Source organism: Microcaecilia unicolor, chromosome 7 (genome assembly GCF_901765095.1).
Source record: "Microcaecilia unicolor chromosome 7, aMicUni1.1, whole genome shotgun sequence".
NCBI lineage: Eukaryota > Metazoa > Chordata > Amphibia > Gymnophiona > Siphonopidae > Microcaecilia > Microcaecilia unicolor.
The window spans coordinates 105,137,805-105,281,983 of record NC_044037.1 but is presented as its reverse complement, the minus strand read 5'-3'; the positions used below and the strand labels follow the sequence as shown (position 1 = coordinate 105,281,983).

The following is a 144,179-nucleotide window of genomic DNA, read 5'->3' as shown; positions in this document are numbered from 1 at the left end:
GCATTCCAATTAACTCTCTTTTAGGTTTAAGGGGAGGGGGAGAACAAGAGTTACAGCATTTCTTATCCAAAGTTGGGGACTGCAACTTTCTATTCTCTTTAGATTGCTCAGCTGCTTCTTGTCTGTACCTGTGTTGCAGAAACTCCTGTGTTTTGTTTTGTTTCTGGCATTTCTGCACAAAGAAAGGCTGACAGGTGCAGAGGTGTTGTGTGAGAGGAGTGGTCTCTGATAAGTGAGCTGCTAGCTCCATTTGTCTGAGCAGGTACCAGTATGAGAGAAACCCCTAGTAAGCAGTTTGGTTTCATGTTCCTTTTTTTGCATTCTCTCCTGATAAGTTTGTCTAGAGAAAAAAGGCACTCAAGTAAAGAAGATTGTTCAACTCTCCCAGACACTCATTTTGGTTCCATCAGGTTGATTAAGTGCTGCGTTCACATTTTCTTACGGAAGCAGATACTGACTGGTTAAAAGCAAGGCTGGTATTGTGAGAGAAATCACAAGACTGATGATCTGTATGGAACGCTGCCCAGTGCAGGAACTATTGTACCTGTTCCAGTGGCGTAGCCACAGGTGGGCCTGGGTGGGCCGGGGCCCACCCACTTAGGGCTCAGGCCCATCCAGCAGTAGCACATGGTAAAGAAAATGCTGCTCTCCACAATACTGGCACCTTCGCATGCTCAGTTTTCAGTGCATGCCTGCTGCAGACTACCAAGGTGGAGACTGGAGAGAAGCATTTTCCCACCAGCTGAGATATTTTTTTGATGTGGGGGTGGGGGAGAGAACATTTGGTGCCCACCCACTTCTTGCTTAGGCCCACCCAAAATCTGCTGTCTGGCTACGCCCCTGAGTCCTGTTCAGGAACCCTTCAAGCAAAGGTTTCCTGAGCTACAGGAGAGCACCGAACATAGGATCCATCTGGAGATCCAGGGCCGTGACGATGCGGTAAGCGGGGTAAGCGCCGCAGGGGGGCGCCATCTTCTGGGGGGCGCCGCCGCTGCGTGCTTACCTTGCCCCTCCCGCTCCCATGTAGGAACTGCCCGCCCTCTTCTCCCCCCCAAGATCCCTTTCCTTTTTTTTTCTTTTAAATTTACCTTCCTCCGGCAGCGCAGCGTCAGTGAAGGAGGCGGCGATCCCAGTCCCGATGTCTCTAGCCTTCCATTGGTTCGCTCAGTGTCCTGCCTTCTTCTGACATCATCCTTGACGTCAGAAGAAGGCGGAACACTGAGCGAACCAATGGAAGGCTAGAGACATCGGGACTGGGAGCGCCGCCTCCTTCACTGACGCTGCGCTGCCGGAGGAAGGTAAATTTAAAAGAAAAAAAAAGGAAAGGGATCTTGGGGGGGGAGAAGAGGGCGGGCAGTTCCTACATGGGAGCGGGAGGGCAGGGGAGAGAGGAGCATAGATGGGAGGGCAGGGTTCATGGAAGGGAGAGAGGGGAATTGCTTGATCGGGATGAATGGCGGGGGCAGGAGACAGATGGGCATGGATGGGTGGGAGGGTAGGGCTCAGGGAGATAGGGGAATCGCTGCCTTGGAGCCAGGCAGGTGCGGGGGGGGGGGGGGCGGGGCGGCGCCAACTGGTAGTCTGCAGGGGGGTGCCAGAGAGCCTTGGCACGGCCCTGTGGAGATCATCATAACTGTGATTTATGTCGCATCCAGGGCTATAACTAGGGATGGGTGAGTGACTGCTGGCTGGGACACCAAGCCCCTTTGAGACAAAAATGACAAACATGCAAACATAGGCTGGTAGTACCAGTGGTGTAATGTCCACCCCAAAAGCTCCTATAGTGCAGGGGTGGTACAAGGAAGAAAAGGACCCAGATGCAGTCAGCCATAGCTCTTCTGAAGTAGCCTCCCTAGCTGTAGCAACCCTTTCCAAAATTATTGCTTGGGGGCTCTTAACTTGAGTAAATCAGTGTCTGGCAGGGTATGAAAAGTTAGATAGAGAGCTACTGGGAGGCGAAAGACAGCTAGGGATCAGACTGCAGGAAGAAAGGAGAAGGTATGGATGGGATAATGTGTGGAAGGCAGAGTGTAGATACACTTGCCTGTCTCAAGTGCTAATATGCTCATTTACAGCTCTGGCCTGAGCACTGCCACGGTAGAAGCTCTATATGCATCATCCTCTTTGATACCTCTGCTGTTTCCTCTTCTCCCCCCTCACAGCTAGAATCACTGAGGAATGAGGAGCACATGGGAGGAGCCTATGTGACCCACCGCCGCCGCTCACCCCGACATTCCCCCTTATTGGGGGTTGAGGCTGTCTCTCCACTGGTCTCTGAGGATGAGTTAACTAGCATCAAGGTAGGGCCTTTCACACTATCCCTCCTATTAAGAACAAAGAGGTATAAGCCTTCGGCTTTGTGACCCACTGTTGCCATACAGTAGCTGGGTATGTAAAGAAGGGGCCCTTTTACTAAAATACATTAGAAAATGAGCTCAACGCATTTTTAAACACAGACTTTCCTACATGCTAAGCCCATCTCTAACATGGAAGTATTTAAGGCATTTTTTACTTATTTGTTTTTCAGGTCATGAACTAATGTTTGCATTAGTGTGCATTACCCCAAAAAAAGTTAACAGAGAATTTGTCCTGTTTAGGATGTACTAGCTGCTCCCGCGTTAACATCACATTGACCAGTTAGTGCATGCTAATGCAAATGCGCTAGTTGATTAACGTTTCTGCACCCATTCTCCACCCACAGCAACACCTCCTCAAAAAATACCTAGCACACGCTAACAGGCAAAATGCTTTAGCATGTTTTAGAGTAGCCTGTTTTTTTTGAATGCTAAGTGTGCATAAGGGCTTAATGTTCTTTAGTTAATGGGCCCCTAAGTGATTTGCGAACAGATATGTATGCAGGTATAAGGTGGGAGTCATAGGCAGCATCTGAAGGAGAACAATTTATAGGTACTTCCCATAGGCGTAGACTGGGGGGGGCGAGGGGGGGCAATGCCCCCCCAAACGACGCGAGGCGCCGCCGCGCCATTAGTTTAAAAAAAAAAAAAAACCACATGCAGGCAGGCACGTGCTCCTCTCGGTCTGTTTGGCTTCCCTGCCCTCTCTACTCTATCTGCGTCCCGCCTTCCTCTGACGTCATTTCCTTTCAGGCGGGACGCAGACAGAGAGGGCAGAGAAGCCAAGCGGACCGAGAGGAGCGTGTCCGTCTACCCCTCTCTCTTCCTCCCTCCCTCCGGCACAGGCAGCAGTCTTCCAGCGTTCCTGGCAGCGGTAGCGTTGTACACGCTGCCTTTGGCTCTGCCCCGAAGCCTTCTCTTCAAGTTCCTGTTCCCGCATAGGTGGGAACAGGAACTTGAAGAGAAGGCTTCCGGGGCAGACCGAAGGCAGCGTGTACATCGCTACCGCTGCCAGGAACGCTGGAAAAGCTGAAGATTGTTGCCTGCACCGGAGGGAGGGAGGAAGCGAGGGGGTAAACTGAGTCACCATCTTGGACCTCGGGGGGGGGGGGGGAGCAGAGGGAAGATGGATGGGACTGGGAGGGGTGGGAAGCAGAGGGAAGGAGCAAGAGATGGATGGGATTGGGAGGGGTGGGAAGCAGAGGGAAGGAGCAGGAGATGAATGAGACTGGGAGGGGTGGGAAGCAGAGGGAAGGAGCAAGAGATGGATGGGACTGGGAGGGATGGGACTGGGAGGGGTGGGAAGCAGAGGGAAGGAGCAGGAGATGAATGGGACTGGGAGGGGTGGGAAGCAGAGGGAAGGAGCAAAAGATGGATGGGACTGGGAGGGGTGGGAAGCAGAGGGAAGGAGCAGGAGATGGATGGGACTGGGAGGGGTGGGAAGGAGCAGGAGATGAATGGGACTGGGAGGGGTGGGGAGCAGAGGGAAGGAGCAGGAGATGGATGGGACTGGGTGGGGTGGGAAGCAGAGGGAAGGAGCAGGAGATGGATGGGACTGGGTGGGGTGGGAAGCAGAGGGAAGGAGCAGGAGATGAATGGGACTGGGAGGGGTGGGAAGCAGAGGGAAGGAGCAAGAGATGGATGGGACTGCGAGGGGTGGGGAGCAGAGGGATGGACCAGGAGATGGATGGGATTGGGAGAGGTCAGGCACAGCAGAGGGAAGGAGCAGAAGATGGATGGGACGGAGGGATGGTGAGCAGAGGGAAGGAACAGAAGATGGATGGAACTGGGAGGGTTGGGGAGCAGAGGGAAGGAGCAAGAGATGGATGGGACTGGGAGGGTGGGGAGCAGAGGGAAGCCTACTGGAAAGAAGACACTGCATAAAACAGAAGACACTGGGATCAAAGCGAATAGAAAAACTAAATGATCAGACAACAAAGGTAAATAAAAGTATTTTATTCATAATTTATTAATTGAAATGTGTCAGCTTTTTGAAATGTGCATCTGTGATATTTTGCCTGTAAATTTCATTTCCTTCCTCCATATTAGCATATTCATTTGCATATGTATATATGCAAATGATATGCTAATATGCTCCGCCCATTCTTTGCCCCCCCAAATGAAACAGTCAAACTACGCCTATGGTACTTCCCTTGATATTCAGCACGATTTAACCGATCAAACAGCCACTGACTGATTAAATAACATTTTTGCGGCAAATATTCAGCGGGAGATAACCGGTTATCGATTGCTGAATATGCAGTTAGCTCCTGCCACTAAACCGTCTATATCATGTGACTGATCCAGTTAGGCAGCGCTAGACCAGATAAGATTAGTGGTTAAATCGGACCACATAAATAGAAGTCCTATCTTTAACCGCTATAACTTAACCAGTCAGCTACTGAATATCAGCTTAACTAGATAAGATTTTAGCGACCAAAAAAAAAAAAATTACCAGCTACTCAATGCTAGTCACCAGAAATGGCCCGGCATTGAATATCCGGGTTTAACTCCCGCCGCAGGCAGTCAAAGTATTGCCCACCACCACCTGAATACTGGGCCCACTGAGCCTTATTCAAGAAAGATTGGATGTTCTTTAAAACAAACACAAAAAGACTGAGGAAAAAATACCTAGCACATGATCTCCTATTGCAGACATGTGCCTTGTTGGCAAGGGCTAGGTTCCAGAGGAGCTCTTGATATATAACTTTATTCCTCATTTATATAAACAGCAGAGCTCCCAAGTCTCTTACATCTGGGACTTGTCTTGAACACTCCTGCAAGAGATGATCAAACTCCAGTCTACACTGGTTCTGTCTCACCTCATTCACCAGATGAGAGCAAGAACAGATAGCCCAGCAACAATGATCTTCAGCTTCCCCATCCTCAACTCCTCCCCTTCCTGCCCCAACTAGCTGTACCCATTCCCCACTGCCAGGCCCATTCCTGATCTCTTTCCTACCCCTCCAAACAGCTCTTGACCAGGCTGCCTTGATCATCACAGCCTTTTCCCACAGCAGCACAGCGTGGTGGAGCCTAATAGCTGCTCCTAGGCTCACGGTCTTGGACCAGATCTGGTTGAGCATGGAGCTTGGCTCTGCAGCCCCCAGTCGCACTTCTTAATGCCACTGTTTGAGGGTTTGGCTCAGTTCCACAAGGACTTGCCTGTGGGGTGCGGGTCCCCCCCCCCCCACACACACACACACATCAATCTTGCCCATACACCCTGTTTGGGTGTAATCCCCAAAGGCTTCCCCTGAAGCTCCCAGGTTTTTAAGTAAAAACAAAAATTGTCAGGTTAACATTATTTATTTTATTTATTTGTTGCATTTGTACCCCACATTTCCCCACCTATTTAGAATAAGGCTTCTTTTACAGCATTAAAAAAAAATCACAAACAGGGAAATCTCTTCTCTAGCATATAAGGATTTCCCTGTAAACACACCCTAAGAGATTTGGAGGACGGTGGAGACACCAGAAGCCTGGGCTGAGGCAGGCCCGAGTTGTGAAGCCTGCACATGTGCCTGCCATGTGGTTGGCCATGCTGGCCGGCGGGTGCTGTGAGGTTTGTAAGAGCCAGCAGTAGAGTACAGCTACTGGCTCTGTACGTCCTCCCCAATGTGATGGGCCATTTCCGAAGTCAGAAATGGGGGGGGGGGGGGGGGGGGGGGGGGGGGACGGGCGGGCTGCCGGAACTAACCTTTCATCCGTCTCTGCCGAGGCATCAGGACCATGTCTTCGGCAGGAATGGTAGCCCTTTTGGGAACACAGCTGTTTTCTCTCCTGCTGCTTCTCAAAAGCAGGTTTTTCTGACCTGATTGGTACTTAGAGAGGGGGAAAAATCTTCCTCGTCTATCTCCTTTGGGTCTGTGCTGGTGAGACCCCTAATAATTTTTAGCCCCAGAGCTTGTCCCAGTTAATCAAGCAGGCCCTACAGTCAGATGATAGGTCCCTTCACGTTGGTGGGTCCCCAAGGAACCCAGTAGGGGCCCTGTTGTAGGTTCTAAGAGATACAGAGTTGAATTGAGGGTTCCTAAGGGACCGGCACCCTAGGAGGAGATGGGGAAGGGACTCAGACGCCCTCTCAGACTCCCAGTCCCCAGCGGACTTGGAGCTGAGGAAGTGCAGTCCCATGTGATCCATCTCTTTTGGACAGAGAAGCCGTCTCATCTTTTTGATGAGGTGACCAGGGCCCTAGTTATGCTCAAGCCTCTGGCTGTGGGCCCTGAGGAGGGAGATCTGCCGCTGGAAGGGCTCCTGGGGCTCCTGAAGCATTTTCCCCTTTACAAGGCCCTGATCCGCATTATGATGGTGGAGTGGGAGACTCCTGATAGACCCCTTCAGGATATCGTCTTTACACCTTTGTTCTGGAGAAGGTCAAGGAGTACTGGGCATTCCTAAGGTGGATTTGCTGGTTACAGTGGTCATAAAAGCGACTGCTGTTTCCTTCTAGGGGGACTCAGCTATCAAAAGATCTTCATATGAAGGTGGAGCAGCAGCTTTGCCTGGCCTTTTCGGTGGGGGCATCCAGCATTCAGACCACCATCTATGGCAGTTTTTTTTTTTGTTACATTTGTACGCCGCACTTTCCCACTCATGGCAGGCTCAATGCGGCTTACATGGGGCAACGGAGGGTCAAGTGACTTGCCCAGAGTCACAAGGAGCTGCCTGTGCCTGAAGTGGGAATCGAACTCAGTTTCCCAGTTGTGTTGCGTAGGCCATGTTGCATTGGTTGCAGTATCTCATGGAATCCCCTTGTCTGGACAGCGGAGGAGCGTCCATCGGTGACCACCGCTGTACCCAGTGGACCTACACTGCTGGCGATCCCCGTGATCGGGATTCAGCAGGGCCAGTGCACAGAGCGGTGAGGACAGGAACCACAGGGCGGCATCTGTCTGGGAGGCTGATTCCCCCTGAGCTGCTGCTGCACAGCCATCGGGATGCTCGAGCCCAGCCAATTCTGCAACATGCCTCCGCCTGATCCGGCTTCACCCTGCGTGTTCCAGTCCGCCTGATCCGGCTTCACCCTGCATGTTCCAGTCCGCCTGATCCGGCTTCTCCCTGCGTGTTCCAGTCCCCCTGATCCGGCTTCTCCCTGCCTGCTCCAGTCCGCCTGATCGGGCTTCTTCCTGCCTGCTCCAGTCTGCCTGATCCGGCTTCTTCCTGCTTGCTCCAGTCCGCCTGATGCAGCTTCTTCCTGCCTGCTCCAGTCTGCCTGATCCAGCTTCTTCCTGCTTGCTCCAGTCCGCCTGATCCAGCTTCTTCCTGCCTGCTCCAGTCCGCCTGATGCAGCTTCTTCCTGCCTGCTCCAGTCCGCCTGATCCAGCTTCTTCCTGCTTGCTCCAGTCCGCCTGATGCAGCTTCCTCCTGCCTGCTCCAGTCCGCCTGGTACAGCTTCTTCCTGCCTGCTCCAGTCCGCCTGATCCAGCTTCTTCCTGCTTGCTCCAGTCCGCCTGATGCAGCTTCCTCCTGCCTGCTCCAGTCCGCCTGGTACAGCTTCTTCCTGCCTGCTCCAGTCCACCTGCTCCAGTATCTCCCTGCTTACTCCAGTTCGCCTGATCCAGCTTCTTCCTGCTTGCTCCAGTCCGCCTGATCCAGCTTCCTGCTTGCTCGTTCCAGTTCACCTGATCCAGCTTGTTCCAGTCCGCCCGATCCTGCTCTCCCTGCTTGCTCCAGTCCATCTGCCTCAACCTGTTCCAGTCTACTTGATCCAGCGTGTTCCAGCCTGCCTGCTCCAGCTACTCCCTTACTCCAGGCCCTCTGCTCCAGCCAGCTTGCTCCAGTCTGCCTGATACAGCCTGTTCCAGTCCGTCTGCTTCAGCTTGTCCCAGCCTGTTCCAGTCTGTCTGCATCAGCTTGTCCTAGTCCGCCAGCTCCTGCTTCAAACCAATCCAGCCTGCCACTCAACCTGCCTACTAGCCAATCACTGACTGACCACCAATCACCTGACTGACTACCACCCACCCTGAAACCTGCCTGCCTCCCAGCCCATCTTCCTACCAGCTCATCGCTCTCCTGCCCGACTGCTTACCCTCACCTGCCTGTCTCCCAGCCCACCTGCCTTCCCTTTGAACACCTCAGTCACTACCCATGGCCCCCATTCACATCCTATTCCTTGCCCTGTCCCTCCCTAATCTTTTCCCCCTCTCACCGCTGTCTTCCACACGATCTCACTACCCATCCCTGTCCTCTTCCGCCCTCCCCACTACTGCAATACCCTACCTACCCCTGTCCCCCACCACCTCACCATCCCTACTGTCTTCCTCCTCCTTCCTAGCTCTCAACCTTCAACACCTTCCTGCCATGAACCCTTCCCCTTTCCTCCTAAGCGCATCCCGTCTTCGTCGCCTTCGTCGCCCTTCCTCACCCACCCTTCTCCGCACTCTCTTGCTCCTTCTCCTGCTATCCGCGGGTGACATCAATCCCAACCCAGGTCCCCCACACCTGTCCTTGTCCTCATCTCATCTATGCAAACGTTCCCGCGATATCTCCAATCTCATCCCTATTCCCCTCCTCCCCCCTCCTCCCTCACCTTCTCGTGCGCCCTGTGGAACGCCCACTCAATCTGCAACAAACTTCCCTTCACCCACGATCTCTTCATCTCCCATTCCCTTCATCTGCTCGCCCTAACTGAAACCTGGCTCACCCCGGACAACTCTGCCTCAATCGCAGCCCTATGCCACGGAGGTTATCTTTTCTCCCATTCGCCCCGCCCAGTTGGCCACGGTGGCGGCGTTGGACTACTACTTTCGCCCTCCTGCAGCTTCCAACCTCTCCACCTACCTCAGTCTCACAGCTTCTCATCCTTTGAAGTTCACTCTATCCGTCTATTCCACCCACTGCCACTCAGAGTTGCAGTAATTTACTGCCCCCCTGATAAATCCCTCCCATCCTTCCTTACCGACTTCGATGCCTGGCTCTCCGTCTTTCTTGAGCCCTCATCCCCATCCCTCATTCTTGGTGACTTCAACATCCACACTGATAACCCTTCCGATTCATATGTTTCTCAGTTCCTCACTCTTACCTCCTCCTTCAACCTCCAACTGAGCCCCACCACCCCTACTCACAAATCTGGCCACTGTCTTGATCTCGTCCTCTCTTCTACTTGCTCACCCTCCACTTTCTGCGTTTCACCTCTTCCTCTCTCCGACCACCACCTTATCACATTCACACTTCAGCACCCTCCCCCTCAATCTCGCCCAACACTAACTACTACGTCCAGAAATCTCCAGGCTGTTGACCCCTCCACCTTATCCTCTACTATCTCTGTTCTCCTCCCTTCCATCTTGTCCTCCAAATCTTTTGACAAAGCTGTCTCCACTTACAATGCCACTCTCTCCTCTGCTCTAGACACCCTTGCACCGTCCACCTCCCGGCCCACAAGGCGTACCAATCCCCAGCCCTGGCTGACCCCTTGCACCTGATACCTTCGCTCCTGCGCCTGTTCGGCTGAACGCCTCTGGAGGAAATCTCGCACCCTTACTGACTTCATTCACTTCAAATTCATGCTATCCTCCTTCCAATCCTCCCTATTCCTCGCTAAGCAGGACTATTACATCCAATTGACTAATTCCCTCAGCTCTAACCCTCGTTGTCTCTTCGCCACCCTCAACTCCCTCCTCAAAGTGCCCTCTGCTCCCACCCCCCCCTTCACTCTCTCCTCAATCTCTGGCCCACTACTTTCGTGACAAGGCCCAGAAGATCAACCTCGAATTCACCACTAATCCTTCTCCTCCTCTTCAGCCTATATCTCACTCTCTCATCCAACCTACCCAGGCCTCCTTCTCCTCCTTTCCTGCTATCACCGAAGAGGAAACCGCCCATCTCCTCTCCTCCTTGAAAGCCACCACCTGTTCCTCTGACCCCATCCCCACTAACCTACTTAACACCATCACTCCTACCATCACCCCCACCATCTGTCATATCCTTAACCTCTCTCTCTCCACTGCAACTGTCCCGGACACCTTCAAGCATGCTGTGGTCACTCCACTCCTCAAAAAACCATCACTTGACCCTACCTGTCCCTCCAACTACCGCTCCATTTCCCTCCTACCCTTCCTCTCCAAGATACTTGAACGCGCCGTTCACAGCCGCTGCATTGATTTTCTCTCCTCTCATGCCATCCTCGATCCGCTTCAATCCGGCTTTCGCCCCCTACACTCAACAGAAATGGCACTATCTAAAGTCTGCAATGACCTATTCCTCGCCAAATCCAAAGGTCACTACTTCATCCTCATCCTCCTTGACCTCTCCGCCGCTTTTGACACTGTCAATCACAACCTACTTCTTGACACACTGTCCTCCCTTGGGTTCCAGGGCTCTGTCCTCTCCTGGTTCTCCTCTTATCTCTCCCATCGTACCTTCAGAGTACACTCTCATGGTTCGTCCTCCTCCCCTATCCCGCTCTCTGTTGGAGTTCCTCAGGGATCTGTCCTTGGGCCCCTTCTTTTTTCAATCTACACCTCTTCCTTAGGCTCCCTGATCTCTTCTCATGGTTTCCACTATCATCTTTATGCTGACGACACCCAGCTTTATCTCTCCACACCAGAAATCACTGCGGATACCCAGGCCAAAGTCTCGGCCTGCTTATCCGACATTGCTGCCTGGATGTCCAACTGCCACCTGAAACTGAATATGTCTAAGACTGAACTTATTGTTTTCCCACCCAAACCCACTTCCCCTCTCCCTTCACTCTCTATCTCAGTTGATAACACCCTCATCGTCCCCGTCTCATCTGCCCGCAACCTCGTTGTCATCTTCGACTCCTCCCTCTCCTTTTCTGCGCATATCCAGCAGATAGCCAAGACCTGTCGCTTCTTCCTCTATAACATTAGCAAAATTGGCCCTTCCTCTCCGAGCACACCACCCGAACTCTCATCCACTCTCTCATTACCTCTCGCCTTGACTACTGCAACCTACTCCTGACCAGCCTCCCACGTAGCCATCTATCCCCCCTTCAGTCCATCCAGAACTCTGCCGCACGTCTTATCTTCCGCCTTAACCGATATACTCATATCATCCCTCTCCTCAAGTCACTCCACTGGCTCCCAATCAGATACCGCATACAGTTCAAGCTTCTCTTACTCACCTACAAATGCACTCGATCTGCGGCCCCTCCTTACCTCTCTACCCTCATCTCCCCTTACGTCCCTACCCGTAACCTCCGCTCTCAAGACAAATCCCTCCTTTCAGTACCCTTCTCCACCACCTCCAACTCCAGGCTCCGCTCCTTCTGTCTCGCCTCACCCCATGCCTGGAACAAACTCCCTGAGCCCATACGCCATGCCCCCTCCCTACCCATCTTCAAATCAATGCTCAAAGCCCACCTCTTCAATGTCGCCTTCGGCACCTAATCACTACACCTCTTCTCAGGAAATCTTAACTACCCCAACTTGACATTTCGTCCTTTAGATTGTAAGCTCTTCCGAGCAGGGACCGTCCTTAATTGTTAATTTGTACAGCGCTGCGTAACCCTAGTAGTGCTCTAGAAATGTTAAGTAGTAGTAGTAGGTGGCTTGCCTTGAATCTGGGGTAGCCTTTCGGGGGTGCCTAGCTTCCCATTCAGTGGCTGCTTCAGTGGTGGTGCGCCACTGGTTGTGGCTCCACCACTATGTTGTGGAGGAGGCCTCTAAGAAGCTGTTGAATCAGCTGCCCTTTAGGAGACGCTTACTCTTTAGAGAACACCTGGTTAAGGACATGGGCCAACTGTGACCTCTCAGACTCCCTGAGAAGAGGCAGAAGGGGGCGCAGTGTTCCTCGGCTTCCAGGGGACACTCTAAGGGGGGGGGGGCTGCTTATGGTATGCTCAGTGCCTTTCAGCTCAGGTGGAGAGTCGGGATAGGTCCTTCAAGCAGGGCTCCTTTCATGGCCCTAAACGAGCCAGGCCCTCAGGCGGGACTGCGGCCGTCTGGTGGGAGATGGGCAGTCTCTCTTCAGAGACGAGTGGACCCGTGTCACCTCAGATTGATGGGTCCTGGAGATGATTAAGAAGGAGTACTATCAGAGAGGAAGTGATGTCATCGCACGGGATGGCAGCCTAGCTCCTTCGGTCCTCCCTGGGCACACTAACATAGCGTTATATCTACTGCCATCGGGCTCCTCGAATAATTAAAGGACGATTTGGCCTGCAGACATTTAAAGAACATGAGCAAATCCTCTTCCTCTCAGTAGCGAACGGCGGATCACCCACCTGGTCGAGAGGGAGGTAAGGCCTCAGGGCTCCATGTGTCATCGGAACGGCTTTCCCCATCCAATTCAGATTCTGCACTATCCCTAGCTGAGTCGTGTCTCCCTCCCTCAAAAAGGGGCATTTCCAACGAGCTGCGGCAGTTACTGTCTGGGATACAAGCGGACATTAGAACTTCCAAAGAGGAAATCTTGGACCGTATAGCCACGCTCAACGCGGATCTCTGCGAACTGGGGGGAAGGGTGGAAGATCTTGAACTGAAATTAAAAGAACACATGGATTCAATTTCTGCTCACTGTGCTAGCATTCAGGAGACAGGGAAGCAATTTGTAGATCTGTCCTTTAAACTGGACAACCTGGAAAACAGGGGTCGTCGCAAAAATCTCTGGTTTCGAGGGGTACCGGAAAGTGGGCAAACTGAGGATGTCTCAGCTATAGTTCATTTCCTTTGTGCTAGTCTGTTGGGGTCTGAACCTGGCATGGCCCCGACTGAATTGGAAAGAACCCACCGAGCCTTGGGTCAGCGTGTGGATAACAAACCAAGAGATATAATTGCACGCTTTGTTAAATATGCTGACAAGGAACTTATTTTAACACATGCTAGGCAGACACCCAATCTGGAGTACAATACCTCCAGGATTAGTTTTTCAGGATCTCTTGCAATTTACGCTGCAGCAACGGAGGATGATGAAACCAGCCGTGGATGTCTTAACTAAGGAACAGATATATAGATGGGGGTTTCCTTTTTCCCTTAACTTTGCCTTGCAGGGCAAACAGCATCAGGTGCAGTCGTTGGCAGGTGCTTGGAAGCTTTTACATGCTGTAGGTTTGGTTGCATCGGCTGCTCACCTGGCCACGCTGGCCCCCACAACAAAAGCTAAACTGCAGAGATGGCAGAGGGCTCCAGCATCCTCCAGAAAGAAGACTACGGAGAACAGCATAGTTCCGACGGTGGAGACTTGAGTTGGACTATATCTGCAGTTTGCAATTTTATATGCATACCAAGTTGGGTTCTGGGTAGGTGAGTGTTTTTCTTAAGTTATGTAATACATTACAGAGTTATGAGATCCAACATGGTATCGGGAGTGCTCTGGGTTGTATCCTTTATTTACCATTTTGCTTATACTTACATTTGGCACTGTAGGATGAGTGCTGATTTAAAACTCTTATCGCATAATGCTAAAGGGCTGAATATGCCTCAGAAATATCAAAAGCTGTTTAGAGAATTGCTTTGGATTAAACCACATATAGTATTTTTGCAAGAGACACACCTTCGACGTGCTTATGAGAGGCATCTCTCCCATCCTTCCTACCCCACTACTTACTTTGCCTCAGCTGTCGACTCACCTAGAAAGTGTGGGGTGGCTATATTGATACACTCTTTGCTACCAGTTCAGGTTGTCAAAGTCAAACGGAATCCGGCGGGACGTTTCCTATTTTTACACATTACTGTTGACGAGGTTGATGTCATCCTGGCATCTATAAACGGCCCTAATGATCGTCAGGCCGGTTTTTACACCCGGGTGCGAGAGGCACTTGTTCCATTTATCCGAGGTACGCTGGTAATGGGCGGTGATTTCAATGCAACTATGAATCCTGACCTTGATCGTTCCCGCGGGTCTCCTAGCATAGATACTAAATTATCCTCAGCTCTGAGCTCCCTCGTATATACTTTAGGATCATTGGATGTGTGGCATCTTTCCCATCCGCAAGAGCACGATTACTCTTAGTATTCTCCTGTTCATGACTCTTATACACGTATTGATTACATTTTTCTTGATACTAGACTGGTTGAAAGGGGAAGGGAAAGGGAAATGGGACTTGATATACCGCTTTTCTGTGGTATTTTGCAACTACATTCAAAGTGGTTTACATATATACAGGTACTTATTTTGTACCTGGGGCAATGGAGGGTTCAGTGACTTGCCCACAGTCACAAGGAGCTGCAGTGGGAATCGAACCCAGTTCCCCAGGATCAAAGTCCGCTGCACTAACCACTAGGCTACTCCTCCGGAGGCTGGTATCGGCAATATTATATTTGGGTCTCGTTACCTTCCCTTAGGGAAGAAATCAAGGATAGGCGATGGACTCTAAACACTTGTTTGTTGCAGAAGGCAGAGGTGGTGGGTGGCTATAGAACTGTTCTGAAAGATTACTTAGAACCTAATGTTGACTCTGGCCCCCCTCATAGTGTAGTGTGGGATGCTTTGAAGGCTGTGTCTCGGGGGTACTTTCTACAATTGGCTAGCAGGCGTGCCTATCTCCAGAGGGTTCGAATTGCTAGCTCTGTGGACAAAATTCAACATCTGGAGTCTATTCTTAAAGCTAGGGGTCCTCCCGAGACACTGCAGGAATTATGATCTCTTAGGCTTCAACTTGATGCTGTCTACTCTGAACAGTTATGGTTGTTGCAATTGCATCACTAAGTAAGTTCTTATGAATTTACTAATAAAGCGGGCCACATCCTTGCTCTTAGACTGCATAAACAAAGGGTTGACCGTACAATTTTACGTCTCTGGGATGGTAGGGGTGGAACTCTGAATACATCCTCTCAGATTCAAAAGCGTTTTCAGATCTTCTACCAATCTTTATACTTGCAGGAGATCCAGCCCAACCCAGAGGCCATACCAGAATACTTAGCATCTTGCAATCTGCCCTCGCTGACCCCAGTGCAGTAAGCCGAATTGGATAGGCTGGTTACCCCATTGGAGGACTGGCCTAGTGGGTAGGGTGGTGGACTCTGGTCCTGAGGAACTGAGTTCGATTCCCACTTCAGGCACAGGCAGCTCCTTGTGACTCTGGTCAAAGTCACTTAACCCTCCATTGCCCCAGGTACAAATAAGTACCTGTATATAATATGTAAGCCGCATCGAGCCTGCCATGAGTGGGAAAGCGCGGGGTACAAATGTAACAAAAAAAAAGGTTATCAAAGGTCTCCCTTCTAAGAAAGCTCCTAGGCCAGATGGCTTTCCATGTGAATTCAACAGGACCTTTGCCCCGGAACTGACCTCTCTTCTTGCTGATTTACTCAATCAGGTTTGAACCAGGGTAACTCTGCCTTCTTCTATGATGGGGGCCTGGATTGCAGTAATACCAAAGCCAGATAAAGATCGCACCAAATGTGCTTCATATCATCCCATTTCCGTTTTAAATGCAGATGTTAAGATTTTAGCAAAGGTCCTGGCTAATCGCCTTGTCATTATCTTGCCTTCTCTAATACACCTTGACCAGGTAGGGTTTGTGGCCTATCGTCAGTGGTGTGCTGGAGCAGGCTCTCACAGGCTCGCAAGAGCCGGTTGTTAAGTTTTTAAGAATTTTGGGAGCCGGTTGTTAAAGTAGGGCCCCCATGGCTACTTTAACAAGTGGCTCCCAAAATGTGGGCTTGGGCCCCCTGCTGAATTATCTTTTACTTTGCTGGTGGGGATGCTGAGCCCTGCCAGTCAAGTAAATAGACTACTGCTGCTCCCCGCTCCTTGTTTCCAGCTCTGGGCAGCAGGCTAGGACTTCTCGAGCATGTGAGAGAAGTTCCAGCATGCTGCTCAGAGCAAGACATTGGGAGTGGTGGCAGTCCATTTATTGGCTGCCAGCAAAGGTATGCCTAGCGTGCCCACAGGAAGGGAGGGAGGAGAGAGAGGCAAGTGTTGCCCCCCCCCCCCCACCCCCCGGCCACCCCTGGCCCTTCCAACTGCAGAGCTGGCTACGTCCGGAGAAAGAGCCTGTTGTTAAAAATTTACCAGCACACCCCTGCCTATCGTCAAGCTATGGATAACATTAGATGAGTTGTGGATTTGTTATACCTGTCCAAGCAAGACCAGATTCCTATGCGCCTCCTCGGTCTCGATGCAGAGAAGGCTTTTGACAGAGTGCATTGGCCTTTTATGTATTGGGTCCTGGAACATTTTGGGCTGGGCCCCTCCTTCTGTGGCTGGATTCAAGCCTTTTATAATTCTCCTACAGCCTGTGTTAGGGTAAATGGGGGGAACTCTGCTTCCTTTTCTCTGTTTAGGGGTACCCGTCAGGGATGCCTCCTATCTCCAATGCTTTTCGCGATGGTTATGGAGCCTTTTGTAGCAAAGGTACGCCTGAACCCTGATATTTCAGGTATTCACGTGGCAAATGAGGAACACAAATTGGCTTTATTTGCAGACGATATAAAGTTGTTTATTACTCGACCTCTAACTTATCTTCCTAACCTTTTGCAGGCCATTGGCAAATATTCTGCTGTCTCTGGCTTTAAAATTAACATGACTAAATTGGAAGCCTTGAGCGTCACACTGCCCGCACAGCTATTGGCATCACTGCAGTCCTCCCTTTCTTTTCGTTGGGCCACAAGGGGCATTCGTTATTTGGAGGGTATTTCGGACCCCTCGTTTCTCTGACTTACTTTTAGAAAACTATTCAGGGATACTTAGGGCTGTCACTGCTGATTTAGATCACTGGGAGGATCTTGCTCTTTCTTGGTTCGGTCGTATAGCCATGGTTAAGATGCCATGGTTAAGATGCCCCGGCCTACATGGTAGACCTCATTGACTTGCCACCCAGGAATGCTAAAAGATCAGCATGAACATTCCTAAATCTTCACTTCCCCAGCTGTAAAGGACTAAAATACAGATTAATACATGTGTCTAGCTTTCCCAATTTGAGCACGTAGCTATGGAATGCTTTGCCACTGGAGCTGAAATCAATTTACGACCTAATCAACTTTCGTAAATCAATGAAGACTTATCTTTTCAACAAGGCATACCACAATGATCCATAATAAGAACTGTAACGTATCACCACTTACTTGATAGTCTGAATGTTTATTTTTTCTCTATACCGGATTGCTTAATTCTATTATGTCATCCATGTTCTTTATGTAATACCAATTGTATCTTTTACTCTGGAATGGCAAATGCCATGACGGAACACTGTAAGCCACATTGAGCCTGCAAATGGGTGGGAAAATGTGGGATACAAATGCAACAAATAAATAAATATCCTTCCCTATTTGCTTTATCTGTTTCAGGTCATTCCCTTGCAGATGTCTAGGGGGTTTCTATCTAAGGTATAAGATCACCTAACACGTTTTATTTGGTCTGGCAGGCACCCGCCTTTGCCTCGTTCCTTTCTTTACCAGGACAAAAGGAGGGGGGGATTGGGGGTTCCTAATATTTTCTGGTATTATAGGGCAGCTCAAGTGCGTGCAGCTATAGAGTGGTATCAGGCTCATCCTCATAAACTCTGGGTGCATTTGGAACAATTTTCTCTGGGTTCAAGGCCGTTGGGGGCTCTTATGTGGCTTCCAAATAAACATTCGCACCTTGGGGAGGGGCTGTGCCCCTTGATTTACACTACCTTTTATTACTGGGATAGTCTTTTCCCAGAATGAGATCGCATCTTATCACATCTTTCACCCATAGCTTTCAACCCTCTTTTTCCTCCTGGTGAAGCTCAGGGAGTATTCACTTGTTGGCACGCCGAGGGCCTCAGGACATGGGATCAACTTTTCGATGAAGATTCCTTCCGAACTTGTCCTTCCTTAGTGGAGGAATTTCCTTCTGCATCAAAAGGCAGTTATGCTTACCTACAGATAACCCACTTTCTTTCTGCATCCTGCATTTGCTCTGCAATTTTAAGGGATGACTCCTTTTTGGAGGACTTGTGTGAGGACTCCAAGACCACCAGAGGGTTGATCACCTGTTTGTATAAACATTTGTGCTCGCAATCTCCAATTTACACTTAGCATAGAAGAAATTGGCAGCGTGAGTTGGGTCTGGAGCTAGAAAGAGCATTGGCGAAGGTGTCTCTTTATCTACCTTTCAAGGAGAATGCAAACTTTCTCAGTCACTCTGGATCTGGGAGGTGGGGCGCCAGGCCTTTCAGCTCATTATGGACCACTGGGGGCCCCTACAGTTCTTGCTGACCCTCTCAGTGGCCCATGTTGCAAGGACAACGTACATGCAAACTTTTTCAGTCACTCTCTCCGGGAGCTGGGGTGCCAAGCCTTTCAGCTCATTATGGACCACTGGGGGCCCAGCAGTTCGATCTGATGGCATCCAGAGTCAATGCAAAGGCACAGCACTTCTTTAATCGAATGAAGGACCCAGCCTTCCAGGGGATAGATCCCCTGGTCCAGCCTTGGCCTTCAGTGGAGTCTCTCTAAGTCTTCCCACAGTGGAATGTCATGCAGGCCCTGGTACATAGATCTTCAGCATCTGCTGGTGGAAGATCCACTTCTGTTGCCCAGGGGTCAGGGTCTGCTTCGGCAGTGGCCGGCAGAAGTGGAAGACCCAATTTTTTAGGAAGTTGCTTCAGACTTTTTTATTTCAGAAATATGTTCCCATCGTATTTCTGCTCTTGGTCCCTCAGCTATACGGTAAGCCATATTATAGATAATCTTTAGCATCATGTCTGTTAGTTGAATGTTCTACTGCATATTTATTAGGTGTATTATTAGTATTATGCTAACATTGTATTATATCTCTGATATTTGATTTCCATTGCTGTCAAATGTGTATATTATTGACACTGTTTCACAATAGTTCTCTTATTAGGTTTCAATTTACTGTTTTCAAGTTTACCTCATTTATTGTATTTATGTTCATTCTTGGTTATTTTACTATTGTTATGCTGTTAAAAGTGTAAGTTTTATGTTAAACTGTACCTGCTGTACACAGCCTTGGATGAATCTCTTCATAAAGGTGGTTAAATCCCAATAAATAAGTAATGTATAATTTACCATTTTTTATTTGATTTATGCTTCTTGTACTTGCTAATGTGGCTGATGTATTATCTGAACATTTGGTTGACTCTTGTCTCCTTGTGACCCGCTTGGAACTATTTATGGTATTGGCGGGATGTAAGTCCAGTGTAATGTAATGTATGGTCCTTAAGAGAAGGCGTCTAGAGAAGCATGACCTCTGCCCATCAGGTCTCTCAGCTGCAGGCCCATATATTTCATTCATGGAGGACTCAAGTGACACTACGTAAAGTCCCCTCCTTTTTAGCAATGGTAGTGTGTCTGTTCCACATGAATCAGGAAGTATGTTTGTTTGTCCTCCTTTCTGTCAAAGGGTTTACCTCCTATGGACAGGAGACTCCACAAGCTGGATGTGTGGAGGACATTGCTCCGCTACTTGGAGACTATACTATACTACATACAGGCTTATATTTCACTTATTTTGAACAAACTTCTAAGTGGAGAACAACAAGAAACCTCTTCTGGCGAGGGAAAATACCATAATACTTAGTTTTAAAAAATAAAATAGAATTACTTAACTAAAATAATTTCTCAGAAAACAAAAATGTTTTCAAAGCTTTAGGAAACAAGTAATAAGATGGCAACATTCTAATCTGAGATGGAAGATTGTTCTAGATTCTTACACCATAAAAAGGAAACAATGATTCTAAATGTGTTATATTTAACAGCATTTACGGCTGGATAATTGAGCTTTAACTTCTAAGTATTCCTTGAGGTCAGCCAATTGTTTGACAGAGATAGAAGTTCAATCAAACCAATTTAGACCATAAATGCTTTATAAATCAAACAAGCAATTTTAAACTCAACCCTCATTTACTGAAAGCCAGTGCAAGGCAACCAGAAGGAATATCATCCTGGAAGCCGTGTTCTGCAGTAGTTGGAGCTTTCTGTGCAACTTGGATGATAGAGTCCTACATAACATATTACAATACTCCAGCTGTGGGAGTAATATAGATCTATTTTTACTAAGTGAAGATCTAATCACCCTAAGTTGGCATAACTTAAATACAGAATGACACAGGGCCAGGGACCCAAGGTAAGCACGGGAATGGGAACAGACTTTGTCCCCGTTATTTTCTACTTTGAAGCCTGTTAATGAACTGGACTGTTATTTATGTTTGAGTGATGCTTACAATATGTTTTTTTTGGAAAAACAAGCAAACATGCTGGCCACAGGTAGCAAAATTTGCATGGGGGATCCTGTACATCCTGCTACCAGCACATCTTCTAAGAAGACTTATTCTATTGCAGGAAGGACTGAGGAAGAGAGCTAGACTGAATCCTGAGATTGTTGATGACTTCTTATTCATCCACAGATTTAAAAAAAATCATAACACTGCTTTATAGAGCATATTTCTCCCCTCTAGGGCATACAGAATGGGTTGTATTTTGTACCCCCTAGACATTTTAACAGGGTGGATTAGGATTCCTTGGGGTACTAGAGATCAGCTATTGTTGGGGTTGGAAGGGTAGACGGTGGTTGTGGGGAGGAGGGTTATTATAGCTGCTTCTATTTGTAATTTATACACAAGTTGCATAGCATATTGTTCTTTTTTATACTTTAATAAAAAGATTTAAAAGCATAAGTGTTCGAGGCTTCTGCAGATGAGGACAGAACCCACAGAGCGGGGACAGGGAAAGGGACAGAACCTGCAGGGACGGGGTGGGGACAGAGAGAAGGCCTGTGGGTAGAACCCACAGGGACAAATTTTATCCCGGTGTCATTCCAAGTAATATACCAAGTAACTCTAACGCAAATATATCAGCCCCATGGACACCTGAATGTGGAGTCCACCAAGGATCCCCCCTCTCACCAACTCTCTTCAACCTAATGATGATACCCCTAGCCAAGTTACTAGCCAATCAAAACCTCAATCCATACATATATGCAGACGATGTCACGATCTATATCCCGTTCAAACATGATCTAAAGGAAATCACCAATGATATCATCCAAAGCTTCCAAATCATGCACTCCTGGGTGAACGCATTTCAGCTAAAACTTAACGCAGAAAAAACACAATGTCTTATACTCACGTCACAACACAACACAACACTAGTAAGTTCACTACCATAACCACACCAAACATTTCCCTTCCTGTCTCAAACACTCTGAAAATCCTTGGAGTTACCATTGACCGACATCTAACACTTGAAAGCCACGTGAAGAATACAACTAAGAAGATGTTCCACTCCATGTGGAAACTCAAAAGAGTAAAGCCTTTCTTCCCAAGATCCATTTTTCACAACCTAGTACAATCAATGGTACTAGCCAGCTTATTTTCGAAAGAGAAAGACGCCCATATTTCGAACCAAATCGGGAGATAGGCGTCTTTCTCTCGTGGGTGCCCAAATTGGTATAATCGAAAGCCGATTTTGGGCGGCTTCAACTGCAATCTATCGCGGAAATGACCAAAGTTGACGTGGGCGTGGTGAAGGCGGGACTGGGGCGTGGGTATCGGCCAAGGAGAGATGGGCGTCTTCGGCCGATAATCGAAAAAAGAAAGGCATTTTTAGCGCGAATTTGGGATTAGCAGTAGCTCTGGCCTACTGCTAATCTCAGTACCAGGGAGACTCGTTGCCAGTGGGGCACAACAGTGGCGTAGCAAGGGGGGCGGGAAGGGCGGTCCGCCCCGGGTGTCAGCTCAGGGGGGGGTGCTACCTGCCAACTCCCCCCCCTCGGTGCATCGACACCCCCCGACCAGCTCCCGCACCCTACCTTTAAAAAGAATATCAGAATCTGAGGCGAGGCACAGCGCCTCGCGCCTGCCCTACACGTAAAAGAAATGTGGACCGCCGGGCCTTCCCTCGCTCTATCTGTCCCGCCCTCCCCTGACGCAACTTCCTATTTCCGCAAGGGTGGGACAGACAGAGCGAGAGAAGGCTCGACGGTCCACATTCCTTTTATGTGCAGGGCAGGCGCGAGGCGCTGCGCCTCGCCTCGGATTCTGAAATTCTTTTTAAAGGTAGGGTGCGGGAGCTGGTCGGGGGGGAGGGGGGTGTCGATGCGCCGAGGGGGGGGGATGTCATCGTGCTGCACCTGGGGGGGTGCAACGGTGAACCGCCCCACCCTGGGTGGCAGCCCCCCCTGCTACGCCACTGGGGCACAACCTCTGATCTGCAGTTAACTGTGAGTAAACGTGCTTATTCCCATAAAGGACATTTTCGGAGCGATTAGTCTTCCGGTGTCAACTGGTGTGCCAAGGTTATACGGTAGCAACAAGTCCTAGAGGCCTGCGTGCATGCAGGTCCCTGGAGCATTTTTAGTGGGTACCGCAGTGCACTTCAGGCAGGCGGACCCAGGCCCATCCCCTCCCACCTGTAACACTTGTGCTGGTAAATGGGAGCCCTCCAAAACCCACTGTACCCACATGTAGGTGCCCCCTTCACCCCTAAGAGCTATGGTAGTGTTGTACATTTGCGGGTAGTGGGTTTTGGGGGAGGGGGGTTGGGGGCTCTGCACCCATGGTAAGGGAGCTATGCATGTGGGAGCCCCTCAAAGTCACCTAGATTACTGCAACGCACTTTTTGCCGGCTGCAAAGAACAGACTGTTAAGAAACTCCAAACTGCCCAGAATACCGCAGCCAGACTCATATTTGGAAAAACAAAATATGAAAGTGCAAAACCCCTAAGAAAAAAACTACACTGGCTCCCACTTAAAGAGCGCACCACGTTCAAGATCTGCACGATTTTTCATAAAATTATTTAGAGATGCCCCGTCTTACATGCTAGACCTCGTAGACCTCCCTCCCAGAAATGCTAAAAAATCTGCCCGCACATTTCTTAATCTACACTTCCCCAGCTGCAAAGGAGTAAAATACAAACTAACACATGCGTCCAGCTTTTCCTACACGAGCACGCGGCTGTGGAATGACCTACCAACTAGTTTGAAAACAATCAACGAAATAACCAACTTTCGCAAATCTCTGAAAACATACCTCTTCAACAAAGCCTACCTTGAGAGTCCATAACTTAACTATAACACTTCACCACTCCACCCTGCCCTGAATGCCTTCTTTCTTTAACTATTTGATTAGTTCGTTTTGTTATCCTGAGATTTTAACACCAATTGTAACTCTTACCCTGGAATGGCAAAATGCCATAACAGGTCTGTGTAAGCCACATTAAGCCTGCAAATAGGTGGGAAAATGTGGGATACAAGTGCAATAAATAAATTCTCTAAACTTAGGCATTTTTCACTAGATTTTTAAAGTCAATCTCAAATCTAAGAGAACGCCCATAACTCTTGACTTTCAAATTTTCAAAATTTCCCCCAATATCAAATTTTAATTCTTTGACTGGTATAGACTCAATCCCTAAACCACAATATCTTTGTCTTGGATTTGTTTAACTTCAAAAAGTTATCGAGTCCAGGAATCTATCAAAGAAATGTTTTTTCTTAAACTTGAAAATGTATCATCATAAGAAATCTGTTCTGGACACAACAAAAATGTGTCGTCGTTTTAAGAAAACAAATTCCCAAATTGGTCAGTATTTTAATTAGATTGTAAGCTCTGTCAAGCAGGGACTGTCTCTTCTTGTTCAAGTGTATAGCGCTGCGTACGTCTAGTAGCGCTATAGAAATGGTAAGTAGTAGCATTTTATCAAGTGCACTTAAATATATATTGAACAGTTGAACGGAGCTCAGAAGCAGATTGATTTTTTTTTTTAATAGGGACAGAGAAAGGAGGAATACCTTATTTCCAGGCTTGCAGTTGCTAACCAGCATCTCATCTCATAGCCACTTCTACTCTTGGATCCCTCCTCTAAAGGCTAGCTGCTAGCGCTCCCAGCCCTAAGCTCTAGTGCTTCTGGTACCACAAAGGAGGAGTACCTCTTATTCAAATATGCCTTGGTAAAAAGGTACTGGGATTTATGAATCAGTGGCAACTCCAATACTGCTAGCCTGTGAACCCCAGTATCTTCAAGAGGGTGAACTCTGACAGGACGCTATACTGCCTACATTGATTGTCCTGCCTCCTGCACTGCCACTAATTAGCCCAATAAGGGCACAATCTATTGACAGGCTAGTCCATCCCGACTGGCCTGCATGTTTAATTTTAAAATGCAGTGTACCCAGAAAATAAATCGTATGCTATTGACTTCCACATTTCCATTTGCTGGTCCAGTTGAGTCTTGTTTATCTGACTTAATCAAAATCAACAGGTTGTCAGATAACAGAAAATTCAGACAGTACGGAGACTCACACTGTATCTTTCCACCTCCCAGATTACCCCACCCTCCCAACCAAGGTAGGCCCCCTTGGGTCTAACCTTTGAAGCCCTGGTGGTCTAGTGGAGAGGGCAGGAGCGATCCCCATTCACTCCTGCCTATAAGAGCTCTGCTTTCAAAATGGTTATGGTGAACTCCAGTGGCAGCTTTGTAGTGGCCATTTTGAAAGCAGAGCTCACAAGGGCAGGAGCGAATGGGGATTGCTTCTGCCCCGACCTCACCACTGGACCACCTTGGACAGATGGGCAGGGAGGCACTGGATGGGGGGAGGGGGAAATCTAGAAGTGGGGAGGCTGCTTCTGTGTGGGTGGGAGGTTTCTTGGGTGCTCTATTTGGGAGCAACAGAGGGAGGGAGGGAATGGGCAGAGCCTGGGTTTACCAACCATTGGTTAATCTGGAAGGTTGGATAACTGAGACTCTAATAATTCTAGAGCTAGGCTTCCCCCATCATGATGACACCACAGTCAGGTTATATTCAGTGAATATGTATCTGCATACACTGGAAAACCAGTCAAGGTATCAACTTTATTTTATACACTGCCTATAAATACAATAGCTAAGTGGTTTACAAAAATAGAATAGGGCTGCCTGCACTGGGGCTTTCCCTCTGACCAATCCCAACTCTTCTGTTTCTGAAGGGGTGGGACGAGTCAGAGGGAAAGCCTAATGCAGGCCAAGTATGAGTACCACTGCCTCTGACAGAGAAGACTACTTGATTTTAAGGTACACTTGGGGAAGGGAACTGAGAGAGCCATCCTACCGCAAGTGGGATGGGGGAGGGAGAAATGCCAAACTGAGGGTGAGAGGCTTGATTTTGGAAGGAGGGAGGAAAGAGAATGGACTTGGGAGTGGAAAGGGTGGAGGGAGGGTGAGAGAAATAATGAACCTGTGGGTGGAAGTGAGGAGGAAAGAAGAAAGAGGTGCTGGACTCCCAGGGGAGGGAAGCGAAGGAGAGTTAAATCAGAAGCATAGCCATGGGAGGAGGGGAGCCTGGGCCCCTCCACTTTGGGCTCAGGCCCCCTTCAAACTTGCAGCAACCCTTCAACAGTTGACAGGGTTTCCAAAGCCCCGCCAGCTGAAAAAATCTGATGTCCAAGCCACCCCCCCTCTCCCCATGCAACCACCAACACCATCACTCCTCGAGCAAGCTCAGTTCATGCATGAATGCAGAATTCCTAGTGGAACCTAGTTGAACTCGAATGTGAGAAGGAATGAGGAGGAGACTGTACTGGGTAGTTCAAAAGAGAGCCTGATGGATGTAACAAGCAAACAGACTGATTAATGTTCCAGCATCAAAATCTTAAAAGGTATTCTTTAAGAGATACAAAGCCAATGTTCAATAGGGGCAGGGAACTCTATGGAGATTTATCTCATGCATATTCACCGATCCTTATAGAAAAAATCTTTATTTTTACAAATTACAACATTTGTTTAAACCCTTATATGAATAGAACAACCACTTCTTCTTGCCTATCCAGATAGGCCAGAAGAAGTGGCTGTACTATTCATATAAGGGTTTAAAAAATGTTGTAATTGGTAAAAACAGGATTTTTTTTCAGTAAGAATAAATGTAGTTCTCAGAGGACAAGCAGGCTCCTTGTTCTCACGACTGGGTTGACGTCCACGGCAGCCCCTCAAACCGGAAGAAAAATCTCACGGGAGGTCCTGCACGTGGGGTACACCCACCGCGCATGCGCGGCCGTCTTCCCGCCCGTGCGCTCCCACTCAGTTTTCTATTTTTCCGCGCTGGAGATGCAGTTTCGTCCCTCTCCATGTCAGCCCCAGAAAACCGTTTCGCGGCCTAGTCTGCAGTTTCTTTTACTTCTACGCGCGTTCGCGTGCCCCCTTTTTTTCGTTTAAAAAAAAACTTACTTATCGTCGAGTGTTTTCTTTTTATTTCGCTTCGTCGCGGCCTTGTGGCCGCGCATCCGATTTCTTTCTTTTGTTTGTGGTGGTGTACTTTTACCGCCACCATTGACGGTTTTGACTTTGCCGACGCAATTTTTCCGTCGATGTCCTCGAAGGTCCCGAGCGGATTCAAAAAGTGTGGTCGGTGCGGCCAGCAGATCTCGCAGACCAATCCTCACGCTTGGTGTCTCCAGTGCCTCGGTCCGGAACATAATTCCAAGGCGTGTACCTTGTGTCTTGGCTTGAAAAAGCGGACGCAGGTGGCGAGGCAAGTTCTTCGGGACCGTCTTTCGGAACTTGCGCCGGCCCTTCGACGTCGACGGCTGGGACTTCGGTATCAGTACCGATGTCGAAGACTTCGATGCCGAGCATGGCATCGATCCCAGGAGTACAGGTTCCCTTGGCCCGAAGAACTGCCAGCGATGGCGGCGGTGAACGGCCAAGTGGGCAATCCGTCTCGGCTGATTCCGCCGCCCAGGGCCATCGGATCCGACCCCCAGAGGGCGCAGGGACTCCACCTCCTCCTCGTCCATGCCGCGGACCGCCGATGACGGGATCGGAAGAAGCACCGTCATCGGTCGCCCACGGTGCATGGCACGGGCAGCTCAGGGACGTCGAGAGAAGATTAGATCCCTAAGAAGCGACCATGCCGGGAGGAGCGCTCCCCCTCTATTGAAGAGGTGTCGATGCGCAGGTCATCGGGTACCCCGGTACCGTCTCCTGGACCCGGATAGCTTCGAGCACCGACGCCCGTACCGGCTCCCCAGCCTCTCCCGACAGTGGCCCTAGACGAGTGTCTCCGAGCCATCCTCCCAGGTATCCTGGAGGGGCTGATGCGCCAGGCCCTGACGGCACCGGGGGGTGCTTGCGCCCGCGGTGCCGTTGATGGAAGCGCCGGCTGGCTCTGGCCCTGTGATGCAGTCTTCGATCGCCACTCAGGTGGAATCCCCGTCGATGGAGGGAGCTTCGTCCCCGCCGGCACGGGAGTCCACCTCTCGGCACCATCATCGAGGACGCGGTTCCTCGGGGTCGAGACAGGCCCGGTTGCGGTCTGAGCTCAGAGAGCTCATGTCCGACACCGAGGAGGAGGCCTCGTGGGGGGAGGAGGAGGATCCCAGATATTTCTCCTCCGAGGAGTCTGCAGGTCTTCCCTCCGACCCCACGCCTTCACCGGAGAGGAAGCTCTCGCCTCCAGAGAGCCTCTCCTTTCCCTCCTTTGTCCGGGACATGTCTACTAGCCTTCCATTACCTTCCCAGTGGTCACCGGCGTGGATGAGCCGAGGGCTGAGATGCTCCAAGTCCTCGACTATCCATCACCACCTAGAGAGTCTTCCACGGTACCGTTGCACAATGTCCTGAAGGAGACACTGCTTTGGAACCGGTTGAAGCCCCTATCTAATCCCACCATCCCCAAGAAAGCAGAGTCCCAATATGGAGTCCACACAGACCCGGAGTTGATGCGGCCTCAGCTGCCACATGACTCAGCGGTCGTGGACTCTGCTCTCAAGAGGGCCAGGAGTTCGAGGGATACCGCCTCGGCGCCCCAGGAGCGGGAGTCTCGCACTCTGGACTCATTTGGGAGGAAGGCCTATCATTCTTCCATGCTCATGACCAGAATCCAGTCATACCAGCTGTATACGAGCATCCACATGCGGAACAAAGTGCGGCAACTGGCGGACCTGGTTGACAAGCTCCCGCCGGAGCAGTCCAGGCCTTTTCAGGTGGTGGTCAGGCAGCTGAAGGCGTGTCGCAAATTCCTGTCCAGGGGTATTTATGACACTTGTGATGTGGCATCCAGAGCTGCTGCCCAGGGTATAGTGATGTGCAGACTCTCATGGCTGCGTGCCTCTGACCTGGACAACCAGATGCAGCAGCGCCTGGCGGATGTCCCTTGCCGGGGGATAATATTTTCGGCGAGAAGGTCGAGCAGTTGGTTGACCAGCTGCACCAGCGGGAAACCGTTCTCGACAATCTCTCCCACCGGGCGCCTTCAGCATCCACCTCTACAGGTGGTCGTTTTTCCCAGGCCCGGCGGTCTGCACCCTATGCCTACAAGAAGCGTAGGTACAACCAGCCGGCCCGAAGGCCTTCCCAGGCACAGGGCCAGCCCCAGCGTGCTCGTTCCCGTCAACAGCGTGCGACCAAGCAGACCCCTGCAGCTCCACAGCAAAAGCAGGGGACGGGCTTTTGACTGGATCCACGAGAGCATAGCCACCATAAAAGTGCCAGTACCGGATGGCCTGCCGGTTCGGGGGAGGTTGAAAGTTTTTCACCCAAGGTGGCCTCTCAAAACCTCTGACCAGTGGGTTCTCCAAATAGTGCAGTGCGGATACACCCTGAATTTGATCTCCACCCCACCAAATTGCCCACCGGGAGTTCAATCCTTCAGCTCCCACCACAGGCAGGTACTTGCAGAGGAACTCTCCGCCCTTCTCAGCACCAATGCGGTCGAGCCCGTGCCACCCGGGCAGGAAGGGCAGGGATTCTATTCCAGGTACTTCCTTGTGGAAAAGAAAACAGGGGGGATGCGCCCCATCCTAGACCTGAGAGGCCTGAACAAATATCTGGTGCGAGAAAAGTTCAGGATGCTTTCTTTGGGCACCCTTCTCCCCATGATTCAGAAAGATGATTGGCTATGTTCCCTGGATTTAAAGGATGCTTATACCCACATCCCGATACTGCCAGCTCACAGACAGTATCTGCGATTCCGTCTGAGGACACGTCACTTGCAGTATTGTGTGCTGCCCTTTGGGCTCGCCTCTGCGCCACGGGTATTCACGAAGTGCCTCGTAGTGGTTGCGGCGTACCTTCGCAAGCTGGGGGTGCACGTGTTCCCGTATCTCGACGATTGGCTGCTGAAGAGCACCTCAGAGGCGGGAGCTCTTTGGTCCATGCAGTGCACTATTCAACTCCTGGAGCTGCTGGGGTTTGTAATAAATTACCCAAAGTCCCATCTCCAGCCAGTCCAATCTCTCGAATTCATAGGAGCTCTGCTGAATTCACAGATGGCTCATGCCTGCCTTCCCGAGGCGAGGGCTCAGAACCTTCTGTCCCTCACCTCCCAGGCAAGAACGTCCCAGCAGATCACAGCTCGGCAGATGTTGAGACTCCTGGGCCATATGGCCTCTACAGTCCATGTGACTCCCATGGCTCGTCTTCACATGAGATCTGTTCAATGAACCCTAGCTTCCCAGTGGTGCCAGGCCACTGGGAATCTAGAAGATGCTATCCGCCTGCCCATCAGTTGTCGCAATTCGCTGCGCTGGTGGACGATTCGGACCAATTTGACCTTGGGACGCCCGTTCCAAACTTCCTCAGCCGCAAAAAGTGCTGACGACGGATGCATCTCTCCTGGGGTGGGGAGCTCATGTCAATGGGCTCCACACCCAAGGGGTGTGTTCCCTCCAGGAAGCAGGTCTTCAGATCAATCTCCTGGAGCTCCGAGCAGTCTGGAACGCGCTGAAGGCTTTCAGAGATCGGCTGTCCTTCCAAATTATCCAAATTTGGACAATCAGGTTGCAATGTACTACATCAACAAGGCAGGGGGGCACCGGATCTCGCCCCCTGTGTCAGGAGGCCGTCGGGATGTGGTGCTGGGCATGCCAGCAACGCATGCTTCTCCAAGCCACGTACCTGGCAGGCGTAAACAACAATCTGGCCGACAGATTGAGCAGACTCATGCAACCGCACGAGTGGTCGCTCCATTCCAGAGTGGTACGCAAGTTCTTCCGAGAGTGGGGCACTCCCTCGGTGGACCTTTTCGCCTCCCAGACCAATCACAAGCTGCCTCAGTTCTGTTCCAGACTTCAGGCACAAGGCAGACTAGCGTCGGCTGCCTTTCTCCTCCATTGGGGGAAGGGCCTCCTGTATGCGTATTGTAAGGAATATGCCGAAAGGAAGAGGGACCCCAGCTACCCACCGGAGAAAAGAGAGCCGGAGGGTAGGAGGGAAGACCCTAGGGAGGCTCAGGTTATGCCCAAAAGGGACATAAAGATGGGAAACTACAACTCCCAGAAGGCCACAGGAGAGCTCCGGGGGAGGAGAAGTAGGGTGCAGAACCAAGGAGCTCCAGAAGAGGGCCACCAGGGAAAAGGAAAAGCTGATTCTCCCACCTGGTGGAGGAGGTGGTGGAACCGGTGGCAGGAGAAGGAAAAGCAGCCTAGCAGAGTTAATGAAGAAAAGTGTAATCAGCTGGAAAAGGGGTGGGGGGAGGAGAAAATGGACTGGGCTACTGAAGGAGAAGGGGAGAATGAACCAGAGGCGATGGAGCAAGAGGAGGCTGAGCTGGTCTTAGACGAACCCATGGAGCTCTTGGCTATGGCTCAGCCAGCACTGGAGGTATAGGGGAGAGGCCTGGGTCAAAGCGGGAGGAGGTCAGGAGAATAGAGACTGACCCAGAGGGTGGGACCCAAGGCTTTGAGCCCGCGCAAAGCCTAGCTCCATTGAACTGTGCTGAGAGAAGCCTGGCTGTAATTGGACGGTGTTAGAAACAGCCTGACTTTATTGAGCTGTGCTGAGAGAAGCCTGGCTATACTTGGACTGTGTTTGAAACAGCCTAGCTCCATTGAACTGTGCTGAGAGAAGAAGCCTGGCGGTAATTGGACTGTGTTAGAAACAGCCTGACTTTATTGAGCTGTGCTGAGAGAACCCTGGCTGTAATTGGACTGGGTTTAAAACAGCCGAGGAGCTGTTGAAGAAAAGGGGGCTGGGTTGCAAATCCCAAAAACAGGCCCCAGAAAGAAGAAGAAAGACATAAAGAGGAAAACAGAGAGCTCGGTGCTGGTGGTGAGGAGGCTTCACGGACTTAGCCAGTAGGAGCATTGTTTACAAGTGGTGTCAGAAGTGGGATTTTGCTGCGGGACCTGTCGCTAGAGGAGGCCGTGACCCGACTGGACGAGAAGCCCCACGAGAGGGCCAACGCTGAGAAAGGCGCAGACCCATCTTGGGTTCCGGTAAGCGGGCCTAACTGGGGGAGGGGGGGGAGGTGTTAGAGGGATCAGAGAAAGAGTCCAACTTAAGTGAGGTAATCGCACTTGGAGGTGGTTCTCTGTTGTTTTGTCCCTCCCCCAGGTGGCCGTGCCAGTGCCGTGATGGACCCCAAGGAGATCTTCGGGTGGATGACTCTCCAGTTCCAAAAACAGCAGGAGCTGACGGCCAAGATAGTCGAGGACTCTCTGATGGCGGCCCGGGATCAGCAGCAACCAGTACTCAACATGCTACAAGACTTTTTCCAGAGAGGGGCTAATGTTCCCCGTGAGGGGGAAACCGGAGCAAATGGACACGGGCCCGGAGGAAGCGGTGCGGTAGGACATGTCTCCATGAATGCACTTAACTGGGGGAAGTTGTCCGAGCAGGATAATGTGGACGATTTTTTGACAGCATTTGAGAGGGTGGCTGGGGCGGCTGGGTGGCCACAAGAGCAGTGGGCCATGAGATTGGTGCCTTCTCTATCCGGGGAGGCTTTGGCAGCCTTTAGGGATTTGTCTCCGGAAGAGGCTGCCAACTATGGAAGGTTGAAAGAAGCTATCAAGGACAGATATGGACTCAGTACACAAGCTTACAGACGTAAGTTTAGAGCCACCAAATGGGAAAAGGGGACCCCCCCTAAAGCGGTAGCAAATAAGCTAATGGATTTAGTGAAAAAATGGTTGGAGCCCGAGCGACACAACCTGCACGAGGTACTGCAAGAATTAGTAGTGGAGCAATTCCTCCAGGGTCTGCCCGACGAAATTAGGGCCGAATTAATAAAGAGGGGATGTAAGACGGTAGAGGGGGTGACATCGGGTTTGGAATGTTACCTGGAAGCCCAGCAGTGGGGGGGACCAGAGCGGGAGGGAGGCAGGACTCAGGCGTTAGAAAAAGGGGGCCCGAAAGTTTCCCTAATTAAGCCGGAGACCCCCGCAGGGAGTAAAAACACCGAGTTAGACGCCGGCCCGAGTAGAAAGGCTATTCCTTTTGGGAGCAAGGGGTGTTTTAAGTGTGGTAAGGGAGGCCATTTCAAAAAGGATTGCCAGTGGCGGGAGGGGTGGATCTCTCAGGTAGAAAAAGGAGTTAGGCCCAGGTACCTAACTCAAGTTAAGGTGGAGGGAGTACCCATCACCGCCATGTTAGACTCTGGGGCCGACCAATCCATGATCTCCCGGAGGTTGTGGCAACAGATAAGAAAGAGGAGGGCCCCGGGCAGGGAGACCTATGATGGAGGGGTGTCTATCCAATGTATTCATGGGGCCAGGACCCGTTATGCACTCCAGCGGGTCAACTTACAGGGGCCCACCGGAGAGCTAGAGCTGGCCATGGCCGTTCTACCCAGATTGCCGCATGAGATGATTTTAGGGAGGGATTGGCCTCCATTTATAGAGTGTATGGGGGAGAGAAAAGTGTTAGTCACTACCAGGGCCCAGGCTCACCGCGAGGTAGACGAAGAAACAGAGGGAATAGGGGGGGTTTTTCCTTTTCAGGGGGAGGTATTGGGCGAACCAGGCCGGGAAAAAAAAAGGAAAGCCATGAAAAAAAAGGAGCAGAAGGGTAGAAGGGAGGCTCTTCAGCGGGCACAGAGGGAGAGTTACCTGCCGGTGGCCCCGGAAGAACTGAGGGAGCAGTTTCCCCAATTTCATAGGGAGCAGGCCACGGACCCTACCTTAGAGTATGCCTGGGAAAGGGCGCGCCAGGGAGAAGGCCAGGTAGCTCCGGGGTTCCTGATAGAAGGGAACATCCTATATAGAAGGGTGCCAAATTGGGAGCACTCGGGCGGAGGGAAACAGCTGGTGGTACCCCGAGCTTTTCGTCCGCTGGTGGTAAGGCTGGCCCACGACCATCCTCTGAGCGGACATAAGGGCTCCCAGGCCACCCTGACCCAAATATTGGCGAGGTTTTATTGGCCGGGCATATATGGGGAGGTGGAAAAATACTGCAAGTCCTGCCCCAGATGTCAGAAGGTATCAGACAGATTCCCTCCTAAAGCCTCATTAAAGCCGCTGCCACGGGTAGAGCAACCGGTGAGGAGAATAGCCATGGATATTGTGGGGCCAGTAACAAGGTCACAGAGAGGGTATCTCTATGTGTTAGTAGTTATGGACATGGCCACCAGGTATCCATGGGCCCTGCCCTTAAGGAACATTTCGGCCAAGGGTATTGCCTGGGAACTCATAAAAATTTTTTGTGAGGTAGGTTTTCCCCAAGACGTTTTGACAGATCGGGGGTCCAACTTTATGTCCCATACCTTAAGACAAGTATGGGAGGCCTTTGGGATAAAACATGTACGTACGGCGGCTTACCATCCCCAAACCAATGGGATGGTGGAACGCTTTAACAGGACCTTAAAGGGGATGCTAAAAAAAGCCTTGGGGGAGGATAGGACCGGGTGGGACCAACTTTTACCCTTTGTGCTCTATGCATACCGGGAGAAGGTGCAAGACTCCTTAGGAGTTTCACCGTATGAGTTAATGTTTGGCAGAAGACCCAGGGGTATATTAGATATCGTACAGGAACACTGGGTACCTCCGGAAACCAGCGAGCAGTCCGTGGGCGAATATTTGCAGGATCTAAGGGGCCGATTGGGTAGGATGCAGGAGTATGCCCAGGACCGGCTAGAACGGAGCCAAGAACAACAAAAGGGATATTACGATAGAGGGACTCGGAACAGGGAGTTTGCCGCCGGGGATAGGGTCCTCATCTTAATCTCGGAAGATCCCCATAGGTTCGCCTCTAGATGGAAAGGACCCTGGGTGGTGAAGAGGAGACTCGGTCCCCTCACGTATGAGGTGGTGAATGAGAGGGGTCGGGTCCAGACGTTTCACGTTAATCTTATGAAACCTTGGGTAGCGAGGGTAGGGTTTCAAACGCGGGGGGACGAAAAGGAAGGAGAGGAGTTAGGGCCTCAAATAAGAGAGATTTTCAAACCCTGCGAGCCCGGAGTTAACCCCCGGTTACCCCAGGGGCAGCAAAAAGAGATAGGAAGGCTCTTAGAGCGCTTTAAAGATGTTTTGACAGCATGCCCGGGGAGTACCCACCTAGTAGAGCAGGACATTGTAACTGAACGGGGTAAGATAGTAAGGCAAAGGCCCTATAGACTCTCACCAATGAAAAGGAGGGAAGTCATTAAACAAGTGCAGGAAATGTTGGACTTTGGGGTAATTGAGGAATCCCATAGTCCCTGGTCCAGCCCGGTGGTGTTAGTACCAAAACCTGAAGGGGAGTGGAGATTTTGTATTGATTTCCGTCAGCTTAATACTATCTCTCAAGCTGATGCCTATCCTATGCCTTATATTGAAGAGTTGGTAGACAGGTTGGGGTCAGCCCAGTATCTTACCACTTTAGATTTAACAAAAGGGTACTGGCAGATTCCCCTTTCCCCCGGAGCCCAAGCAAAGACAGCTTTTAGTACCCCTATAGGCTTGTACCAATTCAAAAGGCTGCCCTTTGGCCTAAATTCGGCGGCGGCGAGCTGCCAACGATTGCTGGACCAAGTCCTCAGACCCCATCAGACATATGCCGCGGCCTATATGGATGATGTGGTAGTACACAGTGAGGACTGGAACAATCATTTGAAACAGGTAGGGGCAGTGTTGCAATCGTTTAGGGAGGCTGGACTTACCCTTAACCCGAAGAAATGTTACTTTGCCCAGTATAGGGTGAAGTATTTGGGGTATAATGTAGGCCGGGGGGAGGTGCGACCCTTACTGAATAAAGTTAAAAGCATCCAAGACTTTCCCCGACCCAAGCGAAAAACACAATTGCGTAGGTTCCTGGGTATGGTGGGGTATTACAGGAGATTCATCCCGCACTTTTCTGTAATGGCTACTCCCTTAACGGACATGTTGAGGGGTAAGAGCCCGGACCAGCTGAGGTGGGGGGAGGCTGAGTTGCGAGCGTTAGAGCAGATGCAGCAGGCCCTGTGCCATGAACCGGTGTTGAAGGCCGTAGATTTCGAAAAACCCTTTATCCTACAAACGGATGCATCGGGGAGGGGGCTAGGGGCAGTGCTGTCTCAGGAACATGAAGGGGCAGAACATCCCGTGCTATATCTAAGCCGTAAACTCCTACCTCATGAGAACCATTACTCCACCATAGAGAAGGAGTGTTTAGCTATTAGGTGGGCAATACAAGAGTGTACGGTCTATCTCGAAGGGAGGCAATTTAAGCTAGTAACGGACCATGCCCCACTGAAGTGGCTAAATTTAATGAAAAATAACAATGGGAGGCTAATGCGGTGGTATTTAGCACTACAACCCTTCCAATACACAGTGGAGCATCGTCCGGGGAGATGTTTGGGAAATGTGGATGTCCTATCCCGGGTAGGCGAGGATAAGGAAGAAAAGGGGGAAGAATTGGGGAGTAAAAGCTTAAGGGAGGGGGTATGTAAGGAATATGCCGAAAGGAAGAGGGACCCCAGCTACCCACCGGAGAAAAGAGAGCCGGAGGGTAGGAGGGAAGACCCTAGGGAGGCTCAGGTTATGCCCAAAAGGGACATAAAGATGGGAAACTACAACTCCCAGAAGGCCACAGGAGAGCTCCGGGGGAGGAGAAGTAGGGTGCAGAACCAAGGAGCTCCAGAAGAGGGCCACCAGGGAAAAGGAAAAGCTGATTCTCCCACCTGGTGGAGGAGGTGGTGGAACCGGTGGCAGGAGAAGGAAAAGCAGCCTAGCAGAGTTAATGAAGAAAAGTGTAATCAGCTGGAAAAGGGGTGGGGGGAGGAGAAAATGGACTGGGCTACTGAAGGAGAAGGGGAGAATGAACCAGAGGCGATGAAGCAAGAGGAGGCTGAGCTGGTCTTAGACGAACCCATGGAGCTCTTGGCTATGGCTCAGCCAGCACTGGAGGTATAGGGGAGAGGCCTGGGTCAAAGCGGGAGGAGGTCAGGAGAATAGAGACTGACCCAGAGGGTGGGACCCAAGGCTTTGAGCCCGCGCAAAGCCTAGCTCCATTGAACTGTGCTGAGAGAAGCCTGGCTGTAATTGGACTGTGTTAGAAACAGCCTGACTTTATTGAGCTGTGCTGAGAGAAGCCTGGCTGTACTTGGACTGTGTTTGAAACAGCCTAGCTCCATTGAACTGTGCTGAGAGAAGCCTGGCTGTAATTGGACTGTGTTAGAAACAGCCTGACTTTATTGAACTGTGCTGAGAGAAGCCTGGCTGTAATTGGACGGTGTTAGAAACAGCCTGACTTTATTGAGCTGTGCTGAGAGAAGCCTGGCTATACTTGGACTGTGTTTGAAACAGCCTAGCTCCATTGAACTGTGCTGAGAGAAGAAGCCTGGCGGTAATTGGACTGTGTTAGAAACAGCCTGACTTTATTGAGCTGTGCTGAGAGAAGCCTGGCTATACTTGGACTGTGTTTGAAACAGCCTAGTTCCATTGAACTGTGCTGAGAGAAGAAGCCTGGCGGTAATTGGACTGTGTTAGAAACAGCCTGACTTTATTGAGCTGTGCTGAGAGAACCCTGGCTGTAATTGGACTGGGTTTAAAACAGCCGAGGAGCTGTTGAAGAAAAGGGGGCTGGGTTGCAAATCCCAAAAACAGGCCCCAGAAAGAAGAAGAAAGACATAAAGAGGAAAACAGAGAGCTCGGTGCTGGTGGTGAGGAGGCTTCACGGACTTAGCCAGTAGGAGCATTGTTTACAGTATCCTCCCATACCTTTGGTGGGGAAGACCTTACTGAAGCTCAAGCAAGACCGCGGCACCATGATTCTGATTGCGCCCTTTTGGCCCCGTCAGATCTGGTTCCCTCTTCTTCTGGAGTTGTCCTCCGAAGAACCATGGAGATTGGAGTGTTTTCCAACCCTCATTTCGCAGAACGACGGAGCACTTCTGCACCCCAACCTTCAGTCTCTGGCTCTCATGGCCTGGATGTTGAGGGCATAGATTTTGCTACCTTGGGTCTGTCTGAAGGTGTCTCCCGTGTCTTGCTTGCTTCTAGGAAGGATTCCACTAAGAAGAGTTACTTTTTTAAGTGGAGGAGGTTTGTCGTTTGGTGTGAGAGCAAGGCCCTAGAACCTCGCTCTTGTCCTGCACAGACCCTGCTTGAATACCTTCTACACTTATCAGAGTCAGGTCTCAAGACCAACTCAGTAAGGAATCACCTTAGTGCAATTAGTGCTTACCATCATCGTGTAGAGGGTAAAGCCATCTCTGGACAGCCTTTAGTTGTTCGATTCATGAGAGGTTTGCTTTTATCAAAGCCCCCTGTCAAGCCTCCTGCAGTGTCATGGTGTCTTGTCTGAAGAGAAGGTGAGCCTTAGGTCCCGCAAGGCCCAGAAGGACCTCAGAGGACAGCCGTGCAACCCCAAGTCTTCACCCGCGGCGACCGCCGTTCACCGAGGGTTGAGCCCCCAGCTGCAGGCGGTCAACGGGACTTCCGGAACCACGGGGTTGACGAACTGACCCAATACTGGAACCAGGAGGGCAGGAGGAACACCGGCGACAGGTCAGGGCAGGCAGCTCACAGCATAGTCGAAACAGGCAATAGGTCAAGGCAGGCAGCTAGCAGAAAAGTCCAAAAACAATGCAAAGGTCAAGACCAGGAGAGCAAGGAAAACAAACTGAGAACTGGAACACACGGAGACTAGCCTCGGGAAACAGAACCTGAAGCAATGTTCTATCCCAGGCCTGCTCCTTAAATACTGTCCACATTCAACCACACAGCCCCAGCCGACATGGCCGGCCAATCAGAACCTGGTAACTGACAGAATCCTTCTGATTGGCTGTGTCCGAGCTCCCAGGCGGGACTACAGCGCCGGCTTCCCAATCTAACTCCTCTGAGGCGGAGCTTCGGGTACCCGCGCCCGAAAGTGAAGGAGACGCCGGCCATCGCATCTTGGCGCCATTCTCCCTACTGGCGCGAGTACGGCCCTCATAGCCAGCGATCGAGAGTCCGGCAGCTGCGATCACCGGCCCACGGCCTCGGTCCCGGACTGGGCAGCTATCACCACGGCAAGCCCCGGCTCTCCGCCGTGGCCTCAAGAAGGCCAGCCCTCACCGCGGTGGACACCGGCTCCCGCTTCCAGCGGAAGAGCAGCCGGAGGGAGCGACGGATGTGACACATGGGATCTCAATGTCATCCTCACCCAGCTGATGAAACCTCCTTTTGTGCCTCTGAACTCCTGCCATCTGAAGTACTTGACCTGGAAGGTCATTTCTTGGTGGCAGTCACTTCAGCTCGTAGAGTCAGTGAGCTTCAAGCCCTGGTAGCTCATGCTCCTTATACAAATTTCCATCATAACAGAGTAGTCCTCCGCACTCACCCTAAGTTCCTGCCAAAGGTGGTGTCGGAGTTCCATCTTAACCAGTCAATTGAATTGCCAACATTCTTTCCCAAACCTCATACCCGCCCTGCTGAACGTCAGTTGCACACATTGGACTGCAAGCGAGCATTGACCTTCTATCTGGAGCGGACACAGCCCCACAGACAGTACGCCCAATTGTTTCTTTCGACCCCAATAGGAAGGGGGTCGCTGTCGGGAAACGCACGATTTCCAATTGGTTAGCAGATTGCATTTCCTTCACTTACGCCCAGGCTGGGCTGACTCTTGAGGGTCATGTCACGGCTCATAGAGCCATGGCAGCGTCAGTGGCCCACTTTAAGTCAGTCACTATTGAAGAGATTTGCAAGGCTGCGACATGGTCATCTGTCCACACATTCACCTCACATTACTGCCTCCAGCAGGATACCCGACGCGACAGTCGGTTCGGGCAGTCGGTGCTGCAGAATCTGTTTGGGGTTTGAATCCAACTCCACCCTCCTGGGCCCGGTTTTATTCTGTTCAGGCTGCACTCCTAGTTAGTTTATTTTTTGTTTATTAGATTGTAAGCTCTTTGAGCAGGGACTGTCTTTCTTCTATGTTTGTGCAGCGCTGCGTATGCCTTGTAGCGCTATAGAAATGCTGAATAGTAGTAGTAGTAGTAGTTGTTCTTCGTAGATCAATTTCTGTTATGTCCTCACCGTTGCGAGGCCCAATTGACCCTGTTTATTGTTTTGAGTGAGCCTGGGAGCTAGGGATACCCCAGTCGTGAGAACAAGCAACCTGCTTGTCCTCGGAGAAAGCGAATGATACATACCTGTAGCAGATGTTCTCCAAGGACAGCAGGCTGATTGTTCTCACCTTCCCTCCCTCCTCCCCTTTGGAGTTGCGTTTTTTCCTCATTTCTTTGCTTGTCATTTAACTGAGCGGGAGCAGTCGTGCACGGGCGGGAAGACGGCCACGCATGCGCGGTAGGCGTACCCCGCGTGCGGGACCTCCCACGAGATTTTTCTTCCGGTTCGAGGGGCTGCCGTGGACATCAACCCAGTTGTGAGAACAATCAGCCTGCTGTCCTCGGAGAACACCTGCTACAGGTATGTATCATTCGCTTTACTTCTGTAGGGATTTATGGATACTGGTAACTAGATTTAAATAGAGGGTTCTCATTTAAAGTTATGCATATTGACTGAAGATATCCTAAAAACTTGATTAGCCTTGACAGGCCAGGTTTGGGAACCCCTGTGTTAAAAGGATGTAAAACTGCTAATTTGTTGCTTTGGATACCATTTAAAAAAACACATTCTGCCCTGCTGCTCCTCCCCTCTCCCCTACTCTAAGAGAGTCTGGCAGAATGTAAGTTATTATGAGACTGTCTGTGCTCATAATCCCTGCATTGACACCTGTTGTCAGGTCAACCGACATCTCAACAGTACAGAAAAAAGGGTAAAAACAATGCCACAAGAAATGGGAAGCCCTCTGATAATGATGCTAGCCCACCAGAATCCCGCAAAGGATGGAGCACTCCTGCTGCTACAACAGCAGCACAAAGTTACTGCACACCCTCCCCCCCACTCCCTCCCCCCCCCAAGATCCGGCATCCCCGACTATATGGTACCATTAATAAACTTACCTCAAAGAAACGCTAAACATTTAGGCAAGAAACTCTCTCAGATTACATCTCCCAAATTGCAAAAAAGTGATTTACAAAACTGCAGACTTCACTTACCTAGGAACAAAATGGTGGAACACCTTACCACCCAAAATAAGAGTGGAGGAGTGGCTTAGTGGTTAGGGTGGTAGACTCTGGTCCTGGGGAACTGAGTTCGATTCCCACTTCATGCACAGGCAGCTCCTTGTGACTCTGGGCAAGTCACTTAATCGTCCATTGCCCCAGGTACAAATAAGTACCTATATATGTAAGCTGCGTTGAGCCTGCCATGAGTGGTAAAGCGCGGGGTACAAATGTAACAAAAAAAAATATATAAAGGAACATACTAGACTCTGCAAAATCCTCAAATTGTTCGTATTCAAACAAACCCTCACAAAGAACAACCATATCTCAAACAACTAATTATTACCTGAATTGGTTATTACTGTATTTACCATTAACCTTCTCCTTGCTTCATGTACAATTTCTCATTCATAATAGTTTTTCTAAATGTTAAACATACATAGTTATCCCGGTATGTTTATGATATTGTACTGTAAAATTGGATTCTTACAACAAATTACTTTGTTATGCTTTATTCTTTACTAGTAAAAAAGCCCCGTTTCTGATGCAAATGAAATGGGGGCTAGCAAGGTGCTGTGTTTGTGTTACAGAGAGAGTGAGGGCGTCTCTGTCCCCTCCCCCCTCTGAGTCCTTCACTGTTACAGAGAGAGGGATTTCGTGCTGTGCTGTTTTCCTTCACTCATGGGGAAACCGGATATCTCTGGCGCTTCACACTTCCGGCTGGAGGCTTCATTAGAACGGTGGTGCCTTTTATATATAGAGATTATGTATCCTATACTGTTTATTGTAAGCCACATTGAACTCAAACTTGTTTGGGATAATGTGGGATATAAATGTCACAAATAAATAAATAATGAACTGCCTACAGTTGCTCTTTGTCCTCCTTGACATGCTTTCCACTGAAGGCAAAAATCCAGTGCTACAGCCACCAATCACGCGAACCGGAAGCTTCAGCCCTCCGTAGTCTGCCAGACTGCTACTATGGTACCCCTGCCTGTTCCGGCCCCAAGTGGGAAAGATTTAAGAACTAGAACTTGCCTTGGCAATGGCATGAAAAAGTGGGGGTGGGTGAGTGATGAGGTTCACTTTGCACAGGTGTTCTAGGTAGGTCAGCTGAGAAGAGCAAAAACTGTTCTACATGGGTAGGACAGTAGCTGCCTTCAGCACCGAAGAATCAGTGGATAAAGGGGGATGAGGAAGAGGTTCAGTGTGATGTACTGAAAAATCTCTTAAAATTGCTCTAGCTTAGTAGTTTTTGTATTAGGTGTATTTTTGTCTTCAATATTTAAAATTATACATGATTACTTTACTTTGGTTTATTTTCCAGCAGTCAGGCGGTCACTCCCCATCTCGGCTCACCTCCCCCAAATTCTTGAATAAAGTCCTACGTCGTGAACGGATGCAGGAGAGCTCAGATAGCGACACAGACCATATAGAAGATACAAGGAAGAAAGAAAAGGGAGGGGGCTCCTCACAGCTGTAGCACTTTCAAAGGCAAACAAAAATAGGTTTTTACTTGAATAAAAATATAACTCTGTACTGTCTCAAGCATGGTATACTCTTTATATCTATATAGCATCAAGTATCATTTCTAAGTATCTTGCTAGAGTTCTCTGGAATTTTCCATAAGGTATTTTCAGCACTTGCATCATCCTGATCCAATTCTAGCAGCAAGAACCACCATACTAACATAAGACACAATTTTATTATATTTATATAGAGCAAAAACATGTGATTTCTTATATAAAACACAGGAGATGGGATGGAAGGAGGGAAAAATGCTAAGAAATACTAATAGTGTCAAATGCTTCTTGCTGAGCTCTACCAGCCCAGTGCATGGCTGCCCAAACTTGACCCCGAGGCGCTGCAACCCAGTCGGGTGTTCAGGATCTCTAAGGAATATGTGCAAGACCTATCTGTATGCCCTATCCGCCACTGAATGTTCAAAGATCTCATTTATATATAACCGCTAATAGCATATGGATGCAGCTAGGCAGCTTACAATTTTACAAACAATGAAAAGAAAAAGAAGCAATGAAAAACACTCAGTGTAAGAAGAGATGGGGACAAGAGGGAAAAAAATACAAATGAAACAGAGAGAGAAAGGGCAGGTAAAGAGGGATAAGAAAAGGGAGAGCAGCATTACCTGTAGGTTAACTGAAATAAGAAATATTTAACTTTTTGATTGGAAGGTTCAGTATGGAGATAAAGGGGCGTAGGGAATTCCAAAAGGTATGGTCACAAGAACAGTTATTTCAACATAAAATAGAAAATCCAAAATGTTTTCCTATTAAAAAAACTTACTCATCTAGCCCAAAAGTGAAACAAGAAAACCAAAAAGCTTTTACATCTACCAGAATTTCTCAGCCCCACCAACAGGCTTCCTTCTCAAAATGCTGAGGGGACTGTAGTTCTCTAGGACCAAGTATGGCCTAGTGCAGGGGTGTGCTGGTAAATTTTTAACAAAATTTCTCCGGACATAGCCAGCTCTGCAGTTGGGCCAGGGGTGGCCGGGTGGAGGGGGGGGGGGGGGGGGGGAGCAACACTTGCCTCTCTCTCCTCCCTCCCTTTGTGCGGGCACGCTAGGCTTACCTTTGCTGGTAGCCACCACTCCCAACGTCTTGTTCTGAGCAGCATGCTGAAACTTCTCACACATGCTGGAGAAGTCCCAGCCTGCTGCTCAGAGCTGGAAACAAGGAGCTGGGAGCAGCAGCAGTCTATTTACTTGGCTGGCAGGGCTCAGCATCCCCACCAGCAAAGTAAAAGAGAATTCAGCAGGGGGCCCAAGCCCACATTTTGGGAGCCAGTTGTTAAAGTAGCCATGGAGGGCCCTACTTTAACAACCGGCTCCCAAAATTCGTAAAAACTTAACAACCGGCTCTTGCGAGCCTGTGAGAACCTGCTCCAGCACACCACTGGCCTAGTGTTAATTTCTTTACCACATTTACATACACATTTTTCTTGTCACAAAGCCATTCAAAGTAGTGAACAAAAGCAGAGAAAAACCTTCGGAAATTATTTGAGCCAATGCTAATAAAGAATCTGAGCCAGAGATCCCTTCAAAAAGCAAAAAACTCAAGAAGAACCTCAAAGTTCTCTGTCATGTGTTTCCTGCTCTTAGAGAAGCCTGTCCTTATCAAACAGTACAAAGCCAAAAGAATCAGGTGAGGCCAGCACTTTCCACCCAGGGTCCCCTACTCCTTCTTTGAGTCAGACACTGGAGCATGAGGAATATAAAGTATGAGTCCTGAATGAAATCAGAACACTCCATACCCAAATTGTAGCAGATTTTCAGGCTGTCACAGACTCAAAAGGAAGCCTGAATGAAAGGACAAAACAGAAGATCAATGAACTCAAGCAAAGGGAGAGGGCGTCAAAAACCATCACATATTGATTTATATGCTGCCCTCCACCACATTAGTTTATACAGAAATAACCATCAAAACATATTAACATATGCAATAGCATATATCAAAATACAATAAGCAGGAAGCAGATCAGCACCTGTCTTCATGCTCTTGCTATGTCCCTGTGTGCTGTGGGCTGATTTGGAAAGTGTAGGAGATGATGTCAGGGCAGCGGAGCAGGGCTTCTCGCTGAACTCCAAGTGGTGTCTGCAGCTCCGAGACCTGGAAGTTTAAAATATCAATGTCAGAGCTGCCGAAGCATGCAGTGACAGTCACTTTCTCATACATGGTGAAGCAAACAGGCTGTCCCGCCATAGCCAGGAGACTGCGCAGATACTGTTCTCTCATCACTGTCCGTGCCTTCTGTTCTTGCTTCAGCTCCTTGCAGTCTTTAAGGCCCAGAGCTTGATACCTCAGTGAATTCAAATCAAAACCACGACTGATACCATCAGGTCCCCTAGGCAGCCGGATTACAGGGACAGGTACATCCATCCTTGACTCCTGCACCAAAAGAGAGGGGTCATTTCATGAATATGGCAAAAGAACTGGAAAAGACCCTAATTAGTTAATGTTTGTTCACATTTTTCTCAAAGATTTACTCCATACTAGGGAGGAATATCCTTTAGACTTAGAAAGGGCTCATAGATCTCTAGAGCTTACCTATTGGGTGACATATATAATCAAAATGAATTCTGGTTAAATTTCACAGGGACAGTTCAGTTGAAATAAAATCTCAAGAGCTCACACTACAGCCACTAACTAGTGGCAGAATAAACAAAAACTAGACAAAGAAAATGTTCCTGTACCTCGTTAGAGGAAGGAGTAACTAGGCTATTCCTTATGATGGGAGGGTCACGATCAGAAGGGATTGTGAACACTGGTGTTCTGAGGAACCTTTAAACATTCCACAGCATTTGGTTGGATGAAGCATATGGGGTATTATCCAGAGTATGAAGATTTTACAAACAGATTTGCATGATAGACATTTACGATGCTTCATTGTTGACTACTGTGTGAACTGGGGAAAGCGAGGTGACGTTCCCTACATGATGGAAGTTCGACAATGATTATACATCCGGTTATGGAACAACTTGCTGGATGAGTGCTGAGATTAGTACAAAGACTTTCACACTCGGTTGATAGCTCTGCTATTATGAAGTGTTTTGGTTTGTTGTTCTTTTAAAATAAAGGACAGTAGGTGCTTGACGCTATAGGAATACTTGTTTGAGTGGTGAGCAATAGTGTGAGTTGTATGTATTGGTTTTAAGAAAAATATTTTGTATATTTTATAATATGTAATAAAGATTTTGTAACATGTTATAGTTGTGATAGATACAGTGTTATGATGGGAGGCAAGACATACAGAGCTTTTCTGTTAGGAGAATTAGAGGGATGAGGGCTAAATTGAGGCAGTATATAAAATGTAATATAAATGTCTGTGCTGGGGTGCAGGTGGAAGATTTTGCTGAAGGAGATTGACCTGGAGGTTTGTGGCTGAGAATGCCATTGGGAACAAGAAAGGGTCATAACCTTTTGCTTAGTTTCTGATATAAGAATTAGATTCTGGTTGCTATCCGCACACCATGCCTTGGGATCCAGGCATCATACCACTCAAGAGGTAGTTGCTGACTTGCTAGTGCATCCAAGGTTCAGCTGTACACCTGGAATGTCAGAAATAAAAAGGTCCTTTCAGTATTGAAAAAGATAGTCCACATGACTTATTGTTAGTCATAAGGTGAGAGACACTACCACAGCCCTAGGTGAGTTGAGTTCTGTTTCATTTACTAACTACCTTGATAGTAAGATACTGATTATGGGCACCTTAGTCACTTGTGCCACTTCTGTTGAGACTGGTATTAAACAGAAATGGGTTGAATTTAATACAATTAATGAAGAAGAGGTTAGCAGCTTATTGCTGTGCTGCATATAACTACTTCTGCTCTTGATCCATCCCACTAGTTGGATCATGATAGTGAATGAAGCTTGATGTTTTGAATTAGACTGTTAGAATAGTATAATTGTCACTGGCTATGGAGACTATGCTGTCTAGTCTTAAAAGGGCGAGTGTTCACCTATCCTTAAAGATCCATCACTGGGTGTGCTATCCCCAGTTCCTATTGGCCAATTTCCAGTTTATCTTTTTTTTTTTTTTTTAGTAAAACGAATCAAGTGTAATGTACTCTGGCAAATGCTGGACTTTATTGATTCACATTATCTGCTGCTAGACCCTAAACATGGGTTCTGATGCCACTGGGTGGAAATGCTTATGGCATCTCTAATTGACCATTTATATTGTGGACTAGAGAGGAAGGGTACAGCATTTACAAAGTCTTTTCTTGATATCTTCTTTGCATTTTGAGTGTCATGATCTCCTTTTGGATTGGCTACAATCATTTGGTTCAATTGTATTAAAATGGATCTGCTCTTGTTTTAACATGGCACAAATTACAAGTACAGTTGGATTTGGCTACCTCACTTTGTTTCCTCTTCCCTTCATACATCACTTAGCACTCACTCACATTAAATGTCATCTGTCACTTGGATGCTCTGTATCCCACTCTAATACGGTTTTCAATTTTTCACAATGCTCTTGCAGTTTAACTTTGAATAATTTTGCATTGTCAGCAAAATTTGATCACCTCCTTCATTATTCCTGTTTCCAGATTAATTATAAATGCATTAAAAAGTAGCAGTTCCAGCATATACCCTTGAAAACCCCACTTACATTCTCCATTAAGCATATTGACCATTTAACCCTGGAACCCCACTATTTACCTTCTCCATTAAGCATATTGGCCATTTAAACCTACTCTGTTTTTTTAATCTTATAACCAGTTCTTAATCCATAATAGGACACTGCTTCCTATTCCAAGACTAATTTCCTCAGGAGTCATTCATGACATACTTTGTCAAATACCTTCTGAAAATCTAGAAACACTACATCAACTAGCTCACTTTTATCCATGCATTTATTAATCCCTTTAAAGAAATGTAGCAGCTTGGTGAGGCAAGCTTTTCCTCGGCTAAATCCATGTTGGCTTTATTCCATTAATCCAATTTATGTATACGTTCAGCAGTTTTGTTCTTTATAATAGTCTCTACCATTTTGCCCAGCATCGACATCAGGCTATAATTTTCAGGGTCACTTCTGGATCCATTTTAAAAATTGGCGTTAACAATAGCCACCCTCCAATCTTCCAGTACCATGCCTGATTTTAAAGATAAATTACAAATTACTAATAATGTCATTGCTTAGTTCTATTAATACTCTCAGATGTATACCATCTGGTCCAGGTGATTTGCTAATCTTTAGTTTGTCAAATTGCCCTACTACATGTTCCAGATTTAGAACTCCTCTGTCTCATCACCACTGAATACCATTTCTGGCAAAAGCATCTCCAACATCTTCCTTAAGGAAGAGCAAAGCAACCTATGACCTTGTGCTCCCTGAATGCCAGTTTACCCCTCGATCATCCAGCAGTCCGATTCTTTTACCAGTTTCTTGCTTTGAATGTACCTAAAAAGTTTTTGTTGGATTTTTGCTATATTACTTTTGAGATACAGCGACCATAATTGACCGCAATACTCAAGGTAATGTCACACTATAGAGCAATACAGAGGCATTATAATATTATTGGTTTTATTTACTTTTTTTGGCCACCATCGCACACTGGGCAGATTACAGCATAATGCCTACAATAACACCTAGATCTTTTTCTCGAGTGCTGACTTCTAAAGTGGACACTAGCATCAGGTAACTATGATTTTGATTATTCTTCCCAATGTGTATCACTTTGCATTTATCCACATTAAATTTCCTCTGCCATTTGGATGCCCAGTCTTCCAGTTTCCTAAGGTCTTCCTATACTTTTTTCACAATCTGCATGTGTTTTGACAACTTTGAATAATTTTGTCTGATCTGCAAATTTAGTTACCTCACTCGTTGCTCCAATTTCCAGATCATTTATAAATATGTTAAACAGCACGGGTCCCAGTATAGATCCCTGCGGCAATTCATTATTCACCCTCCTCCATTTAACCCTACCCTCTGTTTTCTGTCCAATAACCAATTCCTAATTCACAGGACATTACCCTCTGTTTTCTGTCCAATAACCAATTCCTAATTCACAGGACATTGCCTCCTATCCCGTGACTTTTTAATTTTCTCAGGAGTCTGTCATTAGGAACTTTGTCAAAAGCTTTATGAAAATCTAGATACATTACATCAACCAGCTCACCTTTATCCACATGTTTATTCACACCTTTAAAGAAATGAAGCAAATTGGTGAGGCAAGACTTCCCTTGGCTGAACCCATGCTGTCTCTATCCCATTAAACCACGTTTGTCTAAGTGCTCCAAATTTTTCCTCTTTATAATAGTTTCCACTATTTTGCCCAGCACTGAAGTCAGGCTTACCGTCTGTAATTTCCCGGATCACCCCGGAACCCTTTTTAAAAAGCGACATTACATTGGCCACCCTCCAACCTTCAAGTACTATGGACGATTTTAATAACAGGTTACAGATCACTAACAGCAGATCAGCAATTTCATGTTTTAGTTCTTTCAGTACCCTAGGGTATATACCATCCAATTCAGGTGATTTATCACTCTTTAACTTGTCGATTTGGTTCAGTATATCTTCCAGGTTCACCAAGATTTCTTTCAGTTCCTCCACATCACCCTTGAAAACCATTTACAATACAAGTAAATCTCTTATATCTTCTTTTGTGAAGACCAAAGCAAAGAATTCATTCAATCTCTCTGCTATGGCCTTGTCCTCCATGAAGCGAGTAAAAGTTCCTCAGCACTGTATTGGTAAAAATCAGGGTTGGGAAGTTGTTAAAAGGCAGGGGAGGAAGGGGGATGCCTAGATGCACTGCATAGGACAGGGCACTCAATTCTGAAGATGGCAGCACTAGAGGCAAGATTGAGTGAGCATCGTTCCTGCTTTCAGGTACAGGTATTCTTGAAAGAGAGGTCAGGGGGTGTCACTAGACACCGGGGGGAGGGGTGTATATATATATATATATAAATTTTTGAAATTAACTATGGTATCTCAAATCTTTAATTGCTATTTTTAATCTTGTATGAAATAAAATTTTTTTACAATTTAATTGGTCATTTCAGTGAACCGTGTTATCTTTGGGGGGGGGGGGGCAAGGGGCATTTGTTGCATGCAGGGCCAGCACAACCCAGTAAGAATGGCAGGGGGGCACCGACCTCTGGAGGGCACCACAAGCCATGTTTACCGCCATTGGAGACTCACAGTTCCAGCCCCAGCGCCATGGTCTCTACCTGCCCACCCTCAGCTCTCGTGACAGCCTTCTTTTTGTTCCTGCCGCCCTGCATTTAAATCTTTTATTTCAAAGTCAAAGTGGTAGCAGCGAAAGAAGCAGGCTTGCCTTAAGCCTTCCCTTCCTTCTGTATCCCGCCTTCCTCTGATGTAATTTCCTGTTTCTGTGAGGGCAGGACACTGTGAGAGAAGGGAAAGCTCGAGGTGAGCCCGCTTCTTTCATGGTCTGCTTCCGCTTTGACTTTGAAGTAAAAGATTTAAACACAGGGCAGCAGGAACAAAAACGGGGCTGTCGCGGGAGAAGAGGGCAGGCAGGTGGGGGGGCTGGGGTTGGAACCAGCAGCAGCTGAAAAAGGAGCTAAGGCTATAACGGGGGCTGAAAAGGGGCTGGGGTGAATCGCTGGATATGGATGGGAAGGGAGGATAGGAGGCAAAGGAGAATTGCTGGACATGGTTGGGAGGGGAAGGCAGGGGAGAGAGAATTGCTGGACATGGATGGATGGATGGATGGAAGGGAGGGAAGGGGACAGAGGAGAATTGCTGGACATGGATGGATGGATGGAGGAGAGGGCAGGGGACAGAGGAGAATTGCTGGACATGGATGGATGGATGAAGGGGAGGGCAGGGGACAGAGGAGAATTGCTGGACATGGATGGATGGAGCCGAGGGCAAGGGAGAGAATTGCTGGAAATGGATGGATGGAGGGGAGGGCAAGGGAGAGGAGAATTGCTGGACATGGATGGATGGAAGGGAGGGCAAGGGAGAGAATTGCTAGACATAGATGGATGGATGGAGGGCTGGGGAGAATCGCTGGACATGGATGGGAGGTGAGCGCAGGAGAGAGGAGCATTGTGCTGGACATGGATGGAGAGAGAATTGCTGGACATGGATGGGGGCAGGCAAGGGAGAGAGGAGAATTGTGCTGACATGGATGGAGAGAGAATTGCTGGACATGGATGGGAGAGTCGGGCAAGGGAGAGAGAAGAATTGTGCTGACATGGATGGGAGGGGCGGGCAGGGGACAGAGAATTGATGGGAATGGATGGATGGAGGGGAGAGCAGGTGAGAGAGAATTGCTGGACATGGATGGAGGGGAGAGCAGGTGAGAGAGAATTGCTGGACATGGATGGAAGGAAGAGCAGGTGAGAGGATAATTGTTGGACATGGATAGAGGGGATGGCAGGAGTGAGAGGAGAATCGATGGACATGGATGGAGGAGAGGGAAGACAGAGGAAGGAGATACACATGGATGTAGGGGAGGGGAAATGCTGGACATGGATGAAGGAGAGGGAAGACAAAGGAAGGAGATGCACATGGATGTAGGGGAGGGGAAATGCTGGACATGGATGAAGGAGAGGGAAGACAAAGGAAGAAGATGCACATGGATGTAGGGGAGGGGAAATGCTGGACATGGATGAAGGAGAGGGAAGACAAAGGAAGAAGATGCACATGGATGGAGGGGAAGGGAGAGGAGAAATGCTGGACATGGATGGAGGGTAGGGAAAACAGAGGAAGGAGATGCACATGGATGCAGATGAAGGAAATGGAAGAGAGGAAAAAAAACTGCACATAGATGGAGAAAATAGGCAAAAGCTGGATCCACCCTATACCTCCTCCAATCAAGTCCACAGAGGACCCAGCTTTTACTTATGGATGTAGTACGAGCAAGGAAGAAGAGAGGAAGAAAGTAAAGAAATAAATGGAAAGGAGCCCTGGAAACAGAGTTAAGAGAAGATAGAGAGCAGCAGAATCAGAGACTGGGACCCACATGATCAGAAAAACAAAGTCACCAGACAACAAAGGTAGAAAAAAAATCAATTTATTTTCATTTTAGTGTTTGGAATATGTCCAATTTGAGAATTTAAATCTGTCTTATTTTGCACTGTATAGGAGGAAATGTTTCTTTCTGTTTTTCTAGTATTGTGCTGCATGCAGAGTCCAACTTCTTAGGATTTCAGGTTAATTTTTCAAGAATTTGAAGAGGGGCCATATCTGTTCTGCACATGTGACTGCAAGGCCAACTGTCTAAATAGGGATCTGTTTGTTAGATTCTGATGGCATATTGTGTTTCAGATTTGGCAACTGTTCTAATCCCTGGTCTGTGTGCTAATTTGGTTTGTCATTTTGGGTATATTGGAACTGTAACAGCTTACAGAAATTACTTATAATGAAAAAAATAAAAATCACAAGTTATTTTTCTTCTCCTTTACTGGTGTAATATTTTCAATGATGCCTCTTTATGTGCACCATGGCTGGTAAAAGGGGTGTGCAGACCTGCCAAGTCTCCCGCATTCAGCGGGAGACTCCCACTTTGGAGGGTCATCTTCCGCACTACCACCAAAGTGGGAAAGTCTGTCACTGAGATGATCCGCCGCTTCTCTGTGAGCAGCTGCAGCAAAAAAAGAAAAAGAAGCGCAGGGCCACAGCAGCCTTCAGGCATGTGCTGTCGGCTCTGCCGTCCTCTGCCCCTGCTGACGTCAATTTCCCATTCCGGGGGCAGAGGACTGGCAAAGCCAACAGCAAATGCCTGAAGGCTGCTGTGGCCCCGCGCATTTTTTTTTCTTTTGCTGTGGCTGCTCACAGAGAAGCAGCGGCAGCATGTAGAAGGGATGCAGCTGAGCTCCCTGGCTGGTCTCAGAAGATAGCAGCCACTTGGGTACCTGGGGTACGGGGAAACAAAAAAATGCTGGGGTGGAAGAGAATAGGGGAAAAAAAAAAAAGATACTGTTTGGAAGGGGAGGAGGAGGAGTGTGTCAGTGTGTATGCTGCATGGAGGAGGGCGAGAGAGATCAAAGATGTTGGATGGGGACAAAGAAAGGGGAGACACTGGACAGAAGGGGGAAAGTGAGGGGAGATGGATGGAAAGGAAAGAGAAAGGGGACATGCTGGGTAGAGGGGAGAAGCTGGATGGAAAGGAATAGTGGGAACGCTGGATAGAAGAGGGGTACAAAGAGAAGAGATGAATGGAAAGATAGGACATGGAAAAGAGCAGGGGAGAGACAAGCTGTTGGGGAGAAGGAAGGAGAGCAAGGGGAAGACCCTGGCTGGTCAGATGGAGAAATGCTGGATGAAAGGAGGGCGAGAAAGAGGAAAAATGCTAGAAGTAGGGGACAAAGAGGGAAGATGCTGGATTGAAGAGTAGGAAAGAAAGAGAGAAGGTGCTGGATGGAAGGATAGGGAGAGAAAGAGGAGACGCTGGATGGAAGGATGCAGAGAGAAAGAGGGGGAGACACTGGAAGGATGGGAAGAGAAAGAGGGAAGATGCTGGATGGAAAAGGGGAGAGGATAGAGTTAGTGAAAGACTGAAGAATAAGTTGAAGGGGCATGGGGAGAACAAAAGTGAAGAAAAGATGCAAAGCCATAGGTTGATGAAGTAAAAAGAGGGGAATTAAAGAATGCATAGTAAGATTGAATTAAATCTGGACAGAGGCAGAAAAATAAATTGAAGAAAACAAAGAAAAAGGATAGAAAAATGACAAATGGACAGGAACCCCTGGCAAGAGAGTTAAGAGAAGATGAAGGAAAGCAGAATCAAGAGACTTGGACCAACATAATTAGAAAAAGTAAATGGCCAGACAACAATGGTACAGAAAATAATTGGGTTTTGGCCTCTGAAAGCTAACTGAAAAGCGTATTAGGCTATTAAATATTTTCTGAAATGGCCATGGGATTGAGGAGTGCCAGGGGCACAGCCATGTAGAGTGGGTGGAGCCAAGGCAGAATGGGGCAGGTACTAAAATCTCCCTCTCAAAAACTGAGACCCCCTTGGCAGCTCTGGGTGTGGCTACAGTTGGGCAGAGCCATAGTGGTCCTGCCCCTAAGGTTACCCATGAGTACCAGTACTTTTTTTCCTACAAAAAAAGCACCGGAGGGGTGGGGGCAGGTGTTGGTAGTGGAGGAGTTTGTGTTGCTCTCACTGAAGGGAAAGCGAAGGTGCTGAACAGGGGGAGGGGGAGAGGAAATGCTGGATGGGTAGGGGCATTGGAGCCGACTCTGTGGGTGCTTGAGCACCCCAAAAATTGAGAAAATCCCTTGTATGTGTCCAGGGAGGGGTTATTTCCATTGGGCTTAGCACTCCCAATAATTTTGAAAAGTTGGCTCCTATGGGTAGGGGCGCTAACTAATAGGCTGCAGGAGGTCCAGAAACCCTAGCATCGACCCTGGTTGCAAGCCCAGATCCCGTTTCCAACAGTGGATTGGCAAGCTCCCAAAAAAGTAGAACACCCGAAGCGATTAACGACCTTACCGTTTAGAAGTGAGCTATAGCAGCAAGAAGACACAGCGCGCGTTCAAACAAGAGTCGGTGACAGAAAGAAGGCGGGGGTCGAGGAACAAGGGTAAAGAAAAGCATGCTGGAGAATGGAGGTGGAGACATCAATTGCAAAAAAAAAAATATTCTCCCTTTTCCGTACAAATTCATCTCACATCCATCCTTTAATTATTTAGGAATGGTAAATCCAGTGAAAAGAAAGCTACGCAACACCAAAGCTCCCCCCCCCCTCTCTACTGAAGACGGATTACTCTAGCTGCTCCCACCCACTTCCATGCAGCTGTTGGTTGGATCCATATATTACCATAGACGTCAGGGAAGATTGGTGACGTCACTAGAATCAGCAAAAAAAGGTGGCTCGGGATTCGGGGAAACAGCTGTGTGACGGCGTGTTTTAGGAGAACGCGACCAGAGAGCTGGCACTGGCATTATGACGGAGGAAAATATCTTCTTGTTCGTACCTAATCTTATCGGTGAGCAAGCGTCACTCACCCCTATTTGTCGCAGCCCCTTGGGTAACTGAACCAACCTATTAAGGACATAGGAGGCGGGTCTTTGTTGCTCCGCCCCACATCACCGCCGCGGCACACAAGCCCCGGCCCCGATCGTACTGCTTGAGCTCCCGTTCTTTATGCTCTGGTGGTCCGTTCTGGGCTGCTGGCTGACCTGACCTTCTCCAGCTCTTCTGCTAGATAGCTGGTGCGTTCCTGCCAGTAGTAGCGCCTAATTGAAAATGGAGCAGGCTGCTGCCCATTCTTTCATCCGTTCCGAACACGTTCACGCAAGGCAGAGATGCCGTGGCGCCATTTTGAATTTGGCGCTGTATCTGGTAGGAAAGAAAGTACCTGGGCATTGGGCGCTGTCTGCAAGACCTGCTTGGCGATGATGTCTGCGAGGCCCATGCTTTGCTACTGGAGGCTATGACAACTGTGGTGTTTAGGAAGTGGGGAAGAGGCTAGGATAGGTATGACTTCCAAGGGGGCTGCCATGGATCTTTCAATTTCAGGAAGGGCAGCATCTTTTGGGTTGGAGAGGGGTCATTAAGGAGCCCAAAGACCTCACCCATTTGGGTGAGATCAGAGTATTAGCCACCCTAGGTAAATCTTTAGCCTTGCACGAAGTAGGGTTACCATATGGCTCCAGAAAAAGGAGGACAGATTGAGCCAATCTGGGTTTTACATCCATTGCTTTCAATCAGTGGCATAGCAATGGGGGGGCTGGGTCCCTGTAGATTTGGCCCTGGACCCCCCTGCTGATGACCCGCCGTCATCTGCCTTTGCTGGCAGGGGACCCCAACCCCCGCCAGCCGAGGTCCTCCTCTTCTCGCAAAAGGCTTCCTTCTGTTTCTGACGTCCTGCATGTACAAGAACAAAGCCTTGTAGATCAGCTGATGTCAGAAACAGAAGGAAGCCTTTTCGTGAGAAGAAGAGGACCTAGGCTGGCAGGGGTTGAGGTCCCCCGCCAGCAAAGGTAGGCGACAGCGGGTTGGCAACGGGAGGGGGGGGGCAAAGTTGGCAATTGCGGGGAGTCGGCGGCACCAGGGGGGGGCTAAAATGTGCCCCCTCACCTCATGCTCTGGACCCCCCTCCTGCCGAAGTCTGGCTGCGCCCCTGCTTTCAGTGGAAGCAAAACCCAGACTGGATCAATGTGTCTTCATTTTTCTGGAGCCATATGGTAACCCCCCCCCCCCCCCCCCCCCATATCAATTAACTTTTAGGACCCTTTGAGATATGGATAGTTAAACCGAACAGTAAGGATAACCCCAACATCAGCCTTCCCAGAATAATATTACAAAATGCATAATTGGACATCCTATTGGTGTTAAACTCTTTATGTACCCAAATTTATGAGCCTAGTGCTAAAAATCTGTATTTAGGCCCAGATGCACAAAACCAGCAACATGGTTTTTACACTGGTTCTAGCCGGTTTAGCGAGCAAGGAGTACAGCGAGACATGCATAAAAGAGTTCTCCAAACTCTTTTCCTGTCACGGTAGGAACTAATGACAATGGAATGCTAAATTAGTATAATGAGCTAATTACTATACAAATGTGCATGGAAAAAAAAAAAAGGCTACCTCTATTGCTTTTCTACTCGAAGCTTGTCTGCCTGTAGCATGCACAAAGCAGCCACTCTTATTGATTGGCTGTTCAGTGCATGCTCACCTGACCACCTGGCTTCCCCCCCCCCCCCCCCCCCCCCATCACTTGCATATGAGCTGTTTGCATGCGATTCATTTTAGGAATCCCTCTGTATTTCCCCTTTCTATTATTAGTAGTAGTAGTAGTACTAATTTAAATCATTTCTGTAGCACTACTAGGCATATGCAGTGCTGTACACAAACATGGAAGAGCTTATAAATCTATTATTCTTCTGCCTTGTTGCTACCTACTTTTTATGTTTCTAAATTTAGGAGTTTAGTGAACTTGAGCATAAATTTAGGCACTTGCCCCTAGTAAATTTTCAAAGATGCCAATTTAGGAGCATAACTTTCAAAGGTAGAATCATGAATCCTTTGAATATCAGGCCCTGTTCATCTATGAGACATATTTTCAAAGCGCTTAGCCTTCCAAAGTCTATGGAACTTTGGAAGGCTAAGTGCTTTGAAAATATGCTTCTATATGTTTAATTTTTACCAGTATGATGTCCAGATATGCTTTTTACAAGATTGTTCTTGGAAGGGTACTGTTTGGGGTGATCATTATTGTTGGGTTTCATTATCAAAATCTCGGGGGGGGGGGGGGAGGAGTGGGCAAGGCTGAAGATTTGCTTAGAGTTTCAAATACCTCCCGCCCCCTCTATAACACCCAGTTGAGAAGAGGCAGCCCTCTTTAAAGTTGTGTGACCCATGGCAGCCCCCTGGGAATGGTAATGTTGGGGTAATCATTATTGTTATATAGAAGGCAATTTTCTTTTACCTGAGTAAATTAGCTATTTGAAAACTGCATATACTCCTGGCATGTGAAAGTAAACACGGATGATTCTTTGTATGGCTGACAGGACCTATTGTTTTGCCTAGAGTGCAGCCAGTTCATCACCCCTCAGAAGTTGCTGCCCTAGGCTGTGGCCTAGTCAGCCTGATGATTAGGCTGGCCCTTCCAGGCATGAGGTGCCTTGCACTAACATTTCTTCCAATAAATATCTTGCATTAACACATGATGAGCGAATTGGTATAAACTATTTCAGTGATACTACCCTGCATTCAAATGTAGGTGTTGGGCAAGGTTTATATTAATGCACCTGTAGTGGGCTTCCCAAATGTTGGGGCTGAAAGTTACCACAGATGTGGGTACATTAATAGTTACAGTATCTATGGTCAAAAATGTACTCGGTGTTCTTTATTTTCTTCTTCAAAGCACACAAGGGTCCCCCCACTTGCAGGCTTAAGGCACAGTTATTTAGGGAAAAAAGGGCAGAAAAGCACTGGAGGCCAGTATGTCTTTTTAAGAAGAATTATGAAATCCAAAAGACACATCGTTGCAAACAAAATCAAACAGCTTCATAAAAGAAATAGCTCTGGGTCTCCAGTTTCATTTTCCTTTGCACTCTAACAGAGTGGTTCCCAAACTTTCTCGGGTCACAGTACCCCTAGGCTACACATTTCCTCTCAAGTTTCCCAGCCCCCACCCCCAATAGCATTGAGTCCTACCTCTGCTGGCAGGGATGCCCAAGCCCCACCAGCTGAAGAGGTCCACTGCCTGAGGTCCAAGCTCCATGCTGCTTACATTGGTAGCATGCTTCAGCCACCAACACCTGCATTCCCATGCATGCTCTCCTCTCCCCCTTTCATCCAGCATCTGCCTTCCTCTCCCTCTTTCCATCCAGCGTCTGCCCTCCTCTCCCCCTTTCATTCAGCATCTGCCCTCCTTTCTCCCATCCATCCCTCCCTCTCTCATCACTTTCATCCAGCTTCTGTCCTTCCTCTCTCCGCACTTTCATCCTGCCTCTGCCCTCCCTCACGCTCCCTTCTCTGTTTCTCCCCCCAATCCTGCATCTGCCTTCTCTCTGTCCCTGACCCCCCACCTCCTCCCCCTCCAAACACACACACACACCATTGCTGCCACTGCTGCTTTTCTAGTCCCTCCAGAAGCTTAACCCTCAATGCTATTGGGACATTTTCTCAGAATAAAGCTCCTCCTATTCAATTTTGATTGGCATCTTTATGGAGCAGGGGCCCAGAATATTTTTGCTGCAACTGTAAAGGAAAACACATTTCGGCAACCTGTTACACAGGTTTAAAGGTTGTTAAGTCATCTTAGGTCCCTATGTGCTTTTGCTGATGATCATATGTTGAAGTACTGGCATTAGTGGGGTGAAAGGTAAAATTATTGAAAAATAAAAAAAGGTGGGAGGTAAATAACCTTTGCTGAACTTTGCAAAGTAAATTTTGTTGAGGAAAGTGGGTTAGAATGTTAAACTATTCAAGATGATGAGTAAAAAGAGCTCTTCAAGATCACTTGGTGGATGGTGGAATAGAAAGAAAATTTGTGTTGAGGATGTTGGAAAAGAGACAACTAAGGGAAATGCAAGAGATGTATACAATAGTGCTGTCTGTTTCGGCGAAACATTTTTCAATTCGATTCACTCATATGAATCGATTTTTCAAATTGTTTCAGTCCTTTAAAGCCACTATCAATAAATAGAAAATAAAATTCATTTTACATAGTAACATAGTAAATGGCAGCAGATAAAGACCTATACGGTCCATCCAGTCTGCCCAACAAGATAAATTCATTTTACATGGTATGTGATACTTTATATGTATACCCAAGTTTGATTTGTCCTTGCCATTCTCAGGGCACAGACCGTAGAATCTGCCCAGCACTCTTCTTGTACTAAACGTTCTGAAGTTAATATTAAAGCCCCTTAAAATTTACACTCAAGCCCATCCATATCTAGTCAGTCATGATCAGGGCGTAGATCGTAGAAGTCTGCTCAGCACTGGTTTTGCTTCCCAATTACCAGCGTTGCCACCCAATCTCTGCTAAGATTCCATGGATCCATTCCTTCTAAACAGGATTCCTTTGTGTTTATCCCACGCATGTTTGAATTCCATTACCGTTTTCATCTCCACCACCTCCTGTGGGAGGGCATTCCATGTACCCACCACCCTCTCTGTGAAAAAATACTTCCTGACATTACTCCTAAGTCTGCCCCCCTTCAACCTCAATTCATGTCCTCTAGTTCTACCGCCTTCCCGTCTCTGGAAAAGGTTTGTTTGTGGATTAATACCTTTCAAATATTTGAACAGCTGTATTATGTCAACCCTGTTTCTCCTTTCCTCCAAGGTATACTTGTTCAGGTTAGCAAGTCTTTCCTCGTACGGTTTACAATGCAAATCCCATACCATTTTTGTAGGTTTTCTTTGCACCGCTTCCAGTCTTTTTTTACATCTTTAGCAAGATACGGCCTCCAAAACTGAACACAGTACTCCAAGTGGGGCCTCACCAACGACTTGTAGAGGGGTATCAACACCTCCTTTTTGTCTGCTGGTTATACCCCTCTCTATGCAGCCTAGCATCCTTCTGGCCACGGCCGTCGCCTTGCCACATTGTTTCTTCACCTTTAGATCCTCGGACACCAACACCCCAAGGTCTCTTTCCTGAGACGAGCTTACTAATCTCTCCCCTCCTATCCGGTATCTCTCTTTTGAGTTTCTACACCCCAAGTGTATCACTCTACACTTCTTGGCATTAAATTTTAACTTTTATATATTTAATATACCAGTCTTAAGTTTTTAGTAAGTTTTGATATTTATTATTATATTTCATATTTTATGGTGCTCAGTGATTGCAAAGTGCTCTTATTAACCATCGAGCAGGGGTTCTTTGAAGTAACACTTCTTGTTATAACATCATAGCACCAGAACCCTCCCTACAAACCCTTTGGTGAGCCATTGTACTGAATCTATACTCTTTCTAAGGAGATGTTAACTCTCATTTCCAAACAGGCCAAGTTATGAAGTTAAAAAACACTTATCTTGAGGTCGGGGTTCGTTGTCAGAGTGTTACCGATTCCATGCTAATTAACCTTTGTGCTGCTAATGTGAAGTGCTGGCGTGTGTATCCACAGCTGTCTTGTTCCCAACGCAAGTCTGCATTTCGCTGTTAAGCGTCTTCAAGAGAACAAACTTTGTGGTACCAAAGAAGGAGGGCTTGATGCGTCCAGTATTGGATCTCAAAGGGGTGAATTGATGCCTCAGAGTCCCTCACTTTCATATGAAAACTCTATGGTCAGTCATCACCTCTTTTTGGGTGGGGGAGTTTCTCACCGCACTCAGTCTCAAGGAGGCGTATCTGCATATTCCCATTTGGCCCCCTCATCAGCAGTTCCTGCACTTTGCGGTCTTGTGCCGCCATTTTCAATTCAGGGCCATGCCATTTGTCTTGGCTGTGAACCTTTTCCAAGTGTCTGGTTGTGGTGGCAGCGTTTCTGTGTAGGCAGGGGATATGGGTGCACCCTGTATGTGGTTGACCTGGCTGATCAGAGCATCATCCTACCAAGACGGAGTGACGGTAATGAACAAGGTAGTGTCCCTTCTTCAGTCACTGGGCTGGGTGATCAATTTCAACAAGAGTTGGCTGGTTCCCTCTCAGCAGATGGAGTACTTGGGAGTACTGTTCGATATGCAGTAGGAACGGGTGTGTCTGATGGACGTCAGAAAGCAGAAGTTAGTGGGCCAGATTCGGTCTCTGCTCCTGTGTGGTCACCCAAGCGCCCGGGACTGTGTTCAGGTGCTGGGATCTATGACGGCTGCCATGGAGGTGATGCCCTGGGCACGAGCATAGATGCGTCCATTGCAACAGTCTTAACTTGAGCAATGGTCTCTGGTATCCGAGGACTACGAGGTTCATCTGCCTTTGACAGCGGTGGCCAGGAAGAGCATGTTGTGGCGGTTGATGCCTCGGCATCTGGCACGAGGGGTCCCCTTTCCGATCTTCCACTGGCTGGTGGTGACGATGGATGCCAGCCTGTCAGGCCCTCCGTTGGCGCAGGGGACCTGGTCCGCAGAGGAGTTCTGGTGGTCAATCAGTCGCTTGAAGCTTTGGGCGGTACACAGGGCACTGGTCGAGTTTCTGGTGCAAGTGTTCTCATGCAATGCCATGGCGGTGGCATACATCAACAAACAAGAGAGCACTAGCAGCAGAGTTGGTTGATGGCTTGAGCAGAGAGGCATCTCCTCTGCTTGTCAGTGGCATACATAGCGGGATCACTGAATGTGGAGGCCGACTTTCTCAGCTGGCACTCTCTCGATCCAGGGAAGTGGGAGTTGTCCGAAAAGGTGTTTCTTCTGATCCAGCAGCTTTGGGGGATGTCACTCCTGGACCTGATGGCTACAAGGGTGAATGCCAAGATGCCTCGGTTTTTCAGCTGTCAGCGAGAGCCAGGCTTGTTGGGCTGGGACAGGTATGGCCGCTGAACTTTCTGTATGCATTTACGCTGTGGCTGATAATCGGACAGTTTTGCGGCAGGTGACGGACCACGGGGGCTGGGTGATTTTAGTGGCCTCAGGCTGGCCGCTCAGACCTTGGTACGCCGACCCTGTATGCTCGACGGGGAGCCGCTTCGGTTTTGTCAGGAGCAGGGGCTTCTGTGTCGGGGGCCAGTTCTCATGGAGGAACCCTCCCTCTTTGGTCTTATGGCTTGGCCCTTGAAAGGGCTTGACTGAGGAAGAAGGACTATTCGGAGACCATCATCACGGTCTAACTTCAATCCTGGAAGCAGTCAACGAGCATGGCGTATACTCTGGTCTGGTGGTCGTTCGAGAGTTGGTGCAGTGAGTAAGGCGCAGACCCTTTTTTAGCTTCAGTGGGTCTCATTTTGGCATTCCTGCAAGCAGGAAGCCACAAGGGCTTGGCCTTGGGTTCTTTGAAGGTACAGGTGGTGGTGCTTGCTTGTTTTCAAGGCTGTTTGCAGAATTAATTGTTGGCAGCCCATCCAGATGTGGTGCGTTTTTTGAAGGGGGTTGGGCGACTGTTCCCCCTCTTTCGGGCCACTTGTCCAGTATGGAATGTTAACCTTGTTCTTTAAGCCTTGCAGAATGCACCGTTCAAAGCGCTCCTTAAGGCTTTGGTGAAGGATCTCACCTTGAAGATGGTGTTCCTGGTGGTGATCTCGTCAATGTGGCGAGTGTCAAGAGTTGCAGGCTCTTTCCTGCCAGGACTCATTTCTGCATTTTACTGAAGCAGGGGCCTCCCTCAAAATATTGCCGTCATTCTTACCAAAAGTGGTATCTGCCTTTCACATGAATCAGTTGGTGGACCTTCCATGGGTTCACAGTTCACTTCCTTGCAACTTTTGGATGTGTGCAGGGTGCTCATGTGGTATCTGAAGGTCACAAATTACTTCAGGAGATCAGACAGATTATTTGTCCTGTTCGACAAGCAGAAATTGGGCTTGATTGCCTCTAAGACTTCGATAGAACGTTGGCTTAAGGAGACGGTAGTGATGGAGTATTTGTTGGCAGGTGAGCAGCCTCCACCAGTGGTGCAGGCCCATTGAGCACGGGGGTCTTTAAGGGCAGAGGCCTCTTTGGTTGCACCGTTGGACATCTGTTGGGTGGAGTTGTGGGCTTCGTTGCATACCTTCACTAGACAATATTGGGAGGATGTTGCCTTCTGTGCTGTTGTTCTGAGAGTAGCGGGACCAGATACCCACCTAAGCTACTTGATTGAATTGGCAGCCTATGCAATGCATTGAGAGAAATACTATTTTTTTTATTTCTGTTAAGGTTTGGCGATACTTTTTTGTTTGCTTCCTACAGTTTAACCTGTCTTCATCCAGGCGAGATTTACGCCATCTCCTTTCTAGTTTCTGTCCTTCGTGTTTAAGGATCTGAAGTTCTGGAGAAAACCAAGGTGAGCATTTATGAGTGGGGCATAAGACCTGTTTTAGTGGTGCCATTTTCTCTAATGTCTTGGCTAAGTGTGTATTCCAAGTGTCAACCTGTTCTGACACTGTAGTTGTCTTTTCATCCACATGTGAATAGTCAAGGCCTCTAAGAAATTCTCAACGGTTAGCTTTATTTTTGTCACTGATCTCCTTCCAAACTCTGGGAGGTGCCATTTGTTTCAGGTGGTCACTTAGGGAAAATTTAATTAGAAAATTGTCTGACCATGATAGGGATGTTATTTCAATACTGCTATCTCAGAATTCTGGGATGTCAGTCCCTTTGTAGAATACCAAGTCTAGTATGTGACCCTTTTTGTGGGTTGGAGAATTGATCACCTGTGTGAATCCTAGTGCTATTATCGTGTCCAGAAAGGCAGCTGTGGTAGTATCTGGGGATTCGATGTGTATATTGATATCTCCCATGATCACCCTGCTAGGGTAATTCAGGGTCACTTGAATAATCAGGTTTAGTTCTTGTCTTGTTCTTCTAATGGGAAAAGGGTTACATGTACATTGATTCACCACAGCTTGGTCATTAAGACTTGTACACAAGAAACAAATGTAGTTGATAAGCATCTTGAGAAAGTCCAAAGCATGACATGACACCAAACAAACAAGGTCTGGTTATCCTGTTAAAAGGCCTAAGCTACATCCATTTCCAAGATCAGGCCAGGGTTTTGGGGGTGTTTTTTTTTCTTTGCTAGCAAGACTGAGAATTTGCTATTAACAAAATATTTTGATTGACTACTTAACAAGATGTGACAGTGCATGATCCAGTCTAAGTTGTAATATTTTAGCTAAAAGTTCTGTCTTCATTAAGGATTTTGACTGATAGCTGCGTTCTTTGTCCTTTGAGTGTAAGAGTATGAGTAATTGAAACTGAGAGCATCACATTGATCAGAAATTACTGTGTGCAAGGATTATCGAGCTGCTCATGCGAGGATGGTGCACTCTGTAAATAATGAGGCAAAATAAGATTAAAAGGCTTCCGCAATATCCGCTGAGTCAGATCAAAGTTATCCCTGTGTATCCCTACAACTTGCAGAAAAGGAAGTAAGATGCTTTTTATGAATTCTGGCAACACTAAAGCAATTACGTTCTCATTTTTGAGATGGGTAGATCAGAACTGTACACAATACTCAATGTGCAGATACACCAGGGGCCTAAACAGTCATACATGTATTCTCAGTTTTGTTTCCCATCTTCCTTTTAGATAATCTTTACCATTCTATTTGCTTTTTTAACAGCTGCAACACACTGAGCTGAACATTTCAGCATATTCCCCAGGATTCTATATATCGTGCTGAAGTTTCCGTGCGGAAATCAAAGCATATTCCATAACAATGCACATAGGCTAATTGGTTAACAAACTATTCAATGCTGATAATTGAGTGTTAACCAATTATCAGCACTAACTGGCATTAATTAGAATTTATGCACAGTACTTCAGCGTACTCTGTAACGTGGTGCATATAAATTCTAAATTGCATAGTTGGAAAGCGGATATGGCCATGGGCATGGAATGAGCGAGTTGGGGCGTATCTAAAATCTATGCATGTGTAAGAACACAGCCACTCCGTGCCTAATTGGCGTAATTGGCCGCATCTAAATTTCATCACGTGGACTGGTGCTTGGTGTATTCTATAAACCGTGCTGAAATTTAGGCTTATTCTATAAAGTACGCCTAAATTAAGGTATATTTTATAGAATATGCCTAAGTAAATTTCATTTTGGCGCCAGATATTTAGGCGTGGTATATAGATTCTAGTCCATTATGCACAATGACTCCAAGATCTTTTTTTCATAATTGGTGACTCTTAACATGAAACCAGTAGCGTAGCTACAGGTGGGCCACAGCCCACCCAATTTGGACTCAGGCCCACCCAAAATTGTGGCACTCTTTCTGTGGCTGGTGGGAATCCCCAAAGCCTAAAGATTTCCTCCTCCTCAAGCAGCCAATGCTCTTCCAAACAGCAGCTGACACCACATATCGGCCCCTCTGCACATGCTCAGTTTTCACCCATGCGGAAGCACTGAGCATGTATGGACTACTGGCAGCAGTGTCAGCTCAAGTCAAGTGTTGCCAGCTGCTGTTTGGAAGAGCATTGGCTGCCTGAGGAGGAGGAAATCTTCAGCTAGTGCAGTTTGGGGATCCCTATCAGCTCAGGTATTTAACATTTTGTGTTTGAGGGTAGGGGGAGAGGCAGAATGCAGAGTGGAGGGACTGAATTCTGTGCCCATCCATTTTGGGCGCAGGCCCACCCAAATTTGGCTGTCTGGCTACGCCCCTGCTTGAAATCCAGCAATTTTGCACTCGTAGTTGGGATTATTTTTTGTACATCACTTTCACTTTTTTCTGTATGTACATCAGTTTCACTTGTTCACATGAAATTTAATCTGTCATTTAAATGGTCAGTCCCACAAGATCCCTCTGTAAATCCTCACAATCCTCAGCCATTTTAACGACTCTGAACGATGATGTGTTATCCACAGATTTGATCACTTCATTTGTCACTCCTGTCTCCAGATCATATATGAATATGTAAAACAGCACAGGTCCCAGTACGGACCATTGAGGCACTCCACTAGCGACTCTTTTGCATGTGGATAATTGGCCATTCAATCCTTTCTCGCCAATTGGCAACTACAAAAGGATATGACCCCCATATTCCCTGACTCTTTATCTTCTTAAGGAGTCTCTAATGAAGGACTTATTCTGAAAATCCGAATACACTATAGCAGGTGGTTCATCGTTATCCACTCCTTTGTTTCTACCTTCAAAGAATTGTAATAAATTGGTAAGTTGAACCATGAAACAATGTCTATATTGTGAGGAACCCCTGAGGGAAAGGGAAGAAGGGATCCGGGAGAGGAGCAAGATGGGTAGGTTTCATACTATACCCGGGATTCCAACTACAAGTCCCAGGATCCTAGGGGCTGGGAAGCTATGCCCCCACGGAGGCATAAGTTTCCCAAGAGCCGGAGGAGGAGGGAGGAGGACTACAGTTCCCAAGAACCCCTGCAAAGCCCTGGGGGCAAGCAAAGGGGGAGCAGCAAGGGAACTACAAGTCCCAGGATCCCGAGGGAGAGGAGGGGGATTGGCTGAGGAGGAATAATCAGGGGGAGGGAGAGGACTAGCTGGGGATCATAAAGGGAGACATGGAATGGGAGGTGGAGAAAGAGAATCTGAGAGGAGATCCAAGCCCAAGATGACTGGGGAAGTGAGCCCATGGAGATTGCTGCTGTAGCTCAGGTACAAGGGAAGACGTTGTAAGGCTTCATAACAAATCTTTTTCAAGGCTGGGGAAAGCTTGGAGGAAAAGCTAAGCAGCTGTTCCACTCAAGGGGGAGAGGGGTGCCGTGCTGTAAAGCAGTGAATGATTTCAGCTGTGGCCAGAAGTCGTGCCATGCTGTGGAAGCAGTGATTGATTTAAACTGTGTCCAGAAGTTGTGCCATGCTGGGGAAGCAGTGAGTGATTTAAACTATGTCCAGAAGTCGTGCCATGCTGGGGAAGCAGTGAGTGATTTTAAACTGTGTCCAGAAGTCGTGCCATGCTGGGGAAGCAGTGAGTGATTTAAACTGTGTCCAGAAGTCGTGCCTTGCTGGGAAGCAGTGAGTGATTTTAAACTGTGTCCAGAAGTTGTGCCATGCTGGGGAAGCAGTGAGTGATTTTAAACTGTGTCCAGAAGTCGTGCCATTCTGAGGAAGTAGTAAGTGATTTAAAACTGTGTCCAGGAATCAGGCCATGCTGGGGAAGCAGTGAATGATTTAAACTGTGGCCAGCAGGGGAAGGAACAAGGAGTGATATATGCTGTAACCAAGGACTGCCTGGAAGAGGAAATGTCTTGGCCTTGCTAATGGAATAAAGTGGTTTTAAGCATATTTTTGGAGTCTGCTTCTGGGAGTGCTGTGTCCAGGGAAGGGCCCTTCCAGGGTCAGCCGAGTTCATACCTGCAGGAAGGCCTGAACGTGGTGGCCTGCTGACAATATATTATTGTAAACTGCTGAGAACATTGCAATCTGTGGGATAGAAAAGTTTTAATAAATAATAAATGCAAGCTCATGGCTTTTTCAACTTGGGTCTGTTGCATGGTATTACCAAAATTAGCCCTTGCAACAGTTAAATATTTGTATACTGACTGGGAATATTCTTTATTCAGCCTCTCTAAACCGTAAATTTTTGCCAAGAGACCCTGTTGCTTGGCTAGTCTCTCCTTTTTAATTTTATTTATTGTTTTAGTTTTAGCTCGCACCTTTCCTGCAGTAGTTCAGGTGAGTTACATTCAGGTACACTGTATTTTCCCCTGCCTCTGGCATGCATATAGGCCACCTGCAGCTGGACCCAGAGCTTTTCCTTTTGACATGTCCTGCCCACATGGAAAAAGGAAGTTGCAGAACGCTCTTTATAGCTGATCTTAATGGTGCCTAATTTTCATAATCTCTCATCTTTCAAATGTTACTTTTAAGATCACTTCTTCTTGGTAAATATGCACTCTGTTATGTCTTTGATATTATATACTTTATTTATTTAAATTCATATAGAGGTTTGTACTAAATAATTAATGTCTTTTGTTCAGTATTTTATTTTCATGTTACTTCATCCAATCATCTCTCATTCCTCAAAAGTTATGTTTAAGATCACTTCATCTTGGTTACTATTCATCCACCTTATATGTACTATATTTATTTGATATCCAGTTTTTTTCTGTTATTTATCTTCACCTTTGCATGTAATGACATATAATTTGGATGATATTTTTAGACCATCTATTTATCCCACCTAATTTTAATATAAACTTTATACATTATTTTAAATTTTTACATATATTTACCTTTTATGGATATAATCTATTTTTAATATGATTTAATCCTTTCATGTCTTATATGTGTATATATATATATATTTTTTGTATATGTTCTAATTTCTAGACCCCTGACGCAGGCACTTTGCCGAAATACAGTACTGTGTCGGGTTTTTGAAGAATAAAGACTTTTGTTGCAGGAATTACCACTATTGTTAGCAGAATCTGTGGTACTTCAGGAATCAAGCACCACACACCAGAATGAGAGAGAAATCTTCTTTATTTGCCAGCAAACAAAGTAGGACATCAGCTCTAGCTCTCTTCTTCTCTTTCTCAGCTCTCTGGATCCTGCGTCTTCTGTCTGTCCTCTTCAGCTCTCTTCTGACGTAAACTGCTTCTGCTCTCAGTTATATACTATTCCTAAACCCCTTCTAGCCTCCCCTTTCTCACCAGATGGTAAAGAATAGATTGATTACCCTGTTTGAACCAATCATCTCTACACATATATTCAGAATATCAGTTACATAGGTTTGAGATATTTCCTAAACTGACCTATGACCTGGGGCCTCTCACACTAGACAATGGGGCACCTATCTCTTGCATTTTATTATTCATTCTCATATTCCCAGTCATAGCTTAACCTGCTAACTGGACTCTGGCATTCATTAAGGGGTCAAGGGCCAATCTTACTTAATGGCATACAGATATAGTTTGTTATTACTTTCAGGACCAGTCCTACACTTAACTATAATTAATCAAGACTTCCCTGACCTCTTTCACCTATTAGCTTCCTTCACAGAACTCGCTAGGACTGTAGATAATTCAAACCAGATGTTGACCTCTTAAACTGCAATCTTACTTGAAAAGTAACACTGAATTGAAAAGATATTCTACATAGAAATAGAACTTATTAATTACACAGAATAAAACATATTCTACATTAAGCAGAAATCAGAATTCCTTATAAGACAAAATCTAAATAGTTATAATGGTATCTAGAATTATTTATCTCTACTCTATCTCCTTCTAACCAGCATTAGACTAATCCTTTTAAAACTACAGTATGCTTTGCTTGGTGATCCCCTCGAGATTGAATGGCCTCCAGATGTGGTAAATAATACCTATGAACAGTCCATCACTCAAAAAGGGACAAAGAGAGTTTCATTTCTCACTGACCTTTCTAACCTCTTAGTCTAGCAAAAGTTAGACTTCTAAATAATCTAAACCAGATGGCATTCTTCAACTTTCAGAACTGAACCAAAGTTAGAATTAACAAATATGATTTTTCTGCCCATGCTGCCTCATTCCCCCCTTTGAGACTAAAATCAGCTTATGCAGAGATAAGTCTCACAACTCAAACTCTGGAGACTATAGTGATGCCAACTCCATACCTCCTCCTGGGGCATAACTTCTAGGAATAGGCTTGTGAATCACCATTACCCTACTCGTTAAGGTCCGACGGCATACTGCCGAAGCACATGAGGCTAGGAAACAAAACAACAATCCTGCTAAAACTAAGACTATTAGGGAAATGAACAAGGGACGTATCCATGAGGTCAATGACCACCACCAGGAGGTAAGGTCTAATCCTCCTCGGTAATCCTCCACATTAAGGCTAGCCAACTGTAGGACTTTATCCATGGCATGCCTAACTACATGCGTCCTATTTATGACAATAGTACAGCACTCTGAAGAATTTAGCACTGTGCAGAGGCCACCCTGGGCTGCAAAGAGGTAGTCAAGGCCCATACGGTTATACCGAGAAACTACACTTAATTCATTAATTTGATCCTGCAATGCATTGACTACCACGTTCAGCTCATGAACTAAAACATGGAGTAGGGACTGAAGTCGCCGGGTAGCCATGCCTAGTTCAGTAATACCCGCTACCAGGCCCCCAATTGGAATCCAGGCCGTGGCAGAAAGGGCCACAAGTCTCTTTTTAGTCAGAGGATAAGTAGAGTAGATGTACTGGAGGGTTAATTCAATCGCCTCATCCTCTGTGACAACGGAGGAGGGTAAGGACAAGGCCTCTCGCTTAGAGCGGTGCGGGGATGGTGGCCTGAGAAGAAGAATAACTTTAGGAAAATAATTCAAGGTTACCAATACACAAAAATCATACGTGGGGGGAAGAATCATGTGGAGGACATTATCACAGAGCCAGTAATGACCAAGGAGAGGGTGAGGGAAATTCCCAATAAATGTTGGCTCAGGCTGGACAAGGTACTTAGGATGCCCATAATGCGAGCCCCTATCCCAGGGGGAACGAAGACGAAATGGAGACTTTGCACACCATAGGTGCCAATCCCCAATTGTGACAGGCTGCTCATTTGTTATTAACTCTTCATACCCCGGGGACTTATGAAAGTAGAAAATAAGCCGGGACACTATAGTCCTCTCAGTGGTACGCTTAGGAGCCAGATAATCACCTGGGTCATAATCTGCAGGTACGGTAGTAGGGCACATAGGAGTACCTGGAGAGACTACCCACACAGATTCCCCCTTCTCTGGGAGAACATTGGTATAGTTACAGGAAATGGGAAGAACAGTTGAGATGTTTCTTGTTAAACAAAACACTCCAGAAGCTGGATAGGGAGACGTGAAGACTGGCCTTAAAGAAGATTCAGAGGGGGAGGTAGCATTATAAAAGGACCACCAAGTATAATCCTGGCTCCAAGGACCTGAACTCGAAAAGTAGGGAGGTATAAGAGCTGTAAGCGGCACAGGGACAGGAACAGCTGGGACATCTGTGGTATAAGGAGAAAATCGGGAACACACAATACAAGGGGAAGTAATCTTTGCCTGGCTAATTAGTTCCTGGACAGAATGTAGCCAAAGGTTGGCGCGAGTTGGGGTATTAGGAACAAGGAGGCAAGGAGTAGAAAACAACAAAAACACCCAAACTACTAACATTTTCTTTCTTCCTAATCTAAAACAAATACAGCAAACTAATTAAGCAATAATATTCCAACAGTCTGTGCTAGTCACAGATTACTCTAATATAATGTTCTCAGTCTTTGAGTTCTTATACCAGTTGGGATAGAACCTCAACTGACAAGGATCAAGCTCTCAAATTCCAGGAAAGCCAGAATCAGGCAAGAAAGAGTCTCAGTATGAAGCCAAAGTCCAGCAGCTCCTGCAGTATGCAGTTGACCCTTCTTTTCAGCTAGTAGATTCTTTGGTTCGGGTCAAGCGCAACTTCAATGGCTCCGCTGGATCACTTTCTGCTCTCCACTGTTCAGGCTCCGTCTGATCCGTACTGGGCTCAGTCTGGTCAGCAGACTTGATTCGAGACCAATGGACCCATGGAGTTATCCCTGCGACCTTCACAGCTGTAGGGGTAGAAAGCAAAACAGTAAAAGGTCCTTTCCATCGGGGCCCCAAAGGCTGGAGCCTCCAGTCTTTCACCCAAACTCTATCCCCTGGCAGGAAGGAATGTACCTGAGCCTGGAAGGGGACAGGGTTTATTTCTCTCACATAAGACTGAAGCTCAGAAATTATCCGGCCCAAGAGGGCTACCTGGTCCTGCACCTGGGCAGACCCTAAAGTCCCAATGTCTCCCTTAATTCCCTGCAAAATGGCTGGGGGCTTCCCATACACAATTTCAAAGGGAGAGAGGGCTGTTCCTTTAGTTGGGGTGCATCGGAGGCGGAAGAGGGCTAGTGGCAGTGCCTGTGGCCATTTCAGTTGGGTTTCCTGACAAATCTTTGCTAGGCTATTTTTCAAGGTTCTGTTTGCCCGCTCAACCTGCCCTGAACTCTGGGGACGGTAGGCACAATGCAATTTCCAAGTAATGCGCAATGCGCGGGACAGGGCCTGAAGTGTGGCTTCAACAAAGGCGGGACCATTATCTGAGCCTATGGCAAGGGGCAGTCCATACCTGGGGATGACATCCCTAAGGAGGGCTCGAGCTACTTCTGTGGCTTTCTCAGTGACTGTAGGGTATGCTTCCACCCACCCAGAAAAAGTACAGACCATGACCAAGAGGTATCGGAGCCTACCGCTCCTGGGCATTTCTGTGAAGTCTATGACTAGGGACTCAAAGGGTGTTAGTCCTCTAGACTGAACTCCTGGTGGAATACGGGGTCCCTGATGAGCATTATTCTGGGCACAGAGAGTACATCGGGCAGAGGCAGTGGCAACCAGACTATCCAATCCTTCCAGCACCACTACTCGACTGAGTAGGCGGGCTAGTGCTGTTTTCCCTAAGTGTGACAGGTCATGAGCTTGAGACACTACAGGCCAAGCTAGGTGGCGTGGCACCAGAACTCTGGTATCAGGGAGATGTAACCAACCATCAGGTCTCCTTACTGCCCCTTCCTCTTGAGCCCATTTCTCTTCCATTTGGGTGTACATAGGCGTCCATTCTTGCAGTCGAATTTGGAACAGGGGGGTCACAGTACTTGCTGGGGGTCCTCGAGCAGCTTCCTTGGCCACCCGATCAGCATGGCGATTCCCTCGGGCCACTGGAGTATCTATCCTTTGGTGTCCCCGGCAGTGAATGACAGCTACCTTTTTAGGGGCCCAAACAGCCTCTAGCAACTGAAGTATTTCGGGTCCATACTTAACAGGTTGGCCTGCGGCATTTATGAGTCCCTTTTCCTTATACAAAGCTCCATGAGCGTGTAGAGTTGTGAAGGCATACTTGGAATCAGTATAAATGTTGGTCACCAGTCCTGCTGCTAGCTCCAGAGCTCGTATGAGGGCCACAAGTTCTGCTTTCTGGGCTGAAGTTCCTTGGGGCAGGGCCCTTGCTTCTATCACCTTGTCCTCTGTCACCACAGCATAGCCTGCCAATCGCTTGGAGTTCTCCACGTAACTACTTCCATCTGTGAAATAAATTACATCTGGGTCCCTCCAAGGAACATCTTTAAGATCTGGTCGACTGGAGTACACTTCATCCATGGTTTGGATACAGTCATGATCCGGTGGTCCCTCAGATGCTGGCAAAAGAGTGGCAGGATTGAATGTAGCCACTGTTTCCAGGTGTATCCGTGGATTCTCACATAAGCTGGCTTGGTACTTAACCATGCGGCTATTTGTAAACCAGTGGTTGCCCTTGTACTCCATGAGGGTGAGAACTGCGTGGGGGACTTTGACAACCAGTTCTTGCCCTAATGTCAACTTGTCAGCTTCCTGAACCAGTAAGGCTGTCGCTGCAATAGCCCTCATGCAGGCTGGCCATCCTTTAGCCACTCCATCCAGCTGTTTAGACAGGTATGCAACAGGCCTCTGCCAGGATCCCATCATCTGGGTCAGCACACCCAGAGCAACCCCCTGTCGCTCGTGGACATACAGTGAGAAAGGTTTCTCCACATCAGGAAGGCCTAACGCAGGGGCTTGGAGTAGGGCTTTCTTTATGGCTATGAAGGATTGTTGAGCAATAGGTCCCCACTCAAATGGTTCCTTTTCACCCCCTTTGTGGCCTGGTAAAGGGGTTTCGCCATCAGTGCAAAATTTGGAATCCAAATTCTGCAGAATCCGGCTGCTCCCAGAAATTCCCTAACTTCCCTTCTGGACTTGGGTTGGGGAATTGCAGCAACCGCTTGCTTCCTACTAACATCCAGTCTCCGACTTCCCTGGGAAATGCAGAAGCCCAGATACTTCACTTCTGACTGACAGAGTTGGGCCTTCGAGCGTGAGACCTTATAGCCTGCATCCAAGAGTAACTCCAGCAATTCTCTAGTAGCCTCGAAACACTCTTCCTGGGTCACTGCTGCAATCAGGAGGTCATCTACATACTGGAGTAAAACTCGCTTGGAAGGCTCAGATTTAAAAGTCTTAAGGTCTTGTCCTAGGGCAGTCCCAAAAATGGTGGGGGAGTTCTTGAACCCCTGTGGCAGGCGGGTCCATGTATACTGAAGCTTCCGTCTTGTTACTGGGTTTTCCCATTGAAAGGCGAAAAGCAGTTGACTGGCGGGGGCCACCCGAATACAAAAGAAGGCATCTTTTAGGTCCAGTGTTGTGAAATGGGTAGCTCCAGAAGGTATCAATCCCAACAGGACATATGGATTAGGCACTACAGGGTGTAATGAAATAGTGGATTTGTTGACCACTCGTAAGTCTTGGACTGGCCGGTAGTCCTCAGTCCCTGGCTTCTGAACTGGCAACAGTGGCGTATTCCATGGAGACTGGCAAGGTCGAATAATTCCATGGGATAACAGACGATTCAGGTGTGCTTGAATCCCTTCCAGAGCCTTTCGGGGAATTGGGTATTGACGAAGATGGATTGGCCGGGCACTTGGAAGTAAATCTACATGGACAGGAGGAATATTTCGGGCCAACCCTGGGGGATTATCTTCTGCCCATACCCCATTGACCTGGAAGCTGTCGGCCAGGGATAGGTCAACTTGGCCCTGCGACTGATGCAGCCGCCATTCTTCTTCAAGGGGGCAGCAGAAACTCAATATGCCCCTAGGGCTGGATGTCGGGGGCCGAAAGGAGACTGAAGTCTGGCCATCAGAGTCAAAGGAAATTTGGGCCCTAAGCTTGGACAGCAGGTCCCGGCCTAACAAAGGGATTGGACAGTCTGGCATATACAGGAATTCATGAGTGACTGTGTGTGAGCCTAATTGGCATCTACGGGTCGTCAGGAAGGGCCTCCGGTTCTGCAACCCCGTGGCTCCCACCACTCGGACAGTTTTTCCAGACACAGGCGCTAATCGCTCCGTCACAACAGAATGTTCAGCTCCTGTATCAATCATGAATGGAATTGAGCGGCTCCCTATAGTTAACTTGACCATGGGTTCCTGGGAGCCCAGTTTGTAGGAACCCGGTCTGTCCTATTCATCCCATTCTGCCATCTCGGCTATCCCAATGATGTCAGATTCAGAAGGCTCATACCTTCCCTCTCGAACTCGGCCTCGGCTTCCTCGATCTCCTGGTCCCCTTCTCAGTCCCTGGCGCCTCTGGGGGCATTCATCTTTCCAGTGCCCTCTTTCCTTACAGTAGGCGCACTGATCCCTCTCCAATCGTGGTCTGGGATTCTCCCCTCGTGGCCGGGATTGATTGAAGGAATCTCGGGGTCTGGCTGGCGGTCCGGGGTCCCACTTTGGCTTCCCATTAGCTAGAGGTCGACCTCGGTTAAGGGTGGAATTAGTAATGGCTGCCGCCAAAAGGTCGGCCTTCTTCTGCATCTTCCGGTCAGCCTCTCGGCGCACCTCCTGATCCCTATTAACGAAAACCTTTGTTGCGATCTCAATTAGCTGGGTGGTTTTCATCCCTGCGAATCCCTCCTGACGCTGCAACTTCTTCCGGATATCTGGCATACTCTGGGCCACCAATGCACTATTCACCATTCTCTGGTTTTCTAGTGCCTCAGGGTCAAATGGGGTGTATGTTCTGTAGGCTTCAATTAGTCGCTCTAAAAAGGCCCCAGGGGATTCAGTTGCCCCTTGGAGAATTTCAGAGACCTTTGCCAGATTAATGGGCCTCTTTATGCCTTTCCTCATACCTTCCAGCAAGTCCCGGCAATAGCCAGACAACAGTTCATAGTGCTGCCCATTATTTGGATCCCAAGCTGGAGCTGCGCGAGGTAACCGAGTTCTAACCCATTCCTCTGGGTCCTGTGTCCCCTCAGGGACACGCGCTCGCGTGATGGCCTCAGCATTTTGTAAAATCTTCCGCCTCTCCTCAGTTGTGAAGAGGGTCAGGAGAAGTTGTTGACAATCAGTCCAGGTTGGGTTATGGGTGGCCATAATGCTAGCCACTAGGTCCACCACTGCCTGAGGCTTTTCAGTATAAGAGGGGTAATGCGTCTTCCAATTCAGGAGATCGGTGGTTGTGAAGGGTACATACTGGTAGGCCTGTGCCTGCATAACCTGACCCTCATTATTAGGATCCGGTCGAGTGGTGGTTACCTGACGCAGGGGCAGAACTCTCGAGGAGGTGGGAATGGAACCTGAGGTAGAGCTAGGAGCTACCCCCCTATCATGCTCAAAAGTGATTGCAGCGGGTCTAACCCATTCAGGGGAGCCGTGTTGAACCCCTGAGAGATGGGGAGGGGTACTCATAGACTGAGAGGTGGTCACAGGTGATTCAGTCCATTGAAAGGGATGCTGGGCCCCTGATGAGTGGGGAGGGGTACTAAAGGGAGAGGCTGGGCTATCGGGAGTTGAGGAGTCAGGGAGTGGAGCCCAAAGCGGGTCTTGGGAGGTTAGCAGGGAAGGATGTGGCAGAGGAGGGTAGAGGCTGGGTGAAAAGTCCAACCTAGGATGTGGCGGGGTTCGCACAGAAGGGGAGGAACTATCCGGAGAAGCCTGTGCTGGAGAGGCTTGGGCTGGACACCGTGGATCTCTAGGGGTGGCACGGAACCCCAACAATGGGCCATAAGGTGGTGGCTCAAGATCTGAGGGGTCTTCAGAGAGTATGGGTTTCTCGGACAGGGTAGGGGCGGAAGCCACCGATTGGGTGGTAGGCTTCCTGGGGCTCTTTCCCTCCTCCAGTTTAGATTTTCTAATAATCTTTCTTTGAACGCGGCCCAACATGAACTTTACTGGGGATCCCATATAAGTTTTCAACCAATAGGGAGGGTCAGTCACAAGGCTGTCCCAGGAATCTATATAGGGGAGTTGTTCAGAATATTCTGGTTCTCCTACAATTATGCTGTAGACCTTCCGGATTACTTCAATATCTAAGCTGCCACTAGAAGGCCACCCCACTCCCATAGATGGCCACTCAACTTCACACAAGGTTCTTAGAGTACTTAAGCTTAAAGTCTGTCCATAATCATTGACTAAAAATCCTTTCTTAAAGTTCTTAAGCATACAATCTAGGGGAGTAGCAATTTGTCTAGATGATGTCCCTCCCATAATGCTTACAGTTACAACACACAAAAAGGGAGGGAATTTTTGGAAGTGTGGTAAGGGGTCCACAGATCCAGAGACAAAAAGGTAAACAGACAACAATCGCTTCCTTCCGTCGCTGGCCAGTTGAACTCGCGTTAACTGGAACCGCAGCTATAAGAAGTCCACACTCATTTAACATTCATGCATCACACACATATTGTACAAAAAATCCCACCCAACAATTTCAGATTTCTCAGATACAGATAAGCTCTGGCGGTTTCCCTACTAATCCCCACTAGACTAGAGGTACTAAGGCCTTCGCTGAGAGTTGATCAGACTCCCCTTCCCTCAATTTTTGAGGGGCTGGTTTACAGTTTCCTAGCTAGGATTACAATACAGAATACAAAATACATACCCGGCTAATGTTCCTCAGTCAGTTGGGTGCCAGAAATTGATGCAGGGTTCAGGATCCCACCGCTGCCACCAAGAATTGTTGCAGGAATTACCACTATTGTTAGCAGAATCTGTGGTACTTCAGGAATCAAGCACCACACACCAGAATGAGAGAGAAATCTTCTTTATTTGCCAGCAAACAAAGTAGGACATCAGCTCTAGCTCTCTTCTTCTCTTTCTCAGCTCTCTGGATCCTGCGTCTTCTGTCTGTCCTCTTCAGCTCTCTTCTGACGTAAACTGCTTCTGCTCTCAGTTATATACTATTCCTAAACCCCTTCTAGCCCCCCTTTCTCACCAGATGGTAAAGAATAGATTGATTACCCTGTCTGAACCAATCATCTCTACACATATATTCAAAATATCAGTTACATAGGTTTGAGATATTTCCTAAACTGACCTATGACCTGGGGCCTCTCACACTAGACAATGGGGCACCTATCTCTTGCATTTTATTATTCATTCTCATATTCCCAATCATAGCTTAACCTGCTAACTGGACTCTGGCATTCATTAAGGGGTCAAGGGCCAATCTTACTTAATGGCATACAGATATAGTTTGTTATTACTTTCAGGACCAGTCCTACACTTAACTATAATTAATCAAGACTTCCCTGACCTCTTTCACCTATTAGCTTCCTTCACAGAACTCGCTAGGACTGTAGATAATTCAAACCAGATGTTGACCTCTTAAACTGCAATCTTACTTGAAAAGTAACACTGAATTGAAAAGATATTCTACATAGAAATAGAACTTATTAATTACACAGAATAAAACATATTCTACATTAAGCAGAAATCAGAATTCCTTATAAGACAAAATCTAAATACTTATAATGGTATCTAGAATTATTTATCTCTACTCTATCTCCTTCTAACCAGCATTAGACTAATCCTTTTAAAACTACAGTATGCTTTGCTTGGTGATCCCCTCGAGATTGAATGGCCTCCAGATGTGGTAAATAATACCTATGAACAGTCCATCACTCAAAAAGGGACAAAGAGAGTTTCATTTCTCACTGACCTTTCTAACCTCTTAGTCTAGCAAAAGTTAGACTTCTAAATAATCTAAACCAGATGGCATTCTTCAACTTTCAGAACTGAACCAAAGTTAGAATTAACAAATATGATTTTTCTGCCCATGCTGTCTTACTTTGATATTTAAATCTTTGTCTCCTCGTCCTCTGTGGAAGAGCTCTGCTACTTCACTACTCTTTTCATTTGGTGCTTCCCTCCACGTAGTGACATACGGTCCTCCACTCCTGTGGGTGTTTACTGAATCTGGCCTGCAATGTCTTAAAAATAAAAATTAACAATTTGAACTCCATTCTCACCTTCACTAGAAGCCAGTAGAGTTTAAATATGGAGATGTAAGTTTTCCCTCTAATACTAACTTTGCTGCTGTATTTTGTAAAACTTGTAAATGGTGTAATTACCTATCCAAAAGACACTACAATGCAACATTACAGTACTCCATATGAGACAAAACAGTCGCTTGAATGTTGGGTCTTTAGGAAAGGCCTAATGCAGGGGATCATTTTTAAGTTAACAAGCATTGTCTTTAGTAGCATACTCGTATGTATTTCCATAGTCATTCTCGCATCAATAAAAATTCCTGATACTTTTATTACAGTCTGCAAAGTTATCTCAATCATAAGAACATAAGAATAACCATACAGGGTCAGACCAATGGTCCATGTAGCCCAGTATCCTGTTTCTAACAGTGGCTAATCCAGGTCACAAGTACCTGACAGAATCCCAAAATAGTAGCAACATTCCATGCTGCCAATCCCAGGGCAAGCATTAGCTTCCCCATGTCTATCAATATAGCAGACTATGAACTTTTCCTCCAGGAACATCTACAAACCTTTTTCCAAACCCAGACTTGTTAACTGCTGTTACTACATCCTCTGGCAACGAGTTCCAGAGCTTAACTATTTGTTGAGTGAAAAAATATTTCTTCCTATTTGTTTTAAAAGTATTTCCATGTAACTTCATTGAGTGTCCCCTAGTCTTTGTACTTTTTGAAAAAATAAAAAATCGATTTACTTCTACTCGTTCTACACCACTCAGGATTTTATAGACCTCTATCATATCGCCCCTTGGCCGTCTCTTTTCCAAGCTGAAGGGCCCTAACCTCTTCAGCCATTCCTCGTATGAGAGGAGTTCCATCCCCTTTATCAATTTAGTCGCTCTTCTTTGAACCTTTTCTAATTCCGCTATATCTTTTTTGAGATACAGTGACCAGAACTGAACGCAGTCTTCAGGGTGAGGTCGCACCATGGAGCAATACAGAGGCATATAGTATTCTTGGTCTTATTTACCATCCCTTTCCTAGTAATTCCTAGCATCCTGTTTGCTTTTTTGGCCACCACCGCACACTGGGCAGAAGACTCCAGCATATAGTCTACAACGACACCTAGATCTTTCCCTTGGGTGCTGACACCCAAGCTTGGCCCTAGCATCAGGTAACTATGATTTTTGGTTATTCTTCCAATGTGCATCACTTTGCATTTGTCCACATTAAATGTCATCTGCCATTTGGATGCCTGGTCTTCCAATTTCCTACGGTTTTCCTGCAATTTTTCACAGTCCACATGTGTTTTAACAACTTTGAATAGATTTTTGTAATCTGCAAATGTAATCATCTCGCTTGTCATTCCAATTTCTAGATCATTTATAAATATGTTAAATAGCACCGGTCCCAGTACAGATCCCGCGGCACTCCACTATTCACCCTCCTCCATTGAGAGAAATGGCCATTTAACTCTACCCTCTGTTTTCTGTCCAATAACCAATTCCTAATCCACAAGGAACGTTGCCTCCTTTAGTAGAGGTTTACAACAAGGAATATCATAAGTTCATCCACCAAGCCATAGCATGAATAAAAAGAAATATTCGAGCATAGATGACTCAGTCCTGACATCCTGAGATGCAAGTCCAGTATGGAAAAATTTCACAGTCAGCCTTTGCATCAGGTTGCAGAGGTAGAGCCTGAAGAGTCATTCAGACAAGCTGAAATTTTCTTAAGGATTGTAAGCAAGGAAACCTTCCTTGCATGTTCAATATGCAGTCTGGTGGGATATCCAGCCCAGAGTATTTGTCACACTGTTGACAAAGGAGCCACTTAACTTTGATGAAACTTAATAGTTTTTGGAGTTCAGTGGAAAATTCAAGGAACATCACCTCACTTTCACATAAACTGCAACCAGTATTTTTAATGTGTGAGAACATATGTTGTTTTTGGCTTGAGGCTTAGCTCCTTCTGCCGAGTTTAATGCAGCCATGTATACTAGAAACCCATTTCTGTACAAATGGAACACAGTCCTGTTCCTTCACTCTGTCCAGGATGCAGGGCAAGCATAAGGCTTGGATCAAGTGAGGCTCTGACTCAGGGCATCAAATCCTGCCTCATTGGCTCACCTTTCACAGTGATGAGAGGGTGTTTCTTTGTTCTTGCAAAAGTTGAGCCCTGCCAGAATGGGGACAATCCATAGATTGTTTCACTTGTATCATCTTGATATTCAGCAATATTTTTTTCTCGTTCTGATGTTAGATGTTGCAGTAGTATCCAAAATAGATATTTTCAAATGTACTTTAATTGCTATTGGTAGCTTACACAATTTTAAGCCAACATTCATTCAGATGCAAATCAAGGCTTGCCATAATTTGGTCACATAAATGGTTCATCAAAGTCTTCATAATGTCATTGACATCAGCAGTGATCGGAGTCTCAGAGCCTGCTTCTTCGTTAGAGGTAAGCAAATCAAGATAACATATTTTCCCAGGAGATGATTTCTGGGTATGTTCAGGTTTGATTTATGAAAGTATGCCTGCTAGAGGCAGAAGAAAACTGCTTTTTTTTTCCTTTTCGGTGGAAACCGAAACTGCAGCTGAAACTAATCATGGAAAGCAATGAGCACAAATGCTCACAGTCTAAGAAGGTTCAAGATTTGCAAGCCCTGATGTTTGAGGAAAACTTGGATGTTGTTGCTATTACAGAGACATGGTTCATTGATTCCAATGAATGGGATGTGACCATACCAGCCTATAATCTTTTTAGGAAGGATAGGGAGGGCCAAAGAGGTGGAGGAGTGGCGCTGTATGTGAAAAGCAATATCAGAGCAACTGAAATACAGAAATCTTGGGGAAAGGAAGAAGCTATATGGATCATCCTGGAAAGAGAATATGGAACATGTATCCACGTGTTATCTACAGACCTCCGGCACAAATGGAGGAGCTGGACAAGGATCTGATAGAAGGTATTTAAAAGCTTGGTGTGAAAGCGAAGGTGCTATGTTAGGAGATTTCAACTTGCCTGATGTGGATTGGAACATCCCGTCAGCAGAATCAGAAAGAAGTAGAGAGATCGTGGATGCCTGTCAAACTGCCTTGCTCAGAAAAATGGTGACAGAACCTACGAGGGAAGGGTTGATGCTGGATCTAGAGCTCACAAATGGAAGAATTTCCAATGTCCATTGGGTGCCCACCTATTTAATAGTGATCATCACATGATATGGTTTGATATACTACTACTACTACTACTACTTAACATTTCTAGAGCGCTACTAGGGTTACGCAGCGCTGTACAATTTAACAAAGAGAGACAGTCCCTGCTCAAAGAGCTTACAATCTAATAGACAAGTGAACGGTCGGTCCGATAGGGGCAGTCAAATTGGGGCAGTCTGGATTCACTGAACGGTAAGGGTTAGGTACCGAACGCAGCATTGAAGAGGTGGGCTTTAAGCAAAGATTTGAAGACGGGCAGGGAGGGGGCTTGGCGTAAGGGTTCAGGAAGGTTGTTCCAAGCATAGGGTGAGGCGAGGCAGAATGAGCGGAGCCTGGAGTTGGCGGTGGTGGAGAAGGGTACTGAGAGCAGAGTGCAGACGTACAAAACTCAAGGTACTGGATTTCAGATGTACTGATTTTGGTAAAATGGGGGAATACCTGAAAAAGGAACTGATGGCATGGGTAGGAATAGGTGAAGTGGAAGCACAGTGGTCCAAGCTGAAAGCTGCTATGAATATGGCAACTGATCTTTCCACATGGAAAGTAAACAAAAACAAGAGAAACAGGAAGGCTATATGGTTCTCCAAACAAGTGACTGAAAAAAAATAAGGGCAAAAGAGGCTTCGTTCAAGAAATGCAGAAGAACACAAGAGAATCATGGAAAAGATTATCAGATTAAACTCAAGCATAGAGGGAAATACGGCTAATGAAAGCAGAGGCAGAAGAAAAATGGCTAAAGATGTTAAGAGAGGTGACAAGACCTTTTTCAGATATGTTGGGGACAGCAGAAAAGATAGGAATGGAATTGGAAGACCGAAAGATGCTGAGAATGGCTATGTGGAGAGTGATGAGGATAAAGGGAACATGCTAAACAAATACTTCTCTCTGGTGTTCATGGAAGAAAATACTGGAGGACTGCGGTCGGCTGCTGAGGGCGTATCTGAGAACAGAGTGGATATTCTGCTATTCATGGAAGAAAGAGTTTATAAACAGCCTGAGAATCTGAAAGTGGACAAAGCTATGGGGCCAGATGGGATACATCCCAGGATACTGAGGGAGCTCAAGAAGTCCTGGCGGAACCTCTTAAAGATTTATTTAATAGATCTTTAGAGACGGGAGAAGTTCCTCAGGACTGGAGAGAAGCGGATATGGTCCCTCTTCACAAAAGCGGAGACAGGGAAGAAGTGGGAAATTACAGGCTGGTAAGCCTCACATCGGTGGTAGGAAAAATAATGGAGTCGCTGCTGAAGGAAAGGATAGTTTACTTTCTAGAAGCCAACAGGTTATAAAATCCAAGGCAACGTGGCTTTACCAAAGGAAAATCCTACCAAACAAATCTTATTGACTTCTTCGACTGGATGACCAAAGAACTAGATGAAGGATATGTGCTAGATGTAATCTACTTGGATTTCAGCACAGCCTTTGATATGGTCTCTCACAGAAGACTCATGAATAAGGACTGAACGTAGGACCCAAAGTGGTGAACTGGATAGTAAACTGGTTGACCGACAGGTGCCAGAGGGTGGTGGTAAATGGAATCCGCTCAGAGGAAAGGAAGGTGAGTAGTGGAGTGCCTCAAGGGTCGGTGCTGAGGCCGATTCTGTTTAATATATTTGTGAAGAACCTTACTGAAGGATTAGAAGGAAAAGTTTGCCTTTGTGTGGATGACACGAAGATAGCCAATAGAGTGGATACCCTGGAGGGAATAGAAGCCATGAGAAGGGATCTCCATACATTAGAAAAATGGTCAAGGGTCTGGCAGTTAAAATTTAAAGTGGAAAAGAAAAAAAGGGGGGGGGGGGAGACAAAAAACTCACTCCCCACAGGAATATTAAACAACAAAAAAAGGGGGAAGTAAAGATCAAGTGGCTGCTCAAAATCAACTACCTTTACTAATACAACTATTAAAAGGACACAAAAGGCCAGGAGGCATCAGAAAAGCATATGAGTGAGCTATTGGGTCACTTATAGCCCCAGCTATTTCAAACCCAAACTCTTTTCAGCACTATCGATCACTTGCCTCCGTAACTTAAAGGACCTATTTCAATTTTTATTTTTATTCCATTTTACACTTGGCATGAAAAAATGCTGTATGGCAAAACTTAGCTGTTTTGGCAGCGTAATCGAAACCAAAATTCTGTCAGTCTTTAAAACCTGCGTTTTACCCCAATCACCCGTGCATATAGAAAGTGCAAACTATGCAGACTAAAAGCATCTCCATACTTTCTGCTTTTTAATTTTCAAAGAGAAACTACACAAGTTGCTAAAGTGTGCATGCTAAAATCACCTGCACACTTTGCAATTTCTTGTTTCAAAATTGCCCACTTTACCTAAATTTAAAAAGTTTTGACTGAGTATATAGCAGACGGAATATGTAGACAGCATAGGGTGAGGCTAGGGATTGATGAAAACACACATTGCAGAAGACCTTGAGACCCTCCCCCCAATAACACATTTAGGACCAAATTCTATATATGGTGCTGAAAAAAAATTAGCTCTAAGCGCGTAAACCGCTCCGAGTTGGATTCTGTTTCTAGATCGCCTAGCACCAGGATCTGATTTACGCCAACTGAATCCTGGTGTAAATCTAGCATATTTTGTAACACCGCGCAAATCCTTGGAACACCTATGCCTCTCCCATGGCTACATCCACACACAAGAATTTATGCACGCATCGTTATAGAATTGCATCTAGTAAGATGCGTGTGTAAATTCTAATTATTGCCAATTAGTGCCAATAATAGCACCCAAATATCAGCGCTGATTGGTTTGTTATTCAAATTGTTCATGCAAATTTGCACAAATAATTTTGTGTGCCATTATAGAATCCAGGTGTGAAGAAATAGTGTTTTAAGCCTGTAAAATGTATTGGATATTTTCCTCCATTGATTATGTTCTGAAGTGTATTTCTCATATTTGGCCAGCAGATGGTGCATGTTTATGCTTACAGGTGAGAACTGAGGGCCCCTTTTACCAAGCTACAGCAAAAAGGAGCCGGCGCTGGCGTCAACGCATGTTTTACACGAGCGCCAAGGCCCCCTTTTACCACAGCTAATAAAAGGGAAGTCTCGCTTTCCTATAGGAAATGGCCGTGCGGCAAGTAAAGCACTTGCTGCACAGCCATTTCGGGGAGAAGCCCTTACCGTCACCCATTGAGGTGGCGGTAAGGGCTCCCGCATTAACCCGGCAGTGTGCGGCACTGCCCAATTACCACCGGGTACACTCCAATGCTACAAAAATAAATACATTTTTGTAGCGCCGGAAATTATGGCGCGCTAGGGGTGTGAAGTACTGCCAGGCTGCTGCGGTAGCCCAGCAATATTTACTGTATAGCAAGCAGTAAGCCCACATTGGGCTTACCGCCACTTAGTAAAAGGAGCCTTGAGTGTTTTTTCTTTAGTTTGACACAAACAAGAAGCATGAAGTAGTATACATTTGAAATCTTGTTGACTGGGCTCTGATTGGCCCAGGAGCTTATCTCACTTGGACTTTACTGGTTTTGAGTTCAGTTTCAGCCAGGGAGGAAAGACAGACATGTCTCTTTGGTGAGGCTCGGTGAATTTTATGTCCTGACCTTCCAAGGTACTGGTTAGACAGTATATAGATGTTTAGGTTGTGTTATAATTGATCTATATTTCAGTTACCTGTTATTGTTGCCAATTGCACATTTTTGTCCACTGTTCCAAGTTCTGAGAATAAACACAATTGCTTAAAGAATCCTGTTGGTTTGTGTGTTGGGTCTGTGAGTGCTTTCTGGGAACTGTGGGACCACTGGGAGTGTGGCTTCAGTAGCCTAGAAATCACTGGGAGTAATTTGAGAATGAGAGACTCGCCCAGAGGCGGTTGTGACCCAGTCGGTGGGAGGAGGGTGCTAGTGTAGAGCACAAGCAGCAGGTGCAGGCTGACCTGAACTGTGCTGGGGTTAGACCATCTAAGTAGCCGCAGGGTAACCCCAGGCAGGTGGCTAGGCATTTCATGACACCAGGGGTTGACTTTTCTCTCTCTTTTCCCAGGCTATGCTAGGATCTTGTTTGCATTTGTGGCATTTTACTTCATGCCCACCTGTCCCCTCACTGCCTCGACCTTCTATCTGCTCAGTGGGCTCCTGGATGCTTTTGATGGGCATGCGGCACGCGCCCTTAATCAAGGTAATATTCTTTTATTTCCCCAGTATACACACTGCCAGACCTCTGTCCAGTGAGACTGAGAAATGTATTAATATTGTAAGAGGAAAAGGGATTAATTGTTCTAGGCCAGAGGCAGGCAGTGCCTCTGTTTACTTACCTATGACATCATTTGACCTCCTGTTCTCCACAACTCTTGTCAGGTACCAAATTTGGGGCAATGTTGGATATGCTGACGGATCGCTGCGCCACCATGTGTTTACTGGTGAACCTGTCCTTGCTGTACCCTTCCTACACCATCCTCTTTCAGCTCAGCATGACTATTGATGTGGCCAGTCACTGGCTCCACCTGCATAGGTACCTTTTGAGAGTAGAAGAGATAACCTTCACAGATACTCGGGAAAAGAAGGATGACAGGACAGATATATGAAGTGGGAGAAAGGAGAGACATGTGGACAGGTGCGCGGGTTCACTGGGAAAGAGGGTGGGAGGGGAGAGACAGCCACATGGGTTTCCTGTAAGGGGCGAGGAGAGAAGAGATAGCTTCATAGGTACCTTGGAAAAGAAGGGGGATGTGAGAGGAGAGACAGCTGAATGAGTATCTTGGGAAAAGAAGGAAGAATTGGGGGTTCTGAAGGTCTCTTGTCCCTTAATGTTTCCTAATGATTTTCAAATTCCTCTTCAGCTCCATCATGAAAGGAAGTGAAAGCCACAAGAGCATCGACCTATCTGGAAATCCTATCTTGCGTCTCTACTACACCTCGCGGGTAAAAAAGATTGAGGGCACAGACAGGAATACTCCTGTCCCATACTTCTCACTTTGTGTGTGTGTCCTTTCTGTTGTTTTGTGGTCATGTATCTTTCTGCCTATGTAAGTTTGTTTCTCTGTCCCTCTGGGATTCATCAGGTCAAAATTCAGCCACCATGGTCAACAATGTTTTTAAATGCTGGTTACGGTGGTCAAAAGAGATCCCACATTCAGCACCAGTTTCTAGATAGTAGCTACCTCTGACTATCTGGATAAAGTGGTCAGCTCTGGAACTTCTGGAATAGTGGCAATATTTGGTCAGGTACGACTCAAGGCACTTTGGTTTGCTGAGCCAACTTCTGCTTTGGCCCTCTCTCCCATTCCCTCACATCAGCTCCCTTCTAGCCAGCAAGCTCACCTGTCTCACCCCAGAGGTCCCAGGGATGACGGGGGCAGGATGATCCCCACTCATTCTTGCTCTGGTGGCTCCTTCTTCAAAATTACATCGTTCAGGCATTCAAGCTGCCATATAAAGGAAAAAAGCCTTCATGTGGCAGCTCGAAGTTGAACCCCCCCTTAGCAGCAGTAAACAAGACTGTAGCTAGGGGTCAGCAGCACCATTCTGAAGAAGGCTCTAGAACATCCATACATCTACTGGGAAAACTAAACAAGTCAGATTATAGGTCCTTAATCTTTTATGTGATCGGCCCTAAACTGTGGAATACATTACCTCTCTCTTTGCATCTGGAGCATTATCTGCAGGCTTTCAAAAAGAAGTTGAAAATGTTTTTATTTTAAAAGCTTTTGATGTTGACTTGAACTGAAGTAGTGGCTTTATCTAACAGTCTTTTTATTTGGTTTTAATTGTATTGTTATTTTTGTTTTATTTCAATGTATATGTTATTTTGTTCCCCACTGAGGATAGTAGCTCATGAGGCATATTTGCAAAGCACTTTGTAATATTAACCCATGGAACTTTGTAAGTTTAAGTGCTTTGAAAATGAGCCCCCATGCAAGATATAAATGGTGTAAATAAATAAATGAAAAAAAAACGTCAAGGTGTCTAAAGGCTCAAAATTAATTTTATTAAAATGCAAATAGTGGACCTTGATTCCGAGAGTGGAGTTGTCTCCGCTTCGTCAAAGATGGGAGGCAGATACGGGGGCAGATTTAACTAACTGGGACATAGCAGCCAACATTCGGAGCATCCCCCAATTGATCAGTGGCGCAAATTATAGTGAATGTGCATTTCGGGTGGTGCACAGAGCATACTTCACATAACTTCAACTCTTTAGAATGGGAGGGATCAACACACCAACATGTCTGAAGTGCAAGCTGGTAGAGAACTCGTTTTACCATGCATTTTGGGAATGTACAACGGTGCAGTCTTTTTGGAAAAAGATAGTGGATTTTTTTGTCCTCAATCACAGCACGAAAAATAGTGGGCAGTCCCCTACAATTGCTATTGGATTGTCCAGGGGCATTCAGAGGCCTTACTGCAGAGGAGACATTGTTATGTCATAAGCTTTGCCTAGTAGCAAAAAAATGCATTTTACAATCCTGGACGTCAAATAAACCCCCTGAATATTGGCACATCTTTTAATGACATGGGAAACAAGAGAAGCAAAGGGTTTCTGCTGTCGCAAAAATTGTTTTCTTAAAATATGGGGGCCTATGTTAGACACATTATCTCAGAGAGGCCGGAGTCTAATACTTAACACGCTATGATAAGATTATTAGATGCTGGTACACAAATATGGAACAATAACTACATATATGCTTTTACTGGGATATAAGGGGTAAATGGGTGGGGGGGTATTGGTAGGGGAAAGAGGGGTGAGGAGTAGTGTTTATAGGGAACGTTAATATTTTGAGAATATGCCTTATAAAGTTCAAATGAACAATGGTCAAAGGGGAAGATATTAGACATATTTAGAGACTAGGGTAATATAATATTGATGTCAGGCACAACTGTTCTCTTTGATACCACTCAAAAAAATGTTGTCAAACATAATGAAGGGAGGGGTAAGGATTAACCGTTAAAAGATTGATGAAAGAATGTAGCAAACTGAGCTTGCTGTACATTTACTAGCATTTGGATCTCTGTACAATTTGATTGTTGACTGCGTCTTTTTGAAATTTTGTCAATAAAAAATGTTAATACTAAAAAAAAAAAAAAATGCAAATAGTGGTGGTCTCAGATGTATATATCCAGATTTCAAAATCAAACTTTTACACAAAGCCTGACGTGTTTCAGAGCCACAGCACCTGCTTCAGGGGCAGAAACGAAAAATCAAATTATGAGTGGTAATTAAATATCCACCTTCCAAAATGTACCACTTCATACAGAATGCAGAGAGCCTTTAATGATACTGAAACGTGACTTCACAAGTGTACCAGAGCAGTGGCACACTGCTGCATGTTTGTGGTCAATTTTCAGCATCATTAAAGGCTCTCTGCATTCTATATGAAGTGGTACATTTTGGAAGGTGGATATTTAATTACCGGACTCAAAATTTGATTTCATTTTTGCTCCTGATGCAGGCGGTGTGGTGCCGAAACATGTCAGGCTTTCTGTAAAAGATTGATTTTGAAGTCTGAATATATACACCTGAGACCACTCCTGTTTGCATTTTAATAAAATGGATTTATAGCTTTTAGACTCCTTGCTGCTTTTTTTGTTTCCTGCATTTGAGGCTCCTTTTACTAAGCGGTGCTACTGATTAGCGTGCTCTGAAAGCAAGGAAGCCCCGCCGCTTTGTAAAAGGAGCTCTTGTTTGCAGTTGGACTTTGCCTCTTTTTAAAATTGGTAAATAAATAAAATCCCTACACAGAAACTTGAGAGTCTAAGATCATACTACATATACCCTGGCTTAGGAGTGAGGTTCATTACTGTCATGGTATAGAAACATGACGGAAGATAAAAGGCCATATGACCCATCCAGTCTGCCCATCCTCTATAACCCCTAATTCTTCCTGTTCCTAAGCGATCCCACATGCTTATTCCATGCTTTTTTTTTTTTTGCATGAAGTCTTTATTGACAAGTAATACAATTAACCAGAAACATAAAACACCATGAGGTATATTTTCAAAGAACTTAGCCTTCCAAAGTTCCATAGAAACCTATGGAACTTTGGAAGGCTAAGTGCTTTGAAAATATGCCTCCATGAGTCTCACATTACGGTCCAAATTAGCACAACACAAGTCACTGGCAATATATTGAACAAGTAATACAAAACATAGTGAGCCTCACATTACGGTCCAGGTGAACACAACATAAGTCACAGGTGTGCCTTTTTAACTGTTCAGAGTAAACATTCCAAAACTCCAGTCTTTATAAAATTTATGCTATTCTCCAAATCCCTCCCCCCCCCCCCCCCCGGTTATCCCATGCCTTTTTAAACTCTGGAACAATCCTCGACTCCACCACCTCCACCACCCTTTCTGTGAAATAACACTTCCTCAGGTTGCTTCTAAGCCTATTCCCTCTCAACTTTGTCATATGCCCCCTCATTCCAGAGCTCTCCTTTATTTGAAAAAGGCTCTCTTCCTGTACATAAATGCCCTTGAGATATTTAAACATTTGTATCATGTCTCCTCTCTCCCTCCCAGCGTATACATGTTGAGGTTCATAAGCCTGTCCCTATAATTTTTGCATTCAAGACCGCTTACTAATTTCGGAGCCGCCCTCTGGACCGACTCCATCCTGTTTATATCTTTTGTAGGTGCGGTCTGCAGAACTGCATGCAGTACTTCAAATGAGGCCTCACCAGAGACGGCACTATCACCTCCTTTTTCCTGCTGGTCATGCCTCCCTTTATGCACCCAAGCATCCTTCTGGCTTTGACCATCGCTCTTTCTACCTGTTTGAAAGCTTTAAGTTTGTCAGACACAATCACCCCCAAGCCCCGCTCTTCCTTAACACACTGAACTACTACTACTACTTATCATTTCTATAGCGCTACTAGACGTACGCAGCACTGTACACTTGAACATGAAGAGACCAGTCCCTGCTCGACAATCTAATTAGGACAGACAAACAGGACAAACAAGAGATAAGGGAATATTAAAGTGAGGACGATAAAATAAGGGTTCTGAACAAGTGAATAAGGGTTAGGAGTTAAAAGCAGCATCAAATAGGTGGGCTTCTAGCTTAGATTTGAAGATGGCCAGAGACGGAGCTTGACGTACCGGCTCAGGAAGTCTATTCCAGGCATATGGTGCAGCAAGATAAAATGAACGGAGTCTGGAGTTAGCAGTGGAGGAGAAGGGTGCAGATAAGAGAGATTTACCCAGTGAACGGAGTTCCCGGGGAGGAATGTAGGGAGAGATGAGAGTGGAGAGGTACTGAGGAGCTGCAGAGTGAATGCACTTATAGGTCAATAAGAGGAGTTTGAACTGTATGCAGAAACGGATATGAAGCCTGTGAAGTGACTTGAGGAGAGGGCTAATATGAGCATAACAATACTGGCGGAATATTAGTCGTGCAGCAGAATTTTGAACAGATTGAAGAGGAGAGAGATGGCTAAGTGGGAGACCTGTGAGAAACAAGTTGCAATAGTCTAAGCGAGAGGTGATAAGAGTGTGGATGAGGGTTCTGGTAGTGTGCTCAGAAAGGAAAGGGCGAATTTTGGTGATATTATAGAGAAAAAAACGACAGGTTTTAGCAGTCTGCTGAATATGTGCAGAGAAGAAGAGGGAGAAGTCGAAGTTGACCCCAAGGTTACGAGCTGATGAGACAGGAAGGATGAGAGTGTTATCCACAGAAATAGAGAATGGGGGAGGAGGAAAGGTTGGTTTAGGGGGAAAGATAAGAAGCTCACTCTTAGTCATGTTTAGTTTCAGATGGCGCTGAGACATCCAGGCTGCAATGTCAGAAAGGCAGGCTGATACTTTGGCCTGGATTTCGGCTGAGATTTCTGGTGTGGAGAGATAGATCTGGGAGTCATCAGCGTAAAGATGGTACTGAAAACCATGGGATGAGATCAGAGTACCAAGGGAAGAAGTATAGGTGGAGAAAAGAAGAGGTCCCAGGACAGATCCCTGAGGTACACCAACTGACAGTGGGATAGAAGTAGAGGAGGATCCACTAGAGTATACACTAAAGGTATGCTGGGAGAGATAAGAAGAAAACCAGGAAAGAACAGAGCCCTGAAATCCAAGTGAGGACAGCGTATCAAGGAGTAAGCTGTGATCAACAGGAGGAGTGGCCTAGTGGTTAGGGTGGTGGACTTTGGTCCTGGGGAATTGAGGAACTGAGTTCGATTCCTGGCACAGGCAGCTCCTTGTGACTCTGGGCAAGTCACTTAACCCTCCATTGCCTGCCGCATTGAGCCTGCCATGAGTGGGAAAGCGCGGGGTACAAATGTAACAAAAATAAAAAAATAAAAATAAAAGCAGCAGATAGATCGAGAAGCATGAGGATAGAACAGAGACCTTTGGATCTGGCCAGGAACAGATCATTGGAGACTTTAGCAAGCGCTATTTCAGTTGAATGAAGGGGGCGAAAGCCAGATTGAAGTAGATCAAGAATAGCTTGAGATGAAAGAAAGTCAAGGCAACAGCAGTGAACAGCACGTTCAAGTATCTTGGATAGGAAAGGGAGGAGGGAGATGGGGCGATAGTTGGAAGGACAGGTAGGGTCCAATGAAGGTTTTTTAAGGAGTGGTGTGACTGCGGCATATTTGAAGGCAACAGGAACAGTCGCATTGGAAAGTGAAAGATTGAGGATATGACAGATAAAAGGGATGACAGTAGGAGAGATAGTGTTAAGTAGATGGGTGGAAATAGGATCAGAGGAACAGGTAGTTAGTTTTGAGGAGGAAATAAGATGTGTAGTTTTCTCTTCAGTGATTTCAGAAAAGGAGGCAGGGGTTGGAGGGTTGAGAGAATGGACTAAGGGAAGGAGAGGTGGAGGTGATCTGGTTGAGAATTCAAGTTTAATCTTGTGAACCTTATCATGAAAGTACTCAGCCAGAGTCTGGGGGGAAAGTGAAGGGGGAGTTGAAGGCACTTTGAGTAGAGAGTTCAGTGTGGCAAAGAGACGTTGAGGGTTTGAGCCAAGAGAATTTGTCAACTGGATGTAATAGTCCTGTTTGGCAAGTAAAAGAGCAGACTGGAAGGAGGTCAGCAAGAATTTGAAATGTATGAAGTCAGCATGGGCACGGGATTTCAGCCAAAGGCATTCGGCAGAGCAGGCACAGGAACGTAGGTAGTGGATTCTAGAGGTCAGCCAAGGTTGGGGTTTGGTACGTTTTACAGAATGGGGAATGAGAGGAGCGAGAGTATCCAGAGCAGAGGAGAGAATAGTATTACAGGAAGAGACAGCCTCATTGACAGACTTGGATAACATAGTGGTAGAGAAGAGATTTGAAACACTGGAGGACAGAGTAGAAGGGTCAATAGCCTGAAGATTCTTAAATGTATTGGTTAAGATTGGACGGGACTGGGGAGGAGGGTGTTTAAGTATGAAAGTTATCAGATGATAGCGAGGGGAAGAGTTGAGGCACAGAAACTGGAGAGTGAGCAGTTTGAGAAGAGGATAAGATCAAGATAGTAGCCATTCTGGTTAGTGGGGGCAGTGGAGCACAGTTGAAGATTGAAAGAGGATGTTAAAGCAAGAAACTGAGAAGCATAAGAGTCAGAGGGATCATTAGCATGAGTGTTAAAATCCCCAAGAATGAGGGAAGGAGATGAAGGTTCAAGAAAGAAGGAAAGCCAGGCATCAAAGTCAGTGAGAAAGGAAGACAGGGACTTATCAGGGGGTGATAAATGACTGCTACTTGGAGAGGCAGAGGAGCAAATAGATGGATGGAGTGGACTTCAAAGGAAGAAAAAACAGACTGAGGTGGAAGAAGAGGTTGAAATCTACAAGAGGGTGAAAGTAATAGCCCGACACCATGTCTGCGGCCAACCGGGCGAGGAGTATGGGAGAAAAGATCATCTCCATGGCATAGGGCCACGACTGAAGCAGAGTCTTCAGGGTAAAGCCAAGTTTCAGTTAGGGCAAGCAGATGGAGAGTACGAGAGATAAAGAGGTCATGGATGTAGGAAAGTTTGTTACAGACAGAGCGGGCATTCCACAGAGCGCAAGAGAAAGGCAGGGAAGAAGGGGGGAAGGAGAGGAACAGAAATTAGAGTGGAGATACCATGGTGTGAACTGCACAAATAAGATGAGAGCTGATGTGGAGGACCAGGATTGGGATTAATGTCCCCAGCGGAGAGCAGGAGAAGGAGCAAGAGAGTACAGAGAAGAGTAGGAGAGGTATGACGACAGTGAGATGTACTCAGAAAGGAGATGGGTGGATGAATGGAAGGAAGGAAACATTGAAGGTTGAGAGCTGAGAAAAAGGAAGAGGGAAAAAGAGATGGTGAGATGATGAATACAGAGGGTGGACATTGTGTTCCTGCAGTGTACAGTGGTTTCTGATGGAGAAACAGATTAGGAAGGGACAGTACCAAGAAGAAAGTGTACTGGAGCCATAAGTAGTAACTGGGAAAAAAATAAATGTAAAGAGAAAAATGCCGGCACCTAGAGCGGAGGCCCTGAGTGGACTGAAGTGGACCTGGGAGTCACCCCGAAGAAGGCTGTAAATGTCCTGTTTCGGTTATTGGTGAGCCCTTAGGTTCCCGGAGGCCCGCAAGATCTCCGAGGACCGCCGTGCACCCCGAATCTTCACCCGCGGCGACCGCCGTTCACCGAGGGTTGAGCCCCCCGCTGCAGGCGGCCAGCAGGACTGCTGGAACCGCGGGGTGACGGTCGGCCTGGCGGGTAGTCAGCAACACAGTCTCGGAAGGGCAGCTAGCAAGGACGGCTAGCACAGAAAAGGAATGCAGTCACTGAGGATGGCTAGCAAGGACGGCTAGCGGGAAGTGAAACGCAGTCTCTGAGGGTGGCTAGCAAGGACGGCTAGCTGGAAGAGGAACACAGTCTCTGAAGGGGACTAGCAAGGACGGCTAGCTTGAAGAGGAACACAGTTTCTGAAGGTGGCTAGCAAGGACGGCTAGCTTGAAGAGGAACACAGTTTCTGAAGGTGGCTAGCAGGGGCGGCTAGCGGGAAGTGGAACACAGTCTCTGAAGGTGGCTAGCAGGGACGGCTAGCGGGAAGTGGAACACAGTCTCTGAAGGTGGCTAGCAAGGACGGCTAGCTGGAAGAGGAACACAGTCTCTGAAGGTGGCTAGCAAGGACGGCTAGCTTGAAGAGGAACACCGTCTCTGGAGGTGGCTAGCAAGGACGGCTAGCTTGAAGAGGAACACCGTCTCTGAAGGTGGCTAGCAAGGACGGCTAGCTGCAAGAGGAACACCGTCTCTGAAGGTGGCTAGCAAGGACGGCTAGCTGCAAGAGGAACACAGTCTCTGAAGATGGCTAGCAAGGACGGCTAGCTGGAAGAGGAACACAGTCTCTGAAGGTGGCTAGCAAGGACGGCTAGCTGGAAGAAGAACACAGTCTCTGAAGGGCAACGCTCCGCACTCCACTGTGTCGGCTCCTGACAATAGAAACGGAAGCGCTGGGCCCTTCTTGTTCCGAGGTTTAAATCCCCCGCCAGTCCATCCCCTCCCTGGAGATGAGCCAATTCCTCCAGCCCTGACAGGCAAGGAGGGCCCGGATTGGTGGACCTGCCTCGCAGGCGGAGTCTCTCCTTCCAGGCGCCAATCCGGCGCGAGTGGGCGGGACTTGCTCGCTGGTTAGCTCTGGCTGGGGAGACGACGACGCCGGTGCCGCCATCTTGGCCGGCGCCTTCCCTTCCCTGAGGCCGGCGTTTGCTCCCGCGGGTCGGCAGCCTCGGGCCGACCCGCGGAAGCGCTGGCCCCGTCGGCGGCTTGTCTCTGCCGCACTGGAGCCCGCGGCTCCCGTCGGTCATCGCTCCCCGCCGCAGGAGCACAGGTGAGGACCCGGGACGGGACAGTATCCTCCCCGGATGCCCCCTTTCCCCCGGGCCCGGGTTTGGAAGGATACCGGGCGTGGAAGGCTTTGATCAACTCCGGAGCATGTACATTCGCTGCGGGCTCCCAGGAGTTGTCTTCGGGGCCAAAATTCTTCCAGGACAATAAGTAATATAGCCTTCCCCGCCGCTTCTTTGAATCCAGAACATCCTCCACCTCATACTCTGGATCGGGATCTGCTACAAGATCTTCGGTCTCCTGCCGTTGGGGGTGCCATCGAGATCCTCAAAAACTTTTCAATAGGGAAATATGGAAGGCGTTATGCACCCGCAGGGTACTAGGCAATCGCAACCGATATGTCACAGCTCCAATTCGTGATTGGATTGCAAACGGTCCAATATACCGAGGTCCCAATCTCCGAGAGGGCACCCGGAGTCGGAGATATTTTGTGCTTAACCATACCTTCTGTCCTGGTTGCAAGACGGGAGCGGTTCGCCGGTGACGATCTGCGAAGTCTTTGTATTTGGTAGCTGCCCTCTGCAACTGTTCTCGGGCCATCTCCCAGACCCTTTGCAGATCTGCCAGAGTTACATTAACCATGGGGGTCGGAGATCCAGACGGGAAAGGTGCTGGAAGCCGAGGATGTCGTCCATATACCAAGAAGAATGGAGAGTCTCCCGAGGCCAAGTGGACGCTGTGGTTATATGCAAACTCGGCCCAAGGAAGTAGGGAGACCCAGTTATCTTGACGCTTGTTGACAAACGCTCGTAAGAACCCTTTTAATGTCTGATTCGTCCTCTCGACCATACCATTGGTCTGGGGATGGTATGCTGATGAAAAATGGGTCTTCACCCCCAAAGCTGTACATAAGGCCCTCCAGAAACGTGAGGTGAATTGGGGGCCTCGGTCACTAATAATCCGAAGAGGCAACCCATGAAGTCGAAAAATGTGTTGAATGAAAAGTTGGGCTAAGGCGACCGCCGAAGGAAGTCCCGGCAGGGGAACAAAATGGGCCATCCGGGAAATACGGTCAATCACCACCCAAATCACCGTGTGTCCCCGGGAACTGGGGAGGTCGGTGATAAAATCCATGGAAAGCTCCGTCCAGGGGCCTGCCGGTACGGGCAGCGGTTGCAACTTCCCCATGGGGGTCCCGATTACCGGTTTAGTTCGGGCGCAGACAGGACAGGTGGTGACGAACTGAAGAATGTCCCGCCTCATCTGAGGCCATCGATACTGTCTGGCAATGAGACGCAGAGTCTTTTGATACCCAAAATGTCCTGCCCATCGGGACGAATGCCCCCATTGCATTACCTTTGCTCGATCAGCGGCCGGCACTAGTTCTTTCATAGGAGCGACCTCCCCCACGGCCACGCTGAGGCATGCCGGATCCAACATGGATTGGGTCTCCCTGGTCTCCTCTGGAACCTCAAATGCTCTGGAGAGAGAGTCCGCAGGGGTATTCTGGGCAGCAGCCCGAAAGACCAGTTGAAAATGAAACCTGGCGAAAAACAATGACCACCGGGCTTGTCGGGGATTGAGCCGTTGAGCCTCTTGAAGATACAGTAGATTCTTGTGGTCAGTGATCACCGTGAACCGGTGTTCCGCACCCTCCAGCAGATGTCTCCATTCCTACAGGGCTAATTTCAATGCTAAGAGCTCTCTATCCCCTACTGTATAGTTACATTCTGCCGGGGAGAATCTTCGAGAGAAGAAAGAGCAAGGTTGGCGCCGGCCCTTGGGATTCACTTGAGAGAGGACCGCCCCGGCTCCCAATGCGGACGCGTCCACCTCCACAATAAAGGGTTTCTCTGGATCCGGGGCTACCAAAATGGACGCGGAGTTGAATGCCTCTTTTACCTGGCGAAAAGCCACTTGCACCTCGGGCGGCCAGTCCCGGACATTCGCATTTTTTCTAGTGAGCGCTGTCAACGGCGCCGTCAGTTGTGAATACTGAGGAATAAACTGGCGATAGTAGTTCGCGAATCCCAAAAAGCGTTGTAGTGCCTTCAAACCCAGTGGTCGCGGCCATTCTCGAATCGCCCAGAGTTTATCCGGCTCCATCTGTAGCCCCCCGGGTAACAGAATATGTCCCAAGAATGGCAGCGACCGCTGATGAAAAGCGCACTTACTGAGCTTAGCGAACAGGCGGTATTGCCGTAACCGTTGTAGCACTGCGCGAACATGACTCACATGTTCCGCGGGGTTTCTGGAAAAAACCAAGATGTCGTCCAGATATACAATCACCGTGGAGTTCAGCAAATCCTCAAGCACAAAGTTAATAAGTCGCTGAAACACCGCCGGGGCATTACATAGGCCAAACGGCATCACCCGATACTCGAAATGTCCCTCGTGGGTGTTAAAAGCCGTCTTCCATTCGTCCCCGCGCCGGATTCGAACTAAATTGTAGGCCCCCCGCAGGTCCAACTTGGTAAACATCTGGGCTCCCTGCAGCCTGTCAAAGAGTTCGGGAATGAGCGGTAGAGGGAAGCGATCCTTTACCGTGATGGCATTTAACCCTCGGTAATCAATACAGGGCCTCAAGGAGCCATCCTTCTTAGTAACAAAAAAGAATCCGGCCCCGGCCGGAGACGTAGAGGGCCGGATAAAGCCTTTCCACAGATTCTCCCGGATGTATTCCTGCATTACCTTGGACTCTCCTCGGGATAGGGTATACAGTCGGCCCCGCGGTGGCATGGTATCTGCCATCAAGTTAATGGCACAGTCGAACGACCGATGAGGCGGTAGAACTTCCGCCTCTGTTGGACAAAACACATCTGCAAAGTCCCTATAGTCCATGGGCAGGGAGCCCAGCTCTATCCGCGCCCCCCCCGGGCATAATAGTAAATGCAGGGCAGCTGCCGATCCGGCCCTTACAACAGTTCTCCCGACAGGAGCTACCCCAAGCTCGGATACTTCCCTCGGTCGAGTCAATAACAGGGCTATGACTCCGTAGCCAGGGTAATCCTAGAACCACTGGATGAATGGTCCGGGATAGTACCAGGAATTGGACTTCTTCCCGGTGATCCTCCCCCACCTGCAATTCCAAAAAGGGGGTGATCTCCGTGACCGGCTGCGGTAATGTAGTTCCCTGGATGGAGGTTATTTGCAGCGCCGGCCGCCGCGGGAGCGTGGGCCAGCCCATCTGTTGTAGCAGTTCGTGCCCGATGAAGTTGCCCCCTGACCCAGAGTCCACTAGGGCCCGGGTCTGGATCGTGGTCTCATGCCACCGTAGTATTACTGGCAGTGTGATCAGGGAATCCGGTAGGGGAGTGGAATGCCCCAAGACCCCTCCCCTCAAGGTGCCTTGGGGGAGACGTTTCCCGCCCGGGCGGGACAGGCTCGAATAAAATGTCCGGCCTCACCACAATAGAGGCACAGTCCGTCCCACAAGCGTTTCTTCCTGTCGGAAGGAGCCAGCCGTTGACGGCCCATCACCATCGGCTCCTCCCCATTCTCCTTGGAGTCCCGGTTCCCACGGCGAGGAGACGGCCCCTTAGCAGTCCGGGACGTACCCCGTGCCCACTTCTGCCGTTCCGCCCGGGCTCTCGCTCGCTCCTGGAACCGGGTATCTACTCGGATACAGAGCGAAATCAGGGCATCCAATTGGCCTGGGTCCTCTCGCCCTGCCAATTCGTCCTTAATTCGTTCTTGTAACCCTTCCATAAAGATGGCCATCAAGGACTCCGGGTTACAACGGAGCTCCGTGGCTAAAGTCCGGAAACGAATGGCATAATCGGCCACCGTCCCCTCACCCTGATGAATTCGCAGCAGTTCCGACGCCACGGAAGATGGTCTCCCAGGAAGGACGAACACCATACGGAACCGGCGCTGAAATTCATTGTAGTCATCCAAGATGGGGTCCTGTTGTTCGTTAAGTGGGGCCACCCAGGCCAGGGCCTTCCCTTCGCATAGGCCCATGATATATCCCACTTTACTTTGGTCCGAAGCAAATGTCTCCGGTTGCATCCGGAAGGCCAAGTTGCACTGATTGAGGAACCCCCGGCAACCTCCGGGGGCCCCATTATATCGTGCCGGTTCAGGGAACAGAGGTCCCGTGCGGAACCCTCCCGAATGGGGAGCTGCTGCGGCCCCCTGGACCGCAGCGGCCTGGTTCTGTACCTGAAGCGTTGAAAGTTGAGAGCATACGTTCTGGAGCGCCCCCGACAGGGCGTTCAGCTGCTCCTGCTGCTGCTGAAGTACCTTGGCCAGGTCCCGTAGATCGGGCTGCGTAGGCGAGCTCATGGCTTCCGTTTCCTGTCCTGTTTCGGTTATTGGTGAGCCCTTAGGTTCCCGGAGGCCCGCAAGATCTCCGAGGACCGCCGTGCACCCCGAATCTTCACCCGCGGCGACCGCCGTTCACCGAGGGTTGAGCCCCCCGCTGCAGGCGGCCAGCAGGACTGCTGGAACCGCGGGGTGACGGTCGGCCTGGCGGGTAGTCAGCAACACAGTCTCGGAAGGGCAGCTAGCAAGGACGGCTAGCACAGAAAAGGAATGCAGTCACTGAGGATGGCTAGCAAGGACGGCTAGCTGGAAGAGGAACACAGTTTCTGAAGGTGGCTAGCAGGGGCGGCTAGCGGGAAGTGGAACACAGTCTCTGAAGGTGGCTAGCAGGGACGGCTAGCGGGAAGTGGAACACAGTCTCTGAAGGTGGCTAGCAAGGACGGCTAGCTGGAAGAGGAACACAGTCTCTGAAGGTGGCTAGCAGGGACGGCTAGCGGGAAGTGGAACACAGTCTCTGAAGGTGGCTAGCAAGGACGGCTAGCTTGAAGAGGAACACCGTCTCTGGAGGTGGCTAGCAAGGACGGCTAGCTGGAAGAGGAACACAGTCTCTGAAGGTGGCTAGCAAGGACGGCTAGCTGGAAGAAGAACACAGTCTCTGAAGGGCAACGCTCCGCACTCCACTGTGTCGGCTCCTGACAATAGAAACAGAAGCGCTGGGCCCTTCTTGTTCCGAGGTTTAAATCCCCCGCCAGTCCATCCCCTCCCTGGAGATGAGCCAATTCCTCCAGCCCTGACAGGCAAGGAGGGCCCGGATTGGCGGACCTGCCTCGCAGGCGGAGTCTCTCCTTCCAGGCGCCAATCCGGCGCGAGTGGGCGGGACTTGCTCGCTGGTTAGCTCTGGCTGGGGAGACGACGACGCCGGCGCCGCCATCTTGGCCGGCGCCTTCCCTTCCCTGAGGCCGGCGTTTGCTCCCGCGGGTCGCCAGCCTCGGGCCGACCCGCGGAAGCGCTGGCCCCGTCGGCGGCTTGTCTCTGCCGCACTGGAGCCCGCGGCTCCCGTCGGTCATCGCTCCCCGCCACGGGAGCACAGGTGAGGACCCGGGACGGGACAGTAAAGGATATGCAGATGAGCTGCAAGTCCTCCACAGAACCTGAAAGGCAGCCGGTGGTAGAGCTGGGCAAATTCAGCCGAGGAAAGGCTTACCAGGGGGTTAGGCCGAAGCCAGCATTCCTCCTCCTGAGGGTCGCCTGAAGCACTACACCCCCTTTACTGTACCGTTCCCTCGGATTTTTGCGACCCAAGTGCATGACCCTGCATTTTTTGGGGTTAAACCTTAGTTGCCAAATATCGGACCATTCCTCTAGCTTCGCTAGGTCCTTCCTCATGTCATTCACACCCTCCAGGGTGTCCACCCTGTTGCAGAGTTTAGTATCATCCGCAAGACAAACCTTACCAGACAGCCCTTCTGCAATATCGCTCACAAAGACGTTAAAAAGTGCTGGCCCTAGGACCGATCCCTGCGGTACTCCACTGACGACCTCCTTTTCTTCAGAGCAAGCTTTATTTACCACCACCCTCTGTCTCCTACCAATCAACCAATTTTTTACCCAATCAGTTACTCTAGGTCCCACACAAGAATAACCCATTTGGAGAAATTGCCCCTGAGAAAAACTCTGTTAACAGAATATCTGGTCTCAGTCATCCACTTAAAAATAGGTGAATCCTCAAAGGATATAGAATAAGTGACCACAGATTAAAATAGAAATACATACACAAATTAAACTGAACCTCCAAGAAACTACACTCTGCATGCAGTACAACACCAGAGAAACAGGAATCTCAATTCCCCCTATACTGTACAAAATATAAAATTAGCAGATTTAAATTCCAAAAATCCAGTATATTCAAATCATCAAATTGAAAATTACTTTTTCTGCCTTTTGTTGTGTGGCAGGTTCATTTCTCTAATCATGTTGATCTCAGTCTCTGATTTCTGCTGTCCTCTGTCTTCTCTTCTTCCAGGTTCTCCAGTCCATCTGATACTTCTTCTCTTCCCTCATGTCTTCCTTGTTTTCTCTCCTGTATCCATCTCAAATTGATTTCTACCTCTCAGCTTGCTTCCATTTAATTGATTTTTTTCTCTCTCTCTCTCTATCCACTAAAATTTCACTCCTCCTCCTTGGCCTTCCAGACCTCAATTTCTTTTTACTGCATTTATCTACAGCTTTTCATCCTAGTCACCATTCCCCATCTCTTTTTCCTCAGCCTTTCAGTAAACTTCCTTCTCCCCTGTGTCCAGCATCTCTTCACCTCTGTCCAAAATCCCCCCTCCTTGCTCTTCTGCATTAAGGGGGAAGCTATTATTGTTGGCTACCGTTAATAATTTGTGGTTATTCTACCACAAATCATGCAATTTTAGTGCAGGGTCCCATTTTATGCAATGAAACCCTGTGCTAAAACAGCAGGACTTATAGCAAAATAACCCATCTTATCAGTAGCCCATATTAATAACTCCCCCCACTTAGCGTCTTCCCTCTTTTGTTCTCTCTCCCTGTTCCCCCCCCCCCATGCCCAGCATCTCCTTCCTTCTCTTTTTACTCCCTGTGTCCAGCATCTGCCGTCCTCTATCTCTCCTATATCCAGCATCTGCCCTCCATCTTCCTATGCCCCCTGAGTCCAGAACCTCGTCTGTCTCTCAATTCCTACCTCTCAATGTCCAGCATAGCTTGTCTATTTTCCTATGCCCTCGTATCCAACATTTTCCCTTTCCCACTATATCCAGCCATCTCCCCTTTATCTCCTTACATCTCCTTGTTTTCATATGTTCCCCCAACATCTGCTCTCCATCTATGTGCCCCATCTCCTTTGCCTCTATATTCAACATCTCTGTATTCCCCCTCATGTCTAGTATCTCCCCTCCATCTTCATATGCCCCCCATTTATTTATTTATTAGGATTTATTTACTGTCTTTTTGAAGGAATTCACTCAAGGCAGTGTACAGTAAGAATAGATCAAACATGAGCAATAGGCAATTACAACAGTAAAAATATTCAAATAACAATACAAAGTATGGCATGGTATATTACTTGCAATGTCAATAGAATACGTAATAGAAAATTTTAATTGATAGTGAAGGATAAATGTGTTCTGTATCTTCCTTCTGTCTCTCTATGTCATCCTTTGCCCAGAATTTCCTCTCTATCTCCCAGTTACCACCTCCCATGTGTCCACTAACTGTGCTGTATCTCCTGATCCCTCCCCATTTCCAGCATATGCACTCTTCTCATGTACAGCATTTCTCTCTCTCTGTCCTCCATCTCCCTACATCCTCATTGTGTCCAACATCTTTCTTTACAACCCCCCCTTGATCCAGCATCTGCTTTCCATTCACCTTTGACTCCCCTCCCCCATGTCCATCATCTCTCCCTCCTGTCCACTCCAAGATCTGACATCTCTCCCTTTCTCTTTCCTGTCCTCCACCTTGTGATCTGACATTTCTTCCTCTCTCTTCCCTCCCTCTATCTATCCCCTCTACCCCATGATCTTGACATCTTTCCTTCTGTCTTTCCTCCCTTCCATCTCTCCACCCCATGGTCCAACATCTTTCCATCCTCCCTCCACCTCTGAGTCTGGATCTAGCATCTTTCCCTCTATCCCTCTGTCCTTCCATTCCCCTTCACCCTGAGGTCCAACATCCCTCCCTCACTCCCATTGTCCAGGATCTCCCCATCTCTCCCTCAAATTCTAAGTCTTGATTAAACATCTCAACCTCCTCTCTGCCCCCCCTCCATTGGTCCAACATCTCTCCTTATCTCTTCCCTTGCCCCTTCACATCATTGTCCAGCATGTCTCTTCCCTCCCGAGTCGGGTCTCCCTTAACCACATCTTGTGTGCCGGGGTCAGGCATCATTCTTCCCCCCACGCAATCCAGCAGCTCCCCCACCTTACCTTTCAACACTTTTTTTTTCTGTCACACAGCCCCAGCAGCTTTAACGCTTCACAGAACGCTGCCTGGGCCAGCCCAACATCTTCCCTCAGCCGTACCCCTGCAGCAACAGGAAGTTACATCAAGGGGATGGGGAGCAGCTGAGGGAAGATGTCGGGCTGCCTAGGTAGTATTCTGTCAAATGCTACCGCTGCCAGGACTGTGTGAGAGAAAAAAGAGTGTTGAAAGATATACCAGGGTAGCGGCCGGATTTAGCGAGTGGGGATGAGGGTGAGAAGTTACCAGTCTTGGCTCTGAATTTGGTCTCTATCCAGAAACTTAGGACAGATGGAAGGCTCTCCTAAGCTATTTGAATAAGTTATCCAAATATTGCCACTATCCAGACAAGTTCCTGGACCATCATGGTTCCACCCACATTCTTTCCCAGCATTATGCGCTTCATTCTATAACTTGCCATCAAGGGCTAGTTTCTATATATGGCGCCGCACCTCACTTTAGGCATGGTTTATAGAATATGATTAAATCTATTTGTGGGAATTTATGCCAAGTAAAACTTGGTGTAAATGCCGGTGACTAAGTTAGGCATGGAGTGGGAAGATTCTATAACGGCACACATAATTTATGGAAACGCTCACAAGCTGCCCATTCCATGCCCCCTTTTGGCAGCACACATTAGAATTTACTCACATCATTTTATAGAATATGCTTAGCAAGTCGTGCACATAATTCTAATTAAAGCCAATTAGTGTCAATAATAATTACCTTTTAATTTTCTCTGGCATCACGATATTACAGAGTTCATATTTTCCCAAGGATGAGCTGTACCTTTCTGTCTCTCTGTATTTTTCTTTCTCTTTCTCCTGTAGTTCAGCCTTCTTAAGGCTGTTCTTCGCTAGTGTACAGGGGTTGGAGGTAGGGACTTTTCTTTGGTGAGGGAGCAGGAGATGCAGAAAGTGGTTTTGTGAGACAGAAAAGTGACTACCCTAAACAATCTCTTTCTTTTTCCCCCTCAGCCTGTCCTTTTCACCATGTGTGCGGGAAATGAACTATTTTACTGCATGCTATACCTGCTGCACTTCTCTGATGGACCAATGGGTGAGTAACATCCAGTGGGTGGGCTTGGACTTGGTCATTAAATTATGAAGGGGTAACTTAAGAGTTGGGGTGAGTGGATCCTGTTACTAGCACACTGGGATGTATCCTGTTGTGCTTCAGAGAGCAGGGTTATGAATCTTGGGACTTGTCTGTAGTTATGAATGAACTTACATTTACCCCTGTGTGTGTGTGTTTGTGTCTATTTTTCTGTCCCTAGTTGGCCTTCATTCCCTGGGTCTCTTTCGTCTCATCTTCTGGGTCTCCACTCCAATTGCTTTGGTGAAGACTGCCATCAGCCTGCTCCATCTCATCACTGCGGCCTGCAACATTGCAGCCCTGGATGCTGCTGAGCGCTCCAAAAAGAAGTAGCAGTAGTGAATCAATGCAGGGGAAGGGCATTATATACACAGGGACCTGTCTCAGTCTAGATCCATATGGAAAGGAAATTAAGGGGGGAGGGATGGAATCCTACAGAGTTTACATTTATGGCTCTTTGTTGGGACCAGGCCTAGAATCCATTCCAGGGATGTATGGAATGCAGTCTGGGGTCTCAGTGTCACTACTGTAGGGGAGCAATCGGAATTAAAGTCCTTTCCACAATGAGGGATGTAAGAGTCTAGTTTGGGGTTCAACTGTGTTTTATTTATTAAGCAGTATCAGTGTAAATAGCCTGTCTAAGAATAATTATGTACTGCCCCTATGAGCTTCCACTCTGTTTAAACACAAAGTGATTAACTGATTTCAGCTCCCACACAGAGATTTTGTTGGTAGCAGCGGGACTGAACATTGTTTTGGCAGGTGTTTTTGATCTGAGTGTCTTGCTGCTGAAGAGCACGCAGCTGGTGCCCTGTACATATGACGGCTGTCTCACACCGTGAAACTTACGCCTAGCTTTGCATTTGTAGTGCACTGTGTTGACTTGACCCCTGCTGTTCCTTTACTACTGTATTGCAATATTAAGAACTTTAATTTGTGGCAGGGAAACTGGGCAGCAAAGAAGAAACAGACTTAATGAAATATGTCATTTCAAGTGGGTGGATGTGTACAGTGTGTCTGTGCTGCAGTGTGTAGGTGGGGGGTATCTACTGGTTCCCCACGAGCATATTACTGTATTATGAAATACCATTAAGTGTCACAAAAAGAGAACCATGTTTTTTTAAAAAGTAAGACCTGGATATATTTTTTGTTTGTAAAGAATAGGACCTAGATTAAATTCCAATTTCTTAGCATCAGCTCCACTGTTCTGAACTAGTGGGTGTTATCCATTCCTACCAGCAGATGGAGGTAGAGAAAACCAAATTCTGCCAGTGACATCACCAGAATAAGCTAAGGTGCTTCCTGGAACAATCCAGCATTTTTCTGTACCTTCAGCAGGTGGTAGTTTGTGCTGGTGGTGCTCCAAAACAATGTTTCTGGCCGCGTCCACCCCCAGGTCACAATCCCAGGACTACCTGGTTGAGCTCAGAGCTTGGTTCCAAAGTCCCCAGTTGCATTTCTTAGTGCCACTGTATGAGGCTTTGGCTCGATCCTGCAGGGCCTTTTCCTGAGAGGTGTGGGTCCCCATCCACCCATCCTTCTTGCCTTTCACCTTGTTTGGGTGTACTCCCCTACCTCCCACGGGCTCTTCTTGCAGCTCTCAGGCTTTCCAAAAGTGCTTGCTGTGGCAGCACACATACCAAAAAAAACAATATTTATTTTTCCAGTTGGCCTGGCTAGCTTTATGCCCTTGGTCAGGGGCTAATGCTATGGTAATAAAATAAGTAGGGAATTTCCCTTTAGGTGCACCCAGAGAGAGCCAAGGACAGCAGAGATGCTGGAGGCCTGAGCCAAGGTAGGCCAGGGCAGTCAGGCAGGACTGCTTGCATCTACCATGTGGTAGGGCGCATGCTGCGTGGTCTTCAGAGCAAGCAGCTGAGTAGGGGGTAATGGATTATTTTTATAGTGTGTAAATGTGGACTCATGTGCTGTTCCGTTCCCCCCTTCAGCTCAGATGGATACATTCTCTCTCAAAGTACGCCTGCCATGGCACATTGGCAGAATCCTCTCTTCTCTCTCAATTCGCTCATAGGATGGACCTTTTCATTCCTTTCCACCCTGGGTTCCTCTGCAGGGGCGGTCCCAGTGGGGCCCCTGGAGGGTCCTTATGGGCCCTGGTGGCTTTTTGGCTCCAGAGCTTAACCCTGATGGTTAAGCAGGCCTTGCAGAGGTCCCCTCTTGGGATTAATCCTAGCCCTTATCCTAACTTTAATCTTTTTTGGTAGGGGGCCTGAAGGTCTCAGTGCTGTAGATCGTATCTGGTCATTCCAGGGGATCCAGGTTCTTCGGAGGGAGTGGAGAACGACTCTGAGGTCCTCTTGAGAATGACTCTGAGGTCCTCTTGAGCTCCCAGTCCCCCATGGACTCTGGTTCCAAGGACCCTCCCTATTGGGGGGGAAAGCTCTGGAGGAGCGATTCCATGTGTTCCGGGTCTTTTGTCATGAGGAGCTGTCTTGTGTCAGGAATGGATCCTTCCTCCTCCGAGTATCTGGGAGTCGCCCCCTGAGTCCTGGCTTTATTGCCTCATAAAGCCTCCAGCCGCCTATGTTGTAGAACGGTCACTTGAAAAGGAAAAGGAAAAAAAAACAAATACAGGCATGCTGAATCCTTCAGTCTCTTTCTTCCTTAATCCAGGCCTTGGTGAAAGTTGAATTAAGCAAACATTAACTCCAAGTCAAAGCCTTTACTTGGAATAATACTGTTGTTCAATGTCCATTCGAGTCCCAGGTCTGTCCCTGCCACAAAGGCTCAAAGTAAAGTATAATCGTTCCCAGGCTCACAGCAAATAAACCCTTTTTGTCCTTGCGTGAGGGGTTTTCCTCCTGTGCACTCCTGGGAGGAAAATGTTGGTGCGTCTTATAGTCCGAATGTAGCAACCCCCTGTTACAGGCACCTCCCTCCCTCCGTTACAGGCATTTCCCTCCGTTAAAGGCATCCTCCCTCCTTCTGTTACAGATTCCCTCCCTCCATCCATTACAGGTACACCCGCTCTCAGCTACCACACCTCTTCCTCCGTCGGAATTTTAAAACTCCTTACCTCGTCGGTGTGACTCGCGGTAACAGCAGCGCTTCAGCGTGCATGTTGCTCGGTGATCTTCACTCAGCCTTCTTTCTCTCAGCTCTCCCGCCGGGACCAGAGAGCTGAGAGAGAGAAGGCTGAGTGAAGATCGCCGAGCAACATGCACGCTGAAGCGCTGCTGTTACCGCGAGTCACACCGACGAGGTGAGGAGTTTTAAAATTCCGACGGAGGGAGAGAGGGGGTGTGTGCCTGTAACGGAGGGAGGGTGCCTGTAATGGAGGGAGGGTGCCTGGAACAGGGAGGGGGGCCTGTAACTATTTTTTGGACTATAAGATGCACTTTGTTTTTTCCTCCAAATTTGGGAGGAAAACCTAGGTGCGTCTTATGGTCCGGTGCATCTTATAATCCGAAAAATACGGTATATTCTCACACTGGTTCCACCCAGGAGGTAAACTAGGAGAGAAGAGCAAACAAACAGACCTCTATTTCTTGTACCAAGGTCTTGGGGATTCAGCCAAGTACACCTCCATCTGTTCGGGGCTAGTCAGCAGTGCTCCTGAGTCGGCAGCCTCTCCCCACTCTTACCATTCCATCTCCTTCTGCATGACTACAGTGTTTTCCTTCTCTTTCTCCTTGCTCTACGCCTCCCCCTTGTCCAACCTATCCTTACTGCTCTGCTGTCTGAGCTTAGGATAGTTGGTGGGGAGTCTTTCCTGGTCAGGCCTCACTGGGTATTGGTCCCACCTCCTATAGTCTTTAGAGAAGTCACTCCATTCCATTCTCGTCCCTTCCAGGTTTTTGTCCCAGCCACCCTTCCTTTCCCTGCTGGGCTGGAAAAAGGTTACAGAGTGTTTGACCCTCTGTTTCTTTTCTCGAGCAGGAAGAGGAAACTCACCACACTTGTCTCTTAGACAAGGTCACAGGGACCTTAGCTATTTTCCGCTCCATAAGGCCCTCATCTTCTTGATGATGGCAATGATGGAGTGGGAGTCCCTGGGTGGTCCCCTGGGGTCACTGGAGTTGTTGCTCATCTCTGTGCCTTTGCTGAGGAGGTGGTTCTTCCAGAAGGTGACCGCTGTACCTGTCCAAGGGGGCTCGGCCTTATGGGGCTCCATGAAAAGTATGTGGAGCAGTAGCTCCATCTGGCCTTTTCATTGAAGGGCCCCATCATTCAGTCTTCTATTTGTGGCAGTTACATAGCTCTATGCTGCATTGATTCCAGCCGGAGTCCTTAGAGACATCTTGCCTAGAGTCTGGATCGGCCTTCTTGGGTGGACATCATATACAATCTGGTCCATCTGGCATCCCACTTAGTGGTGGCATTGAGGATCACCTTTGGTTGTGGCTTTGCCACTGGGTTCATGTGGCTTCCAAGAAGCTTTTGAGTCAGCTACCCCTTAGGGGATGCTTGCTCTTTGGTGATGCCTTGGAGAAGTTGATGAAGGGTATGGAGGAGGCTTGGCTTTCTGTCTCCCTGACCTGTGGCAAGGGTGCGCAGCGATCTTTGGCTTCAAGTCCACTTGGTGCCCTTCAGCCCAGGCAGAGTGACAGAGTAGATCCTTCAAGCAGGGATCGTTTCGAGTCCCCAAGCGAGCAAGGCCCTCGGGTCCGTCAGGTGGGACCGCAGCCACTCAACCTGCCCAATGAGGGTGTACCGGGTTCCTTGTTATTTCCAGTGGGAGGCAGGCTGTCTCTCTTCAGCAGTGAATGGGTCCACATTACCTCAGATCAGTGGGTTCTGGAGCTGGTCGAGAGGGAGTACTCCATGGAGTTCACCTGTCTGGTTCCAGATGCCTTTGTGACCTCTCCCTGTGGCTTGGCTCTAAAGCACCAGACTGTCATTATTACCCTTCAGCATCTCTGTGATATGGAAGTGGTGGAACCTGTTTTGCTGGCAGAGTGCAGCCTGGACAGGTACTCCATCTATTTCATAGTCCCAAAGAAGGGTGACTCCTTCTGGCCCATCTTGGACCTCAAAGAGGTCAACACGTGCCTCAAAGTCCTTCGGTGGAGGCTCTTGTTGGTGCGGCCAGGGGAGTTTTTGACTTCCCTGAACCTCAGAGGCTTATCTCCCCATTCCCATTGTGGTTCATCACAGGAGATATCTGCGCTTCTATGAGCTAGGGCAGCATTTTCAATTTCAGGCCTTGCCTTTTGGCCTGGCTATGGCACCACGCACATTCTGCAAAGTGATGGTGATTTTGGCTGTGTATCTTCAGCACCAGGGGGTTCAAGTTCACCCATACCTGGATGACTAGCTGATTTGAGCAGTTTCAGTAGCGGAGGCCAGTCAGGCCACCGCTCAGGTCATCTCTCTTGGAGTCTTTGGGCTGAGTTGTGATTGGCAGCCATATAAGTTTCCGTGATATAGCTATATCCTGGTATATGCAGGGTAGCGAGTGGCATTCTGTGTTTTTTTGTTTGCTTGATTATCATTGCAGCTGCAGTGGTTGATGGAGCAGCCGTGTATTACTAAGGGACCTTCTGCTGCTTGGGCCGATGTATACTGGATTGTTCCAGGAAGTACCTTAGCTTATGCTTGTAATGTCACTCACAGAATTCAGTTTTCTCTACCTCCACGTGCTGGTAGGAAGGGACAACACCCACTGGTTCAGAACACTGTTGCTGACTAAAGAAAAGAAAATTATCAGGTAAGACATAATTTCTCTATTCATATCTCTCCTTGATTGCCTTTGGAAGAAAGGCAGGAGAAGGGAAATATGATAGAGACATGTAAGTTTAATCTTTATATGGAATGAAGATATATTTAAATACCTCTGTGCATAAAGGAATAGGAGGCGAGCCTCAAATGAAAGGAAACTCTGGAATGAGAGGATAAAGGTGAAAGGGTATAGACTCAGGAATAATCTAAGGAAATACTTCTTCAGGGAAAGAGAGGTGGGTGGAGGTGGTGAAGACTGTATGTGAATTCAAGAAAGCATGGGACAAGGACAGAAGACCTTGAAGGGAGAGGAAAGGATAGTAGATCGTGTGGATGGGCAGACTAGTTAGGCCATATGATCTTTATCTGCTGTCATTTTCTGTGTTTCAGTGTTTTCTATTCCCTGGCCCTGAGGGTACTGTAGAGGCAACACATGCAGCTGGGGGGGGGGGGGGGGGGGGGGGGGGTGCAGAAACCACAATGGAAGGGGTGCCTGTCATTGTAGAGTGGCAACACCTAGTGGCTGGAGTCAGTGCCCATAATTGCAGGACTGCAGTTGAAGACTTGCTGTAGTGGCTGAATTAATTGAATTGTGATGGAATATAAAATGGGGGTGGGGAACTACTGCTAAGCTGTAAAAAAAAAAAAAAAGGCTCATGGTGCTGTACCCCCAACAAAGGCCTAAATGACCATGAGGAAATGGCTAGGCCAGAAAAGAAAGGAATGAAACGACTGAGGCCCTCATGATCAAAAGCCCCGCGCTGTTCCAAACAGCGCCCTAAAAATAGCGCTGGGACAGCGCAGGGCTTTTCTGCATCAATGATCAAAGATAATGCATGCAAATCTAAGCAGCGCTATTATCTTTGATTATTATGTTGAAGTGCGGGAGAATTGCGCCTGAGCATGCGCTCAGCACAATCCTCCCGCACTTGTTTGACAGGTCTGGGCTGTCAAAAGCCCAAACCTGTCAAACAGCCTGCCGAGGCCCGAACAACGAGGACAGGAGGTCCGGTGTGTCTCCAGCCCCCCCCCCCCCCCAAACCCCCAGAAATCGTGGAGTGGCCAACTCCGGCCAAAGGTTCTCCCACCCTCCCATCTATCAACAGGGGGGGGCTGGAGGTCCGGTGGATCTCCAGCCCCCCCAAACCCCCAGAAATCATGGAGTGGCCGCCTCCAGCCAAAGGCTCTCCCACCCTCCCATCCATGGATGGGGGGGGTGGGGGCTGGAGACCCACCGGATCTCCAGCCCTCCCTGAACATGGGGGGGGGGGGGGATCGTCGGGGGGACCGGAGTTCCACCGGACCTCCAGCCCCCTGTTCACGTTTGCTTTGGGGGGGGGGGGGGGGTCATCATTCCTCCCCAATGATCCGCAAAGTCTAACGCCAGCTCGGAGCTGGCTTTGATTTTGCCGCGGCCAGCAACCCAATCTTTGGCGCGCTGGACGCTGATCATTGGGGATGAATGCGTTAAGCACTGATTAGCATGCATTTGCAAGCTAATTGCGCTCAAAGCCCTGTTTAGCATGCTACTTGCGCTAAGAGCCCTCGAGTACGTTGTTTCAGGCGCTCGAGGGCTCTGATCATGGATTGGCAGCAAACTCCGGCGCTAGTATGGCGTTAACAGCTTCTAGCGCCGGAGTTTGCTTTTGATCATGAGGGCCTGAAAGAGAAAGGAAACAAAGACCGAAAGAGAATTTTCCAAGTGATGCATTTTCCCTGCTGTCTGACTGGAACATATAGTGATTGCATCAGAGATGGGAAGTTACCCAAAGCAAAGGGAGAGTGTGGATCTGAGTGGCTCTTTGTTATTGTTAAACTTTGATTTTTATTTTGTAATCAATTAAAAGGAATGAAACAATATGGGTCTGGTGATCTTTTATTAATATTAATAGCTTGCTGACGTCTTATTATGATTAATGAAACCTGGAGCTGGGTTATAACATAGGACAAGGGCAGCATTAATTTTTACTAGAGCAGGGAAAGACCATAGGAGTGAATGATAAAACACAGGAGTGAGGACAAGTCCTAGTATAACAGGTGCAGGGGTTATTAATAGCAATAATTATGGCTGTACACAGGGCAAAAGTTTTTGATTCATTTGGCCTACTTTCCCTGATTTTCAGACTTTTGTTCATTTAATTTTACATTCAATTTAATAAAAAGTTTTTAACACATACTAATGTATCTCATCTGTAATTCACAATAAATCAATTTAACGTATTAAATGTTTTAAGGCATTCCAAGCAATTGAATGCACACTAACAGGCTTATTTTTGAAAGAGAGGGGCGCCCATCTTCCGACACAAATCGGGAGATGGGCGTCCTTCTCTCAGGGTCGCCCAAATTGTCATAATCGAAAGCCAATTTTGGGCGTCCTCAACTGCTTCCCGTCGCGGGGATGACCAAAGTTCACGGGGGGGGGGGGGGGGGGGGAGGTGTCGGCACCATAGTGAAGGCAGGACTGGGGTGTGCTTAAGAGATGGACGTCCTCGGCTGATAATGGAAAAAAGCAGGGCGTCCCTGACGAGCACTTGGCTGACTTTACTTGGTCCATTTTTTCTTGCGACCAAGCCGTGAAAAGGTGCCTGAACTGACCAGATGACCACCGGAGGGAATCGGGGATGACCTCCCCTCACTCCCCCAGTGGTCACCAACCCCCTCCCACCCTAAAAAAAAAACATTTTTTTTTTGCCAGCCTCAAATGTCATACCACATGACAGCAGTACATAAGAACATAAGCACCGCCATACTGGGAAAAGACTAATGGTCCATCAAGCCCAGTATCCTGTCTCTGACAGCGGCCAATCCAGGCTTCAGGTACCTGGCAACCCCCCCCCCCCCCCCCCAAAAAAAAAAAAAAAATTTAATTTTTAATAATGTTCAATGGACTTTTCCCTCAGGAATCTGTCCAAACCCCCTTTAAACTCCGTAAGGCCAGCTGCTGTCACTACATTTTCCGGCAACGAGTTCCAGAGTCCAACTACAGGCTGAGTAAAGAAAAACTTTCTCCTGTTTGTTTTAAATCTACCATATTCTAGCTTCATCTTGTGTCCCCTGGTTCTATTGTTGTTTGAAAGTGTAAACAAACGCTTCACATCTGTCCGCTCTGCTCCGCTCCGCTCCGCTCATTATCTTGTAGACTTCTATCATATCACCCCTCAGCCGCCTTTTCTCTAAGCTGAAGAGCCCTAACCTTCTCAGCCTTTCCTCATAGGGAAGTCATTCCATCCCTTTTATCATTTTCGTCGCCCATCTCTGCACCTTCTCCAATTCCTTTATATCTTTTTTAAAGATGCAGCGACCAGAATTGGACACAATTTTCGAGGTGCGGTCACACCATGGAGCGATAGAAGTGCATTATAACATCCTTGTGTTTGTTTTTCATCCCTTTCCTAATAATACCCAACATTCTGTGCACTTTCTTAGCCGCCGCAGCACACTGAGCAGTTTTAAACGTCTTATCCATGATAACTCCCAGATCCCTTTCTAGGTCTGTGACTCCTAACACGGAACCTTGCATGACATAGCTGTAATTCGGGTTCCTTTTACCCACATGCATCACTTTGCACTTGTCAACGTTGAACTTCATCTGCCACTTGGACGCTCAGTCTCCCAGTCTCGCGAGGTCCTCCTGTAACCTTTCACACTCCTCCTGCGACTTGATGACCCTGAATAATTTTGTGTCATCTGCGAATTTAATTACTTCACTAGTTACTCCCATCTCTAGGTCATTTATAAATATGTTAAAAAGCAGCGGTCCCAGCACACACCCCTGCGGGACCCCACTAACTACCTTTCTCCATTGAGAATACTGACCATTCAATCCTACTCTCTGCTTCCTATCTTTCAACCAGTTCTTAATCCATAGTAATACCCTACCTCCAATCCCATGACTCTCCAGTTTCCTCTGGAGTCTTTCATGAGGCACTTTGTCAAACGCCTTTTGAAAATCCAGATACACAATATCCACCGGCTCCCCATTGTCCACATGCTTGTTCACCCCCTCAAAAAAATGCAGTAGATTGGTGAGGCATGACTTCCCTTCTCTAATCCGTGTTGACTTGGTCTTATCAGCCCATGTTTTTCTATGTGCTCTGTAATTTTATTCTTAATAATAGCCTCTACCATTTTGCCCCATACCGACGTCAGACTCACCGGTCTATAATTTCCCGGATCTCCTCTGGAACCTTTTTAAAAAATTGGCGTAACATTGTCTACCCTCCAGTCTTCCGGTACCACACCTGATTTTAGGGATAGATTGCATATTACTAACAGTAGCTCTACAAGTTCATTTTTTAGTTCTATTAATACTCTGGGAAGAATACCATCCGGTCCAGGTGATTTACTACTCCAGTTTGTAAGAACTGACCTATTACATCTTCCAAGTTTACAGAGAATTCACTTAGTTTCTCTGACTCGCCCACTTCAAATACCCTTTCTGGCACCGGTGTCCCACCCAAATCCTCCTCAGTGAAGACCGAAGCAAAGAATTCATTTAATTTCTCTGCTACGGCTTTGTCTTCCCTTTAACCCCATTTTCGTCCAATGGCCCAACCAATTCTTTAGCCGGCTTCCTGCTTTTTATGTATCTAAAAAAAATTTTACTATATATTTTCGCTTCTAACGCTAACTTTTTTTCAAAGTCATTTTTTGCCCCCCTCATTTCCGCTTTGCATTTGGCTTGGCATTCCTTATGTTTTATCTTGTTATTTTCAGTTGATTCTCTTCCCCACTTTCTGAAGGATTGTTTTTTAGCTCTAATGGCTTCCTTTACCTTACTGTTTAGCCATGCCAGCTGACGTTTGGTCTTTTTTCCTCTTTTTCTAATCCGCAGAATATATTTCTCCTGTACCTCTAGGATGGTGTTTTTGAACAGCATCCACGCCTGATGCAAGTTTTTTACCCTGTGAGCTGCTGCTTTCAGTCTTTTTTTTCACTGTTTTTCTCATTTTATCGTAATCACCTTTTCTAAAGTTAAACGCTAGTGTATTTGCTTTCCTAAGTTCACTTACTTCAATGCCAGTATCAAAACTGATCATATTATGATCACTGTTATCAAGTGGCCCTCGCACCGTTACCCCCTGCACTAGATCATGAGCTCCACTAAGGACTAAGGGCTAGATGCATCAACCAAACGTTAAAAAATCAAAAATGTAAAAGTCCTTAACGAATTTTAAAAAACGAACAATGCACCAAAAAAAAAAGTCGCACATGTTCGGTGTGGTATTGTAAAGTACAATGCATCAAACTGGTGTAATCCCCGTCGGTAATCGGCCCCTAAAGCATGCACAGAGCAGCCAAGCGTTATGCTGGCTGCTCTGCGCATGCCACAAATGTCAAAAAACCAAAACACAAACACGTGGATCAGGAGGGGACAAAGGCGCTCGTCAGGAGCGTCCTGTATGGACGGCCTTGCCCCCCCCCCCGCCCGAGGTCGCCGCTGCTCCCCGCTTCTCCCCCTTGAATTAAATAAAAAAACAAAATTCAAAACTTTAGCAGCCCTGGGCCCCCCTCCCTTCCTTTCAACTCTTTCTCCCCACGCCTCTGCCTCCCGCCACCCCTGAGGTCGTCGCCACCACTCCCCCCCTCCACCGGTCCCCCCTCCGCCTTACCGGGCCCGCGCAGCGCCTCTCACCTCTGTGTGAAGGCGCTGCATGGGCAAGAAGAACAGCGGATACCTCTTCGCTGAGTCTTCACGTCTCTCCTTTCTTCCTGGGCCCGCCCCCGTCTGACATAAGTAACCTACGTAGGTTACTGACGTCAGACGGGGGCGGGCCCAGGAGGAAAGGAGAGACGCAAAGACTCGGAGGCATAGCTGTTCTTCTTGCCCATGCAGCGCCTTCACACAGAGGTGAGAGGTGCTGCGCGGGCTTGGTAAGGCGGAGGGGGGAAGCGGTGGCGACGACCTCAGGGGTGATGGCGGGAGGCGGAGCTGTGGGGAGAAGGAGTTGAGAGAAAGGAAGGGAGGGGGGCCCAGGGCTGCTAAAGTTTTGAATTTTGTTTTGTTTTTTTATTTAATTCAAGGGGGGGGAAGCGGGGCGTAGCAGTGACCTCAGGCGGGGCAGGGAGGCAAGGCTGTCCATAAAGGACTCTCCTGACAAGCGCCTTTGCCCCCTCCCGATCCTTTTTTTTTTCTCACTTTTTCACATAGATGCAGGGGGAGCAGCAGCTACCTTGGGCGTCAATAAAGAACTTTTTTTGGGGGGGGGAGGGGGGTTACATTGGAGATTTTAGTCGGACAGCCCTAATGACAGGTACAGACCTGTCGTTAGCTTTCCGGCAGTTTTCCAGCATTAGGGCAGGCGGAAAACTTTAGTGCATCTCGTTTCAATAGGGTTTCTACACAATTTGCTCATCTGCATTCCGTTTTCGTTTTCTGATACCGTCGTCGGAAAATGGCCTTTAATGCATGCCACGGTTCAAAAATTCTTCATTAAATGGTCGTTAAAGTTTAGTGCATCTGGGCCTAAGTCTAGTATTTTTCCTTCTCTTGTCAGCTCCTGAACCTGCAGGTCCCTGGAGCAGTTTTAGTGGGTGCAGTGCACTTCAGCCAAGCGGACCCAGGCCCATCCCCCCTACCTGTTACACTTGTGGTGGTAAATGTGAGCCCTCCAAAACCCACCTGAAACCCACTGTACCCACATCTAGGTGCCCCCCTTCACCCCTTAGGGCTATGGTAGTGGTGTACAGTTGTGGGGAGTGGGTTTGGGGGGGGCTCAGCACCCAAGGTAAGGGAGCTAAGCACCTGGGAGCAATTTGTGAAATCCACTACAGTGCCTCCTAGGGTGCCCGGTTGGTGTCCTGGCATGTCAGGGGTCCAGTGCACTAAGAATTCTGGCTCCTCCCACGACCAAAGGGCTTGGATTTGGTCGTTTTTGAGATGGGCGTCCTCTGTTTCCATTATGGCCGAAAATCGGGGACAACCATCTGTAAGGTCGACCATCTCAACGTTTAGGTCGACCATCTTCAAGGTTGACCTAAATGTTGAGATTTGGGCGTCCCCGACTGTATTATCGAAACGAAAGAATGGAGCCCCTTTGCGGGGCTGTCCGAGGACACCTTCATGAAAACTTGGGCGCCCCGTTTGATTGTGCCCCTCCACCTGATACACATCCCTAGCAATGTGGGTGGGCTATGTTTATGGTAATAACTCAGAACAGGAGACTTAAAGGCAGAAATATTTAAAAAACAAAGGACACCGGGTCCATTGGTAGAACTAACAGGAGATGAAGCTAGCATTTATACAACTAAAGATTGTTGGAAATATTCCCCTCACTAATTGAGCCAATGGTGGTCTGTGGTTTTAAAGTTGCTGACTGCGGTGATCCAAGATGGCGGCATAGTAAGACGCACGGAAAGCAGCTCTGAGCCCCATTCGGCAGAAAAATACTTCTATAGCAGAATGCCACACACAAAACGAAAAGGGGTAACGCGGGTAGTTCCCCCACCTACCTCGACTCCCACGGTGCCTTTGTCGGGTATCGGGCGTTTTTTTGTGCCAGTCTCCCATACAACAGGAGATACGGAGCCTTTAGCAGGGATCTCTGGGGAAGCGGAGGCCCTGCAAGGCGAAGAAATATCTCTTTCTCCACCTGCAATTGAGAAACCTCCATGCCCGGCGTCTACGACGGAGCCCGAGGAGCAGAGACGCCCTACCGGAAGTGTTGCGGGCGAAACTGTTTGTGGAGGGCGGGAAACGTCGGGGAAGTTGCCGACAGCAGAAGAAAGATCAATAGGAACATCGAAGGAGGTAAATCTGGCAATGATATGGACAATGCTGAATAAAATGGATGTGACACTACAACGAACATCAGGAGAAGTGAGTGCTTTTGAAAACAAATTCCAAGAATTGAATTTTAAAGTTGACCAGTTAAAAACAGATTTTGCTGAAAAAGTAATTGATCTTCAGAATAAAGCAGATTCTTTTCAAGAATTTAAATTTGGTTTGGTTAAAGACAATGCAGATATCCGAAGAAAGTTGGAACAAATTGAGAACTTTAACAGAAGATTAAATTTGCGTCTGTTGTATTTCCCCAAACTCCCGGGGATTAATCCTTATGACTTGTTTAAAAGATACTTAAATGAAGTCTTAAAAATACCCCTGGAAGCGATGCCGCCTGTAAATAAGATTTACTATATTCCTAATCCCAGAGGAGAGAAAGGGAAAAAACAAGACGAATTACAAGCTAATTTAGACCTTGAAAATATATCAGCAATACTAGAATCTACAGTGGACGAAAAAGCAGAGCGGTCAACTTTGATAGTTTCTTTCATTTTTGAACAGGACTTGAATAATATTATGAGACTCTATTTTAAAAATTTACAAATTTCCTTTGGTGGGGTAAAAGTACAAATCTTCCCCGATGTTACAAAATCGACCCAGCAAAGAAGGAAAGCCTTTTTAGCATTGAAAGTAAGAACTTTAGAGATAGGCGGGTTGTTCTTTCTCGCTTACCCATGTAAATGTTTAGTTAGGCTGGGTCAGGTTAAATATACCTTTTATTCACCAGAAAGCCTAAAATCATTTCTAGATTCTAAGCAATTGTAAACAATTTAAGTAAATGGGAGTATTATGCCACTAAGTTTCTTCTGTATATAGAAATGAAAAATTCTTCCCTAACTCTGATTGCCTCATGATTTTAAATGGGGTCTAAGGAAGCATGATTATTTTGTTTGATAAGATTCTGAAAAGTATGTTAATATTTTTTCTTGCTTATTGTTTATATGAAGAGTTATAATACTTTGATTAGCTAAGTATTGCTGTATTTCAAAACAAGTGTATTCTTGTTAAAAGTGAAAATTAATAAACAAATTGAAGCATAAAGTTGCTGACTGCCGCATGCTGAATCTTCAGTTAGTTCAATCGACAGCAGTGAAATTACTCCACAATGCCCATTATTTTGACCATGTTACCCCCACCCCTTCTCTGTTCTGAACATTGGCTACCAGTTTCTGTTCACATAGCATTTAATATCCTTCTTCTAGAATACAAATCCAGGCTTCCCTCAGCCTATGCCTATCTCATCTATTATCTCAATCCATATGCTCCACTCCAGTGTCTCTGCTTAGCTGATAACGACCCTGGTATTGCTCACCCCCTTTCAACTCTATCTTTCCACCTCCTACCACTCTGCATTCCGTTATGTTGGTCCCAAGCTATGGAATGACTTACCATTACACATCAGGAATCGTCCCACTTCCTGCCTTTAAAAAAGCTCTCAAGACTCATCTCTTTTCTATCCATTTGGTTAGTCTTATGCAGTGTGTTTTTTCTAGCAAAAAAGGTGCTGGTACTCAAGTGCCAAGCCACCCTTCAGGAGTGTGGTGATCACTGAGGGACCCACTCCACAATAGCCAGGCCCCTGCAACCAGTCACAGAATCTATGACGGCAGAGTTCAGGTGTGTAGAGCCTGAACTCTTTCATTAAAACTTGGAGTCCATGGGTCAATTTTAGCTGACAATGGAAAAGATGCCGGTACTCAGTACCCCCTCAAAAAAAGCCCTGGTCTTATGTCTCTGTTATTGTCTTTTAAGAAGTTGTTTTAGCTTAATGCTTTTATGATTAATTCTAGCTATCTGTTTTAACATAATGTCTTTTTATTGATTTCTTTGTACCTATTATGTGAACTGCTTAGTTGTTTGTCTCTATTATGAAATTATTGTAAACCACTTAGTTGCCTATGGAGCTCATTTTCGAAAGAGAAAAACATCTAAAAAGTGGCATATGAATGTTTTTCTCACAGAAACTTCCAAATCAATATTTTCAAAACCATTTTTTAGACGTTTTTCTATGAAGTCCATCAGAAGTGCATTCAAAATACAAGGGGGCATGTCGGAGGGGGGGGGGTGGGGGGTCGTTCCTAAGACTTGGATGTTTTACAGCCATAATGGAACAAAACAAAACCACCCAGGACTAAAACTAAGACATTTTGAGCTACACCTGTTTTAATAACAAATAAGGCACAGAAGGGCGCCCTAAATGACTAGATGACCACTGGAGAGAATCAGGGGTGACCCCCCAATACCCCCCCAATGGTCACTGACCTCCCACCCCCCCAAAAGTGTGAATAAAATTATGACTTCCAAGCCTCTCTGACAGCCTCAGATGTTAGAGCTCGGGTCTATTAGAGCAGCCAGGTCCCTGGAGTAGTGTAGTGGTCAGTGCAGTGCACCATAGCTTGGGGGACTCAGGTCCCTATCTCCCTCTACCTGTCACATTTGTGGTGGAAACTGTGAGCCCTCCAGAACTCACCAGAAAACCACTGTTCCCACCTTTAGGTGTCCCCTTCGCCCATAAGGGCTACTCTAATGGTGTACAGTTGGGGGTAGGGGGTTTTAGGGGGCTCAGCAGACAAAATAAGGGAGCAATGGTAAGATATGTATGTGGGAGCATGTTTTTGAAGTCCACTGAAGTGCCCCATTTATCTCCTGGGATGTCTGGGGGACCAGTCTATTAAAAATGCTAGCTCCTAAACCCCAATGGCTTGATTTTATGCGTTTTGCACTTGGACCTTTTTTTTTTTTTTAATGGACCAAAAAAAAATGTCCAAATCACAAAGCCTTGTTCAAAACAGTATTTAAAAAAAAAAAAAAAGACATTTTTCTTTTTTGAAAATGACCCTTCTTTTCTATTCAGATTTTGGACGTTTTTTGGAAAATGGCCAAAGTCGGACTTAGACGTCATATCGAAAATTTCCCCTCCGTGTAACTTTGTAGGTTTAAGTGCTTTGAAAATACGCCTCCACATGTAGGCCTTTTAGTGGTATATCAAGTGTTTGGAAATACATCTAACCTGGATATTTCCATGCCAGGGCTATATCTAGGCACCAGCATTGAAACTCCAGGTCCGCTGCTGACCCAGAAGTTATGTGGATACCAGCTGATACTCAGTGCTGGCACCCACACAGCTAAGCAGGCAAAGATAGGACGGCCTTTTGTACAGTCCTACCTGCTCGATTACCTGTCTGGACACCAGCATTGAATATGGCTGGGGCCTACATAACTGCCCACTCCTTTTGGACTGTGCCCACAGACTGCCCATTAACTGTACAGTGCTGCAGCAGTCAGAGGGGATTTTCAGCTGCACTGTGCAATTAAGCATTGCTGAATATCCAGGGATGGCCCACTTAATGGGATTAAAGCAGGCAGGAGTCTCTCCAATGAATATCTACCTCATTAAGTGCGAGTGCAGAAAGTAGGGAGTATTACAAGTTACAGGCTCAGGCTATAATAAGAGGAGAGACAAATATTAAGATCAATAGCACATGATGGGGAGTATTAAGAAGAACGCAGGGCTGGGAATCACTAATGGACGCAAAGGGGAGGAACAGGTCAACCTGTTGTGCAAGTGCACGATGGTATCGGTGAACATTTTTAAAGCTGCAGGTCCTTGGAGCAGCAGCTCTTGACAACATTGGCAGAGTCTGAAAAACCCCAGTGCTGGAGCTTTTATATCTGTCATATATTTGATAAACCCACAAGGCTTATTTTAACCAAAGTGAAGTAATCCATTTGGGAGGCACAGAACTGATGGCACTGAATGCAATGATGCTTCTTGTCTGGTGGCACCTACCCATGCTGAGCTGAAAAACTTAACATCCTTAACATTCTTCTGCTGTGCAGTACATAACCACAAACAAGGAGCTGTGTGGCCATTTCATAATGTTTCTTGCTGTGGCCATTGGTACTAACAATGGCAGAACACCTTCCAACATTCTCAATGATATCATGTTATGTTTTGATCTCCCTAACACTTCACGTGAACTAATCTGGCCTGTTTGGGGGAAAAAATGAAACAGAGAGTCCAAATTTTAGAGTGTTGAGGGCAACTGAGGTGAATATGCACAGAATGCTGTACCGTCTGGCAGCAATTTGAATGAAATTGGATGGTTCAAAAGTTATTAGAGAGGGGAGCGGGCACATAGACATGGTGATTTTATCAGGCTAATTTCCCTTTAAGAAAGCAGATTGAAAAGAGCAGGAGCAAAACCCAGCAGCCAGAATAGATCTGTAAGCAAAAATATACTTTGTGTTAGAAGCTACAACTATCTCTCATCAACTCATTTATCACTGTATCATCTGGGATCCCTGCCCTGAAAAACACACACACAGGCAAACACAGCACTGGGTCAGCTCAACACTGCCGCAAGAGAGAAGATACAGGGATTAGCCTGTTACCCCTGTCCTCTGTTGCTAAGCAACCCTTCCTGAAACCTTATTAAATTTCAGTTCCTTAATGAGGAAATCTGGGAGTACTGCAGAAATGTCAGCAAATTATTCCTGCATTATGCTATGTGCCTACTTTGCTTGCTCTCACTCCCTCACCCAGTGTCGCTCATGCTAGATTGGTAGCACTGATTAGATTTCTGTGGGTATGGCAGGGCTCTTCCTCTCCACCCATCTCTTGTCTGCAGAAAAGCACCAATAAAAGGGATTATGTATTAAATCCTGACAGCTGCACCTGCTCCTGGGGTTTAGGGACTTTCCAGCAGTCCTTAGCTCTCAGGCTGAGCTGGGGACTGAAAAGATAGGGACAGAAGAGATAGAGATGCTGTTATTTTATAATAAGTTGTTTTGAGGCTTCTATACATTTATTTAGCCAACATTGCACTCCTGCTTTTTCTCCCCCCCCCCCCCCCCCCAAATAAAAGAATGGCATCCACTAATACTGCAGCTCCAAAATCCAGAGCTGATGAGAGGCACCCTATGTGAAGTCAGCATTTGCACTCTCCCTCCTCAATTTATAAATACATACATTTTCAGGCTCCTTGACTCCCGCCCCCCTTAGATATTTATAATTAAAGTCAACAATTCTGATCACCCCAACCCCACTCCTCCCACAATACTCCTATATTTAAATGCATAATTGAACATGATGTTTTAAATATTAAGCTTTATTCTGTGTGTATGTATACACATAGGGGGGGAATTCTTTATATGGCACCTAAAAATTCAGCACCGGAAAAAGCTCTATTCTATAATCCGCACTTAAAGTTAGGTGCAGATTATAGAATAGCACTTAGGGTCATGCGTAAATTTAGGCGCAGTGCAAATGATCAAACCTAAATTTACATGTGCAGCCCTAATTACATACATAATGCAAAATCACGCCTATACTCCGGCCCGAAATGCCGACACCCCCATTTCTGCGCCCCGTTTTTTGAGCCATGCCTAAATTTATATGCATACATAATCATTAAATGTAGTCCTAATAATTGCTTGTTAAGCTAATTATTGGCACTAATTGACTCATTATTCCATTAAATTCCATGCACAAATTGGGAGTACGCCCAAATTCGCATGCTGAATTTTTGGCAGCTTTTACAGAATCAGAGGAATAATGGGGTCATTTAATAAAGGGTCTCATAAACTTACCTCGTGAGGTACATGGCTAAAATAATGTGCGATGATAAGAAGGTATATATTGATAAATGACCTGTAGGCATATTCAGGAGTGAAGATGTGGCAGATTATATGTTTTTAAATTTTTATTTATTTATTTTGACATTTATATCCCACGTTTTCCAATAAATATTGTTTCAATGTGGCTTACAGAAATCATAGGAAAGGGAAAGAGAGTGGGACTTGATATACCGCCTTTCTGTGGTTACAATCAAAGCGGCTTATATAATACTAGGAAAAAAGGCCCGTTTCTGACAGAAATGAAACGGGCGCTAGCAAGGTTTTCCTCGGAGTGTGTGTGTGTGTTACAGAGTGTGTGTGAGAGAGAGTGTGTGATACAGAAAGAGTGAATGTGTGAGTGTGTGTGACAGAGCGAGAGTGAATGTGTGAGTGTGTGTGACAGAGAGTGAGACTGTGTGCGAGAGTGTGTGTGTAAGAATGAGAGTGTGTGCCAGGGGCCCCCTCCCTCCCAGTTTCAGGGTCCGCCCCCCCCCCCCCCGCAAGGTCCAGTGTCCGTTCTCCCTCCCACCCACCCAATTCCAGGGTCGTTTCCCCCCTCCCCCAGTTTCATGGTCCCCCCTCCCTCCCTCCATCCCAGTTTCTGGGCCCACCTGGTCCCCCTCTAAGTTCCAGGGTCAGCCCCCCCTCCAAGTTCCAGGGTCCGCCCCCCCTCCAAGTTCCAGTGTCCACTGTCCCTCCCTCCCTCCCACCCACCCACCCTGTTCCAGGGTCGTTCCCCCCCTCTCCCCCTCCCTCCCAGTTTCTGGGTCCGTCTGGCCCCCCTCCAAGTTAGTTCCAGCGTTGTTGCCCTCCCTCTCTCCCGGTTCCAGGGTAGTTGCCCCCTCTCTTTCCCTCCCCTCCAGCCACCCACCTGCAACGTGGTGAAGCTGACTCCGTTGGTGAAGTGAAGGGTTTTTTTTTTCTTCATGTTCATCGCTCTGTCACCATCTCTGTTGGGCCCGCCCTCGTGCCTCTGATAGGTCTGCCGCCCTCGACGTCAAAACGTGATGATGTCGAGGGCGGCGAACCTATCAGAGGCGCGAGGGCGGGGCCGACAGAGATGGTGACAGAGCGACAAACCTAACGATCCTAACGAATCCTTCACTTGAAGCCACGGAGTCAGCTTCAGAATGTTGAAGCTGCCTTTTATTATAGTAGAGATATACAGGTACTTATTTTGTACCTGGGGCAATGGAGGGTTAAGTGACTTGGCCAGAGTCACAAGGAACTTCACTGGGAATTGAACCCAGTTCCCCGGGCTTAAAGTCCACTGCACTAACCACTAGGCTAGAGTACTTACAAGAGGGTTGAGTGTGTTATTTGCATATTCATGAGAACTATTGGGTGTTTCGTAGGGATTTACAATGAGGTAGAGTAGTTCAGTAGGGGAACCAGGGGTGTAGCCAGACAGCCAATTTTGGGTGGGCCTGAGTCCAAGGTGGGTAGGCATGGAATTCATGCCCTCCCCCTGTCCCTAGTCCCCCTCTGCTCTGCTCTTCATCCCTCCCTCCACCTGCAAGTCCACAATATTAAATACCAGAGCAGGAGGGGATCTACAAACCCCGCCAGCTGAAGATTTCCTCCTGCTCAGACAGTCAGCACTCTTCCAAACAAGCCAGCAGCATTTTCCTTGAGCTGATGCCATGGCCAGCAGGCTGTGCATGCATGAAAACTAAGCATGTGAAGAGGGGCTGATGTTGGTTTCAGCTCGAGGCAAGTGCTGCCAGCTGTCGCTTGAAAGAGGAGAAGGAGGAAATCTTCAGCTGACAGGGTTTGAGGACCTCTGCAAGCCATAGCAAGAGTGTACAATTTTGGGTGGGCCAGAGTCCAAATAAGGTGGGCCCTGGCCCACCCATGGCTATGCCACTGAGGGGAACTCTATGCCTATCTGCAGGTAGAGGGATAGAGTTCAGACTAGTTGTGCAGAGATAACTAGTTCACTTTCTAGTTCTTTCTAGTTCACTTGCCTGATCCAGAATCGTTGTCCCCCGCCCTGCCCCGCCCCGCTCCAAGTCATCATAGAATAACTTTTTGAAGAAAAAGGTTGAGTTTTTTTGCAAAAGATCAGGTAGCTGTTTATGCTTCTTAAGGCTTTTGGGAGCACATTCCAGTTCTGTGTGCTTAGATATGTGAAGCATGATGAGTAAACTGATAAGTATCACAGTTCCTTACTGTTGGGGAAGTGGAGTGTGAGATAGTTTCTTGATTCCATGCTGATGTGACATATTGGTAGGATTATTAGGTCTGTCATGTAATCGGGAGCAAGACCGAAAATGATTCTGTTGGTTAGTGTGCAGAGTTTGAAGGTTATTCTTGCTTAACAGGGAGCCAGTGTAAGGCTCAGAGTAGTGGGGTGACTCTTTCGAAATGGGATTTTCCATGTATTTACTTATTTATTTATTGCATTTGTATCCCACATTATCCCACCTATTTGCAGGCTCAATGTGGCTTACATAGTTTTGTTAACATTGTCATTACAGGGTGACAGATACATTTAATATTGTGCAGAGGTTAAATAAGGGAAGAAAGAGGAAGGGAAGGAATGATTAAGGTAGTTATAGTAGGTGTGCTATCTTAACTGAGTGGGTTGTCGGGTGGATTATTGTGACTATTAGTTCTCATTGTATGCCTTGTTGAAGAGATATGTCTTCAGAGATTTGCGAAAGATAGTTGTTTCATCGATTGTTCTCAGGTCTGTAGGCAATGCATTCCATAATTGCGTGCCCATGTACGAGAATGTAGTAGCATGCATCTGCTTGTATTTTAGTCCTTTACAACTGGGGAAGTGCAGGTCGAGAAATTTGCGGGATGGTCTTGTGGTGCTTCTTGGAGGTAAGTCTACAAGGTTTAGCATGTAGATTGGGGCGTCTGCGTGAATGATTTTGTGTAGAATCGTGCAGATCTTGAACATAATGCGTTCCCTGAGTGGGAGCCAGTAGAGCTTCTCTCTTAAGGGTTTTGCACTTTCATATTTAGTTTTTCCAAATATGAGTCTGGCGGCAGTATTCTGGGCAGTTTGTCGTTTTTTGATGGTCTGTTCTTTGCAGCCCGCGTATAGTGCGTTGCAGTAATCCAGATGACTTATTACCATTGACTGTACCAGGGTACGGAAGATGTATATCGGGAAGAAAGGTTTTACTCTTATAAGTTTCCACATGGAGTAGAACATCTTTTTCGTCGTGTTTTCACGTGAGCATTGAGAGTGAGGTTTCGATCAATGGTGACTCCAAGAATTTTCAGGTTTTGTGAGACAGGGAGAGAACAGTATGGTGTGATTATGGTAGAGAAGTGTTTTGCGTTATGTTGTGAGGTGAGTACAAGACATTGTGTTTTTTCTGCATTAAGTTTTAGTTGGAATGCATCTGCCCAGGTGTGCATTATTTGGAGGCTTTGGTTAATCTCGTTGGTAATTTCGTTTAGATCATGTTTGAACAGGATGTAGATTGTGACATCATCTGCATATATGTAGGGGTTGAGGTTTTGATTGGCTAGCAGTTTGGCTAAAGGTATCATCATCAGGTTGAATAAGGTTGGCGAGAGGGGGGATCCTTGGGGGACTCCACATTCAGGTATCCATGGGGGTGATCTATCCGCGTTCGTTGTTACTTGGTATGATCTTGTGGTCAGGAATCCTTTGAACCATTTGAGAACTGTGCCTCCTATTCCGAAGTATTCTAGTATATGTAATAGTATTTCCTGATTAACCATGTCAAAGGCACTGGACAAGTCGAATTGTAGGAGGAGTATGTTGTTACCAGTTGCAATTGTTTGTTTAAATGAGTTCATTGCGGACACTAGAACAGTTTCGGTGCTGTGATTTGACCGAAATCCTGATTGAGCCTCGTGTAGAATTCAGGGGCGTATCTGCGTGGGGCCTCAGGGGCCTGGGCCCCCGCAGATTTTGCCCTGGCCCCCCCTACCGCCATCAACCCTCCCCCGTGCCCGTTCTTACTTTTGCTGGCGGGGGACCCCAACCCCCGCCAGCCGAGGTCTGCTTCCACCTGCCGCTGCCTTCAAAACTTCTTCTTCAGCCGGCGGGGGACCCCAAACCCCCGCCAGCCGCCCCGCGCTGTTTAAAATTCATCTTCGGCCTCCGTGGCCGTGCTGCTGGGATAGGCGGCGCTGTTGAAATCCACTTCGGAGTCTGACGTCGTTGTACGTTGTACGTGCTGCGACGTCAGACTCCGAAGTGGATTTCAACAGCGCCGCCTATCCCAGCAGCACGGCCACGGAGGCCGAAGATGAATTTTAAACAGCGCGGGGCGGCTGGCGGGGGTTTGGGGTCCCCCGCCGGCTGAAGAAGAAGTTTTGAAGGCAGCGGCAGGTGGAAGCAGACCTCGGCTGGCGGGGGTTGGGGTCCCCCGCCAGCAAAAGTAAGAACGGTAGCGGGGGAGGGTTGGCGGCGGGAGGGGGGTGGAGAGACTAAGTTATTGGTGGCGGTGGGGGCTCGGCGGCTGGGGGGGGGGGGGGGCGCTAAAATGTGCCCCCTCCCTCTGGCTCTGGCCCCCCCTACCGCCGGAGTCCAGATACGCCCCTGGTAGAATTGAATGTTTATTTAGGTATTCAGTAAGTTGTTTCGTCACAATGCTTTCCATGAGCTTAGTTGTAAGTGGAATAGATGCTACTGGGTGGTAGTTGGTTAGGTCCATTGTGCTTTTCTTTGCATCTTTTGGTAGCGGAGTAAGTAAGATGTTTCCCTTATCCGTGGGGAAGAGCCCATTTTGAAGCCTGTGATTTACGTGGTTCGTGAGGTCTGTTTTGAAATGTTTAGGTGCAAATCTTATTAGATTATTAGGGCAGATGTCTAGTTTGCATTGCAATTTGGTATATTTCCCGAGCCAATGTGAGATTTCATTTGATGAGATCGTGTCAAAGTTGGTCCATGATCGATCTGCTGGGCATTCCCCGGGTTTTGGGTCTAGACATTCAAGGATGTTTGCGTAGTCCGTTACATTAGTAGGTATCATGAGTCGGAGCTTTATGATTTTTTTCCTTGAAGTAATTTGCAAGATTGGTTGCTGATGGGGTATCTGTGTTGTTGGATGTAACTGTGGTAGTATTTAGGAGATTATTTACGAGAGAGAATAGTTTGTATGTATCCTTGTAGTTTGGTCCTATTTTGGTTTTGTAATACGTCCTTTTAGTTTGTCTGATAGTGTATTTGTATTTTCTTTGTAGTTGTTTCCAGTTTTTAAGTGTGTTTTCATCTTTTTTCTTGCTCCATGCTCTTTCTAGTCTTCTGACCTGTGTTTTTAGCTCTTTCAGTTCTTCGTTAAACCATGGTATTGAGTTTTTTCTATGTGAGGTTCTGGTTTGGAGTGGTGCTATATTGTCTAGTATTGTTCTGCATCTGTTCTCCCATTCTTGAAGAAATTGGGGTGAGTCTGTGGGTGTTGTCCATTCGTCGGTATAGAATTGTTGCCAGAATATTAGTGGGTCTATTTTGCCTCTCATAGTATAAGTTTGTTGTTTTTGTTGTGTCTTTTTTGTTCTCCAGTGGAGGGAAAGGTTTGCACTGTAGTGGTCGGACCATGGCCTGGATGTCCATTTTGTGTCTATTAGTGTGATATTTGGTTCTGATGAGAGTTTGTGGGTGACGATGTCTAGTGTATGTCCTTTGTTATGGGTGGGTTGTGTGTTTGGCCAGTGGAGCTCCCATAGTTGGAGGAAGTCTTTGCATTCTCATATCAGTTGCATGACGGTGTTTAGCACCATTTGTTATTTTCTCAGGACCTGATCTTTGCATCTAGCGCAGACTCCATTGCAGTAGCCTAGCTGTGCTAAGGTCAATATTTGTACTAGGATGCCGAAGACTTTTCTTGGGAAGTAACCTCTGATGTGCCTTAATTTCCACACTGTGTGGAACATTTTCGTTGCTACATTCATTGTCTGTGTTTCAAAGGATAGGTAGCAGTCTAGTGTGATCCCAAGGACTTTCAGGCTGTCTGCTTTCGGGTGGGTGAACCCATCTAGATTAATGCTGGAGAAGATGTCCTTGCAGTAGGAGGATGTGAGAATTATGAATTGTGTTTTCTCTCTGTTTAGCTTCAGTTTAAATGCAATTGCCTAGGATTCAATGATATTTATTTATTTATTGCATTTGTATCCCACATTTTCCCACCTTTTTGCGGGTTCAGTGTGGCTTACAATAAGAAATGAATGATGGAAGTACAATTTGTTACAAATTGGTTATGGATTACATTGTGCAGAATTATGCAAGACAATCGAAGTGTCGCTAAGGAGTGCAACAATGGAACACAAACATTGAACATTGGAAGGAGACAATGGGAGCTTAAAGGGCAATACTAAGGCATAAAGACATATGGTATACATATTTCTGTGAGTAAAGGTATGAGTGATGTGGGATTACAGGGGATGAGAGTTCAGAAGTGGATGTATAGTGTATTAATGAACAGTAAGTGTGGATTTTATGTGTTTTGGTCTTTCCGTAAATTTTTTCAAAAAGATGGGTCTTCAGTAATCTGCGGAAGGAAGCTTGCTCGTGGATCGTTCTTAAGTTGCGCGGCAGTGTATTCCAAAACTGCGTGCTCATGTGAGAAAAGGTTGACGCGTGTAGCGTCTTGTATTTCAAGCCCTTGCAATTGGGGAAGTGGAGGTTGAGGAAGGTTCGGGATGATCTTTTGGCGTTTCTGGATGGTAAGTCTATTAGCTCAGACATGTAGGCTGGGGCTTCGCCGTGGATGATTTTGTGGACTAATGTGCATACTTTAAAAGTGACGCGTTCCTTGAGTGGAAGCCAGTGCAGTTTCTCTCGTAATGGTTTTGCACTTTCATATTTTGGCTTTCCAAAGATGAGTCTGGCTGCCGTATTTTGGGCTGTTTGAAGTTTCCTCAGTGTTTGCTCTTTGCAACCTGCGTATAGTGAGTTGCAGTAGTCCAGGTGGCTGAGTACGAGGGATTGCACTAGGCTGCGAAAGACGGATCTTGGGAAGAATGGTCTTATCCTTTTCAATTTCCACATGCAGTAAAACATCTTTTTAGTTGTGTTGTTTGCGTGAGTTTCGAGTGTTAGGTGGCGGTCGATAGTGACTCCAAGGATTTTGAGCATTTCTGAGATTGGAAGGTTTAGGTTTGGTGTGTTTATAGCGGTGAATTCTTTTGTGTTGTACTGGGAGGTGAGTATCAGGCATTGAGTTTTTTCAGCATTTAATTTCAGACGAAATGCATCTGCCCATGTGTTCATGATGTGTAGGCTTTTATTGATTTCGTTGAAGATTTTGTTAATGTCTTGTTTGAATGGGATGTATATTGTCACGTCATCAGCGTATATATAAGGGTTGAGGTTATGGTTTGATAGGAGTTTTGCCAGAGGGATCATCATTAGGTTGAAAATGATTGGTAAGAGAGGTGATCCTTGTGGTACTCCACATTCAGGTGTCCATGCCTTAGACGTGGTTGAATTTGATGTGACTTGATACGAACGTTGGGTTAGGAACCCCTTGAACCAATTTAGGACATTCACCCCTTGGGTTATTGTGGTAGCGATTTCTGTCATGTCCTTGTCAAATGGTATGTAGATTGATATGCCATCCATGTAGATGAATGGGTTGAAGCCATCAAATACGCACCTATTCACATATTTCACCTGTTCCAAGCAGTTGTATGTGGTTCAATTCAATTAAATTCAAATCAATTCTTGTATACCGCCTAATATCCCTGTGCCAGAGTTCAGTGTGGTTTACATTCTAGGTGAGACAAAAGCAAATAGTGTTAGTGTGAGGTATGAGAAACATTAGAGACCATTGGATTAATGCATGAGACTAAAAACATTAAAGAAAGGATAATGGTTGCATTTTAGCTGCAATTTCAGTAGCCTGTGTGATGCTATTTTATAAAAATGCATAGGCATCTATGTTATCTTTATTAAATAGTCTCAAAACAGGTGCCAATTTGGCCTCCCGACCTAGGCAACCTGTTGTAAAATTTCTCTTCACTAGGGCAAATGCAAAAGTCATTTGTCGGGTCAATGAGTATTTACCTGGGTAAACTGGCTGTTTGAAAACTACCTCCCTCCCCCATTACAGGTAAAAAAAAAAAAAAAAAAGTATGTGCTGATAGGTCCTTAAGGTTGTGTAGCTGACAAGACACTTACTGTGTTTTGACTTGAAGCTATTCTTTGCTGTTTCCAGAGGCAGTCACCATAGGTTACTGCCTGGTCTGCCTAATGGTTAAGCCAGCCCTACCAACAGCATTATTGGTGGCTGTTATAGCAAAATAAAGTTTTAGGATAATATTTTTGTATGCATTATTGATTTTTATTAATATAGGGCCCAATATTCAGCATCACTTATGCAGTTAGGTGTCGCTCTTATCTGATTAAGTGCTGCTCATAATCATAAAACATCATTAATTCCATCCATACAGCAAACAAAATGTACCTATACAAATCCAAAAAATAAAACAGCCTATCTACGGCTGAACAAGGAGGTTTCAGTACTTCTATGGAATTCTAAAAGGTCATCAGTATTTGTAATAAATATATAGGAATACTATTTAGAAAAGCCAGGAAGCAAGAATATGCAAGCCTACAGGCACACTCGAGCCTGAAAGAGCTAACAGAAGGAAGAAAAGAATGTCTCAGTTTGAGAATGTAAAGAACGGCTAGGTACAAATAACATTTTGCCACTGACAGAGCTGCTGTACCTGCTGGTCCTCACCAAAACATCACACCAAAAGTAAGGGAAAGTGAAGTTATTTACCCAGGGCCGGCTCAAGGGATAGTGGCACCCCCCCCCCCCCCCCCCCCCCCCATCGCATCACATCGCTTCTGGCACCACCTGCGGGTTCAGCATCTCTCTCCCTGGTCCAGTCTCTCTTTCGCTTTCCTCTGTCCCCCTTCCCGCGGGTCTGGCACTACTCCTTCACTTATCTCACTGCCCTGTGTTCCTGTAAAGTTTATATTGGTTGCTAGTGGCAGAAGCAGCAGCATGATAGGCTGCCTTTGGGTCTTTCCTCTGCTGCATCCCACCCATAGGAAACTGCATCAGAGGAGGCTGGATATGGCAGAGGAAATATCCAGGACCTGGCCAAAGGTAGCCTGTTATGCTGCTGCTGCATCATTGTAAACTTTACAGGACCGTGGGGGAGTGAGAGAGGTGAGGAAGCAGCACTGGACCCACGGAGGGGGCGGGGGGGGGGGGGGGGGGGGAGAAAAGGCTTAACCTCTAGATCAAGTTGAGTCAGAGGCTGGGTATTTTGAAGCCCTAAGTCCCTGGTGCCCTGGGCCACAGCCTCACCTGCTCCAATAGTTAAACTAGCCCTCTACTTATTTGTAACAGGGGGTCTCCGTGGACAGCAGGACAAATCAGCCACATATAGATTGCGTTAGGGCAAGGAACACAGAGTGCATTGGTAATTGCCCAGAAAACACTGGAGAGAGAAAGAATCCAGGCACTGTTTGGCACAGAGGTGAAGTAATTCCCACTTAAAGCTAAAGGTCGGACATTTGGATGCTTGCAATATCTCTTGCTTAGCCAGTGTTAATGTTAGGTTGGAAATAGAGTCACTGTGGACAGTGAACAATAAAAGTCAAGGGTGAAACAGTGATCCTTTGGAGTAGAAGGGAATCGAATCAGCTCTCTCAGTATTAGTTGTTACCAGAACTGGAAGCATATATGATAATGCTGCAAAGAAATTTTAAGGCTCGTTCTGGCATTTTGTGACCCATTGTTATACTGTCCAGACAACAAATAGGTTAGAGAGAGAGAGAACAACGAATGGTGTATCAGGAGAGTCCTAAGGAGCTCCTTTGTCCAGTAAATGGTCAAAAGGATTGGAGGGTGCATTGTACTGCTTTCTGTAGATCCTATGGAACAGGAACAAACTCATTCATTCTACTTCATATCATTTACATATCACTAATTAATACCCTTCAAATGGATGAGCAATAACATCAGTAGTAGATAAACAGGGTAAGGTATCAAGTGGGTTTGGATGTTGCTGAGATAATGAAGTGGATCTCCTGGAGTACAGTGTACATCCATGTGAAACACAAGGCATGGACTCAGATTGTCTGCATGTGTTAGTGGGTGGGTTGTGTTACTTCCTGTTTGCTGGTATGAACATTGTTCTTTTGTTGCTAATCTGTTGCTTGATGTCTATGAGCTAGGTTTGCTTGCATATTTATGCAGACCTGTGTTAGCGGGAGGATCCTGTCCCTCTCACATGTTGATATAACATTTTAGACTGTAAGCTAACATTAGAATCACATGTACATGAACTAATAAGAAATTGTTTCTGGAAAATGAGAAAACTTGGATGAATCAGAATTTTTTTGGCACAGGAACACTTTAGATTGATTGTGCAGGCTGTGATTTTATCTAAATTAGATTACTGCAACATTATGTTTACAGGATGTACAAAGGCCCAGTTGAAAAAACTGCAGACAGGGGTCACGTGACGCGATGAGCGGGAGAGGACGCTAATTGCGCAGCTCCTGCCTTCCCTTAGATTTTTTATCAAAAATTCGTCCTAAAAATTGGATAAAAGACCCCACAAACGAAGGTAAACGAAGAGTGTTTAAAAGGAGAAAAGTTTAATACCACTTAGGAGGAGAATGACATCTAAGATCACCAGAAAAGACAGAGAAAAGACCCGGCTGCCCGACGACAAGATGGCAGCTCCGGCGAGCCCGGGGACATCAGCGGTGGGATCCGCGTGGGCAGCCGAGATTGTTGGGGAAGTTACTCAGGCACTGGAAGCCATCCTGGAGAAAAAGCTGGGAGTGCTGGATAACAAACTGGAACAATTACATAACAGCGTAACGCAAATACAATTGGACATGGGACAGTATCAACAACGGGCAAGTGATACGGAAGATCGTGTGGACAAGGTGGAAACAGAAGTAAGTCGCTTGCAAAAGCTAATCGCTACTTACACCGATAAAATCGAAGACCTTGAAAATAGATCGAGGCGTAACAATCTTCGCCTTGTGGGGCTTGCTGAAGACCTAGGAGAGCGAGACCTGGCCAAATACCTTGAGACATGGCTTACCAAAGAACTACAGTTACCGACTGCGCTGGGCCCGCTGCGAATTGAAAGAGCGCATCGGCTGGGCCTTAAGCATGGAGTAGAAGGGCGGCCCAGGGTAGTTATATGTCGCATACTTAATTTTGCCCACAAGGTAGCCATTTTGCAAGCGATGAGAAGCGGAAAAGATCTACACAGCGGCAATAGGAAAGTATTATGCTTTCAAGATTACTCAGCCGCGGTAGCAGCACAACGAAAGAAATTTTCCCCAGTGTGCTCGGAGCTGATACAGCGAAAAGTTAGATTTGCATTGATGTATCCTGCGAAACTGCGTGTAACCCACCAAACGGGAAATAAAATATTTACCACAGCAGAGGAGGCGAAAGAGTTCCTAGACCAACTGGAAGGAGAAAACTGAAGCGCTACTATGCTCACACGAAGAAAATATAAAACTGGAAGAGATAAATAACCAATGCACCAATTGGTGGCACTAAGCTCAAGAAATCTCAGAGCTACCAGGTACTTCTTAGCCAGGATCAGGTGACCCTCAGGGGGAGGAATGCTGGCTTCGGCCTAACCCCTGGTAAGCCTTTTCTTGGTTGAGAGGTGCCCAGCTCTCCCACCGGTTGCCTTCTCAGGTGCCGTGGAGGACTTGCAGCTCATCTGCATATCCTCGGAGCCTTCGCCAGAGTGACTCCCAGGTCCGTTCCGATCCACTCGGGGCCTCTGCTCAAGGTGCACAGTGCTCCTACCAGGTGCTGTGGAGGACTTGCAGCGTTCTGCATATCCTCACAGCTGCATCCGGGGTGACTCCCAAATCCACCCCGACCTTCCCAGGGCCTTCGCCACAGTTACCCAGGGCTTTCGCTCCACCTACCCAGAGCTACCAGGTACTTCTTAGCCAGGATCAGGTGACCCTCAGGGGGAGGAATGCTGGCTTCGGCCTAACCCCTGGTAAGCCTTTTCTTGGTTGAGAGGTGCCCAGCTCTCCCACCGGTTGCCTTCTCAGGTGCCGTGGAGGACTTGCAGCTCATCTGCATATCCTCGGAGCCTTCGCCAGAGTGACTCCCAGGTCCGTTCCGATCCACTCGAGGTCTCTGCTCAAGGTGCCGTGCGCCGTTAGGCGCGCGAAAGCTTTCCTTCTAATAAGTTCTGGGAGAAGAGGATATTTCTCTGGTAAGTGAACAAATTTTGCTTGTGCTTTCGGAACTTGAAGATTGGGGTTTAAAGGAGGAACTGTAAGTTAGTGATAGGCTGATATCCTTAATACTTTAGCAAGTTTTAAATTACGGAAAAACTCAAAAAACACTAAGATGGAGTCAGCAGTCCAGCAGCGAGAGGGGTGCTATCCAGTCTTTTGCATTGAGTGTCACATGTATGATTATCTCCCAATTGGTGAGGTGTCATATGTGTGTGCCCGATGCAAAGAGCTCCTAGCTCTCAGAGAACGTGTCCGTTCCCTTGAGGCTAGAGTAGCAGACTTGATGGAGCTGAGGGAGACAGAGAGGTACATAGAGGAGACCTACAGGGATGTTGTAGAGAAGTCCCACCTCCAGTCAGGTAGCCCCTGTGCTACCTTGGAGGAGGGAGGTCTCCTAGAAGGAGAGCATCACCCTGGTGAAGTAGGAAGTACTCCTGTAGCCAGGACCTGCCCACCAGGGGATGTATTATCCTTTCGCACCGAGGATATATCTCCAAATGTTGCCCGGGAGGGAAAGGTTAGGACAGCTGTTGTACTTGGTGATTCGATCATTAGGCATATAGATAGCTGGGTGGCTGGTGGACGTGAGGATCGCCTGGTGACTTGCCTGCCTGGTGCGAAGGTGGCGGACCTCACGTGTCACCTAGATAGGATTCTAGATAGTGCTGGGGAGGAGTCCGCTGTCTTGGTACATGTGGGTACCAATGACATAGGAAAATGTGGGAGAGAGGTTCTGGAAGCAAAATTTAGGCTCTTAGGTAGAAAGCTGAAATCCAGATCCTCCAGGGTAGCATTTTCTGAAATGCTACCTGTGCCACGCGCAGGGCCCAAGAGACAGGCAGAGCTCCAGAGTCTCAATGCGTGGATGAGACGATGGTGCAGGGAGGAGGGCTTTAGATTTGTTAGGAACTGGGCAACATTCTGGGGAAGGGGGAGCCTATTCCGAAAGGATGGGCTCCATCTTAACCAGAGTGGGACCAGGCTGCTGGCATCGGCGTTTAAGAAGGAGATAGAGCAGCTTTTAAACTAGAAATGGGGGGAGGCCGACAGTCGCTCAAAAGAGCATGGTTCGGGATAAGGTATCTTTCAAAGATATCACCATAACAGGGAAGATAGAGTATCCTGATAGTGAGGTTGCAAAAGAGATTGTAGTAGATCGGGTATCTTTAAATAACAATAAAAATCAGACAAAAGATTGCCAATTAATACTGTCAAGTACTAAGCATGATGTACTTAGGAACAACAAACATAGTTTGAAATGTCTATATGCGAATGCCAGGAGCCTAAGAAATAAGATGGGGGAGTTAGAATATATTGCACTAAATGAAAAATTAGATATAATAGGCATCTCTGAGACCTGGTGGAAGGAGGATAACCAGTGGGACACTGTCATACCGGGGTACAAATTATATCGTAGTGATAGGGTGAATCGGATTGGTGGAGGGGTAGCATTGTATATTAACGAGAGCCTTGAATCAAATAGATTGAAAATTCTGCAGGAAGCAAAACACTCCTTGGAATCACTGTGGATTGAAATTCCATGTGCAAAGGGGAAAAGGATAGTGATAGGAGTGTACTACCGTCCGCCTGGCCAGGACGAACAGACGGATGCGGAAATGTTAAAGGAAATCAGGGACGCAAACAAACTGGGCAACACAATAATAATGGGGGATTTCAATTACCCGCATATAGACTGGGGTAATGTAACATCTGTACACGCAAGGGACATAAGATTTCTTGATGAAATCAAGGACAGCTTCATGGAACAGCTAGTTCAGGAGCCGACAAGAGAAGGAAAAATACTAGACTTAGTCCTTAGTGGTGCTCATGATCTAGTGCAGGGGGTAACGATACGAGGGCCGCTTGATAACAGTGATCATAATATGATCGGTTTTGATATTGGCATTGAAGGAAGTGAAACTAGGAAATCAAGTACGCTAGCGTTTAACTATAGAAAGGGTGATTACGACAAAATGAGAAAAATGGTGAAAAAAAGACTGAAAGGAGCAGCTCGCAGAGTAAAAAACTTGCATCAGGCGTGGATGCTGTTTAAAAACACCATCCTGGAGGTTCAGGACAAATATATTCCACGTATTAGAAAAAAGGGAAAAAAGACTAAACGTCAGCCGGCGTGGCTAAACAGTAAGATAAAGGAAATCATTAGAGCCAAAAAACAATCCTTCAGAAAGTGGAGAAGAGAACCAACTGAAAGTAACAGGATAGATCATAAGGAATGCCAAGCCAAATGCAAAGCGGAGATAAGGAGGGCAAAAAAGGACTTTGAGAAGAAATTAGCGTTGGAAGCAAAAATACATAGTAAAAACTTTTTTAGATACATTAAAAGCAGGAAACCGGCCAAAGAGTCGGTTGGGCCGCTGGACGAAAATGGTGTTAAAGGGGCGATCAAGGAGGACAAAGCCGTAGCGGAGAAATTAAATGAATTCTTTGCTTCGGTCTTCACCGAGGAGGATTTGGGGGGGACACCGGTGCCGGAAAGAATATTTGAAGCGGGGGAGTCGGAGAAACTAAACAAATTCTCTGTAACCTTGGAGGATGTAATGGGTCAGTTCAGCAAGCTGAAGAGTAGTAAATCACCGGGACCTGATGGTATTCATCCCAGAGTATTAATAGAACTAAAAAATGAACTTGCGGAGCTACTGTTAGAAATATGCAATCTGTCCCTAAAATCGAGTGTAATACCGGAAGACTGGAGGGTAGCCAATGTTACTCCGATTTTTAAGAAAGGTTCCAGAGGAGATCCGGGAAATTATAGACCGGTGAGTCTGACGTCGGTGCCGGGCAAGATGGTGGAGGCTATTATTAAGAATAAAATTGCAGAGCATATACAAAAACATGGACTGATGAGACAAAGTCAGCACGGATTTAGTGAAGGGAAGTCTTGCCTCACCAATCTAATGCATTTTTTTGAGGGGGTAAGCAAACATGTGGACAATGGGGAGCCGGTTGATATTGTATATCTGGATTTTCAGAAGGCGTTTGACAAAGTGCCGCACGAAAGACTCCTGAAGAAATTGCAGAGTCATGGAATCGGAGGTAGGGTATTATTATGGATTAAGAACTGGTTGAAAGATAGGAAGCAGAGAGTAGGATTGCGTGGCCAGTATTCTCAGTGGAGGAGGGTAGTTAGTGGGGTCCCGCAGGGGTCTGTGCTGGGTCCGTTGCTTTTAATGTATTTATAAATGACCTAGAGATGGGAATAACTAGTGAGGTAATTAAATTCACCGATGACACAAAATTATTCAGGGTCGTCAAGTCGCAGGAGGAATGTGAACGATTACAGGAGGACCTTGCGAGACTGGGAGAATGGGCGTGCAAGTGGCAGATGAAGTTCAATGTTGACAAGTGCAAAGTGATGCATGTGGGTAAGAGGAACCCGAATTATAGCTACGTCTTGCAAGGTTCCGCGTTAGGAGTTACGGATCAAGAAAGGGATCTGGGTGTCGTCGTCGATGATACGCTGAAACCTTCTGCTCAGTGTGCTGCTGCGGCTAGGAAAGCGAATAGAATGTTGGGTGTTATTAAGAAGGGTATGGAGTCCAGGTGTGCGGATGTTATAATGCCGTTGTATCGCTCCATGGTGCGACCGCACCTGGAGTATTGTGTTCAGTACTGGTCTCCGTATCTCAAAAAAGATATAGTAGAATTGGAAAAGGTACAGCGAAGGGCGACAAAAATGATAGTGGGGATGGGACGACTTTCCTATGAAGAGAGGCTGAGAAGGCTAGGGCTTTTCAGCTTGGAGAAGAGACGGCTGAGGGGAGATATGATAGAAGTGTATAAAATAATGAGTGGAATGGATCGGGTGGATGTGAAGCGACTGTTCACGCTATCCAAAAATACTAGGACTAGAGGGCATGAGTTGAAGCTACAGTGTGGTAAATTTAAAACGAATCGGAGAAAATTTTTCTTCACCCAACGTGTAATTAGACTCTGGAATTCATTGCCGGAGAACGTGGTACGGGCGGTTAGCTTGACGGAGTTTAAAAAGGGGTTAGATAGATTCCTAAAGGACAAGTCCATAGACCGCTATTAAATGGACTGGAAAAATTCCTCATTTTAGGTATAACTTGTCTGGAATGTTTTTACGTTTGGGGAGCGTGCCAGGTGCCCTTGACCTGGATTGGCCACTGTCGGTGACAGGATGCTGGGCTAGATGGACCTTTGGTCTTTCTCAGTATGGCACTACTTATGTACTTATGTACTTATGTAAGGACAATAATAATTAATAGTACTTTCTCCCTGAAGCTGAGACTGTGTTAAAAACCAACATAGCAGAACAGATATGGGTGTAAACAGTGGAAAACATCAGCAGAAAGAATAAAACACAGAATTCAACTATGAACATGGTCCCAATGGATGATTCCACACTATAAGGGATGCTGAGCTTACAAAAATGATACAGTAAGACTGAACTGAAATACAGACTGAATAATTTTGAAGAGGAACAATGAAAACCATCTAAACTCACTAACTTAACCACAACAAATATCTTGATTTAATCTGACAGCAGTTAATACAGAGATGAAGAAAGGTATGATGAACAAATATGTCAAACTGTACTGTTGCTACTATTAAACTGAGCACAGGATCTTAGATTAAAGATAGGTATAACTATTGTGGAAATGGTAAAACATAAGAAGCAACTTTAAAGGGAGCTTTAAAGAGGATGTTGGGGCTTAGTTGGAAGGACCCACAACATGAACGTGAGACTATAATTGAAATAGTGGCCAGATATACAGAAGCCCTGGATTACAAATGAAGTTGACTCATGGCAGTAACGGGACATAGATGGTGTAACACTGATCTAGCCGGTGAAAACCACATAAGTTTATGAGGATGATCATCATAGACTTACTGAACTAACCTAATAGCAGATAATACAAGGATGAAGAGAAGAATGTTGAGTAATTATAAAACACTGCATTGATATTTATGTTAATTTGCACTGTATGGTTAAAGTTTAAAATTTGTTAGTAATCGATAGAGGGGTCAAAAACATGTAAAAGATTCATCAGCGAGTTAATATATAGAGGGAATCAGTAGGACGAATATACTGCAAACAAGTTGGAACAGGGGGGAAAAAAAGGGAAAGGCGTCGAAGGTGACCTAATTCCAATAGGAATAGAAGGGGATAGAAGGGGGGGAGAGGGGTTTCACAAGGGAAGGGATAGGGGAGGGGAGGAGGGAGGGAGGTTACAGGAGACATTACCAGACAACACAAGTGATACCTGAAAAGAAAGATAGACTATTCGCTCGATTAGTAGAACAGGGGGGGGGGAATGGAGGCTGGGCTGGCTCCTCTCGGACATCAAGATCATGTAAATATGGAGATGGAAGGCCAAAATAGATGCACTAATTAAGGTTATTACATGGAATGTTGGGGGCATCCCTTCGCCCATAAAAAGATCAAAAATCTTAAGACACCTCCAAAGGCTTAGGGCTGACATAGCCTTTTTACAAGAGACACATTTAACTGCAGAAGAACATGCTAAATTGAATAAATGGTGGGTGGGGGAATGTATGTCAACAGCAGCGGTGGGGAGAAAAAGGGGAGTAGCAATTCTAATTAGAAAAGGAATAACAAACCACATTCATAAGATAATCCAGGATCCTGAGGGACGATATGTGTTAGCTATTGTCACAATTAATAGACAAAAACTCTTACTGGGTAGTATATACGCTCCAAATGTCCTAGATCTTAAATTCTACAAAAAACTAGTGGCAAAAATAGTACGTTTAGAATCAATACCAATAATACTGGGAGGAGATTTTAATATGACCTGGGACCCACAAGTAGACCGGTCGCACCCTCCGGCAACAATCCACCGAACACAAACTAGAGGACTACCTGAATTATGCACCACACTAGATCTCATAGATATATGGAGGATGTTGCATCCTGGGATCAAAGAATATACACATATGTCAAGAGCCCATGGTACCTCTTCCAGGATTGATTACCTATTAACATCAAGCACATTATTTCCCACAATTAGAGACGCTGATATAGGACCGTGCGTTATCTCGGATCATGCGACGGTACATATGAATTGGATGGGGGGAGTGGAAGAAGAGAAATTTCGGGGGTGGACGTTCCCAACGTATTTAGTAAATAATGTGAGATTTCGAGAACATTTACAAACGAAATGGGCAGAGTATAAACATTTTAATGAGGACACAGTACCAACTTCAACTAGTTTTTGGGAAGCCGCAAAGGTGGTCTTGCGGGGAGAAACTATTAGTTTTACTACCCAATACAAGCGTGCAAGAGATAGGGAAATCCTGCGACTGGAGAAACAATTGAGAGAAGCGAATAGACAATATGGATTAAATCCTTGCCCTCAGCTTAGACAGGAGATATTGGAAATACAGGCGGCTTTTAACTCCTTACTACATGATAGGGAAGTGAAATCCTAAACATATTATAGATTCCAATTGTATAAATTTGGGAATAAGGGAGGGAAACTTCTGGCAAGAGTTATTGCCCCTAGATACGCTTCCAGAAATATCACTAGTATAAAAACACAAGAGGGAAATTTGATACACTCTAATAAAGGAATTAGACAGGAATTTAAAACATATTATCAACACTTATATAGCTCCACAGAACAAGAAGGACTATCAGGCACGCAATATCTTCAAAACCTTAAGATCCCACAGATAAATGAACATGACCGCAACCTATTGAACGCGGAGATTAGTGAGGATGAGATCACATGGGCTATAGGACATAGCAAGATGGGTAAAGTGCCAGGTCCCGATGGATACAAAGCAGAATTTTATAAATTAATGGGAGAGTCGATTGTACCTACATTAACTAAAGTGTTTAAAGAATGGATATCAAATGGTACATTACCTGAGCATTTAAATTTAGCATGTATAATTGTGTTTCCAAAACCCAATCGAGATGCGCAACTAGTAACATCGTATCGTCCTATATCGCTTATTAACCATGAAGCAAAATTATTCGCAAAAATTTTAGCAAATAGACTAGGCCGTGTTCTACCAAAAATAATCCATGAAGCTCAAGTTGGCTTTGTGCAGGGTAGGTCGGTTGCCAAGAATATCGGACGAATTTTGACATCATTGGAATATTTAGAGCACACTAATGAACAAGCTTTAATTATTAGTTTTGACGCTGAAAAGGCGTTCGATAAAGTGGAATGGTCTTTCTTATATGAGGTGATGGAGGGATATGGTATAAAAGGAGAGTTTGTACAGGCGATTAAAGCTTTATATGCAGCCCCTCTAGCGCAGGTAATGGTCAATGGGAACTTATCTGAGGCAATTCATATAGGCAGGGGAACGAGACAAGGCTGCCCGTTATCGCCCTTACTATTTGCACTATATTTAGACCCTCTAATTAGGGATATTCAAGACTGCCCAGCAGTGCCTGGAGTGGACATACAACATCAGCAGTTCAAAATGGCTGCATTTGCAGATGATTTGCTAATTATTTTAAAGAACCCAAGAGAAGCGCTGGGTAATGTATTAGAGATTTTTAAGGAGTTTGGAGACTACTCGGGATTCACGCTAAATCTTGACAAATCTGAGGCCTTAGCTATAAATACAGATGCCCATAGTTTGTGGCCCATAGATTTCCCTTTAAAGCGGGCAACTAAATCTTTTAAATATTTAGGCATTCTATTACCGGTAAATACAAGAGATCTATATGATTTAAATGTTAGCAAACTCAAAGAGCAGACCATGCACCAGTTAAATTCTTGGCAGAACCTCACGATATCTTTGACAGGAAGGATATGTTTAACAAGGATGGTGATAATGCCGAGGTGGCTGTGTGTTTTACAGGTTCTACCAATAAAACTCAAGCAGACTGACATAAAACACTTTTATAAAACTCTGAGAAAATTCTGTTGGGCTGGGAAAGGGCCAAACTTCAATTGAAATTCCTGCTAGGAGGGTGGAGACAAGGGGGAATGGGGATTCCAAATATTAAATACTACAATATGGCTTGCTTGCTAAGACAGGTTAGAGATTGGTTAATGAATACATCGGATCATACACCACTTGAGTATGAGACGGTGTACTTCGCCCCGTATAATTATTTAGCATTATTACACACCCAGAATAAGATACTCCCCCATAGATTTAAACATAGTGTCTTGCTCCAGCCTATCAGGGAAGCGTGGAGATATATAGGGAAACTTCTGGGGGGAGACCCCTCTAACACCGAGCTATTAACTATTAGGGGCAACCCGATGTTTGTACCGGAGATAGAGAATCAAACTTTTGTCACATGGGAAAGAAACGGCATAGCAACCATGCAGGATATATTGGGGGTTGATGGGCATATTAAAGCAGTAACACAAATGCAAACTAATGCACAATGGAGGGATCATTTTGCGCATAGCCAACTCACGCACTATGTGCGCACACTAAATACAGATGAGATTAAGAAACAATTAGGTGAGAAAATTAGAAAATTCTTCGAAGAAATAGCCGAGGAGGTGCCGTCAATCTCCAGCATACATCTGAAATTGTGGGGACTGATGCCTGAGAGAGAGTTTAGTCAACTTCGTCAGAAATGGGAAATTGATATAGGCAGAGCATTGACAGGTTGGAATATTGTAAAACAAATACAGGATATACCCAGAATAGTAGGAGGGGCTAACCTTAGGGAATGTGCGTTTCGCATATTGCATAGGGCTTATTTTACCCAGACACAATTATACAAATCAGGGGGCATCCATACCGCTACCTGCCTGAAATGTCAGAGAGCAGATAATACGCTATATCATGCGATATGGGCGTGCCCTGTAATAAAAAATACTGGAGACACATAGCTGTATTTCTATCTACACTGTCAATTGTGATATAGCATTGAACCCTCTATGTCTAGTGCTAGATAAACATGACACCTGTCCCAGGCTAAATAAAGATAAAATGGTGCTATGCCGCAAAACATGTCTCATTGCCAAGAAATGCATAATGCAGTACTGGACCTCTGCACACCCTCCGACCTTCTGGCACTGGCGGAACCAGGTACACCAATTGCTTACTTGGGA

General features: G+C 47.0%; 2 protein-coding genes across 4 annotated transcripts; one reads left to right on the top strand and one right to left on the bottom strand.

Annotated features, from left to right (window-relative positions):
• Positions 1–43,762: 43,762 nt before the first annotated feature.
• GEMIN7 (gem nuclear organelle associated protein 7) lies at positions 43,763–53,885 on the bottom strand. Of its 2 annotated transcripts, XM_030208823.1 has the most exons (3): positions 53,336–53,394; positions 45,379–45,457; positions 43,763–44,297 (listed from the first exon to the last, which is right to left on the bottom strand). In XM_030208823.1, exons 2-3 carry the CDS (start codon positions 45,400–45,402, stop codon positions 43,911–43,913), a joined length of 411 nt encoding a protein of 136 aa, XP_030064683.1. In that variant the 5' UTR covers positions 45,403–45,457; positions 53,336–53,394; the 3' UTR covers positions 43,763–43,910. The 2 variants fall into 2 exon arrangements, with proteins under 2 accessions (XP_030064683.1, XP_030064685.1); XM_030208825.1 differs by lacking the exons at positions 45,379–45,457; positions 53,336–53,394 and adding an exon at positions 53,852–53,885.
• On the top strand, positions 53,466–128,561 carry CDIPT (CDP-diacylglycerol--inositol 3-phosphatidyltransferase). Of its 2 annotated transcripts, XR_003942738.1 has the most exons (8): positions 53,616–53,832; positions 84,812–84,946; positions 85,126–85,279; positions 85,608–85,689; positions 103,741–103,822; positions 104,040–105,783; positions 125,958–125,963; positions 128,550–128,561. XR_003942738.1 is itself a non-coding variant. In XM_030208822.1 (6 exons), the coding sequence occupies exons 1-6, from the start codon at positions 53,790–53,792 to the stop codon at positions 104,189–104,191; spliced, it is 648 nt and encodes a 215-aa protein (XP_030064682.1). In that variant the 5' UTR covers positions 53,466–53,789; the 3' UTR covers positions 104,192–106,768. The 2 variants fall into 2 exon arrangements, 1 of the variants encoding a protein (XP_030064682.1); XM_030208822.1 differs by lacking the exons at positions 125,958–125,963; positions 128,550–128,561 and having other exon boundaries at positions 53,466–53,832; positions 104,040–106,768.
• Positions 128,562–144,179: the final 15,618 nt, after the last annotated feature.

Coding starts and splice junctions, on each gene's coding strand:
- GEMIN7 (XM_030208823.1), bottom strand. CDS start 45,402: ATGATGCCTGGATCCCAAGGCATG. Junction 44,298..45,378: donor TGCCTGGATCCCAAGGCATG/GTGTGCGGATAG, acceptor CTTTTGGTGCAG/GAGTCAAGGATGGATGTACC.
- CDIPT (XM_030208822.1), top strand. CDS start 53,790: ATGACGGAGGAAAATATCTTCTTGTTCGTACCTAATCTTATCG. Junction 85,280..85,607: donor CACTGGCTCCACCTGCATAG/GTACCTTTTGAG, acceptor ATTCCTCTTCAG/CTCCATCATGAAAGGAAGTG. Junction 103,823..104,039: donor CTTCTCTGATGGACCAATGG/GTGAGTAACATC, acceptor TTCTGTCCCTAG/TTGGCCTTCATTCCCTGGGT.